The 124,893-nt window shown below is 48.1% G+C and overlaps 1 protein-coding gene and 1 non-coding gene across 2 annotated transcripts; both read left to right on the top strand.

Moving 5' to 3' along the window:
• The first annotated feature begins 20,386 nt into the window (after positions 1–20,386).
• LOC119944952 lies at positions 20,387–20,524 on the top strand. Its single transcript, XR_005456091.1, has one exon. It is a non-coding gene; the product is annotated as a small nucleolar RNA SNORA7 (small nucleolar RNA).
• A 13,278-nt stretch (positions 20,525–33,802) lies between these two features.
• Positions 33,803–113,720, top strand: LOC119944513 (deubiquitinase DESI2-like). Its single transcript, XM_038765462.1, has 5 exons — positions 33,803–33,927; positions 90,787–90,859; positions 93,235–93,328; positions 97,633–97,774; positions 112,610–113,720. Exons 1-5 carry the CDS (start codon positions 33,889–33,891, stop codon positions 112,853–112,855), a joined length of 594 nt encoding a protein of 197 aa, XP_038621390.1. The 5' UTR covers positions 33,803–33,888; the 3' UTR covers positions 112,856–113,720.
• The last annotated feature ends 11,173 nt before the right edge of the window (positions 113,721–124,893 follow it).

Here is a 124,893-nt window from a genome sequence, read left to right as displayed (position 1 = left end):
TAGTAGTGAGGATGGTAATTTAAGTGCTTACTATGTATCAAGCACTGTTCTAAGCACTGGTAGGTGCAAGCCAATCAGGTGTGATGCAGTTCCTGTCCCTCATGTAGCTAATGGTCTTAATCGCCATTTTACAGATGAGGTAACTGAGACAGAGAAGTGACTTGCCCAAGGGCACACAGCAGATGAGCGGCGGAGGCAGGATTAGAACCCAGATCCCTCTGACTCTCAGGCCCATGCTCTAACCACTAGACCACTCATGGGGTCTCTTAGGCCGTATTTAGCTGCTACTAGTTTGGGGGAAGTCAGGTTCTCTTGTAGGGGGCTCTGGAGAGATGCAGGTCTTCCAGCACCAATGCACTGTGCTTTTCTTGATTCCAAAACAAAGGGATAGTGAAATGGGGCCATTTTAAAAGTTCCCTTCCAAGGTAACTTGCTCAAATTATGTAGTGTGACCAGCTGCTTTTCGAGTGGATGTAAGGGGGTGGCTGGGGTTTCTAGCTACTACAATTTCAGCCCGTTGCTGCAAGGGTTTCAATCCTGCCGTGTTTTTTGTGAGCGGGCTTTCCCCGCTGCCACGTATGCCTGCCAGGTGTGTTTCCTGCCAGCATACAGTTGTGCTCCCTTTGGAAGGCAGGTAAGCTGGTGTTCGGTGTTTAGCAGCACGGTCTAGTGGAATGAACACGGGCCAGGGGGTCCGGGTTCTAATCCCTGCTCTGCTGCTTCCGTGCTGTGTGACCTTGGATAAGGCACTTCACTGGTGCAAGTCCATCTTGGGGTTGCCCACGGTGAAATGCACAGAGACTAGCGCTTCTCGGATCCTGATTGCTCTCCCATCCCGAAAGCCAGGGATCCGGGGGCTGTTGTCCCGGGAGTGGCAAGGAATCTCTGACTCCCCTCTCCAGAGAGGCACCCCCTTCCTTCTCTCTCTCTGTCTCTTTGAGGAGCAGTGTAGCCTAATGGAAAAAACACGGTCTTGTGAGTCAGAGGGCTCCAATCCCAGCTCTGCCACTTGCCTGCCACGTGACCTTGGGTAAGTCACTTAAACCTGTCTGTGCCTCCATCTCCTCAGCTGTAAAGTGAGGATGAAATACCTGTTCTCCTTCTTATAAAGTGCATAAGAAGCGCCCCAATTATAGTGTTGGGGTGCAATATTGTCTGAGGCATTTTTTTACTGTGCTCTTAAAATGCTTCCTCTGCCCTATTTTTATGGTATTTAAGTGCTTATGTGCCCGACTAAGCACTGGCTAGATACAAGTTAATCAGGTTGGACACAGTCCCTGTCCCCCGTGCGGCTCAAAGTCTTCACCCCCTTGCTACAGAGGAGGGAACTGAGGCTCGGAGAAGTGAAGTGACTTGGCCAAGGTCACACAGCAGACAAGTGGCAGAGCTAGGATTAGAAACCAGGTCATTCTGCCTCCTAAGCTTGTGCTCTATTCACTAGGCCACGCTGCTTCTCGCTCTTGGTGTCCCAGAAAGAAAAGGTGTGGGGGCAGAGAGGTGTGTGGGCGTGGCAGGAGAGAAGGAGGTGGGGGGAGGGGAGCAACTGGAGTGGGTGGGGGAGGACATGGTTGTGTCTGGGTCACCGGGGGAGGTTGCCCTCTTTGGGTCCTGTGTCCTGATTGCCCGCAGCTTCTGAATGTTTAAAGGATGTGGAGGTGGCCTGGAGTTGATCCCCCAACATGTTGCTGGCCAGAGAGCATTTCCAGCCCTCTCAGATATCCAAATCAAGCAGAGAATAGCCCGGCTGAGGGGAGAAGCGAAGAGCAGGTAGCGAGCTTCCTCATCTCAAAGGTGTCTGCTGGCCACAACCAACCCGAACCCTTTCTATTCTCGATCTACTCCCACTCCCTTGGAGAATTCATTCACTCTCATGATTTCATCTACCACTTCTGTGTGGACGATTCCCCGATCTCCATCTCCGGCCCTGATCTGTCTCCCTCTCTGCAATCTCGCATTTCCTCCTGCCTTCAAGACATCTCTCCTTGGTTGTCCCACCTTTGCCTCAAGCTTGACAGGTCCAAAACAGAACTCCTCTCCCCTTCAAAAAAAAAACAAACCTGTCCTCCTCCTGATCTTCCCATCACTGTAGACAGCACCACCATCCTTCCTGTCTCACAAACCCGTAATTTTGGCATTATCCTTGACTCCTCTCATTCAACCCTCACGTTCAATCTATCACTAAATCCTGTCTGATCAACCTTCACCATATTGCTAAAATGCACCCTTCCTGTCCTTCCAAACCGCTACCACGTTAATCTAAGCACTTATCCTATCCCACCCTGATTATTGTATCAGCCTCCTTGCTGACCTCCCTGCCTCCCACCTACTAGACCCACTCGAGTCCATTCTGTAGGTTCAGCCTTTACTATGTTGCTAAAATCCACCCTTACCTCTCCATTCAAACCTATTCCATGCTGAGCCAAGCATCTTATCCATAATAATAATAATGATGGCATTTATTAAGCGCTTACTCTGTTCAAAGCACTGTTCTAAGCGCTGGGGAGGTTACAGGGTGATCAGGTTGTCCCACGGGGGCTCACAGTCTTAATCCCCATTTTACAGATGAGGTAACTGAGGCCCAGAGAAGTGAAGTGACTTGCCCAAAGCCACACAGCTGACAAGTGGTGGAGCCGGAATTTGAATCCATGACCTCGGACTCCAAAGCCCGGGCTCTTTTCCTGTACTACTTCATCTGCCTCCTCGCTGACCTGCCGGCCTCCTGTCTCCCCTCTCCAGTCCGCACTTCACTCTGCTGGACGGATCATTTATCAGCAAAAACATTCAGCCCTGCTTCCCATTCCTTAAGAACCTCCAATGGCTGCCCACCCACTTCTGCATCAAACGGAAACTCCTTACGGTCGGCTTTAAAGCACTCCATCACCTACCTCACCTCATTGTTCTCCTACTACATCCCAACCAGCACACTCTGCCCTTCTAGCGCCAGTTTGCCCCAATCTTGTCTATCCCACTGCCAGCCCCTTTCCCACATCCTCCCTCTGGCCTGGATTCCCTCCGTAGATGCCAGAACACCATTCTCTGCACCTTCAAAGCATTACTAAAGTCACATCTCCTCCGAGAGGCCTTCCTGGATCCGGCTCCCTCTCCCTTCTGCGTCATCGATGCACTTGGATCTGTGGCCTTCAGGCATTTGATATCGGCCCCAATGCCGCAGCATTTACTGGACATAGCTTTAAATTGTTATAAATTATTTATAGGAATGTCTGTCTCCCCTTCTAGACTGTAGGCTCGTTATGGGCAGGAAGCCTCTCTGCTAATTCTGTTGTATTCTACTTTCCCAAGTGCTTAGTAAAGTGCTGTGCACATTTCTAGACTGTGAGCCCGTTGTTGGGTAGGGGCCGTCTCTATATGTTGCCACTTTGTACTTCCCAAGCGCTTAGTACAGTGCTCTGCACACAGTAAGCGCTCAGTAAATACGATTGAATGAATGAATAGTAAGTGCTCAATAAATACCATTGATTGATTGGTGTTTCTCTGCTGCTCAAATCATGTCTCTATGAAAACATACAGTCCATGTTTCCTTACTCAAGAACCTCCAGTGGTGGCCCATCCACCTGTGCATCAAACAAAAACTCACCATCAGCTTGAAAAGCTCTCAATCATGTTGTCCCCTCCCAACTCACCTCGCCACTCTCCTACTCCAGCCTAGCCCGCACATCCCACTCCTCTAGCACCTGCTTTCTCACTGGGCCCCGATCTCGTCTATATTGCAGCCGACCCCTTTCCCATGTCCTCCCCCTAGTCTGGAACTCCCCCCGCATCCAGAAACTGCCAGACCACCACTCTACCCACCTTCAAAGCCTTCTTAAGGTCACATCCCCTCCATGAGGCCTTCCCAAGAGGCTGCTTAGAGAAGCAGCATGGCTCAGTGGAAAAAGCATGGGCTTTGGAGTCAGAGGTCATGGGTTCAAATCCCAGCTCGGCCAATTATCAGCTGTGTGACTTTGGGCAAGTCACTTCATGCAGCTTGGTCAGCCGTGTGACTGTTCTCCTCACCTGCGGGCAGCAGCCAAACAGCTGCGCAGGAAGGACCTGAAGATCTCCCAGCTTCAGGTGGAACTGAGGCGGCCCCCTGCACCCCCGGCCCCTTGAATCCTAGGCCCTGTCCACTACCTATGTTGTGACGCTCACCTATGCTAGGTACATGATGGGCCGCCCTGCCCCTCCGGCCAGCTGTTTTCGGGTAGGCACGGGGCACAGGGGAGTATCCCAAGCGGGACACGGGTTAGCCACGTTAGCTCCTGAAGAGGTGGCGGGACAGCCATCTCAAATTAGAAGAGTCGGAGGGAATGGGGGAAAGGTGACAGGCATTATCGTTGTCTTGTACTCTCCCGAGTGCTAAGTACAGTGCTCTGCACACAGTAAGCGCTCAATCAATATGATTGAATGAGTGAAACAGGTGATCCCTGGAGGCTAGGCAAACTGCAGGCACTTTGTGGGCAGGCAATATGTCTGTTTATCATATGGTGTAGTGAGAACGCTACTGGCGAAAGTCTAAACACCATGCCAACCTCGTTCACTTTATCCTTTCCTGCCTTAACTCAGCCCTCTCCTCTGCCAGACAAAACTATTTCTCCTCCCTTATTGACACCCATGCCCATCATCCCCATCAGCTCTTCCGTACATTCAAATCCCTTCTCAGGCCCCCGGTTCCTCCCCCTCCTTCCCTCACCCCCAACGATCTGGCCTCCTACTTCATTAATAAAATTAAATCCATCAGGTCTGACCTCCCCAAAGTCACTCCCCACCCTTCTCCAACCCCCCAGCTCTCAACAATCTCTGCTACTCTCCCATCCTTCCCAGCAGTTTCCTCAGAGGAGTTCTCCTCCCTCCTCTCAAGTGCTATTCTGGCCACCTGTGCTTCTGACCCCATTCCCTCTCATCTCATGAAATCTCTCGCTCTGTCCCTTCTCACCTCCTTAACTTCCATCTTCAACCGCTCACTCTCCACTGGCTCCTTCCCCTCTGCCTTCAAACATGCCCATGTCTCTCCCATCTAAAAAAACCCTCTCTTGACCCCACCTCACCTTCTAGTTATCGTTCCATCTCCCTCCTACCATTCCTTTCCAAACTCCTTGAACGAGTCATCTACACGCGCTGCCTCGAATTCCTCAACACCAACTCTCTCCTCGAGCCCCTCCAGTCTGGCTTCCGTCATCATCATCATCATCATCAATCATATTTATTGAGCGCTTACTGTGTGCAGAGCACTGTACTAAGCGCTTGGGAAGTACAAGTTGGCAACATATTGCCAACATTCCACATACATTCCATGGAAACTGCCCTCTCAAAGGTCACCAATGACCTCCTGCTTGCCAAATCCAAAGGCTCCTACTCTATCCTAATCCTCCTCGACCTCTCAGCTGCCTTCGACACTGTGGACCACCCCCTTCTCCTCAACACGCTATCCAACCTTGGCTTCACATCCTCTCCTGGTTCTCCTCTTATCTCTCCCGTTGTTCATTCTCAGTCTCTTTTGCAGGCTCCTCCTCCCCCTCTCATCCCCTTACTGTAGGGGTTCCTCAAGGGTCAGTTCTTAGTCCCCTTCTGTTCTCGATCTACACTCACTACCTTGGTGACCTCATTCGCTCCCACGGCTTCAATTATCATCTCTACTCTGATGACACCCAAATCTACATCTCTGCCGCTGCGCTCTCTCCCTCCTTCCAGGCTCACATCTCCTCCTGCCTTCAGGACATCTCCATCTGGATGTCTGCCCGCCTCAACATGTCCAAGACTGAACTCATTGTCTTCCCTCCCAAACCCTGCCCTCTCCCTGACTTTCCCATCACCAATGACGGCACTACCATCCTTCCCGTCTCACAAGCCCACAACCTTGGTGTCATCCTCTACTCCGCTCTCTTGTTCACCCCTCACATCTAAGCTGTCACCAAATCCTGCCGGTCTCAGCTCCACAACATTGCCAAGATCCGCCCTTTCCTCTCCATCCAAACCACCACCCTGCTCGTTCAAGCTCTCATCCTATCCTGTCTGGACTACTGTATCAGCCTCCACTCCGATCTCCCATCCTCTTGTCTCTCCCCACTTCAATCCATACTTCACACCGCTGCCCGGATTGTCTTTGTCCAGAAACGCTCTGGGCATGTTACTCCCCTCCTCAAAAATCTCCAGTGGCTACCAATCAGTCTGTGCATCAGGCAGAAACTCCTCAGCCTGGGCTTCAAGGCTCTCCATCCCCTCGCCCCCTCCTACCTCACCTCCCTTCTCTCCTTCTACAGCCCAGCCCGCACCCTCCACTCCTCTGCCGCTAATCTCCTCACTGTGCCTCGTTCTCGCCTGTCCCACCATCGACCCCGGGCCCACGTCATCCCCCTGGCCTGGAATGCCCTCCCTCCGCACATCCGCCAAGCTAGCTCTCTTCCTCCCTTCAAGGCCCTACTGAGAGCTCACCTCCTTCAGGAGGCCTTCCCAGACTGAGCCCCCTCCTTCTTCTCCCCCTCCTCCCTCTCTCCATCCTCCCTGCCTTACCTCCTTCCCTTCCCCACCGCACCTGTATATATGTATATATGTTTGTACATATTTATTACTCTATTTTACTTGTACATATCTATTCTATTTATTTTATTTTGTTAATATGTTTGGTTTTGTTCTCTGTCTCCCCCTTCTAGACCGTGAGCCCACTGTTGGGTAGGGATCGTCTCTATATGTTGCCAACTTGTACTTCCCAAGCGCTTAGTACAGTGCTCTGCACACAGTAAGCACTCAATGAATACGATTGATTGAATGATTGATTGATTGAGAAGCAGCATGGCATAGTGGCTACAGCTTGGGCCTGTGAGTCAGAAGGACCTGGGTTCTAATCCTGGCTCCGCCACTTGTCTTCTCCGTGACCTTGGGCAAGTCACTTTGCTTCTCCGGGCCTCAGTGACCTCATCCGTAAAATGGGGATTGAGACTGTGAGCCCCGTGTGGGACAGGGGCCGTGTCCAACCTGATTTGCTTGTATCCACCCCAGCACTTAGTACAGTGCCTGGCACATAGTAAATGCTTTACCAATACCATTGTTATTATTATTTATTGTTGTGTCATACTCTTCCAAGTGCTTAGTATGGTGCTCTGCAGCAAGTGAGCGTTCAATGAATATAAATGAATGAAAGGACAGAAGGGATAAGGTTACAGGATTATGAGGGTCGGGGTCGGAGCCCTGGAACACTACGTGAAGCAATGTGGCCTAGTGGCTAGAGCATGGGCCTGAGGGTCAGAAGGACCTGGGTTCTAAACCTGGCTCTGCCCCTTGCCTGCTGTGGGACCTTGGGCAAGTCACTTCACTTCTCTGTGCCTCAGTTCCTTCATCTGTAAAATGGGGATTGGGCCTAGGAGCCCTCTGTGGGACAGGGACTGTGTCCAACCCGATCACCTTGTAGCTACCCCAGCACTTAGTACAGTGCCTGGCACACAGTAAGCGCTTAACAAATACCACAGTTATTATTACATAAGTGTCGAGAACCGTCAGGTTGGGGATGTTGGGAGCGGGCAGTCTGAGCTGCAGGGAGAGAGAGGGAGGAGCCCAGTTGGCATAAAGAAGTGTGGTTCAGTGGAAAGAGCACAGGCTTTGGAGTCAGAGTTCAAATCCCTGCTCCGCCACTTATCAGCTATGTGACTTTGGGCAAATCACTTCACTTCTCTGGGCCTCTGGTACCTCATTTGTAAAATGGGGATTAAGACTGTGAGCCCCCCGTGGGACAACCCGATCACCTTGTAACCTCCACAGTGCTTAGAACAGTGCTTTGCACATAGTAAGTGCTTAATAAATGCCATTATTATTATTATTATTATTCTCTGGGCCTCAGTTACCTCATCTGTAAAATGGAGATTAAGACTGTGAGGTCCCCGTGGGACAACCTGGTCACCTTGTAACCTCCCCAGCGCTTAGAACAGTGATTTGCACATAGTAAGCGCTTAATAAAATGCCATTATTATCATTATTCCCCAATTATGCCCTTTTCGCCCTAGCTCCCTCTCCCTTCTTTGTCGACTATCTGTGGCCTTTGGATATTTAATATTCACCCCAACCCCACAGTACTTAGGTTCGTATTTTTAAATTACATATTATCAATCTTTCATATTGACGTCTATCTCCCCCTCAAGGCTGTGAGGTTGTTATGGGCAGAGAACGTGTATGCTAATTCTGTCGTGTTGTACTCTTCCAAGTGCTTAGTACAGTGCTCTGCACATAGTAAGTGCTCAATGAATACCATTGATGGATTGATGCGTGTTGGGTGGCTGCTTCATAGCAATGGCTGTTGCTCTGAAGAGGGGAAGGAAAAGATGGGTGGGCAAAGGAAAGAAGGAGAAGGGAGGTTAGGGGACAGAGAGGAGAGAAATGCAGAGGTTGGGGAGGGAAGGAAGGGAATGGAGGCAGTGTGGTACGGTGGAAAGAGCCCAGGACTGAGGGGAAGAGGACCTGCCACTTGCCTGCTGTGTAGCCTTGGGCCAGTACCTTCACTTCTCTGTGCTTCAGTTCTCTCCTCTGTAAAATGGGGATTCAATCCCTGTTCTCCCTCTGGCTTAGATTGGGAGCCTCATGTGGGACAGGGACTATGTCCAAACTGATAATCTGTAATTTATGTACTTATTTATCTTTTTATTTACTTGTATTAATGTCTGTCTCCCCCTCTGGACTGTGAGCTAGTTGTGGGCAGGAATGTGTTTGCTTCTTGCTCTTCCAAGCACTTGGTACAGTGCTCTGCATTCATCCATTCATTCAGTCAGTCATATTTATTGAGTGCTTACTGTGTGCAAAGCACTGTACTAAGCGCTTGGGAGAGTACAGTATAACAAACAGATACATTCCCTAGCTCACAGTCTAGAGGGGGAGACAGACATTAGTCTAAATAGATAAAATAAATTATAGATATATACATGTGCTGTGATATAGACATATGTGAGATAACTGATCTGCACACAGTAAGCACTCAATAAATATGATTGAGTGAATGAATGTATATTCTTCTCTCTACCCTGGTGCTTGTCAAGTGCCACGGTTGTGTTTAGCATTGTAAGCCAGGACCTGGTTTCTTCCCCCCTCACCACAAAAGGCTGCGGATTCTGTAGAAACTTCTAAGTTGGACAAGGATTTCCCTCTGGCATAAGGGTGTTGTATTTGCTTTGGTTTCTTCTGGTATTTGTTAAGCGCTTACTATGTGCCAAGCACCGTTTTAAGTGCTGGGGGAGATATGGGTTTGATATGGGTTTATCAGATCAGACCCCCTGTCCCACATGGGGTGCAAAGTCTAAGAGGCAGAGCAGGTCTTGAATCCCCATTTTACGGTTGAGGAAACTGAGGTGCAGAAGTTGTGACTTGTCCAAGGTCGCACAGCAAGCAAACAGCAGAGACGGATTGAGAACCCAGGTCCTCTGACTCCCGGGCATGGGCTCTTTCTGCTAAGCCCTGATGCTTCTCACCTCCCTCCCTAAGTGTGATCCAAATGGCTCTAGGTCGACAGTGTAATGTGAGGAAGTTGTCTCTGCCCTTCTGGGATTTGGTGCCCAGCTGGTGGACAATCCTGGGTGGGTTGCCCACAGCTGATGAGTTGGGCAAGGGGATGGGGCCGTCTGCTTCTGAATCCCCCTTCCTGACCTCCCCGACTTCTAGCTGTGCTGGAATGGACAAAGTTCAGTAGCCCCACCCCCCTTCGGCTGGGATTTATTTTTTCAGTTCCGTTCAAATTTTATTTTATTTTTTTACAATGGTATTTGTTAAGCTCTTACTATGTGTCAGGCACTGTACCAAGTTCTGGGGTAGACACAAGTGTGGTCTAGTGGAAAGAGCCCGGGCCCGAGTCAGAAAGATCTGGATTCTAATCACTGCTCTGCACAAAGTAAGCGCTCAATAAATATGATTGAATGAATGAATTCTAATGCCGACTCTGCCACGTGTCTACTGTGTGACCTTGAGCAAGTCGCTTTACTTCTCTGGGTCTCAGTGACCTCATCTGTAAAATGGGGATTAAGGCTGTGAGCCCTATGTGGGACAGGGACTGTGTCTGACCTGATTAGCTGGCATCTACCCCAGGGCTTAGAACAGGGATTGGTACATAGTGCTTAACAAATACCACCATTATTATTATTATCATTAGGTTGGACACCCATGGGGCTCCTAGTCCTAATCCCCATTTTACAGAAGAAGGTATTGAGGCCCAGAGAGGTGAAGTGACTTGCCCATGGTCACACAGCAGACAAGTGGCAGAGCCAAAATTAGAACCCAGGTCCTTCTGACTCCCAGGCCTAGGTTCTAGCCACTAGGCCACACTGCTCTCACATTTGCAGTGTCACGTGCTGAAGTGGCCCCGTGCATTGTGGGATACTCAGAGAGGGCATCTCACTGCAGCCCGAGGCCCTGAACAGTGACTCTAAATACCTCGACCACCAAGCCCCCAACTCCTTGCCTCCAGGACCACACGCGATCTCCGTGTGAGCCAGATAACTGTGGTATTTAAGCACTTACTATGTGTCAACCACTTTACTAAGTGCTGTGATAGATCCGAGATATGATTCCAGATCCTTCTGACTCCCAGGCCCATGCTCTATCCACTAGGCTACACTCTATGGACATCGAGCAGAATTCCTGATCATTGACTTTAAGGTACTCACTCAGGCGCTTAGTACAGTGTCCTGCACACAGCATGTGCTCAATAAATACAACTGATCGATTGATTGGCTGTCTCTCCCCTATATAACCTGTTCTTTTCCCCCAACTATACAACAACTCACACCTTATTTGGTATTTATTAAGTGCTTACTATGTGCCAGGCACTGTACGAAGCACAGGGATAGATGCAAGCTAATCAGGCTGGATGCAGTCCCTGTCCCACCTGGAGCTCACAGCCTCAATCCCCATTTTACAGTTGAGGTAACTGAGGCCCAGAGAAGTGAAGTGACTCGCCGAAGGTCACCCAGCAGATGAACTGCGGAGCTGGAACTAGAACCCAGATCCTTCTGACTCCTAGGCCCGGGCTCTATCCATTAGGCCATGCTGCTTTGTTGCTCTAGAGCTAACCTAATCACTGTACCTCATTCTTGTCCCTCCCACTGGTGTTATGTGAGTGAATGTAGTGTTTTTTAGGCCATGGGGAAAATACGGGCTTGTAATTTATTCATCAGTACTCTTCTCCGTACATGCTTTGAGCCCATGTTGGGGGAATAACAACAGTAATAATTGTAGTATTTGTTAAGCACTTATTTTGTGTCGGGCACTGTACTGAGCGCTGCAGTGGCTTAAGTAACTTGGGTTGAACACAGTCTCTGTCCCACATGGGGCTCACACTCTAAATCCCCATTTTACAGAAGAGAGAACTGAGGCACAGAAAAGTTAAGTGACTTACCCAAGGTCACAGCTCTGACCTTTTGTAGCTTCGTGATCCCAGGCTGGCCTCGTTCAGATCACTCTCCTCCTCCAGGGTGGCTCACCTTTGAGACACAGCCACTGAAGGGATTTCTCCCTGGATCCTGTCATTCTCTTTCCCCACCCGCCGACTCCTTGAATGGAAGAACAAGACTATCTTGTCAGGTTGCCAAGGGCTCTAGGGAGTTTGTATCCATTAAGTGCTTTTGAGCTGTTGCACAAGGGGAGAATTTCATGAGGTGCAAAATGGATTTAATTCCTAGGTAGGAAATCACGTCGACTCTAGCAGCCAGAATTCAGCCAAGGTTGCTTTTCTGAGTGCCTGAACCATAAAATCATTTCCTCCTGCATCTTCTCTTGACTGTGACTGCATATGGCTGAAAATCTCCTATTCTCCTTGGTAGGGAAAGAATTTATCCTGCAAGGGAGGACCCCCTGGTGTGCACTCACGAAAGAGGCTGCCATTTTGACTCCCGTAACCTCTGCTTCGATGAGTAAAGCTTTTAACAACCACCATCTTAGTTTCTCTTCCATGAGACCATTCCCTCGTGTAAAGTATCAGTGTGGCCTAGTGGGAAGAGCCCAGGAATGGGAGCCAGAGGACCTGGGTTCTCATCCCAGGCCTGCCATTTGCCTGCTTGGTGACCGTGGGCTGGTCACTTGACTTCTCTGTGCCTCATTCCCCTCTTCCGTAAAATGGGGATTCAATACCTGTTCTTCCTCCCCTTCAGATTGCGAGCCTCATGTGGGACAGGGACTGTATCTGCCCTGATTAACTTGTTTCTTACCCCAGCATTTAGTACACTGCTAGGTGCATAGGAAGCTCTGAAAAGAAACCATGAACGTGGGTACGTGCTATACGCATCTCTGTAATTCATTTATGTTAAAACCCATATACCCCTCTACACTGTAGTCTTTCTGTGGCTAGGGAACATGTCTACCAACTGTGTTATGTTGTACTCTCCCAAGCGCTTAGTACAGTACACTGCACAATACTATGATTTATTACCACCATCACTATTATTGAGTGAGAAACATTTGTTTAGGACCTCCAACTCCTCTCAACAGTGTTTAAGTACAGAATGCGAGACTGTTTAAATAACTGGCAGTGAATCAATCAGTCAATCAGTGGTATTTACTGAGCGTTACTGTGTGAAGAACACTGGATTAAATGCTTGGGAGAGGAAAATACAACATAACTGGTAGACATGTTCCCTGCCCACAACAAGCTGACAGTGAATTTTAGGTTTCACCCCTCCATAGGGGGGAGATGACACCATTCATTCATTCATTCATTCAATCATATTTATTGAGTGCTTATTGTGTGCAAAGCACCGTACTAAGCGCTTGGGAAAGTACAGTCACTGGAGTCGTCTACTAGCTGATAGTGGTGGGCTCAGCCTTCTGAGCCCTGGGCCAGAAAGGGTGGTTTGGATTTTCTCCCAAGACTTGAAGCAGCGTGGCCTAGAGGATAGCGCCCTAGCCCAGAAGTCGGAAGGACCTGGGTTCTAATGCCGGCTCCACCACTTGTCTGCTGGGAGACCTTGGGTGATTTAATGCCTGTCTCCCCCTCTAGACTGTAAGTTCGCTGTGGGCAGGGATTGTGTTTGTTATATTATGTTGTCCTCTCCTAAGCACCTAGTACAGTGCTCTGCACATAGTAAGCGCTCAATAAATACAATTGACTGCCTTCCCTGTGCCTGTTTCCTCATTTGTAAAATGGGGATTAAGACCGTGAGCCCCTTGCGGACTGTAATTTATTTATATTTATGTCTATCTCCCACTTTAGACTATAAGCTCGTTGTGGGAATGTGTCTGTTTATTGTTATAATGTATTCTCTCAAGCGCTTAGTACAATGCTGTGCACATGATAGCGCTCAATAAATACCACTGATCGACTGATTCGGTGCTGGTTATTTAAACAAATCTAGTAAGTGCTCAATAAATACGACTGAAGGAATGAATGAAAGGAAGCTCTCAATAAATATGATTGAATGAATGGGAGAATGAACGTGGATTGTGTCCAACCTGTTGGGCTTGCCCAGCGCTTAGAAGGGCACATAGGAAGCCCTTAAATGATACCATAAAAAAACAACACCCACAAACCAGATGGTCTCTGGCCATCGTCAGTGGGGAGTGGGCTGCTAGGAAATGGGGCTGGGTTGTGTTTTGAGGAAGCCTCTCTGTCCGTGAATAACATTCCCCCAGTGGTGAACACCCTGGAGGCTGGCATTTCCCCACCGTTCAGGCCAAGGGTTGTTTCTCCTTGGGGTCCCTTTGGTCGAGGGGGGTGGGGGGGGGGCACCTGCCAGCCAGGTAACTGAGGGAGCCAGGCGGGCTTGGCCCGTAGTCGGTGGCCTCCTCTGGACTCGATTGCCGCCTGCCTCAATGGACTGCCCCTCCTACCCCTGGTTCCTCCATCCCGATACTGCACATGCCGCTGGGAATGAGGAATCCTGTTGGTTCTGCAAAGCAGGATTGGAAGTGTCCGCTGCTCGCCTTTGCCCACTGGGTTCCTGCTCTCACACCCAACCCTTTTGCCTCCCTCCCTTCCAGGAGCTCAGCCGCATGATGCGTTTCTCTAGACTCGTTGCTGGCAGGGAATGAGAGAAGGCACGGGGGAGTGGGTAGAGCCCGGGCCTAGGAGTCAGCAGGTCATGAATTCTAATCCTGGCTCTGCCACTTGTCTGCGTATGACCTTGGGCAAGTCACCCCCACCTTCTCTGGGTCCCAGTTTCCTCATCTGTAAAATCTGTAAGCTGTGAGCCCCACATGGGACAGGGACCATGTCCAGCTCGATTTGCTTTTAGGCACCCCAGCGCTTAGTACGGTGCCTGGCACATAGTGCTTAACAAATACTACAATTATTATTATTATTATTAGGGAATGTGTCTACCAACTCTTTTATATTGTCCTCCCCTTCTACACTGTCAGCTTGTTATGATTGTGGTTTCATTAATAATAGTGGTGTTTTTTGTTAAGGACTTTTGCCATGTGCCAAGCACTGTACTAAGCACTGGAGTAGGTACAAGATCATTGGGTCCCATCTGGGGTCACAGTCTAAGTAGGAGGGAGAACAGGAATTGAACCCACATTCTGAGGATGAGGGCACTGAGGCACAGAGAAGCCAAGTGATTTGCCCAAGGTCACGCAGCAGACAAGTGGCAGAGGCAGGATTAAAACTCAAGTCCTCTGATTCCCGGGCCCGGGCTCTTTCCATTGGGCCATACTGCTACTTCATTGTGGGCAGGGAATGATGATTATGGTATTTGTTAATCGCTTACAATGTGCCAAGACTGTTCTAAGCGCTGGGGTAGATACAAGGAAATCAGGTTGTCCCATGTGGGGCTCACAGTCTCAATCCCCATTTTCCAGATGAGGTAACTGAGGCACAGAGAAGTGAAGTGACTTGCCCAAGGTCACACAGCAGACAAGTGGTGGAGCCGGAATTAGAACCCACAACCTCTGACTCCCACACCTGTGCTCTTGCCACTAGGCCATGCTGCTTCTCTATGCGTCTACCAACTCTGATGTAATATACTCTCCCAAGCACTTAGTTCCATGTTCTGCACATAGGAAGCACTCAATAAATATGATTGATTGATGCACATATCTATAAATAACTTCTTTCCATTAACATCCGTGTCCCCCTCTAGACTGTCAGCTCACTGTGGAGCTGTCTACCAACATGTTTACCAACTCTGTTATAGTATACTTTCCCCAAGTGCTTAGTACAGTGCTCTGCATACAGTAAGTGCTCAATAAATATGACTGGTTGATTGATTTTCCTGGATGCCGAGGGTTAAGGTCTGACACCACCCCTGAGTTCTGCCCGTTCCGCAGCCCCCTCTAAATCGCTTCCTCTTTTTGGGCTCCAGTTTAGCTAGGGGCAAAATGGCGCCTCACATTCATTCATTTCATTCATTCAGTCGTATTTATTGAGCGCTTACTGTGTGCAGAGCACTGTACTAAGAGCTTGGGAAGTACAAGGTGGCAACATGGAGCTCACAATCATAATAGGAGTGTTCAGTTCACAGTATTTTGAATTAGGCCAATGAAACACTGTTTCTGGTTGAAATGGCATTACCTACTTCATTAATCTGTGGGATTGGCAGCTCATCAACACTGCAGGAAAATCATGCCAAGTTCCTGATGAAAGACATCCAAGAGGGCATGGCACCGCTCTAATTCTTCTTGGTTTCCTCAGGGTGCGTGCATTTCTGTGATTCTCACTGGGTTCCTCGGGGTGCACGGGCACCATCACCCTTGGCACCAAGTCTATCTCTGGCCAAAAAACCCCACGGGGAAACGGCCCTGGGGGAACCAGCACCCAATGCGAGAGAGTCACGGGATGAACAGAGTGAGATGGCAGTCAACTGTATTATTCCCTGCCCTCACCTCTAGACTGTCCGCTCCTTAGTGGCAGGGAACATCCCTGCTAATTCTGTTGGACTGTCCTCTCCCAAGCTCTTACTCCAGTGCTCCACACACACTAAGCACTCAAGAAATATTATTGATTGATTGATTGAATCAAGTTTTGGTTTGAATGAGACTCTAATCTAGCATTGGCTTCTGTCAGGTTTCAGACCCAACCACTATATGTGATGGCTGATTCACAGTGAGATGGACTCCCGCTGTCATCATCATCAGTGGTATTTATTAAGGGCTTACTGTGTGCAGAGCACTGTACTAATCACTTGGGAGAGTTCATCCCAATTGATCAGTACTACTTACTGAGTACTTACTGTGTGCAGAGCACTATACTAAGCGCTTGGGAGAGTACATATCAATCAATGCTATTTACTGAGCATTTACTATGTGCAGAGCACTGTACTAAGCGCTTGGGAGAATACACATTAATTAATGCTATTTCCTGAGCCCTTACTGTGTGTGCAAAGCCCTGTATTAAGCGCTTGGGTCTGTACACATCAATCAATCAATCATTGCTACCCATTGAGCACTAACTGTGTGGAGAGCACTGTACTACGTGCTTGGGAGAGTACCATACAACAGATTTGGTAGATTCATTTATTCATTCATTCAATCGTATTTATTGAGTGCTTACTATGTGCAGAGCACTGTATTAAGTGCTTGGGAAGATGTGTTCCCTGCCCACAGGGAGCTTACAGTCTAGAGGGGGAGCTTCCGTGGGATTCTGGCCTGCCTGGGTTCAGGCTAATTAAAATCCCCCCCCTAAAATCATCCTGCTTGAGACCCTCCCCCTGCCCATTCTCCCCTCCTCCCTGGCCCCCAGGATGTGGTCAAAGTCAACCAGCCTCTTTGGTAGGGTGGGGCTAACAGCCAAAGGTTCAAAATTATTTTTCTCTCCTACCTCTTCCCAAGACCGATTCTCTGCCCTTCCTAGGTGCGGCGGGAGGAGGGGGAATTTAATGTTGAATCGCAAGCTTTGAAGAATTGTGAGCATAAACTATAATGGTTTCTTCTGATAAAGTAATTGAAGGGCTAGTGTTCTGGGAAAATTACAGGGCTATAGAAATTCAAGGAGTTATGATAAATGGAGGCAAAGGTTTCCTGTGTTGTTTACGCTGGCAAGTGAAAAGAGCAGGCTGAAAGATTCTAGATTGTGAGCCTGTTGTTTGGTAGGGATTGTTCCTATTTGTTGCCGAATTGTACTTTCCAAAGCTTAGTACTGTGCTCTGCACACAGTATGCAGTCAATAAATATGACTGACTGAATGAATTTTGTGATTTAAAAAAAAATAATTCAAATGGGGAGGTGTGAAGGGGTGTAAATCTGGGGAACTGCTCGCTAATGTGATCTGTTCCAGCTGACTCAGTGGTTATCGTATTTTTCCTTTGTTCTCTGGGTAGGTGATTCTTAAGGGGAAACTGTGTACATCCTCCTACCGAATCAATCTGTAGCCCGCTAAGGGCATTTGGGGCTATTCAGAATCACGGGGGAGGCAACTAGCTTGCATTCTAATTTTGGCTCCACCTCTAAGGAGCATCTCAACCCTGGACAAAGCATTTCACGTTTTTATAATAATAATAATGGTATTTGTTAAGCGCTTGCTATGTGCTAAGCACTGTTCTAAGCACTACGGTAGATAGAAGTTAATCACATTGGACACAGTCCCTGTCCCGCTTGGGGTTCTCATTCCAAATAGGAGGGAGAATAGGTATAGAACCCCCATTTTGCAGGTGAGAAAACTGAGGCACAGAGAAGCGACTTGACCAAGGTCACACAGCAGGCAATTGATGGAACCGGATTTTTTTGTGGTATTTGTTAAGTGCTTACTATATACCAGGCACTGTTCCAAGTGCTGGGGTAGATACAAGTTAATCAGGTTGGACACAGTCCCTTTCCCACATGGGGTTCACAGTCTTAATCCCCATTTTAAAGATGAGGAAACTAAGGTAAAGAGAGCCTTGTATCTACCCCAGTGCTTGGTGCACAAGAAGCACTAACAAATACCATAAAAAAGTGAAGTGAAGTGACTTGCCCAAGGTCCCACAGCAGGCAATTGGCAGAACCGGGATAATAATAATAATAATAATAATGGCATTTGTTAAGTGCTTACTATGTGCAAAGCACTGTTCTAGGTGCTGGAGAGGATATAAGGTGATCATATTGTCCCACGTGGGGCTCACAGTCTTCATCCCCATTTTACAGATGAGGTAACTGAGGCACAAAGAAGATAAGTGACTTGCCCAAAGTCACATAGCTGACAATTGGCAGAGCCAAGATTTGAACTCATGACCTCTGACTCCCAAGCCCATGCTCTTTCCATTAGGCTATGCTGCTTCTCAGTTTTCTTCCCCTTTTTGCCTCAGTTTCCTCATCTGTAAAATGGATTTAGTAGCAATAGTAGTAGTAGCAGTAATGGTACTTATTGAACACCTACCAAACTCTCAGGAAAGCACAACAGAAACACAAGACATATGAGAAGCAGGTTGGTGTAGCAGATAAAGCACAGACCTGGGAGTCCAAAGGTCATGGATTCTAATCCTGCCTCCACCACTTGGAGCCAGTCACCACTTGGGCAAGTTACTTCACTTCTTTTTGCCTCACACCTCATCTGTAAAATGGAGATTGAGACTGGGAGCCCCCCACGTGGGACAGGGACTATGCCCAAACCCATTTGTTCAAATCCACCCGGTGCTTAGTACATTGCCTGGCACATAGTAAGTGCTTAAAAAGTACCATTACCACAATTATTACCATAAATACCACGAGGAACTTAAGCTCTAAAGGGGGAAACAGGCATAAGACATTTGCAAGCAGCAGAATAGGAATTAAATCACTTAGTTGTTTCCCCTTTTCTAGCAAGACACCCCTTAGATAAGAGAGACCCCCCCCCCCACCCGAAATCCTGCCATTCATGTGCAAAAGCTAATTTGTATGGGAGATTGCTCAACTGCTCACAATGGTAGAAATCCTCATTATCATTTGTCTGTGGAGCCAGATGTTCGCTCTCTTTGCTCTTTCAGCAGATATATTGAAAAATCAAATTCCAGAAGGGGGAAATTGTCCTGTCCCTGAATTGTCTCTCCATCCTTGACAAAGAGACCCAGAAGGTTGCCCAATTTCCACAAGCTGGGAGCCGGAGAAGAGCCTTTTAGGTTTCAATAATAAAAAATAAAAAAGGCTTATACAAATTCCTTGACAACCAATTAATCTGTCGCCACCACATAGATGAGATGGAAAGGCCCAGGATTTTCTAGAAGGGGGATTCTGCTCAGGGAAAGATCTCTCATATGAGCTATGGGTCCTTTCCCGTGGGGCATCAATTGGAACATTTGTGGGAAAGACTGTTTTGTACAGAAACGCTCGGGGCATGTCACTCCCCTCCTCAAAAATGTCCCAGTGGCTGCTGTTCAACCTACAAATCAAGCCAAAACTCCTCACTCTCGCTTCAAGGCTTTCATCCCCTCTCTCCCCTCCTACCCCACCTCCCTTCTGTACTTCTACAGCCAGCCCGCACCCCCTCCGCTCCTCTGCCACTAATCTCCTCACGGTGCCTCGTTCTCGCCTGTCCCCGCTGTCGACCCCCCGGCCCACATCACATCATCCTCCTGGCCTGGAATGCCCTTCCTCCCCACATCCGCCAAGGTAGCTCCCTTCCTCCCTTCAAAGCCCTACTGAGAGCTCACCTCCTCAGAAGGCCTTCCCAGATGAGCCCCCTTTTTCTTCTCCTCCTTCCCTCCCATCGCCCCCCGCCCCTACCTCCCTTCCCCCTCCCCACAGTATTTGTATATATTTGTACATATTTGTTACTCCTATTTATTTTACTTGTCCACACTTACCACTATATTCATTTCATTAATGATGTGCATATAGCAATACCTCTATTTATGCTGAGGGTTTTGACACCTGTCTGCATGTTTTGTTTTGTTGTCTGTCTCCCCCCTTCTAGATTGTGAGCGCCGTTGTTGGATAGGGACAGTCCTCTATCTGTTCCCGGACTTGTACTTCCCAAGCACTTAGTACAGTGCTCTGCTCACAGTAAAGCGCTCAATAAATATGAATGAATGGGGCAGGGAGAAGGAGATGACTTGAAAAGTGGAAAAATAATCCCAGGACCATAAGGAGAGACAATACTCCACCAGTCAGTCAGTTAATTATATTTATTGAGCTCTTACTGTGTGCAGAACACTGGAATTAATGCTTAGGAGAGAACAATATAGCAATATAACAGACACGTTCCCTGCCCACCTTGAGTTTAGGCTTCTGAGAGAGAAGGGAGCTAGTGTTTGCTTTGGAGAGGGAGTAATAATAATAATGATAATAATGATCATTATAATATTATTCTAAAATTGTCATAATAATGCTAGTACTCAGTCACCACATCCCTTCCTAGGTTACTGTGTTACTCTCCTACTTCAACCCAGCCAGCGCACTTCGCTCCTCTAATGCCAACCTTCTCACGGTTCCTTGATCTCACCTGTCTCACCGCTGACCTCTCGTCCATATCCCTTCCTCTGTCCTGGACCCCCCTCCCCTTCCGTATATGACAGACAGTTACTCTCCTCACCTTCAAAGTTCCCTCTCAGTGACACACCTGGAGACTTCCCAGTTATCTGCCAGTCTCGACTTCAGGAGGGAGAGTCAGGTAGAGGCCTACCCATTCCATTCCTAGCTTGGGCAGTGGCTAGCGAGTGGAAGGCAATCTGCTACAAGTCAAAACTCACCTGTGCTGGGCAGCAGCGGCATGGAAGAGAGTCGAGGGAAGAGACTCAGTTTACTGCACAGAAATAGGCGATGGTAAACCACTTCTGGATTTTTTCCCGAGAAAATTATACGGATCCACTACCAGAACGATTGCAGATGGAAGTGGGGCATTCTGGGAGAGATGTGTCCACAGCGTTGCTATGGGTTGAAGACGACTCGATGGCGTAAGGCAAGACAAGACCTTCAGAGTCTTATTAAAAGCACATCTCCTCCAAGAGGCCTTCCCTGACTAAACCATCATTTCCTTTTCTCCCACTCTCTTCTGCTTCACTCTTGCACTTATATTTGCCCCCTATATTCACCCTTCCTTCAGCCTTCCTGCACTTTTGAGTATATCTGTACTTTTTTTATATTAATGTCTGTCTCCCCTTCTAGACTATAAGCTTGCTGTGGGTAGAGAAAGTGTCTACCAACTCTCTTATATTGAACTTTACCAATGGCTTAGTACAGACTTCTGCACATAGTAAGTGCTCAATAAATATGATTAATAATAATGATAATAATAATAATACCAGTAAAGCAGTTCATTCATTCATTCATTTGTATTTATTGAGCGCTTACTGTGTACAGAGCACTGTACTAAGCGCTTGGGAAGTACAAATCGGCAACATATAGAGACAGTCTTTACCCAACAATGGGCTCACAGTCTAGAAGGGGGAGACAGACAACAAAACAAAACACTTCAAGAATTGGGAAAATTGATCCCTGCTCAAATAACCACCTAGTAATAATTAATAATTGTGATCTTTAAGTGCTTACTATGTGCCAGGCACTGTACTGAGCAGTGGAGTAGATCCAAGCTAATCAGTTTGGGTACAGTAGTGATGGAGGGGTTTGAGAGGGGGACAGAAGCAAAGATTCCAGTCCCAGAAGACCTAATGGTCCCATGACAGTTCAGTTCATTCATTCATTCAGCCATATTTATTGAGCACTTACTGTGTGCAAAGCACTGTACTTAGTGCTTGAAAGTACAATTCAGCAATAGAGACAATCCCTACCCAACAACAGGCTCACAGTCTAGAAATGGAAAGTCTAGTTATAATCAAAGCTTCCCCCTGAGAAGCAGCACGACCTAGCAGACAGAGCACGGCCCTGCGAGTCAGGAGAGCCAGGTTCCAATCCCGCTCCACCAATTGCCATGTGACCTTGGACAAGTCACTTCACTTCTCTGGGCCTCAGTTCCCTCAGCTGTGAAATGGGGATTGAGTATCAGTTCCCTCTCCTGCTTAGGCTGTGAACCGCATGGGGGACAGGGGAACTGTGTCCAACCTGATGATTAACTGATTACTATGGGTCAAGCATTGTTCTAAGTGCTGGGGCAGATGCAAGTGACCTGGGAGCAAGTCTCCCCCAGCACTAGGGAACAGTGCTGGATGCATAGCAAGCGTCTAAACAAATACGGTAATAACAATCGTCCTCATAATAATCCCACAGGTTGTAGAGGCTGGGTGCCTGCCCCTCCTACATTGTTGGGTAGGGATTGTCTCATATTTGTTGCTAAATTGTACTTTACAAGTGCTTAGCACGGTGCTTTGCCACACAATAAGCACTCAATAAATAGGATTGAAATGAATGAACTGAATGAATAAAATCCCTTGGGACCCCTTAGGACATGCTGGGAACAGAGACTTTGAGTGCCCAAAATGAGAACAGGTCTAGAGGAGGAGGCAGACATTAATAGAAATGATAAATTATGGATATGGTCGTAAGTGCTGTGGGGTGGAATAAAGGGTAGCAAATCACGGGCGATGCAGAAGAAGTTAGTGGGAGAAGAGGAAAGGAGGGCTTAGTCAGGGTAAGGCTTCTTGGAGGAGATGGCCTTCGATAAGGCTTTGAAGCAGTGGGAGAGGCAAAATAAGGAGCGGAATCCCGGCTCAATTCAAATCTGGAGGGGAATTTGGGTCACAACTACCCTCCCTCACATCAAATCTGGGTCGAATTTCCTCCTCCTGGGCTGTACACAGAAGAGTAAGTTCTTCGTTCAATGCCGAACCCCCATCAATGGTCTCTATAGAGTGCCTTACTATGTGCAAAGCATTGTATTCTCGGGAGAGTACAATACACCAGAGTTGGTAGACACATTTCCTGCCCATGACGAGTTTACAATCTAGATTTCTCTGTTTAATAATAATAATGATGGCATTTATTAAGTGCTTACTACATGCAAAAGCACTGTTCTAAGCACTGGGGAGGTCACACAAGGTGATCAGATTTGTCCCACGGGGGGCCTCACAGTCTTAATCACCATTTTACAGATAGGGAACTGAGGCAGAGAAAAGTTAAGTGACTTGTCCAAAGTCACACAGCTGACAATTGGCAGAGGCCCAGGATTTGAGCCCATGACCTCTGATCCAAAGCCCAGGCCTCTTTCACTGAGCCACATAGGGGGACCTAATGAGAAGCCCAGGTATTGACGAGAGGGCAGACGAGAAGCCATTAAAACCACCTTTGCCAATCCATCCCTTGTAGCATTAGTGTCAAAGATGCGTCTTTCAAGGAGTAAGTTAGTTTCCTGGGGAGACAAGTTATTTTGTCACCAAGATCTAAGGGCCTCTAAGGGTGCAGTTGCTGCCTGCTGCTGTCTCCAGTATGTGACAGGAAATGTCAGGAAGAACCATTGGGAATCATGACCATTCATCATTATCGTCATTATCTCAATCATCCTCATCAGTATTTATTGAGCTCTATGTGCAGAGCACTGTACTAAGCACTTGGGAGAATATACTACAACAGGGCTGGTAGGCATGTTCTCCGACCCCAGTGATCTTGCAGTCTAGTGGGGGAAACAGACATTAATATAAATAAATTATTTATAATAGATCATTTGAAGATGTGTAAATATGTGCTGTGGGATTGAGGATGGGGCAAATATCAAGTGCCCAAGGTCACAGATCCAAGGGAACAGATGTGGCTCAGTGCAAAGAGCACGGGCTTGGGAGTCAGAGATCATGGGTTCAAATCCCGGCTCCGCCACTTGTCAGCTGTGTGACTTTGGGCAAGTCCCTTAACTTATCTGTGCCTCAGTTCCCTCATCTGGAAAATGGGGATTAAGACTGTGAGCCCCACGTGGGACAACCTGATTACCTCGTATCCTCCCCAGCGCTTAGAACAGTGCTTTGCACATAGTAAGCGCTTAACAAATGCCATCATTATTATTTTATTATTATTACTTTCCAAGCGCTTAATACAGTGCTCTGCACACAGTAAGTGCTCAATAAATATGATTGAATGAATGAATGATACAGAGGGGAGAGGGACCCGGGAGAAGAGGGCTTAAAAGGGGAAAGCTTCTTGGAGGAGACCGTAAACTCGTTGTTGGCAGGAACCAGGTCTACCAACTCTGTTGCGCTGTTCTCTCCCAAGTGCTTAGTACAGCACTTGGCAAAGTACAGTGCTTTGCACGTAGTAAGTGCTTAATAAGTACCATTATTATAATATTATATTAATATATTAATATTATTAGTAATAATAATAAACATGAAGTGGTTAATAAATACAGTTGATGAGATGAGATCTTAATAATGCCCTGAAGGTGGAGAGAGTGGTGGTCTGGCATCTATGGAGGGGGGAGGGAGTTCCTGGCTAGGGGGAGGACGTGGGAAAGGGATCGGTTGGAGAGATAGGCGAGATCGGGGACATAGTGAGAAATCAGATGTCAGAGGAGCGGAGTGGTGCAGGCTGGGCTGGAGTAGGAAATCAGTGAGGCGAGGTAGGAGGTGGGGGCAGACTGATTCACGGACCATTCAGTCTGTGAATCCTGATGAGCCCATGAATGACTTTCCATCAGTTCCTTAGTAATCAGGGCAGGGCCTGGCTTCAAAGTAAGATTATTAAAGGCGGCATGGAAATCAGTCTACCTCATATTTAAACCATGAATCAATATGCAAATTGGAGTCCCGACTTCCAGGGCTCCAACTGAAATTCCTCAAGACATTTGAAGAAATCAAAACCACCGGACAGATTCATGTGTCAAAGCTGAGACCCCTTACTGGCAAAGGGTGACCTTGGACAAGTCAGCTCACTTCTCTGGGCCTCAGTTACCTCATATGGAAAATGGGGATTAAGACTGCGAGCCCCACGTGGGACAATGTGATTACCCTGTATCTCCCACAGTGCTTAGAACAGTGCTTGGGTTGTCCCACACAGGGCTTACGGTCTTAGTCTCCATTTTCCAGATGAGGTAACAGGCCCCAGAGAGGTGAAGTGAGCTGACTTGCCCAAAGCCATGTAGCCACTAAGTGGCTGAGGCGGAATTGGAATCCACGACCTCCGACTCCAAAGCCCAGGCTTTTTCCACTGAGCCATGCTGCTTCTCTCTTTGTCTCCCCCTTCTAGACTGTGAGCCTGCTGTTGGGTAGGGACCGTCTCTATATGTTGCCAACTTGTACTTCCCAAGCGCTTAGTACAGTACTCTGCACACAATAAGCGCTCAATAAATACGATTGAATGAATGAATGAATGCTTGGCACGTAGTATGTGCTTAACAAATACCATTATTCATTCATTCATTCACCTGTAGGATGGGGATGAAGAGTGTGAACCCCACGTGGGACATTCATTCATTCATTCATTCAATCGTATTTATTGAGCGTTTGCTTTGTGCAGAGCACTGGACTAAGCACTTGGGAAGTACAAATTGGCAACATATAGAGACAGTCCCTACTCAACAATGGGCTCACAGTGTAGAAGGGGGAGACAGACAACAAAACAAGTAGACAGGTGTCCATACCATCAGAATAAATAGAATTATAGCTCTATACATATTAATAAAATAGAGTAATATGTACAAATAGACAAGTGCTGTGGGGAGGGGAAGGGGGTAGGGCAGAGGGAGGGAGGGAGGGGGGCTATGGGGAGGGGAAGAGGAGGAGAGGAAAAGGGGGGCTCAGTCCTGGAGGAGGTGAACTCTCAGGAGGACTTTGAAGGGAGGAAGAGAGCTAGTTTGGCAGAGGTGTGGAGGGAGGGCATTCCAGGCCAGAGGGAGGACATGAAACAGGCAAGAACAAGGCCCAGTGAGGAGGTTAGTGGCGGCAGAGGAGTGGAGGGTGCAGACTGGGCTGGAGAAGGAGAGAAGGGAGGTGAGGTAGGAGGGGGCCAGGTGGTGGAGAGCTTTGAAGCAGAGAGTAAGGAGTTTTTGCTTCATGTGAAGGTGGATAGCCAATCACTTGATATTTCTGAGGAGGGGAGTGACATGCCCAGAGCATTTCTGTACAAAGATAATCTGGGCAGCGGAGTGAAGTATAGACTGAAACGGGGAGACATGGCTCATGACCAACCTGATTAGCTTGTGCTTAGTACAGCACCTGGCACGTAAGAAGCGCTTAACAAGTACCATTAAAAAGTGGTTTAATGGCTCAAATAGGAAAATGGGTAGTCAGGGAGATCTACCATTTCATTTGTCCTGACTGAGCTATTGAACTGCTTTGGTTTCAAGGTGTGTCAAGTTGGAACCTGATTCCTCTAGACCGTAAGCTCATTGTGGGCAGGGAAAATGTCTACGAACTCTGTTATATTGTACTCTCCCAAATGCTAGTACAAAGCTCTGCACGTAGTAAATGCTCAATAAATACCATTGATTGATTGATTCTTGCTGTGCCTCAAGGCCCATTCAGAATAATAAGAGCAATTTTGAAAGAACCTGGAAAGAAAAAAGAAAACTTCTGACTTCCAAAGTTCTGTCCATTGAATGAGTTTCCCCAATTCAATCAATGACAGGAATCTATTACTATTATAATTACTATTTACAATAATATTAATAATGATAATAATAATAATTGTGGTATTTGTTAAGCACTTACTATGTGCCAGGCACTGGACTAAGTGCTGGGGTGGATTCATTCATTCATTCATTCATTCATTCATTCAATCGTATTTATTGAGCGCTTAGGTGCTTACACTCTAATGGGAAAGTATTTACAAATAGAGTAGTCAGGATAAATGCATACATAGATTCCTGAGGGGGATGAACAAGAACGTGCCTCTAGGCCAGGAAATGATAAAGTCATGAGAAGCAGCATAGTGCAGTGGATAGAGCGCGGGCCTGGGAGTTAGAAGGTCATGGGTTCTAATTTCAGCTCGGCCACTTGTCTGCTGTGTGGCCTTGGGCAGGTCACTTCATATCTCTGGGCCTCATTTGACCTCGTCTGTAAAATGAGGATTGAGACTGTGAGCCCCCCATGGGACAGGGACTGTGTCCAATCCGATTTGCTTGGATCCACCCCAGCTGTTAGTGCAGTGCCTGGCACGGAGTTAGGCGCTTAACAAATACCATCATTATTATTACCCACCATTTGATGTCACTCCTACTGAGAGCTCACCTCCTCCAGGAGGCCTTCTCAGACTGAGCCCCCTCCCCATCCCATTCGCCTTACCTCTTTCCCCTCACCACAGCACCTGTATATATGTTTGTACATATTTATTACTCTATTTATTTTACTTGTACATATTTATTCTATTTATTTTATTTTGTTAATATGTTTTGTTTTGTTGTCTATCTCTCCCTTCTAGACTGTGAGCCCGCTGTTGGGTAGGGACCGTCTCTATATGTTGCCAACTTGTACTTCCGAAGCGCTTAGTACAGTGCTCTGCACACAGTAAGCGCTCAATAAATTGGGTTGGACAGGAACTTACTGAGCATCTACTATTTGCAGAGCACTGTAGTAAGCTCTTATGAGAGTCCAATTGCAGCAAAAAACAGTCTCTACCTTCAGGGATTTTCCATCTAATGGGAGAAACAGACTGGCACAGATTATTTATAAGTAATAGGAACAGGAGGTAACTGGTAACTACAAAGGTATAATAATAATTCATCAATCTTATCTGTTGAGTGTTTACTGTGTGCAGAGCATTGTATTAAACACTTGGGAGAGTGCAATTTAACAGAGTTGGTAGACATAATCTATCATTATTATTATTATTATTATTTACAATAATATTAATAATGATAATAATAATAATGATAACATTTATTAAGCACTTACTATGTGCCAAGCACTGTTCTAAGCTCTGTGGGAGTGACAAAACCATTCAAGTGCAATAAACTGTGGCTGAATTGTAACTCCCAAGCATTTAGTACAGTGCTCTGCACAAAGTAAGCATTCAATAAATACAACTGAATGAATAATGATACCCATAATAATATAAAATATATGAAAAAACAGTAAATAAGGAAACACACCCAGTTCCAAAACCCAGGATTTGCTTTCTCACAAAATGAAAAGCAGTGTTGCCTTATGGTTAGAGCGTGGGTCTGGGAGTCAGCAGGACCCTGGCTTCTAATGGTGGCTCTGGCCCAGGTCTGCAGTGTGACCTTGGGCAAGTCACTTCACTACTCTGTGCCTCAGTTACCTCCTCTATAAAATGGAGTCTAAGACTGAGCCCTAAGTAGGATGGGGACTGTGTCTTCCCCAGTGCTTAACACAGTGCTTGGCACATAGTAAGTGCTTAACAAAGACCATTAAAAAGAAAACATTAAAGAAAATTAGCACTGCCACACAAGTCATTTCTTCTGACTTCGCAGCATTTTGTATCCAAACAGGTTTGTGTTGGAGAAGGAATGTTCCCTAATTCTGAAACAACGTTGGTTTTTTGGGTTTTTTTTTTAAGGCATTGGTTAAGCGCTTACTCTGTGTCAAACACTGGGGTAGATATGATTTAATTAGGATGGATTCAGTCCTTGTCCCACATGGGGCTCACAGTCTAAGCAGGAGGGAGAACAGGAGAACCGAGGCACAGAGAAGTGAAGTAACTTACCCAAGGTCACACAGCAAGCATTTAGCAGAGCCAGGATGAGAACCCAGCTCCTCTGACTCCCAGGCCCGCGCTCTATCCACTAGGCCAGGCTGCTTCTAGCCAAAACACAAGTGAAAATATACATTCTGGAAGAACTGATCGTAGTATACACGGATCAATATATATCACTGATACATTGATCTACTCATAAAAGATGTGGGTGGATGGAGTGCCAAGGAGAATAAGTTGGGATAATGAGATTTGGAATAAGGGGATTTAATTAGGGAATTCTTCTTGGAGGAAGTGAGATTTCAGGAGGGCTTCGTAGATGGGGTGAGCTGAGGTCTGGTGGATTTCGATCAATCAATCAATCCATCAGTGGTATTAACTGAGCATTTACTGTGCTCAGAGCACTGTACTAATCACTTGAGAGAGTACAGTAGGAGAAGCAGACACAGTCCTGGCCCTCAAAGGCAGGGCTCTGCACGCAGTAAGTCGTCAATAAGTGTGATCGGTTGACCTTGCAGTCTAGTGGGGGAGACAGACATTTACCTAAATTACAATGAGGGCTCGGCCATGGGAGTGTAGGGTGAGGTGAGTACCTATGTCCTTACTGGGTACCGATTCAAGTGCCTAGCGATACAGAAGGGAGGGAGACTAGATTGGGGAGATGAGAGATTAGTCAGGGAAGGCTTCCTGGAGGAGATGTGATTTTTTTTTTCAACAGGACTCAGAAGATGGGGAGAGAGGTGGACAGTCGGATGTAAAGAGGGAGAGAGAGTTCTGGGTGGGAGGCCCAGTAAGAGCAAGGTTTGACAGCGAGAGAAATGTGAGAGTGAGTGTGAAGGGAGAGGATGTTGCCCCCTCCTACCTCACCTCGCTACTCTCCTACTCCAACCCAGCCCACACACTTTGCTGCTGTAATGCCAACCTACTCACTGCACCTCGATCTCGTCTAGCTTGCCGCTGACCACTTGCCCACATCCCGCCTCCGGGCCTGGAACATCCTCCCTCTTCACACTGGACAGATGGTGACCCTCCCCTCCTTCAAAGCCTTACTGAAGGCACGCCTCCTCCAAGAGGCCTTTCCTGCCTAAGCCCTCTATTCATTCATTCATTCATACATTCATTCAGTCGTATTTACTGAGTGCTTACTGTGTGCAGAGCATTGTACTAAGCGCTTGGGAGGTACAAGTCGAGAACAGATAGAGACGGTCCCTACCCAACAACGGTCTCACAGTCTCGAAGGGGGAGACAGACAACAAAAGAAAACATGGAGACAGGAGTCAAAATCGTCAGAACAAATAGAATTAAAGCTCTATGCACATCATTAACAAAATAAATAGAATAGTAAATATGTACGAGTAAAATAGAGTGATAAATCTGTACAAATCTATATAAGTGCTGTGGGGAGGGGAAGGAGATAGGACAGAAGTGGGGGATGGGGAGGAGGAGAGGAAAAAGGGGGCTCAGTCTGGGAAGGCCTCCTGGAGGAGGTGAGCTCTCAAGAGGGCTTTAAAGGGAGGAAGAGAGCTAGCTTGGCGGATGTGCGGAGGGAGGGCATTCCAGGCCAGGGGGAGAACGTGGGCCGGGGGTAGACGGCGGGACAGGCGAGAACGAAGCACAGTGAGGAGGTGAGCGGCAGAGGAGTCAGATCTCCCGCTCCCTTCTGCGTCACCTTGGCTCGCAGATCTGTAATTTTATTTACTTCTATTAATGTCTGTCTCCCCGTCTAGACTGTCAGCTCGCTGTCTGTTATACTAAGTGGTACTCTCCAAAACGCTTAGTGCAGTGCTCTGCACACAGTAAGCGCTCGATAAATACATTGGATTGGCTGACCGTAGTTCCCGAACCGAGACCTGAAAACCCCAGGTGCTCTTCTGACTCCGAAGAAAATAGCCAAAGTCAGGATAACGGGAGTGGAGAGGGGATTGAGATGGCCAAGGAAGAACTCTGAAGGAAAAGCATAAGGAAGGAAAAGCATAAGGATTGAGCATTTGGCGGGTGGAAAAATACCGAATCCTCTGGTTTCCATGAACGGCGATCCTAAAGCCATTCGTAGTCAGAGGAGCTATGTAGAGCAGGCAAAATGAACGTAACTGATGAAATTTTGTAGCCACAATGACAGACAGCCGGGCTGGTTGATTTGCTTGAATTGTTAATGCTCTATTCCCAGTCACATGGAATGTCTACGCTTCTCCTCAACCACACAGCTCATCGTCATGTCGTGGCAGTGTCGTTCTTAAGAGGCAATAAGGAACGGGTCATTCCCAGGCATTGAGTTTTGCAAAAGGTAGAAAATCTTCTTCAGTCAGCTGATCCAAGGTGTCTGATGAGCGCCTACCGTGGGCCGAGCACAGTGTTGAGCGCGTGGGAGAGCCCAGGGCAGTCGACAAGACCCCTGACCCTCAGCAGCTTGTAATCTAACGGGGGCAGAGGGGAATTGGAACAAATGACAGGTAGGAGATGCGGAAGAGGATAAGAATCTCTGTCTAAGTGCTGCGGAGGAAGGGTGATTACTTGAGCGCTTAGAATCTTCAGACCCCACGCATCAGTGATTTAGTAGAGAGGAAAAATAGGACAGGGAGATGAGAGATTAGTCAGGGAAGGCTTCTTCAGAGTCACTCTCCCTTCTCTCTCTGGAGGGTGGGGCTGAGGACTGAGAGTTCATTCATTCATTCAATCGTATTTATTGAGCGCTTACTGTGTGCAGAGCACTGTACTAAGCGCCTGGAAAGTACAGGTTGGTAACATACAGAGACGGTCCCTACCCAATAGCGGGCTCACAGTCTAGAAGGGGGAGTTGCCTCTGGGCTGCTCACATTCATTCATTCATTCAATCCATCGTATTTATTGAGCGCTTACTGTGTGCAGAGCACTGTACTAAGCGCTAGGGAAGTACAAATCGGCTACATAGAGATAGAGACGGTCCCCACCCAACAACAGGCTCACAGCCTAGAAGGGCGATGCTTACAGTGAGCATCCTTCACTGTGTGAATCAGAGAAGGTGTGTGGCCTCATGACAGAACCCAGGCCCGGGAGCCAGAAGGTCCTGGGTTCTAATCCCGGCTCTGCCACTTGTCTGCTGGGTGACCTTGAGCAAGTCACTTCACTGCTCTGGGCCTCAGGTGCCTCATCTGTAAAATGGGGATTGAGACGGTGAGCCCCACATGGGACGGGGACTGTGTTACACCTGATTTGCTTATCCATCCCAGCACTTAGTAGAGTACCTGGCACACAGTAAGCACTTAACAAATGCCACAATTATCAATATTATTATTATCAAAGGGAGAGAGCAGCGGGACCCAGTGGAAAGAGCATGGGCCTGGGAGTCAGAGGACCTGGGTTCTAACCCTACTTAATAATAATAATAATGGTATTTGTTAATAATAATAATTATTATTATTATAGTATTTGTTAGGCGCTCACTATGTGCCAAGCACTGTTCTAAGTGCTGGGGTAAATACAAGGTAATCAGGTTGTTCCACATGGAGCTCACAGTCTCAATCCCCATTTCACAGATGAGGTAATTGGGGCACAGAGAAATTAAGTGACCTGCCCAAGATCACACAACAGATAAGTGGCGGGGGGGGGGGGATTAGAACCCACGACCTCCGAGTCCCAAGTCCGGGCTCTTTCCACTAGGCCATGCTGCTCCTCTTACTATATGCCAAGCACTGTCCTAAGCGCTAGGGCAGAGACAAGAGAATCAGGTTGTCCTATGTGGGGCTCACAGTCTTCATCCCCAGTTTCCAGATGAGGTAACCGAGGCCCGGAGAAGTTCAGTGACTTGCCCAAAGTCATACAGCTGATAAGTGGCGGAGGTGGGATTGGAACCCACTACCTCTGACTCCCAAATCCATGCCGTTTCCGCCAAGCCACGCTGCTTCTCACTCGTCTGCCGTGTGACCTCAGGCGGGACACTTTACTTCTCCGGGCCTCAGTTACCTCATCTGTAAAAGGTGGCCGGGAGGTCAGTCCACGAGCCCCATGTGGGACAACGAACTTGAGTAGCTTGTATCTACTTCGGCGTTTAGTTCAGTGTCTCTGGTGCGTAGTAAGCACTTACCAAATGCCACGAAAAAGAAGCTTAGATCCTGCAGAACGGAAGGGAATTTTAGACTGTGAGCCCACTGTTGGGTAGGGACTGTCTCTATATGTTGTCAACTTGTACTTCCCAAGCGCTTAGTACAGTGCTCTGCACACAGTAAGCGCTCAATAAATACGATTGATGATGATGATGATGATAATGAAGGGAATGGTTGGTTATTCTGCTGTAGAAACAGAGGCAGACAATCTGCAGAATCGACCCCCTGTTGACGGACAATCGTTTTTCACTGGGGGAAGAGAAAGCCGGCTTTACCGGTGCCAGCAAATATCCAACCATTTCCTCGGCACCATCTCCGGGAATTTTTTTGGATAACCCCCCGTGATCACCTGCTGCGTGGAAAATGAGATGCGGTGTGGCCTAGTGGAAAGAGCAGGGGTCTGGGAGTCAGAAGACGCGGTTTTTTTTTTTTATTTTAGTGTAGAAAGAGCAGAGTTTCGGCGCGAGGAGTCGACCGTTACGTGGGTAAAAAAAAACTAACAATAAAAAAGTGATTTAAGCCGAAGCGGTTTCTCCTCTGCCTCTCCGTCGCTGTTGGAAAGCGGCTGCGATCGAAGAAGGTGGGCTCGGCTAAGCGTCGCGGCTGGCAACCGTTGCCCGCTTTGAAGCCCTCCAACGGTCCCGGGGGCAGGGGCCCGGCAGGCAGGAGCCCCCTCCCCTCCCCGCCCCGCCCCGCCCCGGGGCCTGTGGGCGACGGTCGGTCCCGCGGGCGGGCGGGGCTTCCCCGGGCCACCGCCCCCCGGGGAGCGGGGCCGGGCCTGGGCGCTGTACGAGACGCCCCCGCAAGTCGCGGGCGGCCGGCCGGCCGGGACGGGGAGACCTTTGCCCCCGGCTCCCGGTGGCAGCACCTTTTCTGGGGGCGGAGGGGAGGGAAGGGGAGGGAAGGGCTTTCTGCCTCCGCCAGAGCGAGCGGAGGCGGGCGGGGATTTACGGCCCTGCTCCCCCCGACTCTCCCCCCCTCCGGCCCGCCCCCACCGCCCAGGTCCGGCCCGGGGGCCGCTAGGCCCGGTTGCGCGGGCGGGGGGGCCTTGGGGGCCGCGGACGGACCCCTCCCGTCCCGAGCCCTCTCCCCCCCCCGGTCCCTCCCCCCCCCAGCCCTGGAGCGGAGCCCCTGGACCGCAGCTGGATCCCGACAGGGGTCAGCCCCCCCGCCCCCTCCCCAGGCCCGGCAACCTCCCTCCCTCCCTCCTTCCCTCTCTCCCTCCCTCCGCCTGCGGGGCCCGGATCGAGGGCCGGGGGCCGGGCCCGAGGGTCGCTGCGGCCGGGGTCTCGTCCCCGGGCCCGGCCCCCCGCCCCCCGCCCCATGAGTCCTCCCCCTCCTCCCTCCGGCCGCCCTCAGCGTTCTCCTCCCCGTCCCCGTCCCCCTCCCCCTGTCGGTGTCGGTGTCGGTGTCGGAGCCGTCCGATGCGGGGTCCGCCCGGAGGTGCCCGGCGGTGCCTTCCCCGGCCCGGCCCGGCCCCCGGCCCCCGCCCGCCATGGCCAACCAGCCCGTCATCCTCAACGTCTACGACATGGTCAGTGCCCGCCCGCGGCGGGGCCTCGGGGATCACGGTGACGGGCACCGGGCTCGGGGGCGGGGGGGGGCCCTGGGGAGAGGGCCTGGGGCACCCGGCCGGGCACCCGGGGCGGACGGGGATGCGCTCTCTTTACTGCCCATTTGGACTCTCCCAAGCGCTCAGTACAGTGCTCCGCACACAGTGAGCGCCCAGTAAATCCGAATGGACAAACGACTCGACGACCACCGACCCTGGGGCCCGGAGGCTCCCGGGCGGGAGCGGGCTCGGGGCGGGAGCTCAGGGGAGGGGGCTGTCGGATCGGCCGACCCGCTGGGAAGCCGAAACACATTCCCGGCCAAACCTCTTCTTGGCCTGCTATACCGCTATGCGTCCGGATCCAGCGGCCGGCCGGCTGGCCGGCCGACCGAGAGGTTGCTTTTCTTGCCATTCATTCGTTCAGTGGGGTTTATGGAGCGCTTACTACGTGCGGAGCACCGTACTGAACGCTCGGGTGGGCACAGCCCGCCGGCACACTTGGGGCCCTCTCCCGCGGCCCGAGGTCACCCTCCTCTAAAGTTCTCCCAGCGCGCCCGACAGCAGCTCTGGGTGTGTTCTCTGGGTAGCCAAGGGGATAATAATAATAACATCGTAAATAATGAGGGCATTTGTTAAGCGCTTACTATGTGTCCAGCCCTGTTCTAGGCGCCGGGGAGGATACAAGGTGATCAGGTTGTCCCATGTGGGGCTCACAGTCTTCATCCCCATTTTACAGATGAGGTGACGGAGGTACAGAGAAGTGAAGTGACTTGCCCAAGGTCACACAGCTGACAATTGATGGAGTCGGGATTTGAACTCATGACCTCTGTGTCATTCATTCAGTCGTATTTATTGAGCGCTCACTGTGTGCAAAGCACTGTACATCTTAGAGAGATGCCCCAACCATCCATCCATCACTGGTACTTATTGAGCGCTTACTGAGAGCAGAGCACCGTATTGAGAGCTTGGGAGAGGACAATAGAACAGAAACAATCCCTGCCCCCAACGAGCTTACAGTTTAGAAGGGAGGCCCAACCCACCAATCAGTGGTATTTATCGAGGGCTTCCTGCATGTGGAGCACTGGAGTAAGCGCTTGGGGGAGGCAGTAGAACAGGGTTGGTAGAGGAGTTCCTGGCCCACAGGGAGCCCAGAAACCCCGGGGTGTTTGTGGGAGGTTGTTTGCCGGACCGGATTGGATCGGAGCTTTCGAATTTCAAATTCCAACTGGCTTAGCGAGCCACGGTTCGCCGGGGTCTCAGATCTTTAGGCAGCCAACCCAAAAAAAAAGAAAAAGAAAAAAGAGAAACAGTGTTGTTTAGTGGACAGAGCCCGGGCCTGGAAGTCAGAAGGATCTGGGTTCTAATCCCATCTCTGCCACTTGGCTGCTGTGTGACTTTGGGCAAGTCATTTCACTTAATAATAATAGTAATCATCGTGGCATTTCTGAAACACCATGTTTCAGGCACTGTACTAAACACTGGGGTGGATACGAGCCTATTGGGTTGGACGCAGTCCTTGTCCCACATGAAGCTCACCATCTCAATACCCATTTTACAGAGGAAGTCACTGAGGCACAGAGAAGTAAAGTGACTTATCCAAGGTCACACAGCAGACACGTGGTAGAGCCGAGATTTAGAACCCATGACCTTCCGACTCCCAGGCCCGTGCTCCGTCCACTCCGCCATGCTTATCTGGCCCTCATTTACCTCAACTGTAAAATGGGGATGAAGACTGTGAGGCCCACGTGGGACAGGGACTGTGTCCCACCTGATTAGCTTGTATCTACCCCAGTGCTTAGAACAGTGCCTGACACATAGCATTTAACAAACACCACAAAAAAACTGTGAATTAATTTCTAGACTGTGAGCCCATTGTAGGGTAGGGACCATCTCTATATGTTGCCGATTTGTACTTCGCAAGCGCTTAGTACAGTGCTCTGCACACAGTAAGCACTCAATAAATATGAATGAATGAATGAATGAATTAGGCAGAACCTATAATTTGATGGCAAATACGCGTAGTCCGACCGATGTGATGTGAGACTCGGTGGGGTGATTCCTTTTGTGCTGGGCCGGTGGTTAATTATGGACCCGATCACCTGCCAAGAAACCATCACCTGCTGCAGAAAGGGTGTGAGGAGTGAGAGGGAGCGAGAATGTATCCACAGTGGGAGGTTCAAATGGAGTTTGGTATTGACATCCGCAGAGCAGACAGAGGTCGTCTTGAACAAGACCCTCAGGAAAGCGAGCAGCAGGGGTACTCCCATAGCGACTCCAACTGAGATTCTTCTCCTCCGCCTCCCTCTTGAACATCCCCACGGGTCCTGGGGTGCATTCAAGTGGGCGTTTGCCAGAGAGACCACCTACCCTAACTTGATCCGAGCCTGCCTGGACATTTCTGGTATTCTGTTGCAGCCGTCCATGCGTGGCTGCTGAAAAAAATCCTGAAGGAATGGGAAAGGTTTTTCCTCCCCGAGGTCTGGTTCTTCAAAACAGTGGCAACAGTGAGAACCCTTGGCCAAATAGAGTCCCTTGGCTGGGTCTGTCTTCTCTCTTGTCACACAAGAAAACCAGTGAGAACTCGGTGTCAGACTAAGGGATTTTGGGTCAGCCTGCTGCCATTAGGACTGGGTCTTGGGTAGAGTGGTTAAAGTGGGTGCTATTTATCAAGTGCGGGATGGGAAGGCAGGGAAACCCTCCATCGTTTTTCTCCCACCCATTTCGCCCTCCCGGGCAGGTATGGGCCCCACGAGAAAGGAGGAAACTGATCTCTGCTAGCCGTTCAATCAATCGGTCAATCAATTGATAGTATTTATTGCGAGCTTCCTGTTTGCAGAGCACTGGACCAAGTGCTTGGGGGAGTACACTCAGCTCTTTTATCACTGTTCACTTTGGTGGTCAGAAATGATGCTGGCTTTGGCCTGTGAACTCAGGATACCGAGAAAATCGGATTAATCTCAGAGTATCAGATGATGATGATGATAGTTGTTAAGCGCTATGTGCAAACGCTATGTTCTGAGCGCTGAGTAAGGACAAACCAATCCCTTCCTCCCCCTAAAGGATTCTCTCTCTTGAGATAGGATCTGATGGATTCACCTGTGGCAAATGACGGCTGAACTCCGGGCCTGAGTTTTCACAATCGGAAACCTGCGTAAAGGAAGTGATTATAGTGTTGGTGGTTTCCACTCTCTCTTTCCCTGCCAGTGGTGTCTCTTGTGGGGTACAAAGAGCAGTGAGCTGGTAGGCAGGCAGATGCGCAGTGCATTGTGAAATGAATGCAAAGACTCGTTATTATGTGTGGGACCCATTTATGGACAAAGTGAGAGAGAGCACCATAGTTTGCCTGCCTCGTGGTTGTCCCTGTAGCCCCTGTGGATTTTGCCCCCCTTGCTAGCTAGCTAGTTTTCAGGATTTCTGCTCAGAGTACACCTTCACCACTCATCATGTAGTAGCAGTAGCAGCAGCAGCAGAAATAGTATTAGTAGCAGTAGCAGGAGTGGTAATAGGAGCAGTACAGTAGTAGTAACAATGGCAGTAGAGAAGTAGTAGTGGTAATAGTAGCAATAGTAGCAGCAGCAGTACGAGTAGTACTAGTAGTAGTAGCAGTAGAATTAGTAGGAACAGTAGCAGTAAGAGGAGCAGTATAATAGTAGTAACAATGGCAGAAGAGAGGTAGTAGTGATAATAGTGGCAGTAGTAGTAGAGGTAGCCTTAGCAGTAGCAGGAGCAGCACTAATAGTAGTAGTACTAGTGGTAGTATCAGTAGGAGTTGTAGCAGTAGCAGGAGTGGTAGTGGGAGCAGTACAGTAGTAGTAACAATGGTGGTAGTAGTAGTAGTAGTAATGGCTGTAGCAGTAGAAGTAGTCTTAGCAGTAGCAGGAGCAGCAGTAATAGGAGTAGTAGTACTAGTAGTAGTATCAGTAGCATTAGTAGGAGTAATAATAATAATAATAATGGCATTTATTAAGCACTTACTATGTGCAAAGCATTGTTCTAAGCGCAGGGGAGGTTACAAGGTGATCAGGTTGTCCCACAGGGGGCTCACAGTGTTAATCCTCATTTTACAGATGAGGGAACTGAGGCACAGAGAAGTTAAGTGACTTGCCCAAAGTCACACAGTTAACAATTGGCAGAGCCAGGATTTGAACCCATGAGCTCTGACTCCAAAGCCTGTGCTCTTTCTACTGAGCCACACTGCTTCTCCAGCCACACTGCTTCTCTGTTAGTAGTGTTAGTAGAAGTAGTAGCAGTAGCAGGAGTGGTAGTAGGAGCAGTACAGTAGTAGTAACAATGGTGGTAGTAGTAGTAGTAGTAATAATAATGGCTGTAGCAGTAGCCTTAGCAGTAGCAGGAGCAGCAGTAATAGGAGTAGCACTAATAATAGTAGCGTTAGTAATAATGATAGCATTTATTAAGCGCTTACTATGTGCAAAGCACTGTTCTAAGCACTGGGGAGGTTACAAGGTGATCAGGTTGTCCCACGGGTGACTCACAGTCTTAATCCTCATTTTACAGATGAGGGAACTGAGGCACAGAGAAGTTAAGTGACTTGCCCAAAGTCACACAGCTGACAATTGGCAGAGCCAGGATTTGAACCCATGACCTCTGACTCCAAAGCCTGTGCTTGTTCTACTGAGCCACGCTGCTTCTCCAGCCACACTGCTTCCCCGTTAGTAGTGTTAGTAGGAGGAGTAGCAGGAGTGGTAGTAGGAGCACTACAGTAGGAGTAACAATGGTAGTAGTAGTAGTAGTAGTAATGGCTGTAGCAGAAGCCCTAGCAGGAGCAGCAGTAATAGTAGTAGCACTAATAGTAGTAGCGTTAGTAATAATGATAACATTTATTAAGCGCTTACTGTGTGCAAAGCACTGTTCTAAGAGCTAGGGAGGTTACAAGGTGATCAGGTTGTCCCACGGGGGCTCACAGTCTTCATCCCGATTTTACAGATGAGGTAACTTTGGCCCAGAGAAGTGAAGTGACTTGCCCAAAGTCACACAGCTGACAAGTGGTGGCGCCGGGATTTGAACCCGTTAGTAGGAGTAGTAGCAGAAGCAGGAGTGGTAGTAGGAGCAGTACAGTAGTAGTAACAATGGCAGTAGAGAAGTAGTAGTAGTAGTAGTAATCGTGGCAGTAGCAGGAGAAGTAGCCTTAGCTGTGGTAGTAGCAGTAGTTGCAGTAGCAGCTGCAGCAATAGAAATAATAGTAGTAAGAGTAGTAGCAGTAGCATTAGTAGGAGTAGAAGCAGTAGCAGCAGCTGTAGTGGTGGTTTTGACAGGACAGTAGTACAAACAGTGACAGTAGTAGACATAGTTGTAGTGGCAGTGGTAATAATAATAATAATAATAATGGCATTTATTAAGTGCTTACTATGCGCAAAGCACTGTTCTAAGCATTGGGGAGGTTACAGGGTGATTGGGTTGTCCCACAGGGGGCTCACAGTCTTAATCCCCATTTTACAGATGAGGTAGCTGAGGCCCAGAGAAGTGAAGTGACTTGCCCAAAGTCACACAGCTGACAAGTGGTGGAGCTGGGATTTGAACCCATGACCTCTGACTCCAAAGCCCGGGCTCTCTCCACTGAGCCACGCTGCTTCTCTAGTAATGGTAGTATTCAGTCGTATTTATTGAGCACTTACTGTGTGCAGAGCACTGTACTAAGTGCTTGGGAAGTACAAGTTGGCAACATATAGAGACAGTCCCTACCCAACAGTGGGCTCACAGTCTAGAAGGGGGAGACAGACAACAAAACAAAGCATATTAACAAAATAAAATAAATAGAATAAATATGTACAAATAAAATAGAGTAATTCATTCATTCATTCAATCATATTTATTGAGCGCTTACTGTGTGCAGAGCACTGTACTAAGCGCTTGGGAAGTCCAAGTTGGCAACATATAGAGACGGTCCCTACCCAACAACGGGCTCACAGTCTAGAAGGGCGGGACAGACAACAAAACAAAACATATTAACAAAATAAAATAAATAGAATAGTAATTTGATCACTGATCAAAGAGAAGGGGTACCACCCAGGAGAGGGGGTATTGCCTACTGGTAGTAGTAGCAGTAGCATTAGTAGGAGTAGTAGCAGGAGCAGTAGTGGTAGTAGGAGCAGTACAGTAGCAGTAACAGTAGCAGAAGTAGCAGTAGCAGTAATTGTAGCAGTAGAAGTAACCTTTGCAGTAGTAATAATAGTAGTAGCAGCAGTAGTAACAATATTACGGGTAGTGTGTGGCTTAGTGGATAGAGCATGGACCTTGGAATTAGAAGGACCTGGGTTCTAATCCCATCTCTTCCTCTTGTCTGCTGTGTGACCTTGGGCAAGTCACTTCACTTCTCTGTGCCTCGGTTACTTCACCTGTAAAATGGGGATTAAGACTGTGAGCCCACGTGGGACAGGGGCTGCATCCAACCTGATTAACTTGTATCCACCCCAATGCTTAGAACAGTACTTGCCATATAGTAAGCGCTTAAAAAGAACCATTATTATTAGTAGTAATTGTAGTAGCAGTAGTATTAGTAGAAGTTGTAGCAGTAGCGGCAATAGTACTGATAGTATTGGCAGGGCAGTAGTAGCAGCAGTGACGATAGTAGAATAGTAGTAGCAGTAGAAGTAGCAATAGCAGCAGCAGTAGTAATAGCAGTAGCAGCAGCAGAAGAAGTGGTAATAGCAGTAGTAGTAGCAGTAGCAATAGTAGTAGCAGTAGTAGTAGTAATACTAGTAGTAGAACTACTAGTAGTAAGCAGTTGCATTAGTAGGAGAAGTAGCAGTAGCAGCAGCAGGAGTGATAGTAGTAGTAATAGTGGCAGTAAAAGTAGATGTAGACTTAGTAGTAGCAAGCAGCAGGAGCAGTAGTGGTAGTAGCAGCAGCAGTGGCATTAGTAGGAGTAGTTGGAGTAGTAGCAGTAGTGGTAGTATTGGCAGGGCAGTAGTAGTAGCAGTGGTAATAGTAGAAATAGTAGTATAAGTAGTCTATACTTCACGCTGCTGCCCTGATCATCTTTGTGCAGAAACGCTCTGGGCATGTTACTCCCCTCCTCAAAAATTTCCAGTGGCTACCAGTCAACCTATGCATCAGGCAAAAACTCCTCACTCTCGGCTTCAAGGCTGTCCATCACCTCGCCCCCTCCTACCTCACCTTCCTTCTTTCCTTCTAAAGCCCAGCCCGCACCCTCCGCTCCTCCGCCGCCGCTAACCTCCTCACTGGGCCTCGTTCTTGCCTGGCCTGCTGTTGTCCCCCTGCCCACGTCCTCCCCCTGGCCTGGAACGCCCACCCTCCACACATCCGCCAAGCTAGCTCTCTTCCTCCCTTCAAAGCCCTACTGAGAGCTCACCTCCTCCAGGAGGCCTTCCCAGAATGAGCCCCCTCCTTCCTCTCCCCCTCCCCATCCCCCCCGCCCTACCTCCTTCCCCTCCCCACAGCACCTGTAAATCTGTTTGTACAGATTTATTACTCTATTTATTTTACTATTTATTTTATTTATATTTACTATTCTATTTATTTTATTTTGTTAATATGTTTTGTTTTGTTGTCTGTCTCCCCCTTCTAGACTGTGAACCCGTTGTTGGGTAGGGACCGTCTCTATATGTTGCCAACTTGTACTTCCCAAGAGCTTAGTACAGTGCTCTGCACACAGTAAGCGCTCAATAAATACGATTGAATGAATGAATGAATAGTAGTAGCAGTAGATGTAGCAATGGCAGCAGTAGTAGTAGTAGTAGTGGTAGCCAGTGGCTACCAATCAATCTGCGCATCAGGCAGAAACTCCGCACCCTCGGCTTCAAGGCTGTCCATCACCTCGCCCCCTCCTACCTCACCTCCCTTCTCTCCTTCTCCAGCCCAGCCCGCACCCTCCGCTCCTCTGCCGCTAATCTCCTCACCGTGCCTTGTTCTCTCCTGTCCCGCCATCGACCCCTGGCCCACGTCATCCCCCGGGCCTGGAATGCCCTCGCTCTGCCCGTCCGCCAAGCTAGCTCTCTTCCTCCCTTCAAGGCCCTACTGAGAGCTCACCTCCTCCAGGCGGCCTTCCCAGACTGAGCCCCTTCCGTCCCCATCTTACCTCCTTCCCTTCCCCACAGCACCTGTATCTATGTATATATGTTTGTACATATTCATTTATTTATTTATTTTACTTGTACATATCTATTCTATTTATTTTATTTTGTTAGTATGTTTGGTTTTGTTCTCTGTCTCCCCCTTTTAGACTGTGAGCCCACTGTTGGGTAGGGACTGTCTCTATATGTTGCCAGCTTGTACTTCCCAAGTGCTTAGTACAATGCTCTGCACACAGTAAGCGCTCAATAAATACGATTGATTGATTGATAGCAAAAGTAATAGCAGTAGTAGCAGCAGCAGCTGTAGTGGGGAAGCAGCATGGCTTAGTGGAAAGAGCCCGGTCTTGGGAGTCAGAGGTCATGGGTTCTAATCCCAGCTCTGCCACTTGTCAGCTGTGTGACTTTGGGCAAGTCACTTCACTTCTCTGTGCCTCAGTTATCTCACCTGTGAAATAGGGATGAAGACTGTGAGTCTCGTGTGGGATAACCTGATGACCTTGTATCTACAACAGAGCTTAGAACAGTGCTTTGCACGTAGTAAGCGCTTAACAAATGCCATCATTATTATTAGTAGTAGTAGTAGCTGTAGTAGCAGTAGTAACAATAGTATTAGGAGCAGCAGCAGCAGCAGTAGTAATAGTAGTAATAGCAATAGTAATAATAGCAGTAGTAGCAGTAGCAACAGCAGCAATAGTAGTAGTAGTATTTATTAAGTATACGCTTGTTTCCAAGCACTGTTCTAGGCACTTGTTCCTTGCCCATGAGGAGTTTACACTCAAAGGGAGGAGACAGAGGTTAAAATAATTATAATTACAGAAGCAGGGTGGTCTAGTGGAAAGAACACGGACCTGGCAGTCAGAGGACCTGGGTTCTAATCCCAGCTCTGCCACTTGCCTGCTGTGTGACCTCGGGCAAGTTGCTTAACTTCTCTGTACCTCAGTTTCTTCATCTGTAAAATGGGGATTCAATCCCTGTTTCCGCCCCCCTACTTAGACGATGAGCCCCATGTGGGGCAGGGACCATGGCCGATCTGATGATCCCATGTCTACCCTCTCGCTTAATACGGCACTTGGCAAATAATAAGCACTTAACAGAAGCCAAGCAGACATATATATACTCTTGTGCTCATGAGGGTGTGGCTCAGTGGAAAGAGCCCGGGCTTTGGAGTCAGAGGTTGTGGGTTCAAATTCCGGCTCCACCACTTGTCAGCTCTGTGACTCTGGGCAAGTCACTTCACTTCTCTGTGCCTCAGTTCCCTCATCTGTAAAATGGAGATGAAGACTGTGAGCCCCCTGTGGGATGACCTGATCACCTTGTAACCTCTCCAGCGCTTAGAACAGTGCATGGCACATAGTAAGCGCTTAATAAATGCCATTATTATTATTATTATTATTAAATTCACAAGTGCTAGGGTTGGCCGAAGGGATGGTGAGGGAATTGGGAATTAATGTGGGGGGGGGGGGGAAACTGGTTGAAAGGGGTGAGAATTTAGGAAGGCTTTGAATGTGGGGAGAAGAGGGAGTTCCAAGCTGGGAGTTTCTCACTTTCCCTGTCCCAGGGGCCTCTCAACCCCTTGCTATTCTGAGGAGGAGAGGAATCTCACATTTTTCCCACGCTAGAAGATTTCTCACATTTCCAGTTTAGTAATAATAATGATGGCATTTGTGAAGCAGTTACTGTGTGCCAAGCACTGTTCTCCCTTCTCCCACAGTTTCTCCCTTCTCTTTTCCCCACCACGGCCTTCCTCTCTCCCGTGCCACCGGGATTGGGAACCTGAGAGAGAAAAGAAAAGGGATAGGGTCTGAGGGAAAGAGTACCTTATTACTAAATCAGCTAGTTTTGTTTTACGCTGTTGCCATGGACACATCTTTCCCAGAACACCTCACCTCCATCTGCAATCATTCTGGTAGTATATTCAGCAGAACAGTTTAAAGAGTTTAAAGACAGGAACAGAAATTATCCATAGGTCTGTGGTAGTAGAGAGATGGTCTGTCAGTTAATAACAGGGACAGGAATTGTGCACAAGGCAATGGTGGTAGAGAGATGATCCTTCAGTTAAGGACAGAGGGAGAATTTACCCATAACTTCATGGTGGTAGAGAGATTGTCAGTTCATTCATTCAATCGTATTTATTGAGCGCTTATTGTGTGCCGAGCGTTTGGGACAGTACAACACAACAATAATTCCCTGCCCACGGCAAGCTTACAGTCTGTGGGAGTGGAGACAGACATTACTGCAAATAAATAAATGACAGATGTGCACATAAGTGCTGTGGAGCTGGGAAGAGGTAAGAACAAAGGGAGCAAGTCAAGGTGATGCAGAAGGAAGAGGGAGAAGAGGGAATGAGGGCTTGGGGAAAGCTTCTTGGAGGAGATGTGCCTTCAGTAAGGCTTTGAAGGGGGAGAGAGTAATTGTTTGTCAGATACGAGGAGGGAAGGCATTCCAGGACAGAGGTAGGACATGGGCGAGAGGTTAGTGGTGAGATGGATGAGATGGAGGTGCGGTGAGAAGGTTAGGCATGAGAGGAGCACAGTGTGAGGGCTGAGAGTAGCGAGGTGAGATAGGAGGGGGCAAGGTGATTGACTGCTTTAAATCCGTGGGTGAGGAGTTTTCTAAGAGCTTAACTTCATGTCTAGCACTGTACTAAGCACTGGGGCAGATATAATCAGGTCCCCCTTGGGGTTCACAGAATAAGTAGGAGAGAGCAAAGGTGTTGAATTTCCATTTTGCAGGTGGGGGAACTGAGCCCAGTGAAGTGACAGGCCCAAGATCATACAACTGGTAAGTGGCGGAGCTGGGTTTGGCACCCAGATGCTCTGGCTCTCATGCTGCTTCCCATGTGATCTCTACCCACGAGGAGCTTACTGTCAAAGACCCAAAGATTGAAGGACGATGCAGAGCTTGTAAATTGATGTGTGGGTTGGGAGCTTCTAAGCACCTAAATGCTGTGGAGATGTTGAGGTGGGTAATAGTCCCTTCATTCCAGATGAGTCTCCTTACTATGTGACAGGCACTGTTAAAGTGCTGGGGTGAATACAAGGAGATCAGGTTGTGCACAGCCCCTGTCCCACGTGGGGCTCACGGTCTTCATCCCCATTTGACCACCCCCCCACACCCGTGCTGGGGTAGAGACAAGCTAATCAGGGTGGACAACGGTCCCCGTCCTACATGGGGCTTGTGAAGTAGGAGGGAGAACATGATTTGAATCCCCGTTCTACAGATGAGGGAGCTGAGCCCAGAGAAGTGAAGTGTCTTGCCCAAGGTCACGCAGAGGACAAGAGGCCGAGCTAGGATTACAACTCAGGTCCTTCTGTCTTTACCCTCCCTGTGCCGTAAATGGCTACAGTTGGGGTCAGTTTCAGGATGGGCAAGAGCCCTCTAGCCCTGGGCACAAGTGCTTAGAACACTGCTTTGCACACAGTAAGTGCTCAATAGGTACGATTGAATGAATGGATTGCCCGGGATCCTCCCAGGAGGGCAGGTGAGGCAGTTGGGGTGGGGCGGGGAGGTCATTTCAAGGTGGAGCTACATTTCTACTAAAATCACACCTCCTCCAGGAAGACCTCCCTGACTAATTTCTCATCTCCCTATTACTACTACTACTAATTCATACTTAATAAGCGCTTACCGTGTGCCAAACACTGTTCAAAGTGTTGGGGTAAAGACAAGCTAATCAGAGTGGACAACGGTCCCCATCCCACATGGGGCTCGTGAAGTAGGAGGGAGAACAGGTTTGAATCCCTGTTTCACAGGTGAGGGAACTGAGCCCCGAGAAGTGAAGTGACTTGCCCAAGTTCACCCAGCAGACAAGTGGCGGAGCAGGGATTAGAGCCCAGGTCCTCTAACTCCCAGGCCTGGGTTCTTTTCACTAGGCAACACTGCTTTCTCTCGCTATGGCATTTAAATTCCACCCGTGAAGCAGCATGGGCTAGTAGCTAGAGCCCAGGCCTGGGAGTCAGAAGGACCCAGGTTCTAATCCCAGCTCTGCCACATGTCCGCTGTGTGACCTTGGGTAAATCGCTTCATTTCTTTGTGCCTCAGTTCCCTCATCTGTAAAATGAGGATTAAGACTGTGAGCCCCATGTTCGACGCGGACTGTGTCGAACCAGGTTTTCTTGTATTCATCCCAGCACTTAGTACAAATATTATTATTATGATTATTATCACATAGGTAGTCCCCAAAGTCCCTCCCGCTACTGGACTCGGGTACATAGCTTTATATTCAGTTGCTTCTTCCTACGTGTTTGTAGTTTATTTGAGTGTCTGTCTCCCCTATTGAATCGTAAACTTCTCGAGGGCAGGAATCACGTCTACTAACTTTACTGTACACTGTTAAGCACTTAGTACAATGTTCTGCACAGAGTAAGTACTCAATAAATACCATCAATTGATTCTTAACCTCTTCCTTTCCCTTCTCCCTGAACTGATGGGGCTCTTCAGGAGATTAGCCGCTCAGGACCCGAGAACACTTTTGATTAATCTACGGGGGTTTGTTCAGGCACTGGTTTGTCCTGGGCAGATTCAGCTCAAAAATGGCTAATTCCACGATAAAATTCCTCTCAAAAATATACAGCCAGTGGAGCAGTGGCAGGTTCAGAACGAAATCCTGAGTCTCTAGATTCCCAGATCCGCTGTGCACCTGCCAGGTCTAGAAGCATTGTGGCTTAATGGAAAGAGCACAGGTCTGGGAATCTGAGGACCTAGATTCGAATCTCACCTGCTGTGTGGCTTTGGGTGAGTCACTTCACTTCTTTTTGCCTCAGTTACTTCATCTGTAAAATGAGGATTAAATCCTACTCCCTCTTACTTAGATTGTGAGACAGGGACTGTGTCCAACCTGATTAACACATATCTACCCCAGTGCTCAGAAAAGTGCTTGGCACTTAGTAAGCACATCTTCAAATGCCGTTGAGTCGTTTCCAATCCATGGCAAATCCGTGGACACCTTCTCTTCAGAGTCTTCTGAATCTTCTGAAATAAGGTCATCCTGGTACGTGCATCTGTAGAGTTTTCTTGGTGAAGGTACAGAAGCGGTTTAGCACTGCTTTCTTCTGTGCAGTAAAAACTTGAGTCTCTGGCCATTGTCTTTGTTCAACTCTGAACACTCGATCACCTGCCTTTGACTCTTTCCCAGGCTGCTGCTGCCCAGCACAGGTGAATCGATTGTGGCTCAGTGGAAAGAGCATGGGCTTTGGAGTCAGAGTTCATGGGTTCAAATCCCAGCTCTGCCAATTGCCAGCTGTGTGACTTTGGGCAAGTCACTTAACTTCTCTGTGCCTCAGTTACCTCATCTGTAAAATGGGGATTAAGACTGTGAGCCCCCTGTGGGACAACCTGTTCACCTTGTAACCTCCCCAGCGCTTAGAGCAGCGCTTTGCACATAGTAAGCACTTAATAAATGCTATCATTATTATTATTATTATCTGCCGCTTTGGCTCAGACCTTTCCATATAGCATAGCTCTAAGCTTCATCAGAGGACACAGACTCTCCTGCCACAATAAGGTGTCAATTCATAGGAGAGAGTAAGCACTTAACAATGTGTTGATTTATAGTGATTGTGTCATTTATACCAACCAGTGAGGTAGATACAATACAAACATCTCAGGCATGGTCTTATCCCATGGGGAGACTTTAATAGGGAGAGTATTTAACACCTATTTTCCAGATGAGGAAACTGAGGTACAGAGAAGTCAAGTGACTTGCCCCAGGTCGCAGAGCAAGCAAGTGGCAGAGCCAAGATCAGAACCCAAGCCTCTTGACTCCCAGTCCCATGTGCTTTTTTAAAAAATGGCATTAGTTAAGCGCTTACTGTGTGCCAGGAACCATAGATAGAAGCTAATCAGGTTGGACAAGGTCTCTGTCCTACATGGGGCTCACAGTCTTAATCCCCATTTACAGATGAGGTAACTGAGCCACAGAGTTGTGAAGTGATTTGCCCAAGGTCACACACAGGCAGGTGGAAGAGCCGGGATTAGGACCCAGGTCCTTCTGACTCCTAGATTCAGGCTCTATCCCCTAGGCCTTGCTGCTTCTCACTAGACCACTAGACAAGTGCTTTCTGACAGAGCAAGGTTTTTATTATTTTTTTTATTTGTGGTATTTGTTAAGCACTTACTATGTGCCAAGCACTGTAGTGGATGCGAGCAAATCGATTGGACACAGTCCCTATCTCCCATGGGGCTCATAGTCTCAATCTGCATTCTACAGCTGAGGTAACTGACGCCCAGAGAATTGAAGTGACTTGCCCAAGGTCACAGAATAGACACGTGGCGGAGCTGGGATCAGAACCTCTGGACTCCCAGACCCGGGCTCCATCCACTACGTCACACTCCTTCTGCCGTAAATAGGGTCTGGAAACGGGAGAAGGTTTGGTTGGGAAGAGAATAAAAGTTCAGCATGACCTCAAAAAAACCTCTCCAACTTTGCTGATGAGGAATGAGGGGAGAGCGTTTGGCCAGAACAGTGACAATGGCAAGAGCAGGTTGAAGTCTGTACTCTCACCAAAGAAGCATTTCAATTGCAGAGAGTTGATACTGGGAAGAGAATTGAGAAATCACCTCAGACCGAGAGCTGGGTTATGTGGCTACAGAGGAGGCAGAGTCATGTGTCTTGGGTTCTCCTTCTAGACCCCTCACTGACTGGATGCCTACCAATTGGACTCCCCCAGTCCAAGTTGCCTCATCTGTAAAGTATGGATATTTTTATAGTGATGGAATTCAGGGGCAGGGAACTTGTCCGCTAAATTCTCTTGTCTTTGCTCTCCCAAGAGCTTGCTATAGAGCTCTGCACATAGTAAGTGCTCAATAAGTACCATTGATTGGTTAATTATTAAGGCTTGACTCTGTGTTATGCACCGTGCTAAGAGCTGGGGAGAGCAAGGTGGCCCAGTAGAAAGGGCACAGACCTGTTGTGGGCTGGGAATGAGTCTGTTTCTTGTTGTATTGTACTCTCCCAAGCACTTAGCACAGTGCTTTACACACAATAAGCACTCAATAAATACGAATGAATGAATGAACGAATGAGACAGAAGGTTATGGGTTCTAATCCCAGCTCTGCCACTTGTCTGCTGTGTGTCCTTGGGGAAAGTCACTTCACTTCTCTGGGCCTCAGTTCCCTCATCTGCAAAATGGGGATTCAATACCAGCCCTCCTTCCTGCTTAGACTGTGAGCTCCATGCGGGATCTGGTTATCTTGTATCTACCACAGTGCATGGTACGTAGTAAGTGCTTAATAAATATCATTATTTTTATTATAATTAGACCGAACACGGTCCCTGTCCCACACGAGACTCTCGGTCTCAAAGAGAGAGATAATAAGGTAGTTCATCCCCAATTTACAGATGAGGGCACGGTACTATGACACAGAGAGGTTAAGCAAGCGCTTAGTACAGTGCTCTGCACACAGTAAGCGCCCAGTAAATATGAATGAATGAATGAATGAAGTGACTTCCCCAAGATTACCCAGCAGATAAGTGGCAGAGAGGGAATTAAAACTCAGGGAAGCAGCATAGTCAAGTTGAATAGAGCCTGGGCCTGGAAGTCAAGAAGGACCTGAGTTCTAGTCCTGGCTCTGCCGCCTGTCTGCTGTGTGACCTTGGGCAAGTCACTTCACTTATCTGTGCCTCAGTTACCTCATCTGCAAAATGGGGGTGAAGACTGTAAGCCCCATGTGGAATACGGACTATGTCCAACCCGATTAGCTTGAATCTACCCCAGCGCTTAGTACAGTGCTTTGCACATATTAAGCACTTACCAAATATCAGTACAAAAAAAAATTATCCTGACTCCTGGCCCTCTAGTTGTCTGGTTCTCTAGTTCTCTGCCGTAAGGCACGTAGCCTCTCAAACGTTTCAGGAGGACTCGTGAATCTGAATTTGTGTGCCAAGCTTCTGAATGCTTAGCTAAAGGGAACCGTGAGCAGAGAGAGAATGAACAACCTTGTTCTTCCCTCTGAAAATCATCTGAGAACCTTTACAAAGGAAATGTGTGTGGTCGGGCGAGTCACTCAAGCCCACCAGTTTCATGAAAAAGTCTTTTTGCCCTGCCCTTTCCTCACTCTTTCTCCATCTGAATCATTTCATTTCTCTTGCATCTGAGCCCCAGTCCGAGTCCCTTTGAATGTAAGCCCTCCGACTCTAAGCCTTATTCACTCATTCAAACGTATTTATTGAGTGCTTACTGTGTGCAGAGCACTGTACTAAACGATTGGAAAGTACAAATCGGCAACCTATAGAGACGGTCCCTACCCAACAACGGGCTCAGTCTAGAAGGGGGAGACAGACAACAAAACAAGTAGACAGGTGTCAGTACCATCAGAATAGATATATAGAATTATAGATATAGCATCACTAATAAAATAAATAGAGTAATAAATACTTACAAATATACACAAGTTCTGTGGGAAGGGGAAGGGAGTAGAGCAGAGGGAGGGAGTGGGGGCGATGGGGAGAGAAGGAGGAGCAGAGGAAAAGGGGGGGCTAGTCTGGGAAGACCTCCTGGAGGAGGTGAGCTCTCAGTAGGGCTTTGAAGGGAGGAAGAGAGCTAATTTGGCTGATGTGTGGAGGGAGGGCTTTCCAGGCCAGAGGTAGGACATGGGCCAGGGGTCATCGGTGGGACAGGCGAGAACGAGGCACAGTGAGGAGGTGAGTGGCAGAGGAGTGGAGGGTGAAGGCTGGGCTGTAGAAGGAGAGAAGAGAGGTGAGGTAGGAGGGGGCCAGGGGATGGAGAGCTTTGAAGCTGAGAGTGAAGAGTTTTTGCTTCATGCAAAGGTGGATAGGCAACCACTGGAGATTTTTGAGGAGGGGAGTGACATGCCCAGAGCGTTTCTATAGAAAGATAATCCAGGCAGCAGAGTGAAGTATAGATTGAAGCGGGGAGAGAGAAGGATGGGAGATCAGAAAGGAGGCTGATGCATTTATCCAGTCAGGATAGGATGAGATATTGAACCAACAAGGTGGCGATTTGGATGGAGAGGAAAGGGAGGATCTTGGCATTCTTGTGAAGGGGAGACCGGCAGGTTTTGGTGACGGATTGGATGTGTGGGGTGAATGAGAGAGCAGAGTCGAGGATGACACCAAGGTTGTGGGCTTGTGAGACGGGAAGGATGGTTGTGACGTCCACAGTGACGGGAAAGTCAGTGAGAGGACAGGGTTTGTGAGGGAAGATAAGAAGCTCTGTCTTGGACATGTGGCAGGCGGACATCCAGGTGGAGATGTCCTGAAGGCAAGAAGAGATACAAGCCTGGAGGGAGGGAGAGAGAACATTGACTTTAAATCAGCTGGTCCCCTCCTACCTCACCTCACTGACAGTCCACTTCTCTAGCACCAGCTTAATCGCCAGGCCCCTATCTCGCCTACCTCACTGCCGACCCCATTCCCACATCCTCCCCCTGGCTTGGAACTCCCCCCGCCTCCATAGAAGCCAGACCCCCACTCTCTTCACCTTCAACCCATTATTAAGGTCACATCTCCTCCAAGTCACATCTCCTCCAAGGCCTTCCCCGATTAAGCCGTCTTTTCCCCAGTTCCCTCTCCCTTCTGCTTCGACTGTGCACTTGGACCTGTGACTGTTGGGTATTCGATAGTTAGCCCAGTCCCAACCCCACAGCACTTATGTACTTATCTTTAAATTCTGTATTCTAAGTTACTAATTTATTCATATTCATGTCTCACTCCCCTTCTAGACTGTAAGCTCATTATGAGCAGGGAATGTGTCTGCTAATTCAGTTGTATTATACTGTCCCAAGTGCTTAGTACAGTGCTTTTCACATAGTAAGTCAGTCAATCATATTTATTGAGTGCTTACAGCATGGCTCAGTGGAAAGAGCACGGGCTTTGGAGTCAGAGGTCATGGGTTCAAATCTCGGCTCTGCCAGTTGTCAGCTTGGTGACTTTGGGCAAGTCACTTAACTTCTCTGTGCCTCAGTTACCTCATCTGTAAAATGGGGATTAAGACTGTGAGCCCCCCATGGGACAACCTGATCACCTTGTAGCCTCCCCAGCACTTAGAACAGTGCTTTGCACGTAGTAAGCGCTTAATAAATGTCATCATTATTATTATTATTACTAAGTACTGAGGAGAGTATAATAGGATGATATAACAGACACATTCCCATTCCAAAATGAGCCTACAGTCTAGTAGGGGAGACAGACATTAATAGAAATAAATAGAATTACAGATATGGACATAGGTGCTGTGGGGCTGGGAGAGGGGATGAATAAAGGGAGCAAATCAGGGCGACACAGAAGGGAGTGGGAGAAGAGGACAGGAGGCTTAGTCAGGGAAGGCTTCTTGGAGGAGACAGGCCTTCGATAAGGCTTTGAAGGTGGGAAACGTCATTGCCTGTTGGCTATGAAGAGGGAGGGTATTCCAGGCCAGGGGCAGGACATGGGACGGAGGTTGGCGGTGAGACAGATGAGATCTAGGTACAGTGAGAAGGTTAGCGTTAGAGGAATGAAGTGTGTGGGTTGCATCGAAGTAGGAGAGTAGCGAGGTGAGGAAGGTGGGGGTGAGGGGATTGACTGCTTTAAAGCCAAGGCTAAGGAGTTTCCGTTTGAAGTAAGCGCTTGATAAATGCCACTGATTGATTGATTGTATCGTACTTCCCCAAGTGCTTAGCATGGAGCTCTGCACCCAGAAAGCACTCAATATATACAATCGATTAATCAATTGGCTGAGGCCTGATGACTTTACCAACACTTCCTCCTCCAATACTTCTTAGTAAGGGGATCGGGATGGACAGTTGACTTGTTTTTCCCTCGGGTTTTCCTGCAGTCTTCTGAGTTCCTTCAGCTCCACTCTGAGGCAAGCGAGGCCTCATTAGAGCTGGGTTGAGCCATTTCACAAATGGGCCTCGGGGACAGGCAAAGTGAAGAGAATTTAGTCATTTCGTGGCCTAATTGACAGAGCAGGGGCCTGGGAGTCCAGAAGGGCTGGGGCTCTAATCCCAGCTCCGCCATTTGTCTGCCTGTGTGACCTTGGAAGAGTCTCTTCAGAACTCTGGGCCTCAGTTCCTTCATCTGCAAGATGGGGACTAAGACCGCGAGCCCTATGTGGTACAGGGACTGTGTCCAACCTGATTAGCTTGTGTCTACCCCGGTGCTTCGTAGAGTGCCTGGCACATAGTAAGCGCTTAACAAATACCATAAACACCAAAGAGAAAGTGGCTGAACATGCTCGTTGATCGGGTTTCTTGGGAGGCTGAGGAGCCTCTCAATAAGGTCGGGGGGGTGGTGGGGGGCAGGGATTGTGACAGCGTTACTGATGGAATAAACCATGATATTCAGTATCACAGTAAGAAAACAGTTATTAACATACAGGAAAACATCAAGTGCAATGGATCCTGCTTCTGTTAACACTCAACCCAGGGACGATGAGATCTCTGACACTATTTTAGTCCTCAGTCCGAGGGGCATTGCAAATTTCCAATCGCAGGACTCCTGTCCACATGTTTCGTTTTGTTGTCTGTCTCTCCCTTCTAGACTGTGAGCCCGTTGTTGGGTAGGGACTGTTTCTATATGTTGCCAACTTGTACTTCCCAAGCACATAGTACAGTGCTCTGCACACAGTAAGTGCTCAATAAATACGATTGAATGAATGAATGAATGAATCAGCCCTGTTCGGTTATGAGGTCCTTAATGGGCGTCCCCTGGCCAAGAGGTCCCGCAGGCCCGGGCTGTCCGTCTTCCCTTCGGAGGACAATGAGCAGTAGCCACGGGCCTTTCTCCCAGCCTTTTATACTCTACTTGTTGACCATCTTCTTCTTCCTAATTATCCTAATCTACCAATTACAGTCCCTTTGTGTTCTGTTCTTGGAAGATGTCTCACCTGGGGCCCCTACGAGCATAGCGAGTGGAGCCTATCCGCCAGGTTGGTTTGGATCCCAGGAAGCGATAAGCCGAAGGGCATTACGTTAAACAGGTTGTTAAGGCAAGGTGCAAACTGTACTCTTCACCTGCTTCCGGGGAAAGATGGGAGATGAGAGGAGGGGAGGGGCATTTGGGGACCCAGGAGGACTCGCCAACTGCGTCATCACAGGTCCAGTTCTCCATGTGGGAGCCGGGGAATGGTATGCCACCAGTGGCCTTTAGAAGGATGCTAAACGCAATCACGCCGATGCCCTGGTCCGATTCCTACATCTGCTACCCACGTCGACCTCGGTCGTATTGTCTTCCCCCAAGTGCTTGGTAATAATAATAATAATAATAATAACAACAATAATAATAATAGCGGCATTTGTTAAGTGCTTACTACGTGCCAAGCACTTTTCTAAGCACTGGGGGGATACAAGGCAATCAGGTTGTCCCACTTGGGACTCACAGTCTTGATCCCCATTTTACAGATAAAGTAACTGAGGCACAGAGAAGTGAAGTGACTTGCCCAAAGTCACACAGCTGACAAGTGGCGGAGCTGGTATTAGAACCCATGACCTCTGACTCCAAAGCCCGGGCTCTTTCCATTGAGCCACGCTGCTTCTCTGGTACACACAGGGAGTGCTCAGTAAATACCATTGACTGATGGATCGATCGATTGAAATATCCCCCATAGAGTTTTGATTGATGAGGAGCGTTGCTACCAGTCCCGGAGAAGTGGAGCATAGAAAGCACCCAAACGGTAACTCATTCTAGGTTAAGCGGCTTTATTCCCATTCCCTCCCCTGAGGTCTTAGAATTCATTCATTCATTCATTCAATTGTATTTATTGAGTGCTTACTGTGTGCAGAGCACTGGACTAAGCGCTTGGAAAATACAATTCCGCAACAGATATAGACAATCCCTACCCAACGACAGGCTCACAGTCTAGAATGTGTGCAGGTCAGGATCTGAGCATGCCTTCCTTGCAGAGCTAAACTTTCATCTCTTTGCCCATTTATATGTTCCCACATCTCCCTCTCCCAGATAGTCCCACCTCCGTGTCCTTCCATTGGTTGCTGGGCTGTCAGTTGGCTCCCGCAGCCAGTGAGCGATCACTGCCGTCAGAGTCCGCCACCCCGGGAGGGGCACACCGGATCCTGCCAACTTAGGGCATCTTGGGTTCACCGCTGTCTTGGGTTCACCATAGCGTGGCCTACTGCATAGAATCCAGCCCTGGGAGTCAGAAGGACCTGGATTCTAATTCCGGTTCCTCCACTCATCTGCTGTGTGACCTTGGGCAAGTCACTTCACTTCTTGGAACCTCAGTTCCTTCATCTCGAATATGGGGTTTGAGACTGTGAGCCCCATGTGGGACAGGGACTGTGTCCAACCTGATTAGCTTGTATCTACCCCAGTTCTTAGAGCAGTGCCGGGCACAAAGTAAGCGCTTCATAAATATCAAAACCAAAATCTTGGGTTCTCAGTCCCCCGTGGCCGGAGTCCAGGCTCAAATGCTGGGTGGTGGCGAGGGGTCAGGGTGGGACATCTGCTGGCCTCCAGAGAGCAGGGGATCAGGGCCCGAGCCCCCTTCTCTGTGGGGCTTGAGCGCCAGGATCGTGCATCAAAAGGTGGAGGGGACAGTGAAGGGGAGGAAAGCCTGGATCCCAGATTGGTGAGGGGGGGTCACCGTGCCCCCCAGGGATCATTGCTGTGAAGTGGGTTCTTAGTGTGTGTGGGGGGGTGATATTTCTGTGGTGGGCCCAAGCCAGTGTTCCCACTTGCCTTTGCTTCACTTAGGTTGACTAGACTAATGGCCAGTCCAATGGCCAATGGAACCAAAATGACCTCAGGCTTCCCCCGTGGGGCTGGAACTGCCCAAGTTGAGTCCAACTCTCCAGTCAATCAGTGGTATTTATTGAGTGCTTACCGTGCGGAGGACACTGTGCTAAGCGTTTGGGAGAGTACACTATTGCTGAGTTCATTCGTTCATTCATCCAATCATATTAAGCACTTACCGCGCATAGAACACTGTACGAAGTGCTTAGGAAAGTACAGCTCAACAGTATTGGTAGACAAGCTCCCTGCCCACAAAGAGCAGTGGTATTTATTGAGTGCTTACTGTGTGCAGAACATTCATTAATTCTTTCAGTTGTATTTATTGAGCGCTTACTGGGTGCAGAGCACTGTACTTGGGAAAGGACAATAGAACAGAGTTGGTAGACTTGTTCCCTGCCCACAGGGAGCTTACAGTCTAGAAGGGTGGATAAATATGAATATAGTCAATCAGTGACATTTATTGGGTGCGTACTGTGTGCACAGCACTGTGCTAGCACTTGGGAATGTACAGTGTAATAGACTTATTAAATACGATCCCTGTCCACAAGGAAGCTTATAGTCTAGAGGGGGAGATGGATATTAATATAAATCAATCAGTTCATTCATTCATTCATTCATTCAATTGTATTTATTGAGTGCTTACTGTGTGCAGAGCACTGTACTAAGCACTAGGTAAGTACAAGTTGGCAACATATAGAGACGGTCCCTACCCAACAGCGGGCTCACAGTCTAGAAGGGAGAGACAGACAACAAAATGAAACACATGGACAGGTGTCAAGTCGTCAGAACAAACAGAATTAAAATCAGTTAAATTAATGGTAATTACTGAGGGTTTACTGTGTGCAGAGCACTGCACTAAACACTAGGGAGAGTACGATATAATAGACTCAGTAGATGCGATCCCTGCCCACAAGGAGCTTACAGTCTAGAGGGGGAGATTAATAATAATAATAATAATAATAATGGTATTTGTTAAGCGCTTACTATGTGCCAAGCTCTGTTCTAAGTTCTGGGGGAGATACAGGGTAATCAGGTTGTCCCACAGGGGGCTTACAATTTTAATCCCCATTTTACAGATGAGGTAACCGAGGCACAGAGAAGTGAAGTGACTTGCCCAGAGTCCCACAGCTGACAAGTGGTGGAGCCGGAATTAGAACCCACAACCTCTGGCTTCCACTCCCGTACTCTTTCCACTCAGCCATGCTGCTTCTCGTAGAGTAGATACAAGTTAATCAGGTTGGACAGTCCCTGTTCCCCATGGGGCTCACACTCTTAATCCCCATTTTACATATGATGCACCTGAGGCCCAGAGAAGTAAGTGACTTGCTCAAGGTCACACGGCAGACAAGTGGCGGACCCAGGATTAGAACCCAGGTCCTTCCGACTCCCAGCCAAATGAGCTAGACCAGACCTGTGACCCAGATCACAGGCAAGCTGCTTGGCAGGAAGGAAATCAATCCATCCGTGGTGCTTATTGAGCACCTCCTGCATGGAGAGCGCTGTACTAAGCGCTTAGGAAAGCACGATGCAAGAAGGTTACGGTCTAGTGGTGGAGCTTGCACATGAGAAGCAGTGTTCCAATCCTGGGTTCCAATCCTGGCCCTGCCGTTTGTCCGCTGTGTGACCTTGGTCGAGTCATTCCACTTACCTGGGCCTCCGTTGCCTCATCCTCACAGGCGGCCCTGAAATTTGACTGTCATAAAACAGGTTCCCGCATGACTCCCTCTAGGGTTTGCCACGCGGCGATCTTGATCGTCACTGCTACTTCAAGTTCCAGTTCTTGGCTTTCTGCTACCTGGAAAAGATGGGTCACCCCTGGGGCAGATCAGGTCTCCTCTGGTAATGCGCTCATAGTCGACTAACAAAAAGATTGGGTTCAATCTGCCCTCTGGCTCCTTGACAAAGCCGGACAAGCGCTTAGTACAGTAATCTGCAATCAGTCAATCAACTGAGCACTCACTATGTGCAGAGCACTGTACTAAGAGCTTTGATTGACTTTACAGCACCCAACTGAGAGATCACCTCCTCCAGGAGGCCTTCCCAAACTGAGCCCCCTTTTTCCTCTCCTCCTCCCCATCCCCCCCCCGCCCTACCTCCTTCCCCTCCCCAGAGCACCTGTATATATGTTTGTACAGATTTATTACTCTATTTATTTTACTTGTACATATTTACTAGTCTATTTCATTAATGATGTGCATCTAGCTTTATTTCTATTTATTCTGATGACTTGACACCTGTCCACATGTTTTTGTTTTGTTATCTGTCTCCCCCTTCTAGACTTTGAGCCCGTTGTTGGAATGGGACCGTCTCTATATGTTGCCAACTTGTACTTCCCAAGCACTTAGTACAGTGCTCTGCACACAGTAAGCACTCAATAAATACAATTGAATGAATGAGTGAATGAATGACTGAGTATCTCCAAGACCGTGGCTTCTGTAGGTGATGAAATGAGCCCACATCCATAAGTGTGACTCCAGAATAGCAGCCGTGTAATCACAGCCCGAAACGCATGGCATGATCTTTTTTCCCAGAATGGGCCTGTTTGTCTTTGTTTCTGCTTCTCGGTGATGGTTTTGCTGTCAGGATTTCCATCACCGGTGTTCAGTATGGGCAGAGGCAGACCCATTCAAATGTCCGGCCATCAGCCATGGAGAGATGGAGCTTAGCAACGATTGCCTAGGCAACACGCTAGCAATCCATGGAATGACTACCGTTTCTGCCTGAAAGGAGGGAGGTTTATTTTACTGAATGAAAAGAAAGCCCCCTTTCCTCTTCTGGTTAAAATCCTGGGGACCGGGAAACATGGAGAAGAGGAAATTTTATCATCTCTCATTTTTTACCTTGCACTACACACACACACACACGCGCGCCCGTGCTGAGAAACAATGTGGCCTAGTGGATAGAGCCTCGGCCTGGGAATCAGAAGGATCTGGGTTCTAATCCTGGCTCATCACTTGTCTGACATATGTCATGGGTTCAAATGCCGGCTCCACCAATTGTCCACTGTGTGACATTGGGCAAGTCACTTCACTTCTCTGTGCCTTAGTTACCTCATCTGAAAAATGGGGATTAAGACTGTGAGCCCCATGGGGGACAACCTGATCACCTTTTATCCTCCCCAGCGCATAGAACAGGGCTTTGCACATAGTAAGCGCTTAACAAATGCCATCATTATTATTATTATGTGACCTTGAGCAAGTTACTTCACTCTCTGTGCCTCAGTTACCCTGTCTGGAAAATGGGGATTAAGACTGTGGGCCCCATATGGGTCAGGGACTATGTCCTACTTGATTAGATTGAATCTGCCCCAGCATTTAGAGCAGTGTCTGGATCATAGTAAGTGCTTAAGAAAAACCATAACAAAAAACCAACAAAAAAAACTGCAAGATCTGCGTAGCAGGGGCCAAAGAAGGTGATTTCGGGAAGGGAACTGGGAATTTGTGAAGTAGCCGTGAGAGGGTGGAAGGTAGGCAGGGCTGAGATGTGGAGAGAAAAGCTTCTAGCCTGACTCCCCCAACACACCTAACCTGTTGCAAAACAGAAGTTCTCAGAACTTTTCGGAGCTGGGATTTGAACCCAGATCCTCTGACTCCCAAGCCCATGCTCTTTCCACTGAGTCATTCTGCTTCTGCTAAGCGCTGTTCTAAGCGCTGGGGTGGGTACAAGCAAGTAGGGTTGGAAACAGCCCCTGATCCACGTGGGGCTCACAATCTCAATCCCCATTTTACAGGTGAGGTAACTGAGGCCCAGAGAAATTAAGTGACTTGCCCAAGATCACAAGGCAGAAAAGCGGCAGAGCCGGGATTAGAACCCATGACCTTCTGACTCCCAGGCTGTGCTTAGCAACTATGCCCTGTGAAGTGATTTGCCCAAGGTCCCACAGCAGACTGGTGGTAGAGCCGGGATTAAGACCCAGGTCCCCTGACTCTCAGGCCTGGGCTCTAACCACTAGACCAATAGAGAAGCAGCGTGGTTCAGTGGAAAGAGCCCGGGCTTTGGAGTCAGAGGTCATGGGCTCAAATCCCGACTCCACCAATTGTCAGCTGTATGACTTTGGGCAAGTCACTTCACTTCTCTGTGCCTCAGGTACCTCATCTGTAAAATGGGGATTAAGACCGTGAGCCCCTGTGGGTCAACCTGATCACCTTGTAACCTCCCCAGCGCTTAGAACAGTGCTTTGCACATAGTAAGTGCTTAATAAATGCCATCATTATTATTATTATTATTAAAGAGGGAGGGCAAAATGGAGGGGGGGGAATGAGGGGTTAGTCAGGGAAGGCTTCATGGAGTGGGTGTGACTTTAGTAATATAATAATAATAAATAATAGTATTTGTTAAGCACTTACTACATGCCCGGCATTGAACTAAGTGCTGTGGTGAATTATAATAATAATAGTAATAATGATGATATTTGTTAAGCACTTACTATGTGCCAAACACTGTTCTAAGCGCTGGGGTAGATACAAGGTAATCAGGTTGTCCCACATGGGGCTCACAGTCTTCATCCCCATTTTACAGATGAGGGAACTGAGGCACAGGGAAATTGAGTTGCCCCAAATCCCACAGCTGACAAGTGGTGGAGCAGGGATTAGAACCCATGGCCTCTGACTCCCAAGCCTGCGCTCTTGTCACTAAGCCATGAATACGACCTAACCAGGTTGGACACAGTCCCTGTCCCACAAGGGGCTCACAGTCTTAATCCCCATTTTACAGATGTGGTCACTGAGGCCCAGAGAAGTAAAGTGACTTGCCCAAGATCACGCAGCAGCTGAGTAATGGAGCCGGGGACAGAACCCGGGTTCTTCTGACTCCCAGACCCATGCTCTATTCACTAGGCCACGCTGCTTCTCTAGTTCAGCGCTTAGAACAGTGCTTTGCACATAGTAAGCGCTTAACAAATACCATTATTATTATTAGTAGTAGTAAGGCTTTGAAGATGGGAAGGGAGGTGGTCTCGACAGAGCTGGTCTGTCTGCTATGTGTGGAGAGAGAGTTCCAGACTAGGGTGGGGGTGTGGGCCAAGAATCAGGGGTGAAATGGAAGAAACTGAGGTAAAACGAGAAGGCTGGGCTGAGAGGAGAGAAGTCTGTGGTTTGGGGTGCAGTGGGAAATTAGTAAGGTTAGGTAGGAAGGGGTGAGCTGTTTGAGTTCCCGTGTTGAATGGGCAACCATTGGAAGTTTTCGAGAAATGGGGAAACACAGGCTGGACTTTTTTAAGAAAACTGATCTGAGCAGCTGAGTGAAGTGAGGACCAGTGTGGGGAGTGACGGGGCAGGGAGGCCGGCGAGGAGGCCAATGGGGAAATGACAACTGTTTGGGCCGGGGTGGTAGTATAGACGGAGAAGAAGGGATGGATTTTAGACACGTTATGAAGGAAGAATGGCAGTCAGACGACTCCTGTATCGCAGCCAACGGCTCTGGCAAAAATTAGGCCCAGGCCTGGGCTGTACCAACACAATTTGGGCGGTGGGACCGGAGCATTTAAACCCTCCTCTTACCTCCCTCTCCCCAAGGCCACCAGTCCTGATGGCCCAAAATGGAATCTCAAGAGAACACAGAGCTTTCCTTAGCATGGCCTAGTGGATAGAGCCCAGGCCCGGGGGTCAAAAGGACCAGGGTTCTAATCCCGGCTCTGCCACTTGTCCGCTGTGTGACCTTGGGCAACTCCACTTATCTGGGCCTCAGTTTTATAAAATGGGGATGGTGACTGTGAGTCCTTGTGGGACTGCCTTAATAAATACCATTAAAAAAAGCCAAATAAATTATTTGCAAAACAGTGGAGGGCCTGTGGCTCCTTCCCGGTAAACTGCTCCGTCTAGGAAGAGAAGTACATCTTTAATCTCTTTCAGGAATTTTACAAAGAATGGGAAAAACGGTGCTAAAATAGTCCCTTCCCCCTACCTGCAAACTGGAGTTCATCATATTTGCCTCTGATCTTTCAGGGTGGAGGAGGGTTAGTGATATTTAGTCGTCATTGGAAGGGACACTGAAAAATCATTATGTAATATCTCGATGTTCGAGCATTACATCGTAATCAGTAATGTGGGACTCCCAGCTTCAGATTTGGCAGAGACAATTCAGCTAAATTAAAAATCGGCACAGAAGGAGCCTGTTTAAATAGACTTTGAGAATCAGCATGGCCTGGGAGTCGGAAGGACCTGAATTCTAATCCCACCTCCATGCTGTGTCTGCTGTGTGACCTTGGGTGAATCACTTAACTTTCTGGACCTCTGTTCCCTCATCTGCAAAATGGGGATGGAGACTGTGAGCCCCATATGGGACAGGGGCTCTGCCTAATCCGGTTAGCTTGTATCTACCCAAGCGCTTACTATGTGCCAGGCATCTACCCAAGCGCTTAGTATGGTGCCTGGCACATAGTAAGCGCTTAACAAATGCCAGCAAAAACAACATTTATTCATTCGTTCAATCGTATATATTGAGCACTTAGGTGTGCAGAGCACAGTACTAAGTGCTTGGGAAGTACAAGTCAGCAACATATAGAGACAGTCCCTACCCAACAATGGGCTCAACAGCAACCAAAGGAACAAGAGATAAGTATCCAAGGTTTAGCCTGGGTTACAGAGGTCCAGGAAGCAAGGAGCACTCGGGTACCCGGAATCTTGAGAACTTCTATTTTGTGGCAGGTAACATGTGTTGGGGGAGTCAGGCTAGAAGCTTTTCCCTCCACATCTCGGCCCTGCTTACCTTCCACCCTCTCATGGCTGCTTCACTAATGCCCAGCTCCCTTCCTGAAATCACCATCTTTGGCCCCTGCTACCCAGATCTTGCAGTTTCCAGTGCTTAGAACAGTGCTGTGCACATAGTAAGTGCTTAACAAATGCTATCGTTATCATTATTTTTTGTTGGTTTTTTTATGGTATTTGTTAAGCACTTACTATGATCCAGACACTGCTCTTAATGCTGGGGTAGATTCAAGCTAATCAGCTTGGACATAGTCCCTGACCCATATGGGGCCCACAGCCTTAATCCCCATTTTCCAGACAGGGTAACTGAGGCACAGAGAGTGACTTGCCCAAGGTCACACAAAGACAAGTGATGAAGCCAAGATTAGAACCCAGGTCCTTCTGACTCCCAGGCTCAGGCTCTATCCACTAGGTCACGTGACTTCTTGAACTTGTGACCGTCTCTATATGTTGCCAACTTGTACTTCCTAAGTGTTTAGTACAGTGCTCTGAACACAGTAAGCGCTCAATAAATGCGATTTAATGAATGAATGAATGAATGACTCCTCTGAATGCTAAGGGGGCGGTGGGCACGGGCTGATGATGAAATGGGGATAAATCAGAGACAGCTTCCTGGAAGAGGTGGGTTTTTAGGAGGGGGATTTTAAAGTGGTGGTGGCGGGGGCAAGTGATTTGGTAGACCTGACGTGGAAGAAAGTTGAATGATGAGGGACAAGGGTGAGCCACGGTCTACTGTTTATTGTACTTTTTCCAAGTGCTTAGTGCAGTGCTCTGCATATAGTAAGCACTCAATAAATACAGTTGAATGAATGAAAGCCAGGAGCACCTAGGAGGTTAGCCGTGAGGGGTAGTGATGAGTATAAACTGAGGTGTAGTGCTCAGCAAGGCGTGTCTTCAATAGAGTAGTTGGGTTTCTGTTTGATGCAGAGAGAAATGGGTAAAAATTAATTGTATTTATTGAGCGCTTACAGCGTGCAGAGCACTGTACTAAGTGCTTGGGAAATACAAATCGGCAACATATAAAAACATAACATGCTAAAAATAGCAGTGAGCCTCAGTAAGTGCTTCACATGCACCAAGCTTTGGATCACTTAGAAGATAATTAGATCAGACTCAGTCCCTGTGTTCCACTTGAAACGGGTGGGAGAACCCCCATTTTACAGATGAGGAAACGGAGGCACAGCGAGGTTAAGTGATTTGCACAAAGACAGCCAGAAGATGTGGCGGAGCCGGGATTGGAACTCAGGTCCTCTGGCTCCTGGGCCTGGGCTCTAACCACGAGGCTACTCCCTATTCACCTGGGGAGAGGCAAGCTTTCTTCACTGGTCAAGGATGCTGACTTTGAGTTTTGGACGTTTCCAGAGGGAGGATGAGAGAGGGACACAGCGAGCTCCTTGTGGGCAAGGAATGTGTCTGTTCATTGTTGTAGTGTATTCTCCGTAGCACTTAGTACAGTGCTGTACACACAGTAAGCGCTCAATAAATACAACTGAATAAATGAATGAATGATGGGTGGGGCTCGGCTTTCTATAGGCCAAGAAGAACCCAGGGGCCGTTTCCCCTCCGGAAAGCGGTGTGGCCTAGACGAACGAGCGCGAGGCCTGGGTTCTAATTCCGGCTCCGCCACTTGCCTGCCGGGTGACCTTGGGCAAGTCACTTTGCTTCTCTGGCCCTCAATTTTCCCATCTGTAAAAGGGAGAGTCGATGCCTATTCTCCCTCCTCTTTAGATTGCGAGCCCCATGTGGGACAGGGATTGTGTCCTATCTGATTGTCTCCTATCTACCCCAGGGCTCTGTACAGATGAGAGGCAGCATGGCTCAGTGGAAAGAGCATGAGCTTTGGAGTCAGAGGTCAGGGGTTCAAATCCCGGCTCCACCAGTTGTCAGCTGTGTGACTTTGGGCAAGTCACTTCACCTCTCTGAGCCTCAGTTACCTCATCTGTAAAATGGGGATTAAGACTGTGAGCCCCCCGTGGGACAACCTCATCACCTTGTAACCTCCCCAGCACTTAGAACAGTGCTTTGCACATAGTAAGCGCTTAATGAATGCCATTATTATTATTATTATTACAGTGCTAGGCACAGACAAGGCACTTAACAAATACCACAATTTTCATTACTCCGCCTTCCTAAGGAGAGGAATTGCCTGTGGCCTGGCGAGTTGGGATGAACATGAAACCCCTAATTCACCTACGTGGTTCAGACGCAGGTGGGTCATGGAAGGATTGAGCTTCGCTGCCCACAGCCCAGACTTCTAGCTGCAGAGGGGGCTACTCCTTTCCTTAAGGATTTGCCTGGCTCTTACAGTGGAATTATCCAAGAGCGACAGCCTCATTATCGCCCACGCAATGTTCTCTGGAGTCCCTGAAAGAGCAGCTCCCTTCCCCCCACCTATGGAATGCATATGATTTACACAAGCACACATTAATTATCTGTCAGATATCCGTCAGCTCTCCGGAAAATCTCTCTAGCCTTCTAAAGTGTGTGTGTTGGGGTGGTGGGGGAGGGGGGATAATTAGGCTGGCCGCATTTCACGGAAGCTGATTCTGGGACCCTTGAATGTTTTTCTGACTTCCCCATTGAAAGTCTTCCTCAATCCAGCTAAATGGAAAAAGCATGCTCATCTGAGGAAAAAAATACAATTTTCATTAGTTATGCGATTTAATAGTTATGCTATTAAGCATATGCTGTGTGTCAAGCAATATGCAGAGCGCTGCATTAAATGCAAAATAATTGGACACAGACCTTTGCCCCCCATGGGGCTTGCAAACTAATAATAATTGTGATATTTGTTAAGTGCTTACTAGATGCCAGCCACTGTACTGAGCACTGGGGTGGATAAAGCAAATCGGGTTGGACGCAGTCTTTGTCCCACATGAGGCTTGCAGTCTTCATCCCCATTTTACAGATGAGGGAACTGAGGAACAGAGAAGTGAAGTGACTTGTCCGAGGTCACCCAGCAGACAAGTAGCGGAGCCAGTATTAGAACCCAGGTCCTTCTGACTTTCATTCATTTGATCATATTTATTAAGCACTTACTATGTGCAAAAGTACTGTACTAAGAGCTCAGACAATATAACAATATACCGATATAACAAACATCAGACATATTCCCTGCCCACAATGAGCTTACAGTCTAGAGGGGGAGACAGACATTAATATGAATAAATTATATTAACCATGTGACAGGCCCGGGCTCTGTCCACTGGGCCACAACCAGGTATCTTTTCCCCATTTTACAGATGAAGAAACCGAGGCCTAGAGAGGTCAAGTGACTTATCCGAGGTCACACAACAGGCCAATAGTAGAGTATCAGAATAGTATCAGAATTGGGCCTCGTGACCAGGGGTTGCCAATCGTTGAGAATGATTGTTTTACAAACAGGATGGAAAAAAAAAGACTTTCTTTTTTTTTTTAACTGACACTATTTTCCACAGTGTAAGATGGTAAGTGAGCATCAGCTGTGGCATCAATCAATCAGTGGTATTTATTGAGCACTTACTATGTGCAGAGCGCTGTTCTAAGCATTTGGGAGAATACAATACAACAGAATTATTGGACATAATTGCCAACTGCCCATAAGGAGCTTACGTCTGTCTGGGACCATGGTTAGGCAATTTCAAGCACACAGCCTACAGGGACTCTGGAGGTTAGGGGAAGCAAGATGGTTTAGAGGATAGAGCCCGGACCTGGGAGTCAGGACCTGGGATCTAATCCTGGGTCTGCTGTGTGACCTTAGGCAAGTCACTTCATTTCTCTGGACCTCAGTTCCCTCATCAAGCCATGGCTACTCCCCTGCTCCTCTTCCCCTAGCCCAAATGCCCCAGGCAGGGAGGACCAAGAAGGATATGGGGGAGAGAGGAGGGGTGCAGGGAGGTGAGGAGGAAGGAAGGGAAAGAGGAGGAGGAAGGTGGAAGAAGGAGAGAGGGCAAGAAGCAGCTTGGCAGCTTGGCTTAGTGGAAAGAGCCCGGTCTTGGGAGTCAGAGGTCATGGGTTCAAATCCCAGCTCTGCCAATTGTCAGCTGTGTGACTTTTCTCTTTTATTTTGTTAATATGTTTGGTTTTGTTCTCTGTCTCCCCTTTCTAGACTGTGAGCACACTGTTGGGTAGGGACTGTCTATATGTTGCCAACTTGTACTTCCCAAGCGCTTAGTACAGTGCTCTGCACACAGTAAGTGCTCAATAAATACGATTGATTGATTGATTCTCTGGGCCTCAGTTCACTCATGGGTGAAATGGGGATTAAGACCGTGAGCACCCCGTGGGACAACCTGATCACCTTGTAACCCCCCAGCGCTTAGAACAGTGCTTTGCACATAGTAAGTGCTTAATAAATGCCATCATTATTATTAAGAGAAGGGGTGCATAACAAGTGCTTAACAAATACCACGACTATTATTACTCGCCTGTCCCAAGGAGTGGAAATACTCCCCTTCCTAAGGAAAGGAGGGAAAAGGAAGAGAGTAAGAGCCAGAAAGGGAGGGGGAAGGGAAGAGGGAGGGAAGGGAAGGACAGTAGAAAAGAAAAGGGGAAAAGAAGGAAAGTAGGGGAGAGGAGAGATGGAAGGAAACAAGGATAGGAAGGGGAGAGAGGAGAGGATCTTTCTTTGCCCTCCCACCTCTCTCCTTTTCCCCTTCTCCTCTCCCTCATCCTCATACCTGAGGCTGGATCACTTGAGAACTGGGTTGGAGAAGGGGAAGCCAGGACCCCGAACGTGGGGCAGACAGGGGGTACTTGTTGGCCCTCGGAAGCTTGGAACCCGAGGCGGGAGGAAGAGGTGGAGATGGTGGAGGAGGAGGAGAGGAAGGAGCAGGAAGTGGAAGAGGAGAAGGAGAGGGAAGGAGAGGAGGAAGGGGAGCAGGAGGAGGAAGAGGAGGAGGAGAAGGCAGTTCACCTGCTCTTATCTGAGAGAAGCAGCATGGCTTAGTGGCAAGAGCCCAGGCCTGGGAGTCAGAAGGACCTGGGAGCTAATCCCAGCTATTCCACTTGTCTGCTGTATGACTTGGGTGAGCCACTTCATTTTTCTGTGACTCAGTTACCTCATCTGTAAAATGAAGATTAAGACTGTGAGTCCCGAGTGGAACATGATCTAGGTCCAATATGATTAGCTTGTATCCACTGCAGCACTTAGTAAGGCTCCTGACACATAATAAGTGCTTAACAAATATCATTTTTTTAAAAAAGGTAAAGAAGGAAGCAGAGGGCTGCCCCCTTTCTGGCCCTTTGGGGGAGGGGTCATGGGGGCTTGAACTCCAGGTTGGCACTGCCACTGTCATTGATTGACCAGGGAGGACAGGGCTGGGCAGAGGGCAAAATCCCCATTGCCCTTCCAGGAAATGGAGCTGTTCCTTCTGCCATTTCTACAGCAAATGCTACCATGTTCTTTTGTTCTTTCTCTCTTGATTTTGCTCTTTGCTTTTGTTCCATTTTCAATTTCCAAGCTCTGCCGATGACAAGCAGCAGAACCAAGGGCCTCCTCACTCTGAATCCAGCTAAATCTCGTTCCATCAATCAATTGATCCATCAATAAATCAATGGTATTTATAATAATAATGATGATGATGGTGGTATTTCTTAAGAAGTGCTTACTATGTGCCTGGCACTGTACTAAGCGCTGGGGTGGATACAAGCAAATCGGGTTGGACACAGTCCCTGTCCTAGGTGGGACTCACAGCCTCAATCCCCATTTTACAGATGAGGTCACTGAGGCACAGGGAAGTAAGTGACTTGTCCAAGGTCTCACAGCAGACAAATGGTGGAGCTCTGACTCCCAGGCCCGGGCTCTATCCTCTAGGCCATGCTGCTTTTGAGCGCTTCCTGTTTGCAATAGAAACAGACAATAGAACAGAGTTGGTAGACAGGGTCTCTGCCCATTATGAGCTTACAGTCTAGAGAGGGAGACAGACATTAATATAAATGGAATTTATTGAGTGTTTCCTATGTGGACCATTATTGAGTGTTTCCTGTGCGGACCACGTGCTAGGGAGAGGATGATAGAAGAGAGTTGGTAGCCATGTTCCCTGGCCCCACCAGAGTGAGCACGGAGGCGGGGGCAGACCGGTGCGGGTGGATGGCGGGTGTTTGAGGAGGCGGGCCCAGACTTGCTCCAGCCGTTCTGCTGAACGTCTCTGCTGGAATGCCAGAAACCGGGCCAAGAGGGTGGGTGACTCGGGTGACCCCGACAGGTGGGAGCTCGTCATCCCACCGGCCACAGGGTGGCCATTTCCTCCCCAGGCCTTCCCTAGACACTTACCGAAGCCCTTCGCCGGTGACCAGGCTGGAGCCAGAGCTGGACTGGCCCGCAATACTGTTGGTGCTGTGGTGACGACAATGGTGATGATGGTATTTCATTCATTTATTCAATCCTATTAAGCGCTTACTGTGTGCAGAACACTGTACTAAGCACTTGGGAAAGTACAATACAACAATAAACAGTGACATTCCCTGCCCACAAGGAACTCACAGTCTAGAGCGGGGGAGACAGACAACAATACAAGTAAATAAAATGACAGATATGTACATCAGGTTGTGGGGTTGGGAGGAGAGGTGAAGAGCAAAGGGAGCAAGTCAGGGCGATGCAGAAAAGCGTGGGTATTTGTTAAGCACTTACTATGTTGTCAAGCACTGTTCTAAGTGCCGGGGTAGTTACAAGCTAATCAGGCTGGACACCTTCCCTGTCCCACATGGGGCTCACAGTCTTCATCCCCATTTTACTGATGAGGGAACCGAGGCCCAGAGAAGTGAAGGGACTTGCCCAGGGTCACATGACAGACAGGCAGCAGAGCCTGGATTAGAACCAGGCTCTATCCACTAGGCCATGATGCTTCCCCAGATAGAGCCTGGGCCAGGGAATCAGAGGGACCTGGGTTCTAGTCCCAGCTCCATCACCTGTCTGCCATGGGACCTTGGGCAAGCCCCTTCACTTCTCTGTGCCGCTGTAACCACATCTGTAAAATTGGGATTAAGACTGTGAGCCCCACATGGGATGCAGACAGTGACCATTCTGATTAGTTTATATATTTCTGATATTATATCTATATATATATATATAGATATTTTTATCTGATTAGTTCATATCTAAGTATGGACTGGAGAAGGGAAATCTTATTCTTCTCATTGTAACCATGTCTGTAAAATTGGGATTTAGACTATGAACCCCACGTGGGATGCAGACAGTGACCAATCTGATTAGTTTATATCTATTTGATGTTATATATATATATCTATATATAGATATTTCTATCTGATTAGTTTTATCTAAGTATGGACTGGAGAAGGGAGATCTTATTCTTCTTCTCAGTGGTGGGATGATTCCTCAGGGCAGCTAATTTCTCCTGACCTGCAGGAGCCGAGATAAGAGTCCAGGAAAGCTAGAAATACCAATTCACCTGGTCCTAATACCCAAAGTTAGCTTGGAACTTGGCTGGTCTCGGGTCTATGTTGAGGAGGTCAGGGGACCAAGAGAGAGAAATGAGGGGAGACTTGACTTCCTGGCTCTACTCAAAAGTCTTACGGTTGGTCAGTTCGAAGGGTGGCTCCTGTACTGTGGTTTGTGGAAACCACCATCTCTTCTCTTCTTCCTCCCCTTTCCCCTGCTACTACTGTCCTTTTTTGAAACCAAAATGGCATTAGTTAAGTACTTCCTATGTGGCAGGCACTGTTCCAACTGCTCGGATAGGTACACGATAGGTTGGACACAATCACTGTCCCACATGCGGTTCACGGTCTTCTTCCCCATTTTATAGATGAGGGACCCGAGGCCCAGAGAGTTAAGTTGACTTGATCCAGGTCATCCAGCAGATGAGTGGTGGAGTCAGAATTAGAACCCAAGTCCTTGTGTCTTCCCAGGCCATGCTATATCTACTAGGCCACACTGCTTTTCTTTTTTGACCAGGGAAGAGGGATGCTCTTTAGAGGGTCCCCACATCTCCCCATAGCTTGGCACCTCCTTCTCCCTCTTTACCCCTAGGTCTGAGGTGGTGGCAGTGAGTTCATTCTTTCAGCCTGTTTCATCAGAGAAGCGCTTAGGGAGAGGGAGGGAAGTAGAGATCAATCAATCAGTCGTATTTATTGAGCACTTACTGTGTGCAGAGCACTGTACTTAGCGCTTGGGAGAGTACAATATAACAGAGTTGGTAGGCAAGTTCCCTGCCCGCAATGAGTTTAGAGTCTTGAGGGGGAGACTGACATTAATGTTTGTTAATAAATAAAAGATGGGTATTCATTCATTCAGTCATATTTATTGAGCGCTTACTGTGTGCAGAGCACTTTACTAAGTGCTTGGGAAGTACAAGTTGGCAACACATAGAGACGGTCCCTACCCAACAGTGGGCTCACAGTCTAGAAGGATATGGACGTTAAGTGCTGTTGGGCTTAGGCGGGGGGGGGAATAAAGGAAGCAAATCCAAGTGCAAGGGCAGATCATTAGGGAGTGGGAGAAGAGGAAATGAGGGTTCAATCAGGGAAGGCCTCTTGGAGGAGATGGGCCTTCAATAAGGTTTTGAAGGTGGGCAGTGGGATATGAAGAAGGAGGGTGTTCCAGAACAGAAGCAGAATCGAGGTACAGTGAGAAGGTTGGTGTTAGAGGAGAGAAGCTTGCGGGCTGGGTTGGAGTAGGAGATCAGGGAAACCCTGCAGAAAATCCTCCCTGGGAACCTCAGTCGTGAGAGGGGGAATAATAATCGTAATAATTGTGGTATTAAGCATTTACTATGTGCCAAACACTGTTCTAAGCGCTGGGGTGGATACAAGCGGATCGGGTTGGACCCAATCCCCGTCCCACGTGGGGCTCACAGTCTTCATCCCCATTTTACGGTTGAGGGAACTGAGGCCCAGAGAAGTGAACTGACTTGCTCAAGGTCACACAGCAGACATGTCTAACCCAGGATTAGAACCCAGATTCTTCTGACTCCCAGGCCTGGGCTCTATCCACTATGCCATGCCGCTTCCCTGAGAAGGTATGGCCAGAGGTGGAACATGCAGGATGGGAAAGAGGGCTTGAGAGTGGGGTCCGTGTCCTGTCTTCCCTCATCCTGATCCTTTAGCCTTTCCTGACACCCAGATCCCCATAGGAATAGAGGCAATTCCTACCCAACATTTGGTGAATGAGGCTGGGCTAGGAGAGACTGGGCCATCAAGGTCATGGGTTCTAACCCCGGCTCTGCTGTGTGACCTTGGGCAAGTCATTTCACTTCTCTGGGCCTCAGTTACCTCATCTGTAAAATGGGGTTTGAGACTGCAAGCCCCACCCGGGACGGGGACTGGGTCCAACCCGATTTGCTTGTATCCACCCCGGTGCGTAGTACGGTGCTTGGCACATAGTAAGGGTTTAACAAAGCAATTATTATTATTATTGTTATTGAGGATGGGGTGATATAGCCCAGTCAGGAGGCAGGAGGATAGACCAGATGGGCCCTTGGGGTCCCTCCCAATCTTCTGATTCCTTGCCTTCCACTCTCATGCAGAGCGGCTCCCCAGGTTTTCTGGAGTAGAGAGTGAGGATTGGGTCCCTGGAATGGTTTGGGAATGCTCAGAAGCCCAGTTCCACAACCTGGAGCTAACCACCCCCTTCTCTGGGAAGAGAGGGAGGTGGACAATAAAGCAGGAAAGGATGAATTTACAGCTTATTCTCTGACAACCTAAACTGCTTCACCCACAGGGCCGGGCTAGCAAATGATCACCAACCGCTCAGCCCTTGGGATTCTACGCAGTTCCTTAGACGGGAAGAGCTGGATTTTACGGAAATCTCACCTGTATCTAGACTTTCCTGAATATGATAGCTGCTAGGCATTTGAACCCCGGGAAATTACCATGGAGATTTTTGTTGAGTTGTCCTTCATATTCGAAGAAGTTAATGTGGACAGTATGATGAAGGTCATATCTCCTCCAAGAGGCCTTCTCCCATTAAACCTCCTTTCTCCTGGCTTCCTCTCCCTTCTGTGTCATCTACATGGGTGGATCCGCCCATGTCTGCTATGTGACCTTGGGCAAGTCACTTAACTTCTCTGAGCCTCAGTTACCTCATCTGTAAAATGGGGATGAAGACTGTGAGTCCCACGTGGGGCAACCTGATCATCTTGTATCCCCCCCAGTGCTTAGAACAGTGCTTTGCACATAGTAAGTGCTTAACAAATGCCATTATTATTATTATTATTATTATTATTATTATTATCTGTGACCTTTAGGCATTTGATATTCATTCATTCAGTCATATTTATTGAGTGCTTACTGTGTGCAGAGCACTGTACTAAGCGCTTGGAGAGTACACTTTGGCAGTGAATAGAGACAATCGCTACCCAACAACGGGCTCACAGTCTAGAAGAGGGGGAGACAGACAACAAAACAAAACAAAGGAATTCATCCCACCCGCTGCCACACAGTACTTATGTACGAAGCTCTGCCACTTGCCTGTTGAGTGACCTTGGGTAAGTCACTTCACTGCTCTGAGACTCAGAATGGAGTTTAAGTACTTGACACCCTCCCACTTAGACTATGAGCCCCATGCGGAACAGGAACTTTGTCTGACCTGATTCCCTTATATCGGCCACAGCTCTCGGCACATAGCAAGCGCTTAGCAAATCCCACCATTCTTATCATAGGTAGATGGATAGAGCTGGGATTTTTCCTTAGCATCATTTCCATTGGACTTCGGGTAGGTATTTGCTCTCTGGGGAAAAGAAGGAATGGCTTCTGTGTCTCAGCTAGCCGAGGGTGGATTCTATTTCCTTGGTTCTTGGCCAAGCTTGTGCTCCTTAGAAATCAGATTGGAGCCAGCTGCTGGGCCCCAGGGCCTCTCTGTTAATGAACGGTCTCGAGGTTGTGGCTAAATGCTTCATCTGTCACGGGAGGCCCGAACGAAACAACAACAAGCAGCAAGTAAGCTCCCAGGAAGCAGAGTGAGGAAAAGCAGCTTCAAAGAGATTTGAATGAGAGCCAAGCAGAGAAGGAAGGGAGTTAGATGAAAGGGAAAGAACATGCTTTAGTTCCATACACGGAGCTCCGCTCTGCTCACTCTTTTACAGGTGCGATTATTCCACCCTGGGGGATTTCGAAGATGAAATCCCGTGACTTGAGTCAGCAATCCCAAGGATACTCTGCATTTCCAGGCTTGTTTCCAGCCTTCTCTTCCATTTCTGGGAGTAAGCTTTTCCCAGAATGACCTGGAGTTCTCCGTAACCCACAGGGGCTGGGAAAATGGCGGAAGTTGCGAGCCCGCCCTGGAGTTTGTTTGGATCTGGGTCTCAGAGAGCATCATTTTATCTCATGTTCCCTGTGTCCTCACACTGTTAGCCCCTTGAGGTTAGAGTTCAGGCCTACTACTTGGATTGTACTCTCCCAAGCACTTAGTACAGTGCTCTGCTCACAGGAAGAATTCAGTAATTATTATTGACTGCCTTCAAATCCTAAAGCCTTTCCTATGCACAATCTTGTCTAGTTCCCCTCACCCAAAGCAGCATGGCCTAGTGGAAAGAGCTTGGGATTGGGAGTCTGAAGTCCTGGGTTCCGATCCTGACCCTTTGCCTGCTGTGTGACCTTGGGTAAATCCCTTAAATTCTCTGGGACTCAGTTCCCTCATCTCTATGATTCAATACCTCCCAAGTGCTTTGTACAGTGCTTTGCATGCAGTAAGTGCTCAATGAATACGATTGAATAAATGAAGAGTAGGAGCCCCACGTGGGACAGGGATGGTGTCAGGCCTGATGCTCTTGTATCTACCCTGGCGCTTAGTACAGTGTTTGGTACCTAGTAAGAGCTTAACAAATGCCACCCTTATCATTTGGGCAACTAAAATCCAAGTGTTAACATTCAGGAGGAGGAGACTGGAGTTTCTAGCTTCGGTCTGAATTGTAGAAAGAGGAGACAGAGGCTAGGCTGCCAGTTCTGGAGAAATGGAATGGACGGCATTCAGACCAGCCTCCTTTAGATGGGGTGAATACAGCAGGGGGGCCTAGAGGGCAGGGAGGGAGGGTTGTAATCTGTTCCAGCTACAGTGCAGGTCACTGAGGGGCAGTGTCCATCCTTCACTGACCTGGGCCTCTCTTTCTCTGTTTAAAGACAGGAGGAGAGTGCAGTGCCTGATCTCTGAGCAGGAAACAAAGCAGGGATAGAGTCTCTGAGGATGAGAGAGAGATGCTTTTATGGGGCATAACTTCTTGAAAGTGAAGCACTAATGTGGTCTTTGTTAAGCGCATACTATGCACCAGGCACTGTACTAAGCGCTGGGTAGATACAAGCTAATAAAGTTGGACACAGTCCCTGGACCACCTGGAGCTCACAGTCTTCACCCCCATTTTGCAGATGAGAGAAGTGAGGTGAGACCGTGAATCTGTTGTTGGGTAGGGACCGTCTCTGTATGTTGCCGATTTGCACTTCCCAAGCACTTAGTACAGTGCTCTGCATACAGTAAGTGCTCAATAAATACAATTGAATGAATGAATGAACAAATGAGGCTGCAGGACAGAAGAGAGGTCAAGGCTACCAATACAACAGTGAGATTTACCGAATGCAGGGCACTGTACTAAGCACTTGGGAGAATACGAGATAATAGAGTTGGCAGACATAATCTCTGCCTTCAAGGAGTTTACAATCTAGAGTGCAGACATTAAAATAAGTTACAGATAGGGGAAATATGAAAGAGAAATTTGGGAATCATCCACATCGAGATCGTGGAAGCGATGTGAACCCCTCAGCTTCCCCAGAGAGCGAGGAGAGATCGGTAGACCCTTGAGGATTGGAACGGCTGTTTAATTTATGTGTAATCAGTATGGTGTTTTGTGCTTTGAAGTGCTTAGTGACTATTTGTGATCGCTGAAATCCTGATGGTAATAATAATTGGGACAGGGAGTCTGTGCTCAAAGGTAGAAGCTTTAAGCTTTAAGCACTGACCTAGAGAGAATTATTGGTTCACATCTTCCCCCACCCCGGGGAGGGAGGAAGCGGGAAGGGAAAGAGAAGGCGGGCAGGGAGGAGAGGTGGGACTAAGCAAGCCAGATGGAAGGGATTCTGAGAGGCGGATGGAAGATGGCCCGGGTGGCACGAGAGGAGGGTGTTGGCAGAATTCTATTTAGGATTGCCAGTGGAGGAAAGTGGCAAGGTCTATCTGGAATGACAATGGGAAGTTAGGTAGGATGGCATTTTGTCAAAGGGAAACAGCAGAGAGGCCTAGTGGAAAGAGCTTGGGCCTAGGTGTCAGAAGATGTGCGTTCTAATCCCGATTCCCCTAAGTGCTTGTTGGGTGACCCTGGGCAAGTCACTTCGCTGCACCTCTGTTCGCTCATCTGTCAAACTGGAATTCGATACCCATTCTCCCTCCCACTGTGAGCCCCTTGTGGGATGGGGACTGAGCCCACACTCATTATCTTGGCCCTACTACAGTACACAATAATAGTAGTGGAATTGGTTATTAATAATTATAATAATTAATAACAATAATAAGGGTGTACCTTGCGCCAAGCACTTTATAAAATACAAAATAATCAGGTCAGACCACAGTCCTTGACCCACTTGGGCTCACAGTTTAAGTGGGAGGGAGGACAGGTATTGAGCCCCCATTTTATAGGTGAGGAAACAGAGGCACAGAGATGTTAAGTGACTTGCCCAAGGACACACAGCAAGCTAGTGTCAGAGCTGGGGTTAGAACTCAGGTCCTCTGACTCCCCAGCCTGTGCTCTTTCCATTAGACCACACTGCTTCCCATAGGCACATAGTAAGCACTTAATACAAATTATTCTTATGATCATTTTTGTGGTAGTTGCTAAGTGCTTACTTTGTGCTAACCATTGGGGTAGATACAAGATTTTCAGGTTGGGCATAGTCCCCTTCCCATGTGGGGCTCACAGTCTAAATAGGAGGGAGTAGGATTCAGTCCTCTTTTTACAGAAGGGGAAATTGAGGTACAGAGAAGTTCTGACTTGCCCAAGGTCTCCCAGTAGACAAATGGTGGAGCCGGGATGAGAACCCGGATACTGTGCCCCCCAGATCCATGCTCTTTCCACTAGGTCACACTGCTTCCCTGCAGAGGCTGTGAGGTCCTCAGCAGAACTGTTAATAATAGTAATGATAATTATGGTACTTGTTAAGCACTTACTATGTGTCAGGCACTGTTCTAAGGGCTGGGGTAGGTACAAGGTGATTAGGTTGTCTCACATGGGGCTCACAGTCTTAATCCACATTTTACAGATGAGGCAACTGAGACACAGAGAACTGAAGTGACTTGCCCAAAGTCACAAAGCTGACAAGTGGCTGAGCTGGGATTAGAACCCATGACCTCTGACTCCCAATCCCGGGCTCTTGCCACTAAGCCATGCTGCTTCTGTAAATGCTCAATAAATAATAATAATAATAATAATAATAATGGCATTTATTAAGCACTTACTATGTACAAAGCACTGTTCTAAGCACTGGGGAGGTTACAAAGTGATCAGATTGTCCCACTGGGGGGCTCACAGTCTTAATCCCCATTTTCCAGATGAGGGAACTGAGGCACAAAGAAGTTAAGTGATTTGCCCAAAGTCACACAGCTGACAATTGGCGGAGTTGGGATTTGAACCCATGATCTCTGACTCCAAAGCCCAGGCTCTTTTCCATTGAGCTACACTGCTTCTCTTACGATTGACTGATTGATTGATTGATTGATTGAGCTCGCTGTAGAAGTAATGTGGTCTGGTGGTTAGAGCCCCGGCCTGAGAGCCAGAGGGACCTGGGTTGTAATCTCAGCTCCACTACTAGTCTGCTGTGTGACTTTGGGCAAATCCCTTCACTTCTCTGTTCCTCATCTGTTAAATGGGGATTAATACTGTGAGCCCCACATAATAATAATATTGATGGTATTTGTTAAGCGCTTACTATGTGTATAGCACTGTTCTAGTGCTGGGGGGATACAAGGTCATCAGGTTGTCCCACGTGGGGCTCACAGTCTTAACCCCCATTTTGGGGATGGGGACTTGAAGTGACTTGCCCAAGGTCATCCAGCAGGTGAGGGGTGGAGTCGACATTAGAACCCATGACCTTCTGACTCCAAGGCCTATGCACTATCCACTAGCCCAGGCTGCCAGAAACCCTAGAAAGCTGGAAAACCAGGAGACTGTGGCAGGAAAGGATACTGTGGCTGATCTCTAAGTGGCGGGTGTTGAAATAGGCTCCATTGAATCTGGAGAGTAGGAGGATACCAGAGCCAAAGGATGATGATGATGATGGGTTTTTTTAAGTGTTTACTACATGCCAAGCACTGTTCTAAGCACTGGGGTAGATCAAGCACTTAGTACAGTGCTCTGCACACAATAGTCACTCAATAAATATGATTGAATGAGTGAATGAATACAGGGTAATCAGGTTGTCCCACGTGGGGCTCATAGTCTTAATCCCCATTTTCCAGATGAGGTAACTAAGGCACAGATTCAAATGGTCGGATAGAACTATGGAGATAATGAGAGCTCTCTCTCTCTCTCTCTCTCTCTCTCTCTCTCTCTCTCTCTCTCTCTCTCCCACTCTCTCTCTCCCTCTCTCTCTCTCCCTCTCTCTCTCCTCCCCGCCCCCCGCTCCCCGGTAAGGCCCCTGGTGAAAGGGGATGTGTGATGTCAAGTCACTTTAGTGGATACAGGATATCAATGTATTTTATGGAGAGAGAGAGAGAGAGAGAGAGAGAGAGAGAGGGAGAGAGATGGAGATATGATAGATGGATAGAAGCAATGTGGCCTAGTGAATAGAGCCTGGGAATCAGAAGACCTGGGTCCTAATCTTGGCTCCCTCACTTGTCTGTTGTGTGACCTTGGTCAAGTCACTTCTCTGTGCTTCAGTTACCTCATCTGTAAAATGTAAGACTGAGAGCCCTATGTGGAACGGGGACTGTGTCCAACCCGATTAGATTGTATCTATCCCAGCATTTAGTACAGTGCCCTACACAAAGTGCTAAACAAATGCCACAATTGTTATTATATACATATGCATTTATTTATCTCAATGCTCGACCCCTTCTCTAGACTGTAAACTTTTTGTGGGCAGGGAACGTACCTGCTAACTCTGTTGTAGCGTACTCTCTTGAGCGCTTAGTACAGTGCCCTGCACATAGTAAGCCCTCAATAAATACGACTGATGATGATGCCCTGCCAGAGCCCTGCCTCAATAAATACGACTGATGATGCTGCTGCTGTGGTTGGTTTTTCCAGTCCAGTATGTGATCCAACTTGGGCAGCCCGGGGAAAAAGGTTGGATCGCGCTGCCAGGACTCGAAATAGACCTGGACGGAAAGAGGCTGATGAAGCAACTGGAGGTGGGCCTGGGATCCCACAGCACTAGAATTCTCGTTCTAAAGGACACACAGGCAGTGTAGATTCATCAGTGCTTTGGGGATTTTTGCAGCTTTGGTCTATTTCAATGCCTCTCCTAAGCGCTTAGTACAGTGCTAAGTGCTTAGTACACTGCCCGGCACACAGTAAGCGCTCAGTAAATATGACTGAATGAATTGAATGAAAGAGGAGGGAGACAGTGAAAGAGGAGGTATGCCAAGGGTGGCCACATCCAGAGATGCAGCATGGCCTGGTGGCTAGAGCTCAGGCCCGGGAGTCAGAAGGACATGAGTTCTGATCCCGGCTTCACCACTTGTCTGCTGTGGGACCTTGGACAAATCACTTCACTTCTCTGGGCCTCAGTTCCCTCATCTGTAAAATGGGGATTAAAACCGTGCGGACAGAGAGCTTGTCTACCCATTCCATTCTATTGTACTCTCCCAAGTACTTAGTAATAATAATCATGATGGTATTTGTTAAGCGCTTACTATGTGCCAAGCACTGTTCTAAGTGCTGGGGTAGATACATGGTAATCCGGTTGTCCCATGCGGGGCTCACAATCTTTAATCCCCATTTTCAGATGAGGTAACTGAGGCACAGAGAAGTTAAGTAACTTGCCCAAAGTCACACAGCTGACAAGTGGCAGAGCTGGGATTAGAACCCATGACTTCTGACTCCGAAGCCAGTGCTCTTTCCATTGAGCTGTGCTTCTCTTCTCTTCTCTTCTCTTCTCTTTTCTCTTCTCTTCTCTTCTCTTCTCTTCTCTTCTCCTCTCCTCTCCTCTCCTCTCCTCTCCTCTCCTCTCCTCTCCTCTCCTCTCCTCTCCTCTCCTCTCCTCTCCTCTCCTCTCCTCTCCTCTCCTCTCCTCTCCTCTCCTCTCTCCTCTCTCCTCTCCCCTCTCTCCTCTCTCCTCTCTCCTCTCTCCTCTCTCCTCTCTCCTCTCTCCTCTCTCCTCTCTCCTCTCTCCTCTCTCCTCTCTCCTCTCTCCTCTCTCCTCTCTCCCCTCCCCAGTACAGTGCTCTTCCCACACTAAGCGCTCAATAAATACTATTGATCGATCATTTGCACGTCTCTTTGGGTGGTGCCCTCTAGGATTCAGCCACTGCCTCCAGCAGTTTGTGATGGGTTGTCCTTAGGATTTGGGATAATCCTCGAGGTCTATTGGGTTGGGAGGGAAGTGGGAGCTTATGCTAGCTCCTACATCCAGGTTTCTTATTGGTCCCGTAGCAAGACTGTTTGGGATCAGTGAGAACCAGCCCCATTGCACAGCTCGATTTCATCCCATCGATCAGACGGGTCACCCCGTCCCAGACCCCATCAGCCATGCTGACATAGGTAAACTTAGACTCTTAATGAACTCTTCAGGGGAGTCCAACTTCCTAAGCCATTCCCAGAGTCTAGATCTATTGACGGTGTAGGGTGTTCTTATAAGGTCGAAGAAGGTTGTCTTCTTGCTTCTTTTAATAATATTTGTTAAGTGCTTACTGTGGGTTAGGCACTGTACTAAGTGCTGGGCAGATGCAAGCTAAACAGGTTACTACCATCCACATCCCACATGTGTCTCTCATTCTTCATCCCCATTTTACAGATGGGGTCCGGAGAAGAGAAGTGACTCACCCAAGGTCACGCAACAGACACATGGCAGAGCTGGGATTAGAACCCAGGTCCTTCTGACTCCCAAGTCCATGCTCTATCCACTAGGACATGCTGCTTCTCCCTTTTTCTTTTCCTATGTCAGATATCTTTCGTGCCACACTGTGATCTGAAGCCACGTCAGAATTCCATATTCTTGAGTAGTTCACCCAGAAGGACTTGGGCTAGTATTTTGAAGCAGCGTGGCTTAGTGGCAACAACACAGACTTGGGAGTCAGAGGACCTGGCTTCTAATTCTGGCTCCACCGCTTGGTGTTTTGTGACCTTGGGCAAGTTGCTTAAACTTTCTGTGCCTCAGTTTCCTCACTGTAAATTGGAGATTCAAAACTTTTCAAATACTTGTTTTCCCTCTTACTTAGACTGTCAGCCCCGTGTGGGACAGGGACCATGTCCAGCCTGATCAACTTGTATCCATGTTTGATATGTAGCAAACACTTAACAAATAGCATAATAATTATTATTATGATTACCTTGCCATCATCATCATCATCAATCGTATTTATTGAGCGCTTACTATGTGCAGAGCACTGTACTAAGTGCTTGGGAAGTACAAATTGGCAACATATAGAGATAGTCCCTACCCAACAGTGGGCTCACAGTCTAAAAGGGGAAGACAGAGAACAAAACCAAACATACTAACAAAATAAAATAAATAGAATAGATATGTACAAGTAAAATAAATAAATAGAGTAATAAATATGTACAAACATATATACATATATACAGGTGCTGTGGGGAAGGGAAGGAGGTAAGAAGGGGGGGATGGAGAGGGGGACGAGGGGGAGAGGAAGGAAGGGGCTCAGTCTGGGAAGGCCTCCTGGAGGAGGTGAGCTCTCAGTAGGGCCTTGAAGGGAGGAAGAGAGCTAGCTTGGCGGATGGGCAGAGGGAGGGCATTCCAGGCCCGGGGGATGACGTGGGCCGGGGCTCGATGGCGGGACAGGCGAGAACGAGGTACGGTGAGGAGATTAGCAGCGGAGGAGCGGAGGGTGCGGGCTGGGCTGCAGAAGGAGAGAAGGGAGGTGAGGTAGGAGGGGGCGAGGTGATGGAGAGCCTTGAAGCCGAGGGTGAGGAGTTTCTGCCTGATGCGCAGATTGATTGGTAGCCACTGGAGATTTCTGAGGAGGGGAGTGATATGCCCAGAGCGTTTCTGGACAAAGATAATCCGGGCAGCAGCATGAAGTATGGATTGAAGTGGAGAGAGACAAGAGGATGGGAGATCAGAGAGAAGGCTGATGCAGTAGTCCAGACGGGATAGGATGAGAGCTTGAATGAGCAGGGTAGCGGTATGGATGGAGAGGAAAGGGCGGATCTTGGCAATGTTGGCATCGCTGGCATCGCTTGCCAGCGATGGAGACTAATGAGATATCTTGAGAATCGTTGCAATATGCCATTTTATGGTATTTGTTAAGAGCTCAGTATGTGTCTAGAGAAGTGCAGTGACTTGCCCAAGGTCAGGCAGCAGACAGGTGACGGGGTGGGATTAGAACCCAGGTCTCTCTGACTCCCAGGCCCAGGTTCTATCCACTAGGCCACTTGAGAAAGAGTTTAAGCAGGGAGTCCCTGTCTTCCTTGCAGATAATAACAACAATAATAATTACGGACTTTTTAAGTGCTTACTCTGTGCCAAGTACTGTTCTAAACAATGGATCTCAGCAGGGCCTGGGGGCTTTTCCAGTTTTCATGGCTGTTCCACTTCTTTGCCTTCCCTAAGGCCTCTTTTCCTTTTCTTCGATTCTTTTGCGTCACCCTGACTTGCTCCCTTTATTCATTGTTCCCCCCTGCCCCACCTCAGCAGTTATGTACCTATCTGCAATTTCATTTATTTCTATTCATGTCTGTCTCCCCCTCTAGCCTGCAAGCTCTTTGTGGGCAGGGACTGTGTCTGTTAGATTGTTATACTGGACTCTCCAAAGTGCTTAGCACAGTGCTCTGCTCAATACATACAGTTGATGTACTGACAAGAAGTTTTTCTAAATTTTGAACAGATTCCTCTTGACATCTAGGGCTCCCCTGACTAAACCCTTTATTCTCCCTTCTTCCATTCTCTTCTATGTCATCCTTGCAGTTGGGTTTGCCTCCTTTTTGCCTCCCTGCCTCAGCCCCAAAGCACTTATGTCCATATCCACAATTTATTCATTTATATAAATATCTGTCTCCCCCTCTAGAGTGTAAACCCATTGCAGGCAGGGAACATGTCTCTGCATGGCGGGGAATCCCCCTCCTTCTCCTCCTCATCACTGTGGTATTTGTTAAGCTCTTTGTGCCCCACACTGTATTAAGCGCTGGGGTGGCTACAAGTAAATAAGGTTAGACATGGTCCCTGTCCCACATGGGGTTTACAGTCTTAATCCCTATTTTACAGATGAGGTAACTGAGTCACAGAGAAGTGAAATGACTTGCCCAAAGAGATTTGCGTCCTCGGCTGTTGCTGTGGTTGTGTGCGTGTTCTCGCAAAGACTAGCTGTCGTTTGTTTTCCTGCTCGTCTGGAAACTGAAGGCAACTTTCTATTAAAAATATAAAGCAGCCCTGCCAGAGTCAGTAGAACTCGAGCCAGGCCATTTCTGAGCCAGATCGGTCATCAACAAATTAAACGATCAGTGGAATTTAATGAGCACTTGCTGTGTGCAGAGCACCGTATTAAGTGCTCTGGAGAGTACAAGAGAGTTGATAGAAATGATCCCTGCCCTCAAGGAATTTATAGGATTCTGTCTCTGACAAAGGCAACAGAATTCTTGGAAGTGTCTTTAGATGATTTGCCTTGTTGACATCTGGGATGTGTCTTCCAACCTAGAAGCAGCATGGCCTAGTGTAAAGCACACGGGCCTGGGAGACAGGACACGTGGGTTCTAACCCCGACTCTGCCATTTATCTACTGCATGACCCTGGGCAAGTCACTTATTTTCTCTTCACCTTGGTTTCCTCATCTGTAAAATGGGATTTAAATGTGTGTTCTCCCCTGCCCTTTTAGACTGTGAGCACTGTGTGGGACAGGGACTATGTCTGATCTGATTGTATTGTCTTTACTGCAACGCTTGGCCCAGTGCTTGGAACACAACAAGCACTTAATAAATACCACTGTTATTAATCTTAATGCTTTCCTCTACTTTTTTATGGAATCTGTTAAGCACTTACATTGTGCCAGGCATCGTATTGAGCTCTAGGGTGGATACAAGCGAATCGGTTTGGACAAAGTCCCTGTCTCACTTGGGGCTCACAGTCTTAACCCGTTTTACAGATGAGGGAACTGAGGCCCAGAGAAGTGAAGTGACTCATCCAAGGCCACACGGCAGATACGTGGTGAAGCCAGGATTAGAACCCAGGTCCTTCTTTCTCCCAGGCCCATGCTCTATCCACTTGGCCATGCTACTTCTCTACCCTTCCCTTGAGTAATCTCTTATCTCAAGTTCATTAATTTGTTCAAACCCCTCTTAAACTGACTGAACCTTTTGACCTACCCAGCTCCCTAGGGTAACAAATTCCATGCATATTCACAGGAAGCAGTATGGCCTAGTGGATAAAGCATGGGCCTGGAAGTCAGAAGGACCTGCATTCTAATAGCTCCATCTCTTGTCTGCTGTGTGACCTTGGGCATATCACTTAACTCCTCTGTGCCTTATCTCCCTCAACTGTAAAATGGGGATTAAGACTTTGAGGCCCCATGTGGGACGTAGATCGTATTCAAACTGTTTAGCTCACTGCGGGCAGTGAACATGACTACTAATTCTGTTGTATCGTATTCTCCCAAGTACTTAGTCCAGTGCTCTGCACATAGTAAATGCTCAATAAGTACCACTGATTGATTAGCTTGTATCCACCTCAGTGCTTAGGATAGCACCTGGCACATAGTAAGCACTTAATACCACAAAAAAATTCTAACCATTGTGGCAAGACATGATGGCTTCTTTTGTTTGTCTTGTATGTGCCCCATTCCCAATTCAGTGAGTGCCTCTTCAACATTCTGTCATGGAATTGGGTGGACAAAATTCCACACTTCCCTTATCCATACCCTTTCATACACATGTAATTTCAATCATGTCTCTTCTCGACCTCCACCTTTCCAGAATATGAGTCTTAATCATTTCTACCTACTGACAGGTTCTGTCTAAGGCGGCCCTTCTCTGTAATTTCTCCAACTCTCTAATGCCCTTCCTTTCTAGACTGTAAGCCCGGTGTGGGCAGGGATTGTCTCTATTGCTGGATTGTACTCTCCAAGTGCTTAGTACAGTGCTCTGCACACAGTAAGCACTCAATAAATACGATTGAATGAATGAATAAGGCAAAATAGCCAGAACTGCATAAAGCACAGGGGACAAGGTGATGGAGCGCTTTAAAGCCAACAGTGAGGAGTTTTTATTTGATACGGAGGTTGATAGGCAGCCACTGGAGGTTTTTGAGGAGAGGAGTGATGTGCCCTGAAAGTTTCTGTAGAAAGATTATCTGGGCAGTAGAGTGGAGTATGGATTGAAGTGGGGAGAGGTAGGAATTCAGGAGGTCAGAAAGTGGGCTGATGGCAGTAATCCAGTTGGGATAGGATGAGTGATTGAACTAACCTGGTAGCAGTTTGGATGGAAAGGAAAGGGCGGATCTTGGAGATGTATTGAAGGTGAGACCGACAGACTTCGGTGATTACATGTATGAGGTGAATGAGAGAGTGGAGCCAAGGATGACACCGAGATTAGGGGCTTGTGAGACGGGAAGGATGGATATGCCGTTGACAGTGATGGAAAAGTTCGGGAGAGGTCAGGGTGTGGGTGGAAAGATAAGGAGCTCAGTTTTGGACATGTTGAGTGTGAGGTGGCGAAAGGACATCCAAATAGAAATGTCCTGGAGGCAGGAGGAGATGCAAGCCTAGAGGGAGGGAGAGAGAACAGGGGAGTAGATACAGATTTGGATGTTATCCGCATAGAGATGGTAATTGAAGCCTTGGGAGTGAATGAGTTCTGCAAGGGAGTGAGTGTAGATGGAGAATAGAAGGGGACCCAGAACTGAACCTTGAGGGACTTCTACAGTTAGGGGATGGGAGTGGAGGAGGAGCCCATGAAGGACACTGAGAATGAACAGTCAAAGAGGTAAGAGGAGAACCAAGAAGCCAAGTCCGTGAAGCCAAGGTTGGGTAACATATCGAGGAGAAGGGGATGGTCCACATTGTCAAAGGCAGTTGAGTGGTCGAGGAGGAATAGGTTGGAGTAGGAGCCATTGGATTTGTCAAGAAGGAGATCATTGATGAGCTGGGTTCTAATCCTGGTTCTGCCACTTGCCTGCTGGGTGACTTTGGGCAAGTCACTTCACTTCTCCAGATCTCAAAGTCCCCACTGCAAAATGGGGATTCAATACCTGTTCTCCCTCTGAATCCCATGTGAGACAGGGACTGTGTCCAACCTGATTAACTTGTATCCACCCCAGTGCTTAGAACAATGTTTGGCACAGAGTAAGCACCTAACAAATGTAATAATAAAAAAGATAATAATAGTAATAGCTCAGGTTACAGCTATCCCATGATATACACAACCCAGAGAAACAGCTACTATGATTTGCGCCCTCAGCCCACGACACATACAAGATACAGTCATTGTTCTTTGACATCTTGCCAATTTAATCAGATTATTGAAAGAGGAAGTTAAATTGTACTCCCCATTACCACCTAAAGTCTGGGGATTTAGGTGTCCTGTGAAGATTCACAGTGGATAAAAATCTTTCAAGTAGAGACCCTGTTTGGACGGGGGCAGTTCGAAGGCTAGAAGGAGTTAGCTGGTTACAAGGTGTTTTATGAGGACAGGAAGGCTGTTTTTCAGTCTAAACTGGACAAATTGCTAAAGTTGAAGGCGAGAAGCAAACCGCTCCAGTCAGCAGAACAAGCTTCTATTTTTCGGCCTCCTGCAGAGATTCATGATTATACCATGACTCCTCATTTAGTTAATACTATGTTTAGCAAAGATTAAACAATAGTTTAGTGATAGCACATGAAAACTCCCATTTCCTCTTCTCCCGCTCCCTTCTGTGTCATTTCTTCACCCCTCCCTCAGCCACGGCACTTTCATCCATCACTGAAATTTCTATTAATGTCTGTCTCTCCATCTAGACAGTAAGCTTGATGTGGGCAGGGAATGTGTCTACCGGCTCTGTTATTTAGTACTCTCTCAAGTGCTTAGTACAGTGCTCTGCACACAGTAAGTGCTCAATAAATACCATTGATTGACTGATACTTTTCCAGAGGTTTCGGAGTAGATCCCGATTTATACTATGTAGTCAATGGGGGATGGATCCCATAAGACAGCATTTTTTATGGTATTTGCTAAGTGCTTACTATATGCCAGGCACTGTACTAAGTGCTGAATACAGCCTCAGCTCTTTGAGGTGTTCGTGCTATTTATCCGCATGCACCATATGGTTCTAAAGTTAATCAGTTGATCAATAATAGCGCTCCCTCTATCTTGGACTGTAAACCCCATGTGGGACGAGGACTTTGCCTGATCATATTGTATCTCCCCAGGGCTTAGTACAGTTCTTGACACAGAGAAGCAGTGTGGCTCAGTGGAAAGAGCATGGGCTTTGGAGTCAGAGGTCATGGGTTCAAATCCCAGCTCCGGCACTTGTCAGCTGTGTAACTTTGGGCAAGTCACTTAACTTCTCTGTGCCTCAGTTACCTCATCTGTAATATGGGGATTAAGACTGTGAGCCCCCGTGGGACAACCTGATCACCTTGTAACCTCCCCAGTGCTTAGAACAGTGCTTTGCACATAGTAAGTGCTTAATAAATGCCATCATTATTATTATTATAGCAAATGCTTAAAAATACTATAATTACTACCATTATTATTATAATAAAAAACCATCTTGGGGGAAGGTAGACAAGAAGGATTTTATTTTCAGTGGCCATCATGTCTTCTTTTTGATCAATTCAAAGCACTGAGGGATGGGAGTGGAGGAAAGGCATTCTTTTTGCCTCAGTCCATCCATCGGTGGTATTTAATGAGCTCCTTCCATGTGCATAGTACCATACTAAGCGCTTAGGAGGGCACACTAAGAAGCAGCGTGCCTCAGTGGAAAGAGCCCAGGCTTGGGAGTCAGAGGTAATGGGTTCTGATCCCAGCTCCGCCACTTGTCAGCTGTGTGACTTTGGGCAAGTCACTTAACTTTTCTGCGCCTCAGTTACCTCATCTGTAAAATGGGAATTATGACTGTGAGCCCCACGTGGGACAGCCTGATCACCTTGTATCCCCCAAGCGCTTAGAACAGTACTTTGCACATAGTAAGCACTTAACAAATACCATTATTATTATTATTATTATTATTATTATTATTACATTATAGTTGAGTTGGTAGGGTTGTTTTTCTGAAGTGTTCACAAGCCCCTCTTGGAAAGCCAAAGGGGAACTGAGATCCTGGCAAAAGAATGATTTGTCCAGGGCCAAAGGAAGGCGAGCTTGTTGTTGGCAGGGAACGTGACTACCAACTCTGTTATATTGTACCTTCCAAACGCTTAGTGCAGTGCTCTGCACACAGTAAGTGCTCAATAAAAACCATTGATTGACTTGATTGATTATATTAACATCTATCTCCCCCTCTAGATTGTAAACTCACTGTGGGCAGGGAACAGTCTAAGAACTTTGTTCTGTTGGATTCTCCCAAGCATTTAGTACAGTGCTCTGCACCAAGTGCTCAGTAAATACCATTGATGGATTGGTGGATTGATTGATTGATTTTAATGTCTGTCTCCCCGTCTAGACTGTAAGCTCATTGTGGGCGGGGAATATGTCTACCAACTCTGTTACATTGTATTCTCCCAAGCGCTTAGTGCAGTGCTCTGCACACAGTAAGCATTCAGTGAGTACCATTGATGGATCGATTGATTGATTTCTATTGATGTCTACGCCCCCCTCTAAACTGCAAGCTTGGGTAAGAAACGGGTCTACCACCTCTGTTCTGTTGGATTTTCTCAAGTGCTTAGTGCAGTGCTCTATAAATGCTCAATAAATGCCATGGATTGACTTAAAACTAATCTCATCTCCTATTTTAATAATAATAATAATAATTATGGTGTTTCTTAAGCGCTTACTAGCAGCGTGACTCAGTGGAAAGAGCCCGGGCTTTGGAGTCAGAGGTCATGGGTTCAAATCCTGACTCCGCCAATTGTCAGCTGTACTTTGGGCAAGTCACTTAACTTCTCTGGGCCCCAGTTACCCCATCTGTAAAATGGGGATGAAGACTGTGAGCCCCGTGTGGGACAACCTGATCACCTTGTAACCTCCTCAGCGCTTAGAACAGTGCTTTGCACGGGTCCTGCCGTCGACCCCCGGCCCACGTCATCCCCCTGGCCTGGATTGCCCTCCCTCCACACATCCGCCAAGCTAGCTCTCTTCCTTCCTTCAAGGCCCTGCTGGGAGCTCACCTCCTCCAGGAGGCCTTCCCAGACTGAGCCCCCTCCTTCCTCTCCCCCTCCTCTCCCCTCCATCCCCCCAGCCTTGCCTCCTTCCCTACCCCACAGCACCTGTATATATGTATATGTTTGTACGAACTTGTACTTCCCAAGCGCTTAGTACAGTGCTCTGCACACAGTAAGCGCTCAATAAATACGATTGATTGATTGATTACTCTATTTATTTTACTTGTACATATCTATTCTATTTATTTTATTTTGTTAATATATTTTGTTTTGTTCTCTGTCTCCCCCTTCTAGATTGTGAGCCCACTGTTGGGTAGGGACCGTCTCTATATGTTGCCAACTTGTACTTCCCAAGCGCTTAGTACAGTGCTCTGCACGCAGTGAGCACTCAATAAATATGATTGATTGATTGATTGATATATGTATACATGTTTGTTCGCATTTATTACTCTATTTATTCTACTTGTACATACCTGTTCTATTAATTTTTTGTTAATATGTTTTGTTCTCTGTCTCCCCCTTCTAGACTGTGAGCCCACTGTTGGGTAGGGACCGTCTCTATATGTTACCAACTTGTACTTCCCAAGCATTTAGTACAGTGCTCTGCACACAGTAAGCGCTCAATAAATACGATTGATTGATTTGCACATAGTAAGTGCTTAATAAATGCCATTATTATTATCATCACTATTATTATGTGCCAAGCACTGCACTAAGTGCTGGAATGGATGCAAGCAAATCAGGTTGAACACAGTCCCTATCCCATGTGGGGCTCATGGTCTTACTCCCATTTGACAGATGAGGTCACTGAGGCCCAGAGAAGTGAAGTGACTTGCCCAAGGTCACACAGCAGACAAGTGGCAGAGCCGAGATTAGAACCCATGACTTCATAACTCCCCGGCCCGGGCTCTACCTCCATGCCATGCTGCTTCTCCGACCTCAAACTTGGGCCTTGAAGAACATATGGATAGACTCCCCACTTTAGGCCTTCAGAATCAATGAGTGGTATTTATTGAGCATTTACCGTGTACAGGGAGCACTGTACTAAGCACTTGGGAGAGTCCAGTGCAACAGATTTGGTAGACATGTTCCAGGCCCACAACGAGCTGACAGACTGAGCACCCCCAATCCTTCCCCTCCTTGCCTCCCCACAGGGAACCACTGTTCTGCCGTAGGTCCATTTTGGCCAGTGGGGCCGGTGATATAATAATAATAATGATAATGGCATCTATTAAGCACTTACTATGTGCAAAGCACTGTTCTAAGCGCTGAAGCACTGTTCCAAGCGCTGAATGAGAGGGGATCTTGGCTCTTCAGTGGCCACGAGAGCCGATGGGCCGTGGACGAATCTCATGGCAAAGTGGAGGGAGCCTGGGCCTGGGAGTCAGAAGGTCATGGGTTCTAATCCCGGCTCTGCCACATGTCTACTGTGTGACCTTGGGCAAGTCATGTCACTTCTCTGGGCCTCAGTTACCACATCTATAAAATGGGGATTAAGACTGTGAGCCTCATGTGGGACAGGGACTGTTTCCGACCTGATTAGCTTGTATCTAACCCAACGCTTAGTTCAGTGCCTGGCACGTAGCACTTTCTAGACTGTGAGCCTGTTGTTGGATAGGGACCATCTCTATATGTTGCTAACTTGTACTTCCCAATCACCTAGTACAGTGCTCTGCACACAGTAAGCGTTCAATTAAATACGCTTGAGTGAATGAAATACCATGATACCACAATATATTATGAAAAGCGGCACGGCCTAGTGGATAGAGCGTGGGCCTGGGAGTCAAAGGTTCTGATCCTGGCTCTCCCACTTACCTGCTATGTGACCTTGGGCATGTCACTTCACTTCTGTGGGCCTTGGTTCCCTCATCTGTAAATCAGGGAGTGAGACAGTGAGCCACATAAGGGACAGGGACTGTGTCCAATCTGATTTGCTCGTATCCACCCCAGCGCTTAGTACAGTGCCTGGCACAGAGTAAGTGCTTAACAAATACCGTAATTATTATTATCATTATAATATTTTTATCCTGTGGGAAGCCATTTCATCCACTAATGGCCGTTTTCTCTCCTCCCTCCAGTATTGGATCAATGAGTACACATCCACCCTAGGCATCGGCGTGTTTCACTCTGGCATCGAGATCTACGGCAGAGGTATGGCCCGTGGGACAGTTTGGGGGGGACTGGGACCATGTTGGCTCCTTCTCACTTCCCGTGCTCCCAAGGGGATCTCGGAGAGAAAGGATCTGAGAAGGAAAGGGTCCTCGCTGAAATAAACATTCATGGAAGCAGAATGAGAATAGAGAAGCAGTGTGGTCTGGTGGAAAGAGTCCGGGTCTGGGAATCGGAGGACCTGGGTTCTAATTCCAGCTCGGCCAATTGTTTGCTGTGTGGCCTTGGGCAAGTCACTTCACTTCTCTGGGCCTCAGGTTCCTCAACTGCAGAATGGGGATTAAATCCTTCTCTCTCCAACTTTGACTGTGAGTCCCCTGTGAGACATGGACTGGGTCCAACCTTGTATCTACCCCAATGCTTAGAACAGTGTTTGACACATAGTACATGCTTTACAAATACTATTTTAAAACAACAAGTGGAAAAGTCTCACATGTAGGGACAGGAAGAGCCTGAGCGATTCCAGGACCACCTACCTCTGCTCCCCCAAGACTCCGTCCTGTTGGGCTCCTGAAGCAGCATGGCGTGGTGGCTAGAGCCCGGGCCTGGGAGCCAGAAGGTCATGGGTTCTAATCCTGGCTCTGCCTCTTGTCTTCTTTGTGTCCTCGGACAAGTCACTTCACTTCGCTGGGCCTCAGTTCCCTCATCTGTAAAATGGGGAGTAAGAATGTGAGCCCCATGTGGGACAGTGACTGTTTCCAGTCCCATTTGCTGGTATTCACCCCAGCACTTAGTACAGTGCCTGGAGCATAGTAGACCCTTAACGAATGCCTTAATTATAATTATCATTATCAAAGTGACAGGGACACATTTTTACATCCCTCCTGCTTCAGTTGGGATAGCCAAGCCTTTTTCTCTTGTGTTTAACCTTGGGAGTTTCCTTTAGTTTCTTCCCTGGCTGTTGAAGTGGTCTTCAGCACAGCCAAGTTTGCTGCCCGGATGGAGCCCATTATGGAGGCTGGAGATGAGTCTGAATTCGGCAACACAATCTTACCCAGAGATCTTTGAGCCTCAGGAATAGAAGCAGCCGGGCCTAGAGTATAGAGCTCAGGCCCAGGAGTCAGAAAGAGCTGGGTTCTAATCCCGGCTCCGCCGCTTGTCAGTTGTGTGACCTCAGGCCAGTCACTTCCCTTCTCCATGTCTCAGTTTCCCTCCTCTGTCAAATGGGGATGAAAACTGTGAGCACCATGTGGGACATGGACTGTATACAATCCTATTAGCTCCTATCTATCTCAGCGTTTAGTACAGTGCCTGGCATATAGTGGACCTTGGGCAAGTTACTTCACTTCTGTGGGCCTCAGTTCCCTCATCTGTAAAATGGGGAGACAGACAGTGAGCCACACAAGGGACAGGGACTGTGTCCAATCCGATTTGCTTGTATCCACCCCAGCACTTAGTACAGTGCCTGGCACAGAGTAAGCACTTAACAAATACCGTAATGATTATTATTTATTATTAATATTAATAATAATAATGGTGGTATTTGTTAAGCACTTACTATGTGCAAAGCACTGTTCTAAACACTAGGGAGGTTACAAGGTGATCAGGTTGTCCCACGGGGGGCTCACAGTTTTAATCCCCATTTTACAGATGAGGTAACTGAGGCACAGAGAAGTTGTGACTTGCCCAAAGTCACACAGCTGACAGTTGGCGGAGCTGGGATTTGAACCCATGACCTCTGACTCCAAAGCCCGTGCTCTTTCCACTGAGCCACGCTGCTTCTCAATTATTATTATTATACTTTTTATTATTATTATTATTATTATTATATTTTTATCCTGTGGGAAGCCATTTCATCCACTAATGGCCATTAGTTAATTAACAAAATATTACAAAAAAAGGAATTAGCTGAGGAGAGGCAGAGGTGCCCTTTTGGGTGTGAGTGCCGAAGGCAAGAGAGTATAAGGAAACAGGGTCTTCCACCTACCAGAGAATGCGCCCAAAACACAATCTGGAAAGTCAAAGTTGTTTTCCAGCTTTCCTCACCCACGAAAATGAGGTGCTCTGCCATCAGCAGGGATCTCTGTTGTCCCAGTAACTCTTCTCCTCCTGGGGAGGTAGCCATCCGGGGCCGGTGAGGGCATCTCAACAGGCCTGGAGCTCGGCCCTGCTCTTCTCCAACCCCTGAGGAAGGAAGCCGGAGGGAAGATGAATGGGCTGCCAGACTGGCTGGGCCCAAGTCTACTGGACGGCAGGGTCGGGAGGCAGATCGGGGCTACCGCGCGGCGGGGGATCAGTAGCCATTGAGAAGAAGGACTAATATCCTGAATGGGGAGCGGGCAGGATTTGGGTCCGGAGGAATGTGGGAGGCGGATTTCTCCCACGTGGCCCTCACCATCTCTTCTCCTCTCAACCAGAGTTTGCCTATGGAGGGCACCCTTACCCTTTCAGCGGAATCTTCGAGATCACCCCAGGCAGTGCTGTGGAGCTGGGAGAGACCTTTAAATTCAAGTAAGCCGGGAGCCTTTCCCTCCCACCTTTCCCCGCCCTCTGGGGATTTTCCAGCCCTTATCCAGCCCTTTTCCAGCCCTCCTGCTGTCTCCATAATTTCTTTATTTCTATTAATGCCCGCCTCCCCCTCTAGGCTGTGAGCTACTTATTATTATAACATTATATAACATTCATAACATATATATTATTATTATTCTTACCCCTCTATGCTGTGAGCTCCTTGTGTGTGGAAAACGTGTTTACCCACTCTGTTCTATTGGACTTTCCCGACCACTTAATACCATAGTCTGCACACAGTAAGCATTCAATAAATGCCATTGATTGATTGATTATTGTACTGTATTCTCCCAAGCGCTTAGTACAGTGCTCTGCACACAGTAGGCACTCCCTAACTACGATTGATTGATTAATGGTTGTACTATATTCCCCCAAGCGCTTAGTACAGTGCTCTACATACAGTAAGTGCTGAATAAATACGGTTGATTGATTGCTGTACTGTATTCTCCCAAGCGCTTAGTACAGTGCTCTGTACACAGCACTCAATAAATACAATTCATTGATTGATTATTGTAGTGTCCTCTCCCAAGCACTTAGAACAGTGTTCTGCACACAGTAAGTGCTCAATAAATAACGATTGATTGGTTGGTTGTTGATTGTACTCTCCCAAGTGCTTAGTACAGTGTAGATGTAGACTGTGGATTGTAAGCTCTTGTACTCTCCCAAGTGGTTAGTACAGTGCTCTGCACACAGTAAGTTCTCAGTAAATACAATTGATTGTTGTTGTACTCTCCCAAGCACTTAGTAGAGTGTTCTGCACACAGTAAGGAGTCAATAACTATGATTGATTGATTGTTGATTGTACTCTTTTAAGAGCTTAGCACAGTGAAGGTGTAGACTGTAAATTCTTGTACACTCCCAAGTGCCTAGTACAGTGCTCTGCACACAGTAAGTGTTCAATAAATACAGTTGATTGCCTGATTGTTGTATTGTCCTCTCCCATGTGCTTAGTACAGTGCTGTGCACACAGTAAGTGCTCAATAAATACAGTTGATTGCCTGATTGTTATATTGTCCCTTCCCAAGTGCTTACTACAGTGCTCTGCACACAGTAACCACTCAATGAATATGATTGATTGTTTTGTAGTCTCCCAAGCGGTTAATACAGTGCTCTGCACACCCTAAATACAACTGATTGATTGATTGATGGGTGGACAGATCTCTCCCCAGGGAACACGTGGCTCCCTCCTGACCCCCTCTCCCGCTCTGTTTCTGAGGCCTCTTGGGAAGGGTGAGCATGGGACCGGACAGGAGGGGTCCTCCGACCGGGACAGGGGCTGGGGGGAGCCGGACTTCGGGAACGATCGGGGATGGCAGGGGTGGTTGAATTGCGGAAGGTGGCTAGGCAGCAGTAAATAGGTACTGGACTCTCATTTAGCATGACAGAAGGCAGGCTATGTCTCTGTAAGCTCCCCTCTAGACTGGAAACTCACCGTGGGCAGGGAATTTGTCCATTCTATTGTTCTATTGAAGTGCTTAGTCCAGCGCTTTGCACACAGAAAGTACTCAGTGAGGACAATTGTTCGATTGGTTGATGAAATAAGAGATTCCAGTGACTGTCCCACTGTCCACTCCAAAGCCACCACTGCTGTTTTCACAGGGTCTGGCCCAGGGGGAAAGGCCCTCTCTAAGAACCGCGGAGCATCTTGGTTGGGGAGAGAGCTCTGATAAGAGATCCTGCTTCCTTCTCCTTTGGCATGACCAAATTTCAGGTCGGCCAGAGAGTCCAGCCTACAAGCAGCATGGTCTAGCAGATAGAGCACGGGTCTGGGAGGCAGAAGATCATGGGTTCTAATCCCGGTTCTGCCACTTGTCTGCTGTGTGACCTTGGACAAGTCACTTCACTTCTCTGGGCCTCAGTTACCTCATCTGGAAAATGGAGATTAACACTGTGAGCCCCAAGTGGGACAACGTGATTACCTTGTATCTACCCCTGCACATAGAACAGTGCTTGGCACATAGTAAGCACTTAACAAATACCATAATTATTATTATTTTCTGGGCCCGAGTTCCCTCATCTGTTAAATGGGGATTAAGACTCTGAGCTCCGTGTGGGACAGGGAATGTGTCCAACCCAATTATCTTGTATCTACCCCAATACCTAGAACAGTGCCTGGCAGTGAGTAAGAGCTTAACAAGTACCATTATTATTACTATTATTATAATTATTATTTTTGCCTGAATGGTCTAGATAGCAGCTCTGCCAGGTGGCTTTCTGGCAGGGCCAGAGGGAGACCATGAATCCCCTAAAGAGATACTCTTAGGTGGGCAGGACCTCATTCCTGGGGAGGTGGGGGTGGTGAAGCCTTTCTGGGCAGCTAGCCTGGCTGGGCTCAACAACCAGTCAGTGGTATTTATGCAGTGCTTACTGTGTGCAGAGTACTGTACTAAGCACTTGGGAGAGTACAACGACTTCCCATCTACATCTAGAACTCGTTGTCTCCCGGGGACAGTTGCCAAATCCATTGCCGAATTGTACTTTCCAAGTGCTTAGTACAGTGCTCTGCACACAGTAAGTGCTCAATAAATATGTACGAACGGATGACGGCAGTCTCTACTTCTGCACCTGTGTCTGGAAGACTGACAGGAGGATAAGGAGGCTTCCTGGAAACTTAGCCTGGTTGGGCTCATCAGTCAATCAATCAATCGTATATATTGGGCACTTACTGTGTGCGGAGCACTGTACTAAGCACTTGGAGTAAGGAGCTTTCCTGAGCAGCTAGCCCGACAGGTCTCATCTATCAATAACACTTATTGAGCGCTTACTGCGTGCAGAGCACTGTGCTAAGCATTTAGTACATCAGGGAAGCAGCATGGCTTAGTGGATAGAGCACGGGCCTGGGAGTCAGAAGGACCTGGGTTCTAATCCCGGCTCTGCCACTTGTCTGCTGTGTGGCCTTGGCCAAGTAACTTAATTTCTCTGTGCCTCAGTTCCCTCTTCTGTTAAATAGGGATTAAGACTGTGAGCTTCATGTGGGACAGGGACTGTGTCCAACCTGATTTCTAGGCAGTGAGCCCATTGTTGGGTAGGGATTGTCTCTATTGGTTGCCAAATTGTACTTTCCAAATGCTTAATACGCTGTTCTGCACATAGAAAGCACTCAATAAATATGATTGAATGAATGAATCAATCAATCTGTCAGCTTGTATCTAACCACTTAGAACAGTGTGTGGCACATAGTAATCACTTAACAGGTGCCATTATTATTATTTGGAAGAGTCCAAGAACTTACAGTCTACGTTCTATATTTAGAGGTCATCTCTCAGGGACAGAAATATACCCTCCTGGCCCCGGGTCTGGAAGCCTGGCGGCAGAAAGGGGAGCCTTCTGACTTCTGATCTACAGTGGGGATGGAGTTTTGCACTCTGGTTTCCATTGCAGGTTGCACCAAGTCTTGTCTCCCCCAAAAAGAGCTGATGGCAACCTCAGCTGAGGGGCCTTGGATCTATCAATCGGTGGAATTTATTGAGCATCTACTGTGTGCAAAGCACTGAACTAAGCCTCGAGAGACTACGATACATAAGAAGATGAGATCCCTGCCCTCAAGGAACTTACAGCCTTGCAGGGACTGGAATGGCCTGGCCTAGTGGAAAGAGCCTGGGCCTGGGAGTCAGGGGACCTGGGTTCTAATCCTGGCTCTGCCCCTTGTTTGCTCTGTGACCTTGGACAAGTCACTTCACTTCTCCGTGCCTCCGTTCCCTTATCTGCAAAATGGGGATTAATACTGGGAGTCCTATGTGTCCAACCTGATGATCTCATATAATAATAATAATAGTAATGGTATTTATTAAGTGCTTACTGTGTGCCAAGCACTGTTCTAAGCACTGGGGTAGATACATGGTTATCAGGTTGTCCCACGTGGTGCTCGCAGTCTTCATCCCCATTTCACAGATGAGGGAACTGAGGCATAGAGAAGTTAAGTGACTTGCCCTAGGTCACACAGCTGACAAGTGCCAGAGGTGGGATTAGAACCCACATCCTCTGACTCCCAAGCCCGGGCTCTTTCCACCAACCGCTTAATACAGTGGCTGGCACATAGTGGGTGCTTAATGAATATCATAAAACAAAAAAACAAACAAACAAAAACTCCCCACCCTCCTAAATGTATGGTCCTTGGGCTGGGAGCATGGGAATGTGTGGAAGAACCCGGGGAGAGGTTTCCACCCAGCCCTCGGAGCCCCCCTCTTCTTTCCCCTCACTGGCCCTTGTGACCTCCAACACCACTCCTGGGCCTTCTCCCTCCACAGAGAAGCCATAGCCCTGGGCAGCACGGACTTCACCGAGGAAGACGTGGACAAGATCGTGGAGGAGCTGGGGAAGGAGTACAAGGGGAACGCCTATCACCTCATGCACAAGAACTGTAACCACTTCTCGGATGCCCTGGCCGAGGTGAGCCCCCGGGGGATCGGGGAGCAAGGGGGCACGGCCCTCTTTTCTCCATCGGTCAGTCAATGGTACTTATTGAGAAGCAGTGTGCCTCAGTGGAAAGAGCACGGGCTTTGGAGTCAGAGATCATGGGTTCAAATTCCAGCTCTGCCAACTGTCAGTTGTGTGACTTTGGGCAAGTCACTTCACTTCTCTGGGCCTCAGTTATCTCATCTGTAAAATGGGAATTAAAACACTGAGCCCCCTGTGGGACAACCTGATCACCTTATAACCTCCACATCGCTTAGAACAGTGCTTTGCATATAGTAAATGCTTAACAAATACCATCATTATTATTACTATTATTATTTATTGAGCACTTACTGGGTGCAGAGCACTGTAGAAGCAGCATGGCTTCATGGATAGGGCACAGGAGTGGAAATCAAAAGGACCTGGGTTCTCATCCCGGCTCCACCACGTATCAGCGCACACTTGGGCAAGTCGCTCCAGTTCTCTGGACTTCAGTTCCCTCATTTGTAAAAGGGGGATTAAGACTCCGAGCCCCATGTGGGACAGGGACTGTGTCCAACCTGATTGACTTGTATCTACTCCAGAGCTTAGAACAGGGCTTAACAAGAATAATAATAATAATAATACTAAGTGCTTGGGAGAGTACAATGTAACAGAGTTTGTAGACATGTTCTCTGCCCACAATGAGCTTACAATCAATCAATAAATCAATAATAATAATAATGACATTTGTTAAGCGCTTACTATGTGCAAAGCACTGTTCTAAGTGCTGGGGGGATACAAGGTGATCAGGTTGTCCCACATGGGGCTCACTGTCTTAATCCCCATTTTACAGTTGAGGTAAGTGAGGCACAGAGAAGTGAAGTGACTTGCCCAAAGTCACACAGCTAACAAGTGGGGGAGCCGGGATTAGAACCCACGACCTCTGACTCCCAAACCCGGGCTCTTTCCACTGAGCCACACTGCTTCTTGTGGTATTTATTGAGTGCTTACTGTGTGAGGAGCACTGGACTATGCGTTTGGGGGAGTACAGTTTAACAGGATGGGTAGGCACTTTCCCTGCCCACAGTGAGTTTATGTCAATTAATCAATCAATGGTGTTTATTTTGTGTTTATGGTGTGCAGAGCACTGTACTAAGCACTGGGGAGAATCCAATAGAGTTGGTAGACAAGATCTCTGCCCACAAGGAGCTTACAGTCTACAGACCGTGGTGGGGAAGGTTGGTGGGGGGGGGCGTCATCTTGAAAGCCCTAGAAGAGTTGAAGCCCGGAAGGCCCCTGGGCCCTGGGTGAAGCATGTATGGTGTGTCTCACTTTTGCTGCTGGCCTTCCTATCCAGTTGACATCATCATCATCATCATCGTCGGAATTTTTGAGCACTTGCTCTGTGCAGATCAGTCATTCAATCAGTGGTATTTATGGAGTTCTTACTGCGTGAAGAGCACTGTCCTAAACACTTGGAAGAGAAGCAGCGTGGCTCAGTGGAAAGGGCCCGGGCTTTGGAGTCATAGGTCATGGGTTCAAATTCCGACTCCGCCAACTGTCAGCTGTGTGACTTTGGGCAAGTCACTTAACTTCTCTGGGCCTCAGTTACCTCATCTGTAAAATGGGGATTAAAACTGTGAGCCCCCCCATGGGACAACCTGATCACCTTGTAACCTCTCCAGTGCTTAGAACAGTGCTTTGCACATAGTAAGCACTTAATAAATGTCATTATTATTATTATTATATCAATGATGACATTTATTGAGTGCTTACTGTGTACAGAGCACTGTACTAAGCACCTGAGAGAGAACGATAAAACAGAGTCTGTTGTTGAACATGTTCCCTGCCCTCAACGAGCTTCCAGCCCCATTCTATCTGGATGAAGCTCGTCACCCTGTGCTTAACGCTGCGACAGCTTTAAATGAGAACTGTTCATTCACTTATTCATTCATGTTTATTGAGCGCTTCCCGTGTGCAAAACACTGCACTAAGCAATTGGGAGAGTACAATACAACAGTAAACAGACACATTCCCTGTCCACAACGAGCTTACAGTCTAGAGGTGGGGAAACAGACATTAATACAAAATAAATAAATGACAGATATGGACATAAGTGTTGTGGGGCTGGGAAGGGGGCAGAACAAAGGGAGCAAGTCAGGGTGATGCAGAAGGGAGTGGGAGAAGAGGAAAGGAGGGAGCTTAGACAGGGAAGGCCTCTCGGCAGAGATGTGCCTTCAGTAAGGCTTTGAAGGTGGTGGAGGGTAATTGTCTGTCGGATCTGAGGAGGGAGGGTATTTCAGGCCAGAAGCAGAATGTGGGCGAGGGGTCAGTGGCGAGACAGATGAGATGGAGGTACAGTGAGAAGGTTAGCATTAGAGGAGCAAAGTGCAGGCTGGGTTTACTAGGAGGGGAGTGAGGTGAGGTAGGAGGAGACAAGGGGATTGAATGCTATAAAGCTGATGGTGAGGAGTTTCTGTTTGGACAACCACTGGAGGTTCTTGAGGAGTGGGGAGACATGGCCTGAACATTTTTGTAGAAAAATGATCCAGGCAGCAGAGTGAAGCTTGGACTGGGAATGGAGAAAGACAGGAGGCTGGGAGGTCAGCAAGGAGGCTGATGCAGTAAGCAAGGCAGGATAGGATAACTGAGTGGATTAACGGTTTGGATGGAGAGGAAAGGGAGGATTTTAGCGATGTTGTGAAGGTGGAACCGACAGGATTTAGTGATGGATTGGATATGTGGGTTGAATGAGAGAGAGGAGTCAAGGATAGCGCCAAGGTTGCGGGCTTCTGAGACAGGAAGGATGGCGGTGCTATCTACAGTGATGGGAATGTCATGGGGAGGACAGGGCTTGGGTGGGAACATAAGGAGCTCTGTTTTGGACATGTTAAGCTTGAGGTGATGGGAGGTGACCTAAGTAGAGATGTCCTGAAGGCAAGAGGAAATGTGAGACTGTAGAGTGGGAGAGAGAACGGGGCTGGAGATGCATCATCTGCATAGAAGTGGTAGCTGAAGCAATGGGAGCATATGAGTTCTCCAATCAATCAATCAATCAATCGTATTTATTGAGCGCTTACTATGTGCAGAACACTGTACTAAGCACGTGGGAAGTACAAGTTGGCAACATATAGAGACAGTCCCTACCCAACAGTGGGCTCACAGTCTAGAAGACTGGACCCTCTCCAAGGGAGAGGGTGTTGATGGAGAATAAAAGGAGACCCAGAACTGAACCTTGAGGGGTCCCCACAGCAGAGGAGGAGTCCACAAAGGAGATTGAGAATGAGCGGCCAGAGAGGTAAGAGAAGCAGGAGAGGACAGTGTCAGTGAAGGTTGGATAACTTTCCGGGAAAAGGGGTTCATCGACAGTGCCCCATCAGCTGAGCGGTCGAGGGGGATTAGGATGGAGTAGAGGCCATTGGATTTGGCAAGGAGGAGGTCACGGGCGATCTTTGAGAGGGCGATTTCTGTGGAGTGAAGGGGATGGAAGACTGGAAGGGGTCAAGGAGAGAATTGCAGGAGAGTAATATAAGACAACGGGTGTAGATGACTCACTCAAGGATTTTGGAGAGGAATGGTAGGAGGGAGATGGAGTGATAACGGGAGGGAACAATGGGGTCCAGAGAGGGGTTTTTTAGGCTAAGGGAGACATGGGCATGTTTGAAAGCAGTGGGAAAAAAGCCATTGGAGGGTGAACAGTTGAAGATGGCTGTTAGGGAGGGAAGAAGAGAGACAACAAGTGTTTTGATAAAGTGCAAAGGAATGGAGTCCGATGCACATGTGGAGGGGGTGGCTTTTGAGGGGAGGCAGGAGACCTACTCTAGAGATTCTGTTAGGAAAATGGGAGAGTTGAAGAGGGGGCAGGAGAGGGGAAGGACTGGGGAGAGTCAGGGGAGATTTTAGGGATATCACGCCTGATAGTGTCAATTTTCTTAACAAACTAGGTGTCCAGCTCTTTGGGAGCTAGGGACTGGGGAGGCGGGGGGCAGGGGCCCTGAGGAGGGAGTTAAATGTCTGGAACAACTGGTGAGGATGATGGGCATGGGTGTCAATAAGGGTGGAAAAATAATTTTGAAGGGCCCTTGAGAGTGAAGAGGCCAGTGATTAGGAGAAAACAGGCCTGTATTGATGTGAATGCGGGAGAAATCCGGGCCTGGGTTGGTATGAAGGCCTGGGGGTCAGAGGACCTGGTTCTAATCCCGATCTGCAAAATGCTTGCTGTGTGACCTTGAGGGAGTCGCTTTACTCCTCTGGACTTCGGTTCTTTCATTCTCCCTCCTACTTGGACTGCGAGCCCTACATGGGACAGGGACTGTGTCTAACCTAATTCAGTTGTATCTATCTCAACACTTATAACAGTGTTTGACACATAGCAAGCGCTTAACAAATCCCATCCAAAAAATAAAATCTGCCCATTCCTCTAGGGATCTCAAAGCACCTCCAGATTAACCAGCAGAGGACCAGAGCTCTTCTGTCCCATTCTTCTGAAGGGGAAGCCGAAAGGAGATGAGGAATGTGAGAGGAGGCAGCTTTCCCAAGGTCTGGACGAGATGACGGACTCAGGGTTGGGACCCAGGAGTCCTGTCTCTCAGGCTCCCGGCACCATCCTCCCCTCGGAGAGACTGTGAGAAGCATTCCCTGGTGATGCTGTCTCTCTGCCTGCTGTTCTGATGCTGCTGGCAGTGACTGAGAGTACCCTTGGGGTGGTCTTATTCCTTTTTTTAAATGGTATTTGTTAAATGCTCACTATGTGCCAGGCACTGTACTAAGCATTGAAGCCAGCCTCTCCTGGGCATGTGGAAAAGGACCCAGCTGCTCACTAGAACTGCTGTAGTCCACGATCCAAGGGGGACACCTAGGTGACACAATGCTGACTTCTCTCGTTTATTTAGGTGGGAAAGGGAGGGTGGGGGCAACCGCTCTGAAGAAGGAGAAGCAGCGTGGCTCAGTGGAAAGAGAACGGGCTTTGGAGTGAGAGGTCAGGGGTTCAAATCCTGGCTCCGCCAGTTGTCAGCTGTGTGACTTTGGGCAAGTCACTTAACTTCTCTGGGCCTCCGTCTCCTCATCTGTAAAATGGGGATTAAGACTGTGAGCCCGCCGTGGGACAACCTGATCACCTTGTAACCTCCCCAGTGCTTAGAACAGTGCTTTGCACATAGTAAGCACTTAATAAATACCATCATTATTATTATTATTATTATTATTTAAGGAGAGATCAGCCCTCAGAGGCTTGAGGTAGGAAAGAGCAATATGGCCTAGTGGAAAGAGCATGGGCCTGGGAGTCAGAAGGACTTGGGTTCTAATCCTGGCTCCACCACTGGTTTGTTCGTTTGTAGTATTTGTTAGGTGCCTACTAGGTGTCGAGCCCTGTTCTAAGCACTGGGGTAGATACAGGTCGACGCACAGTGCCCAGCACATAAGTGCTTAACGAATACCATAAAACAAAAATGCCAACCAACCCACTCCCCTGCTTGTCCCAGCCAACCAGGTAGAGGACTGGGGGCTAAGGCTGGTGCAGGGAAGGACTTGGGGGGAGGGGGAATGGCAGGCAGGGCACTTAACTGGAGCCTGGGCTGGGGAGGGGGACCCCCCACCCCTGTGTCACCATTTGGAGGTAGTCCCTTCCTGAACCCTGAAAGTAAGAGGTCCTGCCTGTTGATGTTAGGGGGCAGATTCTTCTTGTACCCCCTCACCAGTGGGGAGTGAGTTTTGGTGGAAATGATAATAATAATAATGGTATTTGTTAAGCGCTTACTATGTGCAAAGCACTGTTCTAAGTGCTGGGGGGATACAAGGTGATCAGGTTGTCCCATGTGGGGCTCACAGTCTTCATCCCCATTTTACAGATGAGGTAACTGAGGCATAGAGAAGCAGCGTAACTCAGTGGAAAGAGCCCGGGCTTTGGAGTCAGAGGACATGGGTTCAAATCCCGGCTTTGCCAATTGTCAGCTGTATGACTTTGGGCAAGTCACTTAACTTCTCTGGGCCTCAGTTACCTCATCTGTAAAATGGGGATGAAGACTGTTAGCCCCCTGTGGGACAAACTGATCACCTTGTAACCTCTCCAGTGCTTAGAACAGTGCTTTGCACATGGTAAGCACTTAATAAATGTCATTATTATTATTATTAAGTGACTTGCCCAAAGTCACACAGTTGAAAATTGGCAGAGCTGGGATTTGCACCCATGACCTCTGACTCCAAAGCCCGGGCTCTTTCCACTGAGCCACGCTGCAGGGGCTTGATGCCAGGGGCTAACGCTGGCCCCGGCCTGAGCCGGAACCATTTATTCATTCAATCGTATTTATTGAGCGCTTACTGTGTGCAGAACACCATACTAACTGCTTACCAGGGACCAGGACTGGGTACTTACCTAGGTGATGGGGGTCCAAACCCAAGTTACTGCACTCTTGCTGTCTCTGCAGGGCCATTTTCTTACCTCACTCTTACTGCAAGGGTCATTTTCTTAGTTATTATTATTATGGTACTTGTTAAGAGCTTACTATGTGCCAAGCACTGGAGCAGCTACATGATAATCAGGCTGGACACAGTCCCTGTCCACAGTGAGGCTCACAATCTAAATTGGAGGAAATAGGATTTAATCCCCATTTTACAGATAAAATGAGGCACAGGGAAGTGAAGTGATTTGCCCAAGATCACACACCAGACAAGTGGCAGAGTCAGGATTAGAACCCAAGTCTTCTGATTCCCAGGCTCGGGCTCTTTGCACTAGGCCACATTGCTTCTCAGTTTTCTTCCCTTGGCTCTGTCCCTCTGGGTGGTCTATTTTTCTAACCTCCAAGGGAGGGTAGCATTCCAAAGCCTCCTAAAACCACACTTCTTCCTTCCTCGACTCAATCCCAAACCCCATGCCATAACAATCACACAGTCCCTCTGGCAATTTCATATTTATTTACTCATATCCATCCTCTGCATTGAATTATCCATGTATGTTCAATTATGCATTCAATTATTAATTTTGGGTTCTGATATTAGAAGCAAATACAGCACCTGGCAAGGCAAACATCAAATATCAGGTCTTAATCCCGGGTTCTCCATCTGCCTGCTGTGTGGCTTTGAGCAAGTCCTTTCACTTCTCTATGCCTCACATTCCTCAGCTGTAAAATGGTGATGAAAGGCCTGTTCTCTCTTCCCCCTTAGACTGTGAGCCCTATGCAGGTTAGGAACAGTGTCCGACCTGATTGCACTGGATTTATTCCAGCATTTTGGCACATGGCAAAAGCCTCACAAGCACCAATTATGAATACCATCCGTTTTCCTCCCAGTTCTCAGCTGGTGAAGATGAGCGTATCTTCTGTGTGCAGAGCACAGTACTAAGTGCTTGGGAGAGTACAATATAACAATAAACACACATATTCCTTACCCACAATGAGCTTACAGTCCTAGAGGGAGTGATGTACAGGAAGCATGTAGGTGACCCGGAAGGAGACGCTCAAGGAACTGTATGTAGGAACTGCAGTGGATCGGATCTCCAAATCATGGAGGAGGTTGGCTGGCACCTGATGCTTGTTGTAACATTGCTGCCCTGCTCTCTGATTGTTTTCCAAAAGGGCACACTGGGCTTTTTGATTTGACTTTCCACTTCCTTTCTATCACTGTATCACGGGAGAGCGTACTGCCTGGGTAGCAGAATTCCATGACCGCATACGGTTCTGGATTGCTAATAGGGATCTTTGGTTGTGTATAGGACTTTCCTTCAGAGCCCTCCTCCTTCTGCCCTCTCTCTTCCTCCCTCAAGCCTCAATTTGCTTCCCCGGTCCCCAGCCCACGAATCGAAGCTAAGCTGAAATCTGAAATGACAGAGACAAAGTCGGACGACCTGAGTCGATTCTCTCTTCGGTTGTTTGGCCATGCCTGTCCTGCTTGTCTGTGTCGTGTTGTCTTTCTTCCTCTTGCCTCCTGGGTCCATAATTAGACCTTAAATACCTTGTGCAGCTTAAATTTTGTCTGGCACTTAGCTCAACTCTGTGTGCCCAGAAGCGCTTAATAAATTGTCAGTCTGCTAAATTAGATTTGAACTAAACTGCTAGGCGGTAAGTGATGCTGACAGTGATGTTTTGAGACATGATCCCCCCTCGGGGATGGTTGGGCAGCAGTTCATGAGTCCTTGATACTCCACCGCTTGTCTGCTGACCTTGGGCAAGTCACTTAACCTCTCTGTGCCTCAGTTACCTCATCTGTAAAATGGGGACTAGGACTGGGAGCCCCACATGGGACAGGGACTGTGTTCAACCTAATTAATTTTGTACCTACCCCAGTGCTTAGAACAGTGCTTGACACATAGTAAACGATTAACAAATACCATCATTATTATTTGAGGAAGGGAATTCGTCTTGTCACTCAGGTTTGTGGAATGGGAAAACTGAGGTGTGAAGTGATGAGATAGTAATGATGGTATTTGTTAAGTGCGTACTAGGTGCCAGGCACTGTACTAAGCGTTGGGGTGGATACAAGCAAATGAGGTAGGACACAGTCCCTGTTCCATGTGCGGCTCCCAGTCTTAATCTCCATTTTACAGAAGAGGTAACCGAGGCCCAGAGAAATGAAGTGACTTGCCCAAAGTCAGCAGATGAGTGGCGGAGATGGGATTAGAACCCGTGACCTTCTGACTCCCAGACATGTGCTCTCTCCACTAGGCCGTCCCTGCCTTCTCTCTCCCCCAGGCAAAAAAAAAAAAAAGCCTGATCTGAGTTTAGCCAAGGAAACTGGACCTCCAGACCTTTTTTTTTTACATTTTTATGGAATTAATTATGCACTTATTATATGTCAGGAATTGTACTAAGCGCTGAGGTGAGATACAAGCTAATCAGGTTGGTCACAGTCCACGTCCCACATGCTGTTCACAGTCTTCATCCCCATTTTTACCGATGAGGTAACCGAGGCACAGAGAAGTGAAGCGGCTTGCCCAAGGTCACACAGCAGACAAGTGGGGAGCCGGGATTGGAACTCAGGTCCTCTGACTCCAGAGCCCGTGTTCTTTCCACTAGGCTACACTGCTTCCCAGGCTTCCAGAAGCAGCATGGCCTAGTGGAAAGATCACGCGTCCGGGAGTCAGAGGAACCTTGGTTCTAATCCCAGTCCTGCCACCTGTCTGCCACGTGACTTGGGCAAGTTACCTCAGTTCTTTGTGCCTCACTTCCCTCAACTACAAAAATGGGGATTCAGTACCTGTTCTCCTACTTAGACTGGGAGCCCCAGGTGGGACCTGATGATCTCATATCTACCCCAGTGTTTAGTACAGTACTTGACACATAGGACAGATAAGACAGTAATTACTATTTCTCCAGCCCAGATCTTAAAACTGCTATTCTGTTGCTCACGAACCGTTCACATGGTCAGACTTTTTACAGTGAATGTCTTAGGAAGATGGCATTACCTTTGGGGCCGGTCTTCTTTCATTTAACTCTTGCAAGCCATCACTCAGGAGGACGTTCAGTTCTCAGGGTCTGTCTGTTTCCATTTGCTTCAGAAAATGGGGTGCAGAATTAGAGAACAGCTTCATGGCATTCCCGCCAGCATTACTGGTTCTTTTCCCCTCCGGGTCTCCCAGTCCTCTGGTTTTAGTCCAGAGTGACCGGGAGAGTCCGTGACCTTACACCTCCCAACTGCATACCCACTGCCAAGGTGAGGTTCTTTCCGGGTTTGAATCCAGGCTCCTGCCTGCTGGATGACCTTGGGCAAGTCACCTCACTTCTCTAGGCCTCAATTTCCTCATCTGTAAAATGGGGAGTAAGACTGTGAGCCCCAGGTGGGATATGCACTGTGTCTAAGTAGATTAGCATGTATCCTACTTTCCAAGCACTTAGTACAGTGCTCTGCACACAGTAAGCACCCAATAAATATGACTGACTGACTGAATGAATGAATGAATGAATCTACCCCTAGCTGCTTAGTACAGGGCCTGACACATAGTAAGTACTTAGACTGTGGACTCATTCATTCATTCGATCATATTTATTGAGTGCTTACTGTGTGCAGAGCACTGTACTAAGTGTTTGGGAGAGTACAATACAACAACAAACAGACACACTGTACAGTCTCATTGTGGACTGGGAACGTGTTTACCAACTCTGTTTTATCATACTCTCCCAAGCGTTTAGTACAGGGCTCTGCACACAGTAAACCCTCAGTAAATACCACTGATTGAACAGATACCATTTTTAAAAAAGCGGGGGACAACAAGACACAAGAGGAAGCTAGTTTGAGCCAAGAGCGCGTACACACACACACACACACACACACACACACACACACACACACACACACACACACACACACACACACACACACACACACACACACACACACACACACACACACACACCCCCACCACTCCCACCACCCCCAGTCCTTTCATGCCCAGAAGAGATTCATTCATTCAATCGTACTTATTAAGCATTTACTGTATGCAGAGCACTGTACTAAGCACTTGGGAAGTACAAGGTGGATTCCTTTTCATGTGTCATGTGAGTATGCATCCAGCGTGGCTCAGTGGCAAGAGCGTGGGTTTGGGAGTCAGAGGTCATGGGTTCACATCCCGGCTCCGCCACTTGTCAGCTGGGTGACTTTGGGCAAGTCACTTCACTTCTCTGTGCTTCAGTTACCTCATCTGTAAAATGGGGTTTAAGACTGTGAGCCCCATGTGGGACAACCTGATCACCTGGTATCCCCCCAGCGCTTAGAACAGTGCTTTGCACATAGTAAGCGCTTAACAAATACCATCATCATCATTATTATTATTATTATCCTCAGCGAAAGCAAACAGCTACTGCTGTTTCCTAAGCATCCTTACCCCACCTCCATTGTAATCCCCTTCCCTGATGGACAAAGACTGTTCCAGCAACTGTCTTTGAGAAGCAGCTAGTCCTAGTGGAAAGAGCGTGGGCCTGGGAGTTAGAAAGACCCGGGCTCTAATCCCAGCCCTGCCATTGGTCCGTTGTGTGACCTTTGACAAGTCACTTCACTTCTCTGGGCCTCGGGTTCCTCATCTGTAAAATGGGGATTAAGACAGTAAGACCCAGGTGGGACATGGGCTGTATCCAAACTGATTACCTTTTATCTACCCCAGAGCTTAGTACGGTGACAGGCACTTAGTAAGCGTGTAACTGATACCATTAAAAAAAAAAACTCCAAACAAACCCCAAAACAGCAGGGTAAATCCTATTTCCAGCACTGCCATGCAGTCTTCTTCTGGAGCTCCAAAAGAGAAGCAGTGTGGCTTTAATGAAAAGAACGCAGGTTTGGGAATCAGAGGCTTTGGGTTCTAATCCTGCCTCTGCCCCGTGCCTGCTGTGTGCCCTTGGGCAAGTTCATTCATTCGTTCTTTCATTCAATGGCATTTATTGAGTGCTTACTGTGTGCAGAATACTGTACTAACAGTAAACAGGCACATTCCCTGCCCATGATGAGCTTACAGTCTAGAGGAGGAAGTCGTTTAATTTGGTGGAAATAGTACTTAAGTCCTTACCATGCGCAGAGATGGAGTAAAAATATATAGGAGGGAATTAGACATTGTCCCTGATGCTCAGCAGCAGGGTTGGGGGCGGGGGGGGGGGGGCGCTCAAAATCTGAAAATAAGAAGGGGGCATGGGGACTGGCGACAGATACTTGAGGGGACAGAACGAGAATAATAATACTGATAATAGTCATGATGATAATAATAATAATACTTGTTAAGAGCTTACCTTGTGCCAATCACTCTTCTAGGCAACGGGGTACCTACAAGATAATCAGGTTGGACACAATCCTTGTCCCAAATGGGGCTCACAGTCTAATTAGGGGAAAATAGGATTGAATCCCCACTTCACAGATGAGGTAACTGAGGTATAGAGAAGTTAAGTTAATCATATTTATTGAGCGCCTACTGTACTAAGCTATTGGGAGAGTACAACACAACATTAAAACAGACTCATTCCCCGCCCACAGCTTGCTTACAATCTAGAGGGGGAGGCCGTCGTTAATAGACATAAATAAATTATGGATGTGGACTTGAGTGCTGTGGGGCTGGGGTCGATGGGGGAAGAATAAAGGGAGCAAGTCGGGGTGACGCAGAAGGGAGTGGGAGAAGAGGAAATGAGGACTTAGTCAGGGAAGGCCTCTTGGAGGAGATGGGCCTGAAATAAGACTTTGAAGATGGGGAGAATGATTGTCTGTTGCATATGAAGAGGAACGACATTCCAGCCCAGATCTAGGATGTGAGTGAGAGTCCAGCAGAGAGATAGACAAGTCACATTTATTAGTCAATCCTATTTATTGACTGCAGAGAACTGTACTAAACGCTTGGGAGTGTACAATATACCATTATAACAGACACATTCCATGCCCACAATGAGCTTACAGTCCAGAGGGGGAGACATTTATGAATGCACAGTACAAAGCACTGGGGTGGATACAGTCCCTGTCTCAGATGGGGCTCACAGTCTTAATCTCCATTTTACAGATGAGGTCACTGAGTCCCAGAGACGTGAAATGGCTTGCCCGAGGTCCCACAGCAGGCCAGGGCAGAGCTGGGATGAGAACCCAGGTTTCCTGATTCCCACTCTTGCGTACTTTCCATACAGAGCCCTGCTGCTGTCCAAATCACCCTACCCCTCTCTTCTCCTTAGCAGCTGGAAGCCTCGGGATTAAGGGCACTCTCCCTCAAACCTCCCATCCAGACCCTCCCAACTTTATTCTGCTGTAACCTGCCCCTGACTGCAAGTGGCTTCGCTGCCAGTCTATGCCAAGGTCTTCACTGAAGTAGCTGAGGTACCTACTTCGGTGAAGAAGAAGCCGGGGGATTGTTGGGAAAATAGAGGAGCGCAGCCTAATGGAAGGAGCCTGGGGTTGGTAGTCTGGAGGTCTGGGTTCAAATCCCAGCTCAACCACCGTGTGACCTAGAGTAAGTTGCTTAACTCTCTCGGCCTCAGTTTTTGAACTCAAATCAACTAATCTGAGGCATGGTTGAGCGCTTGCTATATGCTGAGTGCTGTACTTGGGAGGAGACAATACAGCAGGATTAGCAGATACGTTCCCTGCTCAGATAGTGTCCTCTCCCAAGCACTTGGTACGGTGATTTGCACACAGTAAGCTCTCAATACATATGATTGAATGAATGAGTGAATGAATGAATCGCGAGCTTACAGTTCTCTAGAAAAGGAGGGTAAGAGGGATTGTGAGCTTGGTGTGGGGCCAGGGCTAGGTCCAATCTGAGAACCTCAGGTAGCAAGTAGTAAGCGCTTAATCAATGCTGTGATTTAATAATATAATAATAACTACGGTATTAAGCGCTTACTATGTGCCAGGCACAGTACCAAGCACTGGGGTAGATCCAAGGTAATCAGGTTGGACACAGTCCCTGTCCCACATGGGGTTTCCACTCTTAGTTCCCATTTTCCAGATGAGGGCACTGAGGTGCAGAGAAGTGAAATGACTTGCTCAAGGTCACACCGCAGACATGTGGCAGAGCCGGGATTAGGGCCTGGGTAGGATGGCCTGGTTGGGCCTGTTCTCTGGCAGGCAGAGCTGAAAGGGGAGAGGCCAAGAAAGGGGCAGCTCATCTCCAAGCCCAAGAAATTAATCCATTTCCTCTCCCCTCGTTCCCTCTCTCCCGAGCCTTTTAGAAGATTAAACGATCCTTGCTCTCAGCAGTTTTCGGGACATTTCAAGGAGGGTACCGTGGTGTCTCTCAGAGAAGCAGCATAGCCTAGTGGATAAAGTCCGGGCCTGGTAGCCAGAAGGACCTGGGTTCTAATCCTGGCTCTGCCACTTGTCTGCTGGGTGACCTTGGGCAAGTCATTACACTTTTCTGTGCCTCAGTGCTCTCACCTAGAAAATGGGGACTAAGACTGTGAGCCCCATATGGGGCTGTGTCCAGCAGGATGAGCTTGTTTCTACCCCAGCACTTAGAGCAGTGCTTAGTACATAGTAAGCGATTAACAAATACCATTAAAAAAAGAAATGGACCAGCGTCGGCAAAGGGATGGTAGCCGCCGGCCCGGAGGGATCCCTACTCCCCAGGACTGGTGGTCGGGCTAGCAACGGGCTGGGCTTTTGAAAAGTCAGTTCCCTTGTCTTGGACTTCCAGAGAGTGGGTCATTTCAGGGCTGGAAAGACCACCTGGGTTGGAGGGGTGGGGTTGAGGGTCCGTTCTGGGGCAGCCTTGACCCAGAAGGCCGGATCAGGGTCAAAGGGTCACTCTCGGGGTCTTTGTGTCTAACCAGGGAGCACACCCATCTGGCTGAACAGGAAGCTTTTCCATGCTGAGTGTTGACTAACCTCTCTCTCTCTCTCCCCCCCCCCCTTTCTCCCCCCACCCTCTTTCCTTCTATATCCCCCCACTCCCTCCCCATCTCTTTCTCCTTTCTTTCTCTCTCTTTCCCCCTCCATCTCCCTGTCTCTTTCTTTCTCTCCCCATCTTCCTTCCTCTCTCTTCCCCTTTCTCCCTCCCCCCTCCTTTCTCCTTCCCCATTCTCTCCCTCTCTCTTCGCCACCTCCCTCCCTCTCTTGCCCTCTTTCTCCTTCTCACCTCTACTCTCTCCCTCTCCCCCATTTTCTGCCTCTTTCTTCCCCTCTTTTTCTCCCACTCCCCTCCACTTTCTCCCTTCCCCATTCCCTTCCCCCATCTCTCACCCTCTCTTTTCTCCTCTCTTTCTTTCTCTCCTCTCCACTTTCTCCCCCACTCCCTCTCTCCCTTCCCCATCTCCCTCCTTTTCTCTTCTACCTGTCTCCTCCACTTTCTCCCTGCCCCCTCTTTCTCTCTCTCCTCCATCCTATGTCCCCCGTCTCTCTGTCCCCTGGTCTGTCTGCCTCTCCCCAACGCCCGGTCCTTGGCCTTCGTGGCGGGGGCAGATCCTGTGTGGCCGGGAGACACCCCGGTGGGTGAACCGTCTGGCTTACTTCAGCTCGTGCATCCCGTTCCTGCAGAGCTGTCTGCCCCGGGAGTGGCTGACCCCTGCCGCACTGCAGACCCACATCAGCCTGGGCCTCCAAAAAGACCCTGCTGCGGCCATGGCCGCCGAGCAGGGAGAGGCAGCTGGACACGACACTTCGACCGCCTCCGGAAGCTCCCGGCCTTGCAGGCACACCCGCGTCTGAGCCAGGCACCCTCTCCCTGACTCCTGACCCCCACGGCCTCCTCTCCCTGAGGACGGCCCCCCACTTTTCCCTTCTCCTCTTCCGGAGGCTGGGGCTCGGCCAGCCTTCCATGCTGTACCGAGAAGGAATGGCCTTCACTCAGGGAGGCTGTTCTCACTTCTCTCCCTGGCCCCCCGGCCCCCAACGCCAGCGACTGAGGAATCCCAGATGGAGGGTGGGCCGAGAGGGAGGGACCCCTCCCCGACCCCTCCAGGAACCGAGAGTGGGAAAGGGGAATTTCCATCCTGGAAAGGGGCTGCTTTTATTTCGGGACATCGGAGGATTGCTGCCGTGGCCCTGCCCATCGATCCGTCTGTCGTATTTCTGGAATGCTTACTTTGTGCAGAGTGCTGTGCTAAGGGTTCGGGAGAGCCCATCTCTGCAGCCTCCTCCCCACCTGCCAGCCCATGACAGAGGAAAGAAATGGATCGACAGGGAGGAGCAGATGGCTTCTTTGGCCCTCCCGCGCTTTCTAAAATCTGATGATAAACATGACATTTTCTGGGTGTCCCAATGGGTGGGCCCCCCACCAGCGTAAACGAGATCCAAAGGACCCCCGTCTTGCCCTGGCAACCCCTCGAGATGCCCTAGCTGAGAGATTTATCAGGGTTATTTTGTGCCAGCACTTGGGAAGGAGACTGTGGTCGATGGTCGATCCCCTTTAAGACATGAAGGAATGGGCCGGCCCGGGTTCTGCCTCCGCCGGACCCCCGGACCCTCTGAAAATAGCGGCAAGAAGGGTCAGTCAATCGGTCAGATCTACTGAGCGCTTACTGTGTGCGGAGCACTGCATTAGGTGCTTGGGAGAGGACAACATAGAGTCAGTAGTCCCATTCCTTGCCCACAACGAGCTTGTGATCTAGAGGGGGAGACGGACATTCGAATAAATATATAAATGATGGAGAGGAATGTAAGCGCTGCAGGGCTGAGGGAGTGGGGAATAAAGGGGGCAAATCTAAGTGCTGGGGCAGTGCAGACGTGAATGGGAGGAGAGGGGGGCTTAGTCGAGGAAGGCCTCTTCCAAATGCAAGGGTGACACAGAAGGCCTAGTCAGAGAAGGCCTCTTGGAGGAGATGGGCTTCTTATAAGGGTTGTAGGTGGCCTCTGCCACTCCTTCCCTCCACCTTAATAATAATAATGATGGTATTTGTTAAGCACTTACTATGTGCAAAGCACTGTTCTAAGCACTGGGGGGATACAAGGTGATCAGGTTGTCCCATGAGGGGCTCACAGTCTTATCCCCATTTTACAGATGAGGTAACTGAGGCCCAGAGAAGTGAAATGACTTGCTCCAAGTCACACAGCTGACAAGTGGCGGAGGCGTGATTAGAACCCATGGGCTCTGGCTCCCAAGCCCGTGCTCTTTCCACTGAGCCACGCTGCCTCTCAAGCACCTTCCTGAGCACCTAAAGCAGGAGACATCTCCAGGACTGTCAGCTCTCTCGGCCTTCTTTGCCAGTCTCCCTTCCCAAATCAATAGTATTTATTGAGTGCTACCTGTGTGCAGAGCACTGTACTAAGCACTTGGGAGAGTCTGATACAACAATATAACAGACCCATTCCCTGCCCACAGTGATCTTACAGTCTCTCTTTCACCTTGTTGGGGAGGCGGGGGGCTTCCTGGGGACTCCCGCTAGGTGCTCCGGTTGTGGAAAGATGGGATGGGGGTGGTCAAGACAGTTGGCGGATGTCCGTCTGGCTGCTGGTAGGAAGGTCAGGGGTGTGGGGCAGGAGAAGGGCAGGAGCGAGCTGGTTCCCCCAAGGGCAGGCTGGGAGAGTGAACCCGTCTCCTTCTCCTGTGAGCACCTTGGGCTCCTTCCTCTGGCAGTTCCGCATCACATCTGAAGCCGGTGGTCCCCCTCAGGAGATGGCGTCCATGCCTCCAGTGATCTCGGTGCCTGAGGGGAGGGGTGGGGGCCTGCAGCTCCATCCCAGAGTCAGTCGGGAGTGTGGGAAGGATCCTGGATTCCATAAAGGGGACAACAAATGGAGAGAGAGACAGAGACGGAGACATAGAGACAGGAGAGAGAGGAGTGAAGAAAGAAAAAGAGAAGGGGAGAGAGAGACTCTGTGTGTGTGTGTGTGTGTGTGTGTGTGTGTATGTGTCTGTCTACATAAAGGAACAAAGAAGGACTTGCATGTGAATCAATCAATTAACAATATTTATCGGGCACTTACTGTGTGCAGAGCACTATACTAAGCACTTGGGAGAGTACGATACAACAAAGTAGACGTATTCTCTGCCCACAGTGAGCTTATGGTCTATGTGAATTACGCACATCCACAATGTCTGGAGGACTGAAGTAATAATCACGGTACCTGGGAAGAGCTTACTATGTGCCAAGCACTGTACTGAGCAAAGTCCAATACAGTCAGTCCCCTGTCCCACTCGGGGCACACGGTCTACTGAAGAGGGAGAACAGGTATTAAATCCCCATTTTACAAATAAGGAAACAGGCCCAGAGATGTTAAGCAACTCGCTCAAGATCTCACAGGAGGCAAATGGGAGAGTTGAGATTAGAACTCAGGTCCTTCTGACTGCAAGTCTTGTGGTCTTTCCACTAGGCGCGTGCGTGTGTGTGTGTGTGTGTGTGTGTAAGTGTGTAAGTGTAAGGGCAGGACTGAAAAATCCCAGGGCCGAATGGCTTCCAGAGGTGGGGCCAATGACCTCTGTGCTTCTTTGGTGTGGCCTCACAGCTGGAAGTTCAGCCACACGGGGAGAAAGAAGGGGGTGCCACTCTGGAGAAAGAGGGGGATGGTCAGGGATTCGTTGCGACTCCCGAGCCAACAGCCCCGGCTCCCTGGCTTTCAGGACGGGAGAGCAGGCAGGATCTGATTGAGCATTTCACCATGGACATTTAACCTCTAAGATGGGCCAGCACCAGCGAAGGGAGCCACTTCTCTGGCGGGTCTTTTCTGCGTGACATCTCGGCTTCTGGGTTGGCCTTGGTTCCCTCTCCTACCCTGGTACTGTGAAGTTTGAGCCCTTAGAAGTGATGGGGTGTATGTGTATGTGTGTGTATGTTTGTGCAAGCGAGCATTTGTCTTTACAAAAAATGATGGTTCCAGTTATTCATTCATTTAGTAGTATTTATTGAGTGCTTACTGTGTGCAGAGCACTGTACTAAGCGCTTGGGGTCCTTTGCTAGCTTATAGGTAAGGCAGTCACCTCCTTGTCCTACCATCCCCTCCTTCCTTCCCACCCTCCTTCTCTCTTTCTTTCCTTCCCTCAATCTCTCTTTCCTTCATTCCATCCCTCTCTGCCTTCCTCCTCCTTTCCCTTCTTTCTCTCCCTGCTTTCTCTGTCCCTCCCTCTTTCCTTTCCTCCCTCCCTTCCTCTCTCTCTTTTTTTTTTTGGTACTTCTTAAGTGCTTACTGTGTGCCGGGCACTGAACTAAGCACCCGGGTAGATGCAAGCTAAGTTGGACACAGTCCGTGTCCCACGGGGGGCTCTCAGTCTTAATCCCCCTTTTACAGAGGATTTTACAGAGGCACAGAAAAGGGAAGCGACTTGCCTGCGGTCACACAGCAGAAAGGTGGCGGAGGCGGGATTAGAACACAGGTCCTTCTGACTCCCAGGCCCGTGCTCTATCCGCTAGGCCACCTGGTGGATAACATGAGCAGGAAGCAGGCTTGGAGCAGGGATCCGTATTCTGTGGTCACGTGGACAGGCAGCAGGGGAGGTGGACAGGCCGGGAATATCGGACAGAACGGTGACACGCTGCCATTCTTGTTTCCAATCCCTGGAACCTAGATGCCGAGCCCCGCGGGGCTGGAGGAAACACCCCGGCTGATCCTGACTTTTAACCTTTTCTCTAGCGATTGGGGTGGCCCCCCAACTGAATTCAGACCTTTGTAAAATAAAAACTCAATTGATTTGAAGGGCGGTTTCCGTGGCTCACTCTCATTTGCACTGGTCTGCTTCGCTCTCCGGCCAGGAGTCCAAGTTTTTCTCTCCGATAGGCCTTCTCTACCGTTTCCAGGTTCTCCTTAAGCCCCCAGCCAACCCAAAATGGGATTGAGTCTTCAGCCTCCGCTCTGTGGTTCAACCCAATTACGCTGTTATTGACTTGAATGATGGGCACGCTAATTAGATCGCTAGCCTTCAGGGTTTTTTAATGGTATTTGTTAATCAATCAATGAGTGGTAATTATTGAGCACCTATGTGCAGAGCACTATACTTAGGGCTTGGGAGAGTTCAAGCAGCGTGGCTTAGTGGAAAGAGCATAGGTTTGGGAGTCAGAGGACATGGGTTCTATTTCTGGCCCTGCTGTGTGCCCTTGGGCAAGCCGCTTAACTTCTCTGTGCCTCAGTTATCTCATCTGTAAAATGGGGACTAAAACTGTGAGCCCCCCATGGCATAACCTGATTACCTCATATCTACTCCAGTGCTTAGAACAGTGCTCAGCACATAGTAAGCTCTTAAATACCATAATTATTATTATTACAATATAACAACAAACAGACAAATTCCCTGCCCATGACAAGTTTACAATCTAGAGGGGGAGACAGACATTACTATAAATAAATTATAGATATTTACATAAGCTTGTATGCTTTCCCATAAGCCCAATGTCAGGCAAACATGCCCACAAAATAGCCAAAGCAATTTTATAGAACTCCCATAACAGAACAACCATAGCAGGGAGGAAAACATGCCCACATCAATCCCAATCTACTATTGTTATTGACAATACAACAGAATTAGCAGACAAGTTCCCTGCCCATACTGAGCTTAAAGTCTAGAAGGGGAGACAGACATTCATATGAATGAATAAGTGATTTATAATATATAACGTAAAGATATGTACGTAATTAAAGCAGCACTTACTATGCACCCGACACTTTTCTAAGTGCTGGGGTAGGTACAGGTTTCTTACGTCAGACATGGTCCCTGTCCCACAAGGAGCTCACAGTCTAAATAGGAGGGAGAACAGGTACTCAATTCCCATTTTACAGTTCAGGAAACTGAGGCACAGCAAGCATATTGGCACAGTCGAGACTAGAACTCAGGTCCTCTGACTCCCAGGCCCGTGCTCTTTCCATAGGCTACACGGCTTCAATTGGATGGATATTCTGGGTATAGAGACACCAGATAGATAAGAGCCTGGAGATGCAACCATGATGAGGACAATTGAATCTCTCTGTAAAAAACAGTGCCTTTTTTTGACATGGTATTTGTTAAGTGCTTACTATGTGCCGGGCACTGTACTAAACGCTGGGGTAGGTGCAAGATAATCAGGTTGGACACGGTCCTTGTCCCACATGGGGTCCAGAGTCTTCCGGTCTTCCACTTTCCAGATGAGGTAACTGAATCCCAGAGAAGGTCACAGGCAGCAGACAAGTGGCGGAGCTGAGATTGTCTCATCCTCACAACATCTCCAAGATCCTCTTTCCTCCCCATCCAAACCGCTACCACGTTAGTACAATCCCTCATCCTATCCCGACTGGATGACTGCATCGGCCTTCTTTCTGACCTCCCAACCTCTTGCCTCTCCCCACTTCAGTCCATACTTCACTCCGCTGCTCGGATACCTTTCTACAGAAGCGTTTCAGGGCATGTCACCCCCTCTCCTCAGAAATCTCCAGTGGGTGCCCATTCACCTCTGTATCAAACAAAAACTCCTCACTATTGGTTTCAAAGCTCTCCATTATCTTGCCCCTTCTTGCCTCACCTCCCCTCTCTCCTTCTCCAGCCCAGCCTGCACACTCTACTCCTCTAGTGCTAACCTTCTCCCTGTGCCTCCGTCTTGCCTGTCCTGCTGCCGACCCCTGGCCCGCATCCTACCTCTGTCCTGGAATGCCCTCCTTCCCCAGAACCACCAGATGATCACTTTTCCCTCCTTCAAAGTCCTACTGAAGGCACACCTCCTCTAAGAGGCCTTCCCAGACTAAGCCCCCCTTTTCCTCAGCTCCCCCTCCCCTCCACATCACCACGACTCTCTCCCTTTGCTCGCCCCCGCTCCCCGCCCCACAGCACTTAAGTATATATGTGTATATCTATAATTCTATTCATTTATATTGATGCCCATTTACTTGTGTCAATGTCTGTCTCCCCCGCTGTAGACTGTGAGCTCATTGTGGGCAGGGATTGTCTCTCTTTATTGCTGTATTGTATTTTCCAAGCACTTAGTACAGTGCTCTGCACACAGCAAGTCCTCAATAAATATAGTCGAAGGAATGATTCATATGTTGCCAACTTGTACTTCCCAAGCGCTTAGTACAGTGCTCTGTACACGGTAAGCGCTCAATAAATATGATTGATTGAATGATTTGAACCCAGGTCCTCTGACTCCCAGGCCCGGGCTCTGTCCACGAGACCACACTGTTTCTCCTTTAAAGTGGGCAATTCTCACAGACATGCCCACTGAGAGGCTGATGATAAATTCCTACTATGTGCCAGGCACTGTAGTAAGCGCTGGGGTGGATACAATCTAATCAGGTTGGACACAGTCCCTGTCCCACATCGGGCTCACAATCCTGGTCACCACATGGTTCTGGGCCAATAGCAACATTCCCAACTGACCAGTTGCTGTTGAGAAGCCCTGAAGGTGTTCCCTGGCCTTGCTTCTCTGCTCCCTGGGGGCACTTGCTAGCTCCTCCCGTCCTCCAACCTCACAGCCGGTCTTGGGTTCGAATCATTCAACTGTATTGATCGGGAGCTTACTGTGTGCAGAACATTGAACTAAGTGTTGGAAAAGTATGACACAAAAACAAACCAACACATTCCCTGCCCACAACAATCTTACAGTCTAGAGCGGGGAGATAGACATCGATACAAATCAATAAATGACAGACAGACAGTGCTGTGGGGCTGGGAGGGGGGAAGATCCAGATTCATTCATTCATTCATTCATATTTATTGAGTGCTTACTGTATGCAGAGCACTGTGCTAAAATTCACCAAATGTCTGCTGGGTGGCCTTAGGCAAATTACTTCACTTCTCTGGGCCTCTCAGGTCCCTCATCTGGAAAATGGGATTAGAGACTGGGAGTTCCATGTGGGACAGGGATCGGGTCCAACCTGATTAGCTTGTATTTAACCCAGTGCTTAGTACAGTGCCTGGCACAGAGTAAGCACTTGTTTAGCAAATATCATTCCAAAAAAACCCAACAACAAAAAAAGACAAAACAAAACTAAAAAACCTCAGCTGACCCTGAGGGATACAGAAAACACTCCATATTAAAGCAACTAATAATAATCGTAGTAGTGGTATTTGGTTAAGTGCTTACTATGTGCGAGGCACTGTACTACACACTGGGGTGGATACAAGCAAATCGGGTTGGACACAGTCCCTGTCCCACACGGGGCTCAAGGTCTCGATCCCCATTTTTCAGATGCGGGAACTGAAGTGACTTGCCCAAGGTCACACAGCAGACAAGTGGCGAAGCCCCAGAACCCGTGACCTTCTAACTCCCAGGCCCGGGCTCTATACACTACGCCATGCTACTTAGACCCTGCTCCTCCCTAAGGACTCCAAATGCTTAAAAATTAACTCAGGAAAGTGCAGGGAGCAAAGTTAGGGTACAAAGCGAGCTCCTCCCAAAATTGGAAGCAGGGATTGTGCTTACCAACTTCATTATTATTAATCGTATTTATTGAGCGCTTACTGTGTGCACAGCACTGTATTAAGTGCCTGTGCTCTCTCAAGCACTTAGTACAGTGCTTGTATTGTACTCTACCAAGCGCTTAGGACAGTGCTTTGCACACAGCGCTCAATAAATACGATTGGATGAATACTTTACACAGAATAAGTACTCAATAAATATCACTGATCCCCTCTATCTGTAATTTAGTTTCCTGCTGGTCTTCCCCACTAGATTGTAAGCATCTTGAGAGCAGAGATCATATATTTTTTTTTCACTTGTATTTCTTAAGCACTTACTACGTACCAGGCCTGGGGTAGATACAAGCTAATCAGGTTGGACTAAGTTCATGTCCCTTATGAGGCTCACAGTCTTAATATCCATTTTACAGATGAGATAACTGAGGCCCAGAGAAGTTAAGTGATTTGCCCAAGGTCACTCAGGAAACAGGTGGTGGAGCTGGGATTAGAACCCAGGTCTTCTGACTCCCAGCCTGTTCTCTATCCAGTAGGCCAACCTGCTTCTCAATGATCAATTAACCTTATTGAATCCTCTGAAGCACTTAGTACAATGCTCTGCACTTGACTGATTGATTGATAAAGCATTCCCCTCCACTAAAGCAGGTCTGAGACTGCCAATATGGGATCAGTTGTGGCTTATGGGTTTGTGCAAAATAATAATGAAAAACTGTGGTATTTCTTAAAACAGTTATTATGTGTGCCAAGGCCTTTTTTTAAATGGCATTTATTGAGAACTTACTATGTGCAAAGCACTGTTCTAAGCACTGGGGAGGTTACAAGGTGATCAGGTTGTCCCACGAGGGACTTACAGTCTTCATCCCCATTGTACAGATGAGGGAACTGAGGCACAGAGAAGTGAAGTGACTTGCCCAAAGTCACACAGCTGATAAGTGGCAGAGCCTGGATTCAAACCCATGACCTCTGACTCCAAAGCCCATGCTATTTCCACTGAGCCATGCTGCTTCTCTGGTGTGGAAAGGGAGGGAGGGAGGTTACAATTAGTCCCTGTCCCACATGGGGCTCACAATCTAAGTAATTTCATTCATTCATTCAGTCGTATTTATTGAGTGCTTACTGTGTGCAGAGGACTGTACTAAGCGCTTGGGAAGTACAAGTTGGCAACATATAGAGATGGTCCATACCCAGCAGTGGGCTCACAGTCTAGAAGGGGGAAACAGACAACCAAACAAAACATATTAACAAAATAAAATAAATAGAATAGTACATATGTACAAGTAAAATACAGTAATAAATATGTACAAACATATATAGAGGTGCTGTGGGGAGGGGAAGGAGGTAGGGTGGGGGGGATTGGGAGGGGGAGGAGGGGGACAGAAAGGAGGGGGCTCAGTCTGGTAAGGCCTCCCACCACTGCAGGGGTTGTTGAGGAACAGCCACATCTCCCAAGGCTCTGGGTCAGTGATGAATCAGAGAACTACTAGCTCAATGTGACCAATTTCTCCACTGGTAGGTGTAACATTCGCTGTCAGCAAGTGTGTGTCTTCTGGTTGGAATTTAGCTTGAATGTCACTTACAGGAGGGTTTAGAGTCCTAGTGGTATTCTCAGAGTTTTAAAACACTCGGGATTTTTTTTTCCCTTTTCCAAAGTAAGTGTGGGGTAATTTTTTATGTGTGTGTGTTGGGGGGGGGGGCGGCGGCTCATCATGAGGTAACTCTCAAAGTGCTCAAATCCCTGCCATCATCTGTTGGCTTTCTAGCTGGGTACAAAACAATAGCAGGAGAATCACCTGGGGTCCAATTAACTAGTGCCGGGTTAAAAAGGGCTGATCGCTGGGTCTGTCCCTTGGTTTACCCAGATGGAGAATCAATTGTATTTACTGAACACTTAATGAGTGTAGGGCACTGTACTAAGCACTTGGAAGAGTACGACACAACAATATAACAAGGCACATTCCCTGCCCACAACGACCTTACAGTCAAGAGTAGTCCCATCACTCCCCAAACCACCTGACCCCCAGGGCAGCAGATGGCAGCAGACTGCCCTGCCCCAATAGACTCTCCATCTGGATGCCCCAGAGCACATCTCCCCTAACCACCTGAATAATAATAATACTAATAACAACAACAGCATCTGTTAAGCATTTACTATATTCCAGGCACTGTACTAAGTGCTGGGGTAGATAGAAGATAACCGGGTTGGACCCAGTCCCTGTCCCACACGGGGCTTGTAATCTTAATCCGCATTTTACAGATGAGGAAGCTGAGGCACAGAGAAGTTAAGTGACTTCCCAAGGTCACACAGCAGAGAAGTAGAGGAGCTGGGTCTGGCCACGGGACTTCTTTCCCATCTAGCTGGTCCTCCTCATTTGGCCTAAACCTCCCTTGTGATTGGCTCTACCCTAGATGAAACCACCACACAAGTGATTGGCACCCATTCAGATTAACATTCTCTCTGAGAGGGATCACCCAGAAATGCCTATTTTCCTCCCTATTCCCCAAACTAGGTACCAACGCCCATTCCCTTAGAGGAGGAGTAAAGTTGGGATGAAGCAGGATATTTAGACGGTTGGCTTTTTCAGTTACAGACTAGGGGTGGGGGGAGGAAGGGAAAGGGGAGACAGGCATCATGATGTGTACCTATGTGCATATCTTCAATGCTATTGCACCATTTTTTGTTTTCCCCCCTAGATTCTGACCTCCTTGTGGGCAGGGACTAAATGTACTAAATCTTCTTTTATTTTTCCGAGTGCTCGGTACAGCACTGTACACATTGTAGATGTTAGTAACGAATGAAAATAATTTTCCAGGAGAAACAGTGATACTATGTACGGCTTAGAGCAGCAAAACCAAGCCTCTTGTATCTGAATTTAAGCGAGGGCAATAATAATAATGGCATTTGGCTTACGTGTGCCAAGTACTGAAATAAACAGAGCTAGGGAGGAAGGTGAAAGGTCACATAAGTAATTATGAGCAATGTTAATCAACCTAACTGTGCTCTCAATGGTCAGACTCCCTTCATAGAGTCACTTATGTTTAGGGAGTAGAATCATAGGTGAACTGTGGGTGAGGGAACAATGGCAGGGGTTTAAAGCCCTTTTCCCCACAGATAAATCGATCAATCGATCAGTGGTATTTATTGAGCACTTACTGTGTGCCAAGCACTGTACTAAGTGCTTGGAAGAGTACAATACACATAGAGTTGGTAGACACCTTCCCTGCCTACAAGGAGTCCCTAGTTCACACTTCCGGGGCATCGCCGGGGGAGGGGAGGGAGGGAGGGGCCATCAGTCAATCAATCAATCAGATTGATTGAGCGCTTCCCCCCCGCCTTACCTCCTTCCCTTCCCCACAGTACCTGTATATATGTATATATGTTTGTACATATTTATTACTCTATTTATTTATCTTACTTGTAAATATCTGTTCTATTTATTTTATTTTGTTAATACGTTTGGTTTTGTTCTCTGTCTCCCCCTTCTAGACTGTGAGCCCACTGTTGGGTAGGGACTGTCTCTATGTGTTGCCAACTTGTACTTCCCAAGCGCTTAGTACAGTGCTTTGCACACAGTAAGCGCTCAATAAATACTATTGATTGATTGATTGATTGATTGATTGCTTCATTTTTAACCAATCTATTCAACCATTTGAATCCTACTAAAAGTGACTTTATTCATTCATTCATTCAGTCGTATTTATTGAGCGCTTACTGTGTGCAGAGCACTGTACTAAGTGCTTGGGAAGTACAAGTTGGCAACAGCGGGCTCACAGTCTAGAAGGGGGAGATAGACAACAAAACAAAACATATTAACAAAATAAAATAAATAGAATAAATATGTACAAGTAAAATACATAAATAAATAGAGTAATAAATATGTACAAACATATATACAGGTGCTGTGGGGAGGGGAAAGAGGTAAGGCGGTGGGGATGGGGATGGGGCTCAGTCTGGGAAGGCCTCCTGGAAGAGGTGAGCTCTCAGTAGGATTGACATCAAACGGTGGGTAATAATAATGATGGTATTTGTAAAGCGCCTAACTGCGTGCCAGGCACTGCACTAAGAGCTGGGGTGGATCCAAGCAAATCATATTGGACACAGTCCCTGTCCCATGGGGGGCTCACAGTCTCAATCCTCATTTTACAGACGAGGTCACTGAGGCCCAGAGATATGAAGTGACCTGCCCAAGGCCACACAGCAGACAAGTGGCCGAGCCGAAATTAGAACCCATGACCTTCTAACTCCCAGGCCCGGGCTCTATCCACTGCACTATGCTGCTTCTCATGACTTTATCATTTCCTAGCCTAGAGGCACATTCTTGTTCATCCCCCTCAGGTATCTATGTACGTATTTATCCTGACTGCTCTATTTGTAAATACTTTCCCATTAGAGTGTAAGCACCTGGTGGGTAGAGAACACTGTTGTCGTGTACTCTCC

Source organism: Tachyglossus aculeatus, chromosome 23 (genome assembly GCF_015852505.1).
Source record: "Tachyglossus aculeatus isolate mTacAcu1 chromosome 23, mTacAcu1.pri, whole genome shotgun sequence".
Classification (NCBI taxonomy): domain Eukaryota; kingdom Metazoa; phylum Chordata; class Mammalia; order Monotremata; family Tachyglossidae; genus Tachyglossus; species Tachyglossus aculeatus.
The sequence above is the reverse complement of the archived record's forward strand: the minus strand, read 5'-3'. Positions and strand labels throughout refer to the sequence as shown.

Coding starts and splice junctions, on each gene's coding strand:
- LOC119944513 (XM_038765462.1), top strand. CDS start 33,889: ATGGCCAACCAGCCCGTCATCCTCAACGTCTACGACATG. Junction 33,928..90,786: donor TCCTCAACGTCTACGACATG/GTCAGTGCCCGC, acceptor TCCTCCCTCCAG/TATTGGATCAATGAGTACAC. Junction 90,860..93,234: donor CATCGAGATCTACGGCAGAG/GTATGGCCCGTG, acceptor CCTCTCAACCAG/AGTTTGCCTATGGAGGGCAC.